Source organism: Furipterus horrens, unplaced genomic scaffold (genome assembly GCF_987537825.1).
Source record: "Furipterus horrens unplaced genomic scaffold, mFurHor1.1.pri manual_scaffold_3, whole genome shotgun sequence".
Taxonomy (NCBI): domain Eukaryota; kingdom Metazoa; phylum Chordata; class Mammalia; order Chiroptera; family Furipteridae; genus Furipterus; species Furipterus horrens.
The window spans coordinates 13056866-13198348 of NW_028327173.1; the positions used below are offsets into that span (position 1 = coordinate 13056866).

The 141483-nt window shown below is 52.7% G+C and overlaps 2 protein-coding genes, 1 long non-coding RNA gene and 1 other non-coding gene across 5 annotated transcripts in view; 1 reads left to right on the forward strand and 3 right to left on the reverse strand.

Moving 5' to 3' along the window:
* Window positions 1–394: 394 nt before the first annotated feature.
* LOC150014310 (U6 spliceosomal RNA) lies at window positions 395–500 on the reverse strand. Its single transcript, XR_016510171.1, has one exon. It is a non-coding gene; the product is annotated as a U6 spliceosomal RNA (small nuclear RNA).
* A 2731-nt stretch (window positions 501–3231) lies between these two features.
* On the reverse strand, window positions 3232–8152 carry LOC150014311 (uncharacterized). The gene is made up of 3 exons (XR_016509920.1): window positions 7931–8152; window positions 6070–6141; window positions 3232–4215 (listed from the first exon to the last, which is right to left on the reverse strand). It is a non-coding gene; the product is annotated as an uncharacterized LOC150014311 (long non-coding RNA).
* Window positions 8153–9165: 1013 nt separating this feature from the next.
* On the forward strand, window positions 9166–68483 carry ALPL (alkaline phosphatase, biomineralization associated). Of its 2 annotated transcripts, none has more exons than XM_090271483.1 (12): window positions 9166–9266; window positions 48743–48918; window positions 53514–53633; window positions 53974–54089; window positions 55161–55335; window positions 56095–56270; window positions 59397–59540; window positions 61524–61593; window positions 63718–63852; window positions 65893–66084; window positions 66674–66793; window positions 67485–68483. In XM_090271483.1, the coding sequence occupies exons 2-12, from the start codon at window positions 48858–48860 to the stop codon at window positions 67748–67750; spliced, it is 1575 nt and encodes a 524-aa protein (XP_090127609.1). In that variant the 5' UTR covers window positions 9166–9266; window positions 48743–48857; the 3' UTR covers window positions 67751–68483. The 2 variants fall into 2 exon arrangements, with proteins under 2 accessions (XP_090127609.1, XP_090127608.1); XM_090271482.1 differs by lacking the exon at window positions 9166–9266 and adding an exon at window positions 40561–40718.
* A 12755-nt stretch (window positions 68484–81238) lies between these two features.
* RAP1GAP (RAP1 GTPase activating protein) overlaps window positions 81239–141483 on the reverse strand; it is a 62639-nt gene continuing 2394 nt past the window's right edge. Inside the window, 24 exon segments of the mRNA XM_090268740.1 lie at window positions 81239–81940; window positions 81942–82273; window positions 82884–82987; window positions 83349–83451; window positions 84188–84311; window positions 85592–85705; window positions 86630–86739; window positions 87604–87681; window positions 89618–89749; window positions 91551–91688; window positions 92101–92187; window positions 92802–92873; window positions 93323–93478; window positions 94405–94534; window positions 94667–94767; window positions 94933–95016; window positions 96093–96146; window positions 96531–96609; window positions 96834–96937; window positions 100149–100334; window positions 100727–100765; window positions 101933–101980; window positions 103069–103104; window positions 109159–109252. Coding sequence (XP_090124866.1) covers window positions 81892–81940; window positions 81942–82273; window positions 82884–82987; window positions 83349–83451; window positions 84188–84311; window positions 85592–85705; window positions 86630–86739; window positions 87604–87681; window positions 89618–89749; window positions 91551–91688; window positions 92101–92187; window positions 92802–92873; window positions 93323–93478; window positions 94405–94534; window positions 94667–94767; window positions 94933–95016; window positions 96093–96146; window positions 96531–96609; window positions 96834–96937; window positions 100149–100334; window positions 100727–100765; window positions 101933–101980; window positions 103069–103086 — 2442 coding nt within the window. The 5' untranslated portion in view covers window positions 103087–103104; window positions 109159–109252 and the 3' untranslated portion in view covers window positions 81239–81891.

The following is a 141483-nucleotide window of genomic DNA, read 5'->3' on the forward strand; positions in this document are numbered from 1 at the left end:
GCCAGCTGGTCAAGAACCTGCCCCATCGCTTGGCATCAGCTGGATTCCCAGCAAGCAATTATGAGAGTTTACTCCACATAGACCCTCTCTGTTGAGGATATGAAGCGAGCAGGAAACACAGGTGTATAACAGCCCAAGAATAAGGAATATTGTAACACACAATAGCTATGAGATACCTCATTCCTAGTCCCTCAGAACAGGGCACAGCCCAAGACCATGGCTTATCCAACTCTGTCATTTTATAAATAAGGAGAGAAAATTTCAGTGTTATCATAGGCTCCTGCAAAGGAGGGACTAGTGTGCGTGTAATTTAATTATGTAGTTTAATGTAATCTGTTGAAGATTTGCTGGAGGAGAGAAGAGGATGGAGCCAGGCCTCAGTTGAACTATTTTTTTTAATATGGAATCTTCATGAATCTGCATGTCATTCTTGTGCAGAGGCCATGCTAATCTTCTCTGTATCATTCCAATTTCAGTGTATGTGCTACCTTAGCGAGCACCTGGTTGAATTTTTTAGGCATGGTGGGGAGATGGTGGGGGAAAGAGATGGTAGGCAGCATCTGTGGCAGGTTCTGACCCACCTCCCTTCCAGCGAATGGTTGCCTGGTCTACGAATAGCTTCTGTATTAAATAAGTGCAGAAGCGCCGAGATTGGTACCTGGGAGAAAATATTTCCCTGAAAGTCCTACTCCAGCGCTGCTTTGACATACCACAGCCAGCCCAGGCCTGGAGAAGGCCCTGTCCACCTCCTGCCCCGCATTGCCCTTGGGGAAGCAGTGCCCACGCTCTGGTGTTGGTGGCTACGGAATTGTTTCTACAGGACATTTTGGGCAAGTCGCTTTCTGCTTCTTCCCTCTGGGGCAGGCCAGACGATATTAGGACAAGGAGGGTATTGTGGTGTCAACCAGCTTTAAAAGTGACCTTAAATGGATGTGATTCTGGTGCAAGCTCTAGGCACACACATGGCACATACCCTTGGGGGTGAAGAAGGAGAAATAAGGGCATGGGTTGGTTGTGCCTTCCTTCTCTGGAGAAATAAGAACGTTGGATTATTTGCTGCTCATTTTAGGGAAAAATAAGGCAGTGCATTTTCACGGGGAGGGTATTTTTGCTAACACAAAACAAAAACTTGGGTGGGAAGAGGTTACGAGGCTGTGACTAGAAATACCAGGTATCTCCCTGGGTTCGGGAAAGTGAGACTCTGCCAGGGCCCCCGCGTGTGGACGTGGGAGCTGGGACGTCGTAGGAGACCGGAGCTCCTTGTGCAGCGTCTGGGGCTGCAGGCTGCTCTCGCCTCGGTTTCTCTGAGTAACTGCTGTCTCCTCGCTCTCAGCTGGCATGCGCAGCTTCCTCGGGTTCCACGGGACCCCCGTCCCCAGGGAGAAGGTGACCTTCCATCGCTCGTGGTCTAAACTGCCCTCCCTCAGAGCTTCTTCATTCAGATTCCGGTGGCGGAGTCAGTAGACCAGTCCAAGCACTGGCTGACCCTGATCACGTGAGCGGCGTCCAGATGAGTGGAGGTGTGATGGCGCCCTAGGCCTGCAGGTGTCACAGCAGCACGCCCTGGATCCACGTGAGTGTGGACAAGGTGAGTGTGTCCTCTCAGTTTGAGAATCAAGGAGTGAAAGTGGTGTATGACAGAAGGAAGTGGGATAATGGCGTCTGGTCATCGGGGCCATTCAGTCCCATTCACAGGCCAGCCCCTTCTTCAGGCGCTGCCGCGTGGGCGCTGCATGACCCCGCCCCCACTCGTAGTTGATTGGACCAGGAGTGGACATGTGACCCGGCTGGACCAATGCAATCGGTTCTCCTGGGCCCTAGCGCCACGGTGCCTTCATGCACGTGCTAGGCCGCCCTGGGGAGCCAGGTCCCGGTGCAAAGACTGGGAAGAGGGGAAAGGGAGCCCCCAGGGAGAAGGGAGGGAAACAAGTGCAGAGAGTGGAAACTTAGAGACAGAAAATGGTCTGGATCGGTCAACGATCGAATCCCTGCGTCCAGTCTCTGGAGCCTGGCTACCTCCCTGCCTTCGGCTGTCATGGGCAAACTTCCTTTTACTAAATTCCTCTTTTCTGCTAGTCCAGCGAGTGTGTTTTCTGTTGCTTACAACTAGAATTCTCATTAATACAGATATCTAATAACAATAATAATAGCAATAGCTGATGTTTATTGAATGCTTATTCTGTGCCATACACTCTTCCGAGGGGTTTATATGAATTATCTTAGTCGAACCTTTCAACAACTCTGCGCGGTAGGTATTAGCATTCCCACTCCACAGCTGAAGACACTGAGACACAGATGGGCTCACCTGCCCAAGGTCACACAGCTTAGCTGAGCCAGACTTGAACTGAGGCAGTGTGACTTCAGAGTCTGGGCCACTGTCCATTTCTACAGCTTTTTCAGCTGCGATGACTGGGCAAGGCCTGAGCCTATCTGTCATGTGCTCACTCCAATTCTGCTCCCACACAGAAAACTGGAGGAACTGGCAGCTGAGGTCGAACGCTTGCCCTCTGCCCACCCTGCCCTGAGCACCCACCCCTATCTCCAGAGGTAGTGGGAGAGGCCGGAGTCCCTGGGTTTCCATGACACTGCACTTTGGGGTGGTAAACATTAAACCCATTGGTCTTCCCTTCTTTGAGTGCCCAGAGACCTCTGGAACCACCTGGGAGGAAGCTGGGAAGGGACTGGACTGTCCTGGAGGTGCGGCACATGGCACTCTCACCTTCCAGAAGTGCTTGCTGAGCGCTTCGTGAGGGACCAGCAGCGTGTCCTCCCTCTCCCACGCGGAGGCTGTGAGGCACCACGGCTGGGGGCCTGGGCTGCGAGCCGTGTCCTGGCTGCCTGCATTTGACTTGATCTCCAAGCCACTGTTTCATTATCTGTAGAATGGGGGTCATAATAACCCCTACCCAGAGGAGAAAATGAGATAGTACATTAATAGGACTTAAAAATCTGGACAGGATTGGGAAAGATGTTTATGTATTGAGACAAGCAGGGACCCTCAAAAGGTATCCTACGATCCCATTCTTTCAGAGTTTCTGTTTAGTTTTGAAATCTGAAAAGATAAATACCAAGGTGTTCAGTGGGATATCTGTTATGTGATGAGATTACAGGGTTTTTTAATTTAGTTTTTCTTTTCGCAATAAAACTTTCTAGTATGAACATAGATGAGTTACACATTTAAAAACATGGTATGTTACACATATAAAATATTTCTATTATTATTTACTTCAAAATGCTTCGGCAAGCATAAAGCTTATAAAAGCAAGAGTGCTCAAGTCTTAAAGCCTCGGTGGGGGACATTTTTGAGTTGCCTCTCCGGACCCCACTCCCCTCTTCTCCTTTTACAGCAGACTGGCTGAGTTGGACCCCATCCCATCTCCATTAGTGGACCTCGACTGGTTTCCGTCCATCATCGTGGTGGGTGGATTAGGGAGCCCCTGCGGGAGGTTTGAGCCGTGACACTCCATTCCAATACTTGTGTTTGTTTGAGAAAATAGGTCTCCACGGTTTTGATGTATTATAGGTGACTTCCATATGTCACCTGGGAACCTCTACCTGGGTGAGATTGGGGCCAAAAGGGAGGAAGAGGAGCCGAGAGATGGAAAGAGAGCAACTGTGTACTAATCACATCACTGGAGCCACAGGGAAAACCTTCTCCGGAATGTAGACTTTTCCATTTCATGGGCCATTTACATTTTCTTTATTTTCAAAAACAGTTTGCTAAGTTGGATTTTCTACTACTTACAAGTTGCTAACTGATAAAGAAACTGGGCCCATGTGGCTCAGTTGGTTGGATGTTGTCCCCCAGGGTGAAAGGTCACCGGTTTGGTTCCTGATCAGGGCACATGTCTGGGTTTCCATCCTGGGTTGGGGCGTTTATGAGAGGCAACCAGAGGCAATGGATGGATGTTTCTCTTCCTTCCCCGCTCTCTACAAATAAATACAATCTTTTTTTATTTTTTTTTTTTAAGAAAGATACTGGGCCCGGAAGTGAGATGATGCAAATCCTGGAATGCAGGTGGGACTGCAGAGGAAGGTGAGGCCTGGGTGGACTCCAGGCTCCTGGCTAGAAAGGTGATGAAGGAATCAGTTGCATTGTAGTCTGTTGAATCTTGGAATTCAAACCAGGTGCCTGCAAGGCTGCCCTTTAGAAGCCTTGTGGGAAATTTTCGGGATTCTGGAATAGTTGACCATTTCTTTTAGTCATTTAAATTCCTACAAGAAAGAGACATGATTCCTTTGAAATGGGCAGGCTTGAAAGGAGAGAGGAAAGAACGGGGACTTTGCTAAGAGAGGCCCTTTATACTTGAGGCCGGCAATCCAAGTTGATGATGAGCCCAGGATTCCAGCCAAAAAGCTGGATTCTCTATGCCAAGCTATACTTAGTGTAAGCAGAGGCCAGGAGGTGGGACACTCAGCAGGATATAAAACTGAAGACTTCCCACGTCCCTCCCAAGCACATCCCATTAAGCATTCTTTATCTGACAGGGAGACTCAACTCCTGTTCTCATTCTTCTGGTAGGTTGCAGACTGTAGACAAGAGGCCAATTAGCGATATCTCTCCACCCCTGCTATGGCTTTGACGTGCCAAGGTCAAGGCCATCCATCACGCATCAGTTGTCAGGAGATAGGTAACCCCAAGTCATGTTCTGAACACAAAGATGTGGCAAGGTCTCCATGTATTTGACTGGAAGCAAATAAATTAGACAACCCCTAAGCCTTTAAGAATATTGCTAAAGTATGTAATCCCCAATCTGGCCAATATCAGCCTGTGATTGTACAAGCCTTAAAGCATCCTCTGGTCAATGAATTTGTGTTTAACAGGAAGTGGAATGCTGAAGTGGTATAGACCCCAGGGGGAGCATCTCCAAGGCCTATCTCAGATGCGTCCATCGAAGACAGGGAGAGGGTGGACAGGCTGATGCACAGGCAGGAGGGTGAAGGAATCTTCAGGAAGATGTTATCAGGGATGATGAAAGCCCTGCATGTGCGTAGCGGGGAGGAGAAGGAGGGGAGTGGAGGAGATCTGTCTGCCATCCTGGGTACAGTTAAGCTCATTTCCTACTTGTTAGGGATGGCTTTTTTCCTGCCTCCATTCAATCGGACCTGCCTGAATCTGCTCCAGCCTCTGGAACCCAGCCCTCAATAGAGGGCCTTGACCCTTCCACTTGGCCTGCAGCCTCCTCCAGGGCTGAGGATGGGAAGCAACATGCTCCCTGTTGGAGCTTGGAGCCTGCTTACAAGTCCCTTTAGAAATAAAGGACAAAATGGGGACATTGTTCCCTGGACAATGGGGTTTTCTCACATGGCCAGCTCCCAGGCCTTTGTGAGGAGGGCTTCCTTCAATTGGAACTGAGACCGGAGGACGCCCTCTCGGCCGGGGCCTGGCCAGTTCTTAGGGTACTGAGCACAGGGCTGCCTGCGGTGGAGCCTGGGCCTGAGGTCGGCTGTAGGTGTGAAGGCACACTTAGGGTCAGCCTGAGAGAGAGGACTAACGGAGAGAAGATGAGGACTGGGCTCAAGATGGGGTAAGGACCAGGGCTGGACAGGGCTAGAGGGGCAAACCTAGACTGGGGCAGAAGCCACAGCTGAGATGAGGCTTACTTAGGGTTAGAGCTGCTCCTGGGAGGGCAGGTGTGCACTGTTCAAAGCCCCAGCTTTAGACCCAGGCAGGCTGGGGTCTTCTCTGACTCCCTGGGTGGTCTCAGGCAGCTGTGTCTCCCCTCGATCTTCGCTCCAATCTCATCTTCTCACCTGACTACTCTATTTAATGCCACAGTCTGCCCCCCTCAACACTCCTGTTCCTCCTTATATCTGCTCTTTTTATCCATTTCCTTATCAATCACCTTCTAACCTAGTATATAATTTACGTATTTATAATATTTATTGTTTGTTACCTGTCCGCCCTAATAAGCAGGGCAGCTCCATGAGGACAGAAATCTTTGATTTGTTCACTTGTGTCCCCGGTTCCTAAAACAGTGCCTGGCACAGAACAGGCACTCAGTAAAAGTGAGGATGACATTAATGACACTGCCTCGGTGTTACAGGGAGGAGCAACTGCGATCTCACCTGTGATAAGCTTTGTGGCAGGGTGGCGGACACTTCTGTGATGACAGCTCGTATGTGCCTCCGTCTCCTCATCTGTAAAGAGGGAATGAAAGTCCCTAGTCTGTAGGGCTGTTGTCAGGACCAGACGGGTAAATACATACAAAGCACTTAAGCCAAGGTGCCACACAAAGTCAGTATTCAGTAATGCTGGGCAGTGTCATTACTGGTTGTAGTGATACTGCCTCGGTTTTCTTAGTCCTTTCCATTGTGTCACTGAGTTTCTGAAGGTGGAGCTGGAGGTGGCTCAGGGAATCAAAAGCTCAACCTTTGATTATGCTTGGACCTGAGATAAAATGATCCTTCCAATCCAAGGGTCAAAAGCAGACTAAGGGTTTCCAGACCTCGCCTCCTTTTAAAATATCCAGGTAGATTTCAGGCAGTCTCTTCTTCCTCCTCCCCACAGCCGACCTCTTGCTGTTCCCTGTACACAGGCCTTTGAGTTTTCTTCTCCCTCCATTATCCCTCACCACTGAGGGTCTGACCCCTTCTCCCCCGTGCTTAGCATTTCAGCATTTCTCATTGCAGAAGGCTCCCCAGGGGTCAGTGGAAATGAGAATGAAAACTCTGGGGCTTCTGGCCTTCTCACCTCTATCTTAGCTTCTAATTCCTGGTGAACTTCCAGTCTCAATCAAGGCAGGGACACTTAATAAATATGGAACAAATGAATGAATAGAAAAAAGGCCCCAGCTCCAACCCTGACCTTTAGGTAACAAATGCCTCTGGCCTTCTGTTTCCTCATTCTAATGGGATTATAAATGCCTGACCTGTCCACCTTACAAAACTTTTGTGAAAACCAAATGAGATCATCAGCTCCTAGAGCAAAGGGAGCTTGGAGGTCAATCAGTCTAATCTGCTTATTTTTTAAAATAAGGCTCCAGAGCCCCAGAGACAAGGTATATTGATGCTAGACACAGAAAAACCTAATGTAATGAACTGCTTTCTACCTGCTGAGTGGTCCTGGAATCCTGGAATCTGGGCCGGGTTTAGAGATTGTTCAGTTCAATCAGCCAGAGGGAATCTGAGACTAGACAGAGCAAGTGATTCACTCACCTCAGCTAGGAAGCCAGGACACAGCTGGAAGCTGGGGCTTCCAGTCTCTGGCCCAGGCCGCCTTCCTGCTGTGTTGGTGGCACCAGGAGGGGTGGTACCCTGGAAGCAGGGGCAATGGCTGCTTGGTGTTCCCTCTGCAGTTGAATTCTCCTTGGGGGCAGGCCCCAGGAGCAGAGTAGGAGGGGTAAGGGAGGAAGGAGGCAGGCCTGGCCAGGCAGCAGTCCTTCTTGCTGACCCCTAGACTACCAAGGGGAGATCACCCTGACATGACATAGGGAAGCCAATTCTGACCATAGTGTTTGGGAGATCAGAAGTCAGGGGCAGGTACTGGGGGCCCATGATAAGTGGGATGGGGACCCCCAAACTCTCTGCTGGCTCAGCCTCTCAGCCTCCTCTAGGCTGTGACAGGCAGACTTTCCATGCTTGGGGACTTGCCCCTGTCTCACTGATGATGGCACTATCTCAAGCCTCCTGGTATCCCTAAATCCTTCCTTGGAGCTTATGAGCAATTAGAGCCCCTCCCGGGATTTGGGCCCTGGATGCTTTCACCCAGAATTTCTTATACACAAGTGTTGTATTTCCTCAACTTCATTCACTTACGCCTCCATGGTTTTTGCCATAAAAACCTAACCCGTTAAATAGAGAAATATTTACCAATGTTTTGATTGATTTTTAAAAAATATAAACTTATGCCAAAAAGAAAACTTTATGTCAGTCCTGTAAATAAGCACTATCTATAGCTAAAAATATAAGAAGAAAGAAGAATACATACAAAGACTTTCTTGGCTTCCGGTGCCAGGTCCCAGTTTTGGTTCCAATCGTCCTGATGAGGCACGTGTGTGCTCTCTCTGGGCCTCTGTGTTCTCCTCTGTAAGACAGGGGTGGTGGGAAATAATGGATGCAATGAGCCTGGCCCTAAGTTGGCATGGCGTAGGTGAGAGAGAGATTCTGAGCTGGTAGTGAGTGGCTCTGCTGGTGCTGACACCTTCTCCCCTCTGCTCTGGCCTCAGTCCCCTCCTGTTCTTCCTCCCTGCCCCCTTTATCTAGAATTTTCCTGTTTCCTGTGCACTTTTCAACCACTGTCTCATATGACTCTTGCACCACGTGGTGAGGGAAGCCAGGGGAGATGTTGTCTGCTCATTAGGAGGCAGGCAAGTTCACAGAGGTCAAGTGACACCAGGGTGGAGTCTTGAACCTGGGCTAACTCCACTGCCTGGGAAGTGTAAGATCCCTCCTCAGGTCACCCAAGAGACACGTCCTGGGGCTCTGGCTGGGATACAGTCAGCACGAATTCTGGCTAGCATCTTCCTTTTCTAAGGGGAAAAGAGGGAATAGCCCCTGTGCAGGGGAGGCACCCCTCCCTAAGCCACCCCTCCTAGGTCTCCCTTGGCTTCCTCCAGCCCTAATCAAAGAGACAGTACGTGGGCAGGGATGAAAAGAAGAGGCTAGCGGTCTGGTCTGTAGGGAGAAGGAGAGAGGCCAAGGAAGAGAGAGACACAGGTGGCCAGTGACAGAGAGAGGGACCTGTGGACAGAGGTGGATAAAGAGACCCGCAAAAAGACACAGACAGTTACACAGAGAGGGGCAGACAGGACAGAAGGCGCCAGAAAGACACCCACAAAGACAGAAAGAAGCTGGAGCTAAGGATATAGACAAGAAGGACACACTCGGAGACCGGAATTAGAGCTTGAGTTGCGGGGGAGGCCGGGAGGTGGATGGGGCACGACAGTCTCAGGAGCAGAGGAACCCGAAGGCAAGAAGACACTGCGGCCAGCTCCAACTCTGCGCGGGGCGGGAGCAGAGTTGGGGCGGGTGCGCCCTGATCCCCAGCAGGGGGCGCCCTGGCCGCGTGGCCAGACTCGCGGGCCAGTCTCGGGCCGGGGGCGGGGCGGGGGCGGGATGGGGGCGGGGAGGGCCTGGGCCTGGGCCGGGGGCGGGGTGGGGGTGGGCTGCCCCGGCAGCGCTCAGGCCCCGCGGCCGCCTTTATAAGCCCGCGGGGGAGGTGGCCCCGGCAGCGTCGTGCTCCCGCCACTTCGCGCCCACAGCCCAGCGTACCGACCCCACATCACTTGTGCCAGGACAGACTCTAACCCACAAACTCTGCGCAGGTAAGGACTCGACGCTGCCCCCGTCTTCCCAGGACCCCCGGGAACTTAGTCGATCCCCAGCCCCTCCCACATCCTCCACTGGCACCGGGATGGCGGCGAGGTTGGATATAAATGGCAGGACAGGGACCTCCGCACCCCACACCTCCTATGGCAGCCCATTCAGGACTTCCAGCCACTTGTCCTGCTCTGGTACTCGCGCGCATCCGAGGCTCCCGGCGGGCGCGCTGGGGTGGCTGGAGGTTGGACGTGGCTCCTGCAGAGCCTGCGAGCTAAAGAAACCACGCTCCGGGCCGCCGATGCAGTCCCGGGTTCTCCTGCATCCTGGACCGCTGCCTGGGACCCCCACCCTTTCTTCCGGCGCCTCCTCGCGGTGCCCGGAGACTGAGCAGCCCTTATGGTGTCCCATTGGTCGGAGATCTAGAGGCTCAGGCCGCCAACCTCAACCTCCTGAGTGGCACCCACTCATGCCTCCCACCTAATACCCTCTAGATCTCGCCACAGCCGCTAGGGGAGGAGGCTGGTCTAAAGTAGTTTGGGCCAGAGCTGGGAGCAGTAGACGGAGGGAAGCGCTCGGGTCCGGAGACGGCTGGGGGAGATGAAAGGGGTCTATCGGGCGTGTTATTGGGAGCGGGGTTGGGCACAGAACCCATGGGTCAAAGCTCTGGAGCCCCCAAGCCGAGGGAGCCTGTGACCCACCTCTGGGCGTGTGTGCAGGTGAGTGGATTGCTCAGGGTTGGCTCCTGTGCCCAGTTTTGATGAGAAAGTGTTAAATTCATCGTCAACAATGGTGGGGTGGGACGCTGAGGAAAGCCCTTTCTTCCCCCCAACATTGTCTTTTTCTGACCCTTTCAACACCTAATGGGGATGGGGGAGGGGGAAACTCTAGAGATCCAAAGACTAGGTGATTCTCAGCCGGGAAGGGCCTTTCGGGTCCTGGGAAAAGCTCAGATTCCGCAGGTGGGCGGGGTTTCCCTGGGAGGCAGGAGTTAGCTCCCACGCCGATGAAGATGACGCAACTGTTTGAGTGCCACTGCGTCCCAGACCCTCTCCAACACCTTAGGTGCATCATATTGTTTAGAATGGGGAGAGTGAGGCTTAGAGAAATTAACCAAGTAGTTAAGAAGTCAAGCAAGTAGGGACCAGGATTTGAACCAAGACTCTGAACCCTGCAAGCTTAGGCTCCTACTTCCCAGTCTTAAGGCCCAGGAGATGAGGGGCTGAACCTTCCAGGGCTCAGTCCTGCTGCCTGCCACCCACCGGGCCTGCCCTCTTCAAATCTTTAGTCCCTCCCACCCGTGTTGTCCCCACCCCACCAACCCTACCCCATGCCCCTGCCCTTGTCTCTCTGCCTCCTTTCTCTTCCCCAACCCGATGCATCTGAATTCCCTAAGCAGAAGAGGCCCCCTGGAGTGAGACAGGCGTGGGTGTCTGTGCCTACAGCCCCACCTGTAGAATGCGGACTATGCCTCTCCCGTGCGACTATTATTTTAAGGAATAAAACTGAACTGAGGCCAGAAACAAAATTCAACAGCCCTGTTTTTGTGCAGGGAATACAGCAGTAAATAAAGCAGACAAACCCCCTCTTCCTGGAGCTTCCTGGAGTGGACACTCAGACATTAGCATAACAAACGTTTTTCAGGCTCTGAAATTGACATTTTAGAATTGAAATCAAGCAATTCACAAGGAGAGGGATTAAAACGCAATAACAGCCCTGGCCGGGTGGTTCAATAAGTTGGAGCGATGACCGTATGTGCCACGGTTGCCATTGGGTCCCTGGTTGTGGCATGTGCAGGAAATCAACCAATGAGTAGTGCATGGATAGGTGGAGCAACAAATCGATCTCTCTCTCTCTAATCAATAAATAAGTTTAAAAAATGCAATAACATCTATAAAACTGATGGTTCAACATTTGGTCTTCACTAATAAACAAGGCAACCTAGCTGTGTGACCTGAAGTGAATTCTGTGCTGTCATGCCTCAGTCTCCTCCTTTATTTAGGCTGAGGAGATCAATAAATAGTACCTATCAGGTGGTGAGGTCTAGATTAATGCATGCCAAGTGTTTAGCCTATGCTTAAGAGAATATTGGCTATCATCAGCTCTAATCCTGGCAGAAAATGCAACGCTGAGCCTGGATATATGGTATGTCCCTGAACCCTGGAAACCCATCACCCACCTTTGTCCAGGCTCTGCTCATTCCCTGATGGGCTGAGCTGTAGGGTGGCTGGGTGCCCCCCTTGCCCACACTCGGATGCCTACTCCGTGCTGGGAACAGGTCTGAGGCTATTATCCCCACAGGGCTTGTCCCCTCTGCCTGTTCTCAGGCCTCGATGTGTCTCAGCTTGGAAATGGGGGGAAACCAAACTGAAGCCCTGCCTGTTCAGTGGCTTACATACCCAACATTCCCTGCAAGCTAGATGCAGTCTTCACTTTACAATGGAAGAAGCAGGTCTTGGAGAGGAGAAACAACTTGTCCAAGGACACACATGCTGCGAGGGGAGCTGGGGCTGGAAGGAGCCCGGGCGTCTAGAATTCCGAGTCTAGTGATCTCTGTGTTGTACCAATGTCCAGGGATGAGGACTCTTAATCCAGGGGTAGGACCCAGCAGCATAGCCTGGAGTTCTCACCTTGAAATAGAAATAGGAGTTATTAATACAAACTCCAGAGCTCGAAGAGAACCTCGCAGGGAGAGAGCAAGCTGGGCTGAGAACCAGCTCTCAGAAATCTCCGTGTGACCACAGGAATGCTGACTCAGCTCCCCAGCACTGGCCGCGCTAGGCTGTGTGGTATGTTTCTGTTTTTATGTTTTTTTTTTTTTTCCTTCTAGAGATGTCCTCACTTTTAGAGGGCAGCTGGGGGCAATAGATTGGAGGTTCATTCCCAGGACTGCTGTGGTGACCCTAGACAAGTCACTGTTCTTTTCTGAGCCTCTGATGAAGAAATCATATGTAATGTGGGTTAATAATATGTACTTTGCAGCATTACTATGAGGGACTAGCAAGATCATCAATGGTTTTTCCTCATTGGGCTGACCATGTGTTGGAGATTGTTACTGAGATGTTAATATTCCTTGTGGAGCAGTGTCAGCAGCATTTTTCTTCATCTCACAGGTGATCATAAAGGCCAGAGGGAAGACCCTGTTTAGGTTGCAAAGGCCTAGAGATAGCAGGGAAAAGGCTGGTTTTGGAGGCAGCACCTTGGGTTCCAATCCTAGCTGTGTGACCTGAGGCAAGTCCCTTCGCCTCTCTTGAGTGTTGGGTTCCTTGTGAGCTCTCAACAACTTTTATAGGATGCTCAGTGTCCAAAGAACATTCAAGAACACTGTCCATATTTTTCTACCTCCCCATACCACCCCCCAACATTTCATAATTGCTCCCAGAGAAACATGCTTAAAGTTTTCCATGCTGAAATGCTCAACCTCACTGTGGCATGAAATCAATTGTTTGCATTTAATTTGACTTCTCAAATTAAGGGGTAAAATTTGAGATGAGGGTAGGGGGTGGGGGGAGGAGATGAGGAAAACGAAGTTAAACCAGATGTGTTTTTGTTTAACTGTAGGGTGGTGGTTAAACTGCCCAAGTATTACCATCGTTCCTTCTGAGTTCCAGTAACCAGGAGTCAGGTTTCACTAAAAATTGTAGTGTTCCTTCCTGGCTAGTGTGGACTCTCCCTCCCCGTTATTATTATTATTACTATTTTATGTTCATCTGAGGCCACAAAGGACTGGCCAGAAAGGAGACCTCACAAATGCCTAAAATTTCAGAACTGGAAGGCATTTAGAGGCTGGCGTTGTCAACTGGCTGCTTTGCAGACCCAGGAGGCTAAGGCCCCTGGACGGGCAGGGACTTGCTCAGGATCACCCAGCTGCCTAGGGCAGAGTTGGACTATGAATCCAATCTCCCAGCTCTGAGTTCCATGACCTTCCCAAAAGTAACCAGTGTCTTGAATTGGGTATGTATCCTTTCCATAGTACATCCTTAATATACCTTTCTTTTTCTTTTTCTTTCTTTCTTTCTTTCTTTCTTTCTTTCTTTCTTTCTTTCTTTCTTTCTTTCTTTCTTTCTTTCTTTCTTTCTTTCTTTCTTTCTTCCTTCCTTCCTTCCTTCCTTCCTTCCTTCCTTTCTTTTTTTTTTGCTTTTTTTAAGAAAGAATTATTCAAGGGAGGATGCAGAGAGTGTAAGTTGGTAGAGAAAGATCTTTAGCTTAGAAGAGTAGAGTTTAAGTCCTTGACCTGTTGATACACTTATACCTGTGTGACCTTGGGAAAGTCATTTCCTCTCTCTGAGCTGCAGCTTCCTCATTTGTAAGCCGTGATATCTGAGAAGCAAAAGTGGGAAGTTGAAACTTCCCTAAGACTTGGAATGGGTCTAATTTAAATCAGTTTATCTTCAAATATTTATGGCCTAGGTTATGGCAGGTCACTCACAAACTGCCCTTTTATGGCAGCAAGGGACAGGTGTGGTGGATTGTTGACCCACAGTGGGCCAAATCTCTGCCTGACCCCCAAGGCTGGAACTAATTAGTAATTGCTCTGTCCACTTTACCACAGTCCTCACCACTCCCTATTCTCTCACACCCAGCCCACTTGCCTCATTGACATTATCTGCCTGCCTTCTGAGTTTGTAGTTTCTGGGCTAGGGCATGGGCCATGGAAGTGGGGTCAGATCTCATGAAGCTTGGGCCAGCCCACAAGACAGGAACGTGGGATGCACGGACAGCAGTCTCTCTCCTGTGGCCTGGCAGTGACTCTGAAACATGTTGGCTAGGTGGAGGGAGAGTTCTTCCTGCTTTGGTGGTCCCCAGGAAGAGTCTACAGGCTCCAGAGGTTTGAGGGTAACAGAGGATCAGCCTGTTGGGGCTCAGAGAGCAGGGCCTGGGGCCTATTCCCGTTAGGACAGGCAGCCCTCGGTACTTCAGCCCCCTCAGGGAAGGGACTCCCTTGACATCTGCCACCTCACCTAATACTCCCAAAAGCCCTATTCATTGGTGTTCACCACTTCACAGACAGGAAACACCTTGTCCTCTGAACCCACAGCTGTCTTATTTCACTCCCTTGGTTGGGAGCCAAGGCCTGGTGGTGACAGCAGGCACCATGGCCACACCACAGATCTCCAAATTGCCATGACCATGCTCGAGGGCAGTGTGGGAGGCCATGAACCCTCATGGTTAAATGTTGGGGCTCTGGAGGCCACTCCTTAGACAGGAGATTCTGGAAGTACTCCACCATCTGCCCTGGAGATACAAGCTAAGCAAGGGGAGCTCTGATTCCTGATAGTGACCACAGGTCTCCCGGTCCTAGAGCCTGCAGGGAAGTTCAGAAATGTGCCTACCCTTGCCCTGGCTGGTGTGGCTCAGTGGACTGAGCGCTGGCCTGCAAACCAAAGGGTTGCCAGTTCGATTCCCAATCGGCACATTTCTGGTTTGTGGGCCAGGTCCCCGGTTTTGGGGGGCATGTGAGAGGTAACCACACATTGATGTTTCTCTTCCTCTTCTTTTCCCTCCCTTTCCCTCTCTCTAAAAATATATATATATTTTTTAAAGAAACAAATGTGCCTACCCTTGTGGGAAGTAGCATTTTTTAAGTACCTGCGGGGCACCAGGCGCCTTCAGCATTATCTTGGGTCCTCACCTACCACACCCCCTGCTGATTTACAGTTGAGGAGACTGAGACTCAAAGGACAGACACCTTGAGTTCACATCCCTCCCCCAGGTGCCTCTGTCACCCTGTCCTGATCCAGGGAAAAGAGGAGAGTGGGGGGAGGGGGAGGGGAGGGTGGGAGGTTATTTCTGGGACTAGACCTTGGTGACCCTGTAGTGAGGCCCTGGCCCTGGCTTGTTGCAGAGAAGCATCTAGTGCCTAGGTGGCTTTTATTTGGGAAACCGTAAATCCAACCTTTAAAAGGCTCTACCATGTGATTTTTGGTTAAGTCAAGCTCTTGCCTCCTCTGATCCCCCTTTTCTTTGTTTACAAAACTGCAGGGTGGGTATCCCCTCAGATCCCAGGCTGAGGGTCTCAGGCCTCTGTCCTGTCGTCCCCAGGCCTCTTTGTCGGCTATCGCTGGCCTGTATCAGGCTTGGCCTTTCTCAGTATCATTGGCTCTTTCTTCCTCCCCTTGGCCCCACTTTGACTTACTGGCCTCTTAACCTACAGGCGTTAATAACTAATTCATCTGCTATGGGTCTGGGTACAAAGTGTCTTAGCTGATCTTTGGCCCCCCCTCTCCTCCCTTATTCCTACTTGGCCTTTCTATAGCTAATCTGTTTTCTCCGACCCCCACCCCCGCTGCACACACCACTGCTAACATTGCCAGGTGTGGTGTTCAGTGCCTCACCCGAAATTGCCTAGTCATAGAGTAGCCCAGTGTGACGAGTGCTCTTATCCCATGTTACAGATAAGGAAACAGGCCCCAAGTCACCTATCTGGGAGGTGGAAAACATACCCATTTGACCCCTACCATTGCCAGTCTAACCACTCAAGGCTGAGTCCTTCTCCATGACACGTAGATGACATAATCCAGCTTCCTAGAAAAATCCAGTTCCTTCCTTATTTTAAAGTCATAAAATATAACAATTCATATTTCAGCTTCAGTTAGCCAGCCTATCCAGATATCGAGGATAAACAGAATTCCTCTCAACAGCTCGTCCAAACCCTTGCATGAATCACCAGTTTTTCTTTTCACCTGAGTATTTTGTGTGTGTGTGAAAATGCTGTGTTTTCATTTTTCCTCTTGACCTAATCCTTATAATTAACACTGAAAGGCTTACTCTGTGTCAGGAACTGAGCTAATCACTTTGCATGATCCTTTTGTATATAACTTGTTATCCTCTTCATTTTACAGAAGAGGAAACTGAAGCTCAGAGAAGCTGAGTAACTTCCTCAAAGTCACACAGCTGGAAAGTAGAGATGAGCCCCGTATCCAGGCTTTCTTGCTCAATCAGATTAGTATCTGGATTCAAATTTTTACATTTGGATACCAGCCCTCAGGGTACCTTGCTGTATATATTTGCTTTCAGTAGAACTGTCTGTCTTTGGGGTTTGCAAAGTGATGGGAGTGGGAGGTCTCAGAGGGAGGCGACCAGGCATAGATACTCCTGGTGGGCAGTGGCATTTGTTCTCCCAATGGCTCTTGGCCTGGACACCTCTTCTCGTCAAGAAAAAGGAAGTAATAGTCCTAGCAGGAAGCATTCTCGGAAACCCAGAGGGGCCTGGGTTTGAATCGTAGGCTGCCATTTCAAGCTGTGTGGCTGTGGGCTTTCAGTCACCCTGCCTGACAACCATGGCTTACACTGAGTGGGGCAAGGCCTTCTGACTTTCCTAGTTTGTGTCTGGCAAAGAGTTGGCATGCAAGCGTCCACTCCCCTGTCCTACACTCATGTCAGACATCACTAATCAACCACGACTTTTTTCCTTCTAAACCTCAAATTCCTTCTAAATGCAGCCCTCCAGGCAGCCATGATCAACTACTTAGAGTTGGCACACAAGATTGAAGGACATCCCAGAACCAAATTAGATTTAATTATTGTGTGGACAGGGGTGGAGAAGGGACAGACCCAGGGTGGCACCCAGGTCAGTGTCACTGCTTCGCAGTCTTTTCCTTTCTGGGAAAGCAGGAGGAACCCGGAGCTAGATTGCGCCAGATGCCACCTCTGGGGCGGGGTGGGGACCTTTCGTGGGGCACAGAACTGTGCTCATGTTCAGTCCTCAAGGTTTCTGGGGCTAATCACACCCCAGGCTAAAAGTAAGAATGAAAAGGAGGAAGCTTCAGACTGTCCTGCAGAGCTTGGCTTCCCCCTCCCCCCAGCCTCTGAGGTAGCACCAATAGTAGTAATAACAGTACTGATGAGAGTTATTAACATTTACTGTTTATTAGGCACCAAGCCACTCTGCTAAATGCTTTAATATGCATTCACACTTTTAATCCCTATAACAGCCTATTTTTCTTTTTTTTATTCAAAGACTTATTGTTATACATGCAAAGCATACTGCTAATTGCATGAGCAACTATCAGTGTGTAAAAACACTCCACAGTTCTGCAACTGTCCGTTTAAAAAATGTTGTTCTAGTGGTTGAAAGGTTCAACCTCGTGTTCTTGCCAGTGGGTGAGTTGCACAGAACTTCATTAGCACGGGTGTGGGGTTTATAGACCTGCACCACCAGAGGAACATTGCTGGGCAGAGCGGTAGGAAGCGTGTCCACACCGGTGAGGAAGAGGGGGGCCAGCATCAGTCAGGGTACAGTGGCGGGCATCTGGCAAGACAGTGATGTTAAAAAGGTCCATAGTTTTAAGAATAGCTAAAATATTTTAAAAACTGTAAAGATGCAACACACGACTTTTATATTTAGTTACTAGAAAACTAAGAAAAGCACTTACTATCTTTGAATCAAGGAACACAAAAGTAGGGACGCACTTCTAATCTACGCAAAAACGTCTACTGGATCATCAAGAAAGGCTGTATAACATAAGGAGGCATATTGCTTGTTGAGAGGGGGTTCTTTAAGAGCAGCCCTTACTAAGTTAGCAACTATGGGACTGACCTGTTCAAAGATGAATTAAATGCCCAATTTCAGGAGGGATTGTAGGTTTCAGCAAAAGGAAAAGCTAAAGAAAACACTTTATGATTAATACTGACTCTCTTCATTATCTACTGCATTTGACAGAAATTAACCTTTTTAAAATTTTACCTGTGACACTTTTATTCATTTTAATTATTACGTGTCCAATGTTGTGTAAATTAATCTCCTTCATGTTTTGTCAAGATACTGTCATCCTTGTTTGCTCCCATCAAGCGTTCCACACACTGCACCCCAGTGTGTCCACAGCTAGAACAGAATCCTTCATCTGAGGGAACACGTGAGGAAGAGTTCTGTTCAAAATCTCAGCAAGAGCTAATACACTAATTTTTAAAAAATCTCACTATGAAATCAAAATGATCGATCCAAAGAGTTGACTTGTGACACTCGTTCTATGATACACTGTACAATGTTAGGCAATCAGACACAGGTTGATCCATTATTAATGCATTAAGCGGCAACATTTCATAAAGGAAGCTGTACTGCTTGTACGTGAAACTTAGAAAGTCTCTGCCTTCCCTAACTTCAGAAGCTAGTCTCAAAGACAAGGGTCTTTAAACAGTTTAGTGCTTAGTGTTCCTAGCACAACAATGCAATTTAGTTCACAAGCTATTTTGGCAACTCTTAATCTGGGCAAGAATAGGGGCTCTTGAAAAATAAGGCTTTAAGAAAGCTTGTCATTTTAGCACCAGCCCATTTTTCAAGGGAGGAAAATGACTGCAGTGAAGTAGTAACTCACCGGAGGTGCCCCCGCAGGTGAACCAGGGGAGCTGCTGAGATTTGAATTCACATCTGTCCAACCCTGAAGCTACTTCCCATCCTTGGCTCAGTGTGGGGACTGCCAGCCTCTGCCCTTGCACTTCCTCAGCTCGCCATCATCATTCCTCATTCGTGACCGTGACACCATTTCCCCAGGGAAAGTGATGCTCTTCCGGGAGGATCTTCTGCATACACACGGAGGAGCACAGCAAAGGTCTCTCTGCTCCGCATGTTAGAAAATTGAGCCTGGGATCACACAGCGAGGAAATGGCGGTCCCTCTGCCAGAGCACTCAGTGTCCTACCTGTTCCCTGGGCCTTGCTGAGCAGACGGCCCAGGGGCGCGGGGGGCAGGAGTGTTGGACTGCTGTGGGGTTGGGCTTGTATGCCCATCCCAGATGGACCATGTTTTAATCAGCCATGTGACTCTGAACGAGTCACCTGAATACTCCCAACCTTAGTTTCTAGGGTTCTATCATACATTTAAATTTTTAAAGCCCCTTCTTACTCATGAACTCACTGATTCCTTCAAACAGCCCGCTGAAGTATGATTGCCCTATTGTGAAAGGGGGTGATGAGACTCAGGTCAAGTCGACGGGAAAACCAGCCCTCAAACTCAGGTCCGGATCCCAAGCTAACATCTTTCTTAATGTGTCCTCAGCCTGTCGCATCTTTGCCTTTGCACTTGCTGTTCCCTCCTCTACAGGGCCTGCTCTGCCCGTTTGCCAGTTGACATCATTGCTGTTTTCCTCGATCTTGTTCAGAAATCTTGAGTCCTTTGTCATCTGATTATCCACATAGTGCCAGGCTCCTGGAGGGCAGGAAGCCCATCTAACTCATTCGTGAATTCCAGTGTCTAACCAGGTCACCAGAGTTGAATATCCTGGAGCAAGTGAAAGGCTGCCACCCTGGCAGGGGTTTCCACAGCCCAGCAGGGCTTGGTTACTGTGGGGAGACCTGTGAAGGCTGTCCCCCTTGCTTTGACCCCTGAGCCACCCCAGTCTGAGCCCGGCTGCCCCTCCTAGATGTCCATGGGTGTAATATCTCCCCACTGATGACACCAGCTCATGAATGGTTTGTTAGTGATTGGCAGCAGGACAAGCCAGTTTCCTTATTGACATTCTCAGGCCTTTAGTATGGGTTCCCCCAACATCACACTTCAGACCAGTCTTTTTGTCCATTTTGTTCACAGATGTATCCTCAGTGCCAAGCCTTAATTTCTTTAATAATAATAATAGCAACGGCTGTACACAGAATAACAAATCTCTATGTACCATGCTTCTGGGTGCACAATACTTAATTCGTATTAGGCGAATGAATGACTGCTTGTACATCACACCTTGAGGCCGGGCGCAGACAGAGGTTTCCAGGAAGGGAAACCAACATGTCACCTCACCCCTGTCTGGAGCAGCCCCGGCAGGAGTCAGCTCCCTAGTTCCCTGGCACTGCCCGGAAGCACGGACTAGCACCGATGCGGAAGGAATAGGACAGCTCTGAGGGAGATGCTGCTGTGATCTGTGGTACACAGAGACAGAAGTGGGGCTCGGGGTGGTTAAGTAACTGGCTCAGGGCTGCAGAGCTGGTGGGTGGTGGGGCTTGACTTTGAACCCAGAGCCTGGAGTTTTTCCCCTTCTGCTTGCCAGTCTGCTGAGTAGACTGGTTTTGGCTCTGATGAGAGAGAACATGTCTGTCTTGGGGATGTCTGGTCCAGAGATCTAGGTCTGGCTTTAGACTATTGTAATTTGTTTAAGTAAGAGCTGTCACTCACGGATTCCCTGTGCGTGGCCTGATAAGTGTTTTTCATACCTTTTTTTTTATTTGGTCCTCTTAACCTCCCACAGGGTAGGTGCTCCAATCACTGTTTTTACAGGTGAATAGAAGTACAGGGAAGGGACAAGACAGGACTTGCCCAAGGTCATGCAGCGCCTAAGTGGTAAAGCCAGAATTTGAACCCGGGCAGCCTGGCTCTAGAATGCGGGCCTGTAATCGCTTAATTAGATAAATCTCTGCAGGCCAGATGTGTAAACTCTTTTTGAACCTGATGGCTTTCCGGAGCCCGACTCAGGGAGGGGATCTGAGGCAGGAATTGACTCTGTGACACTTCCTGGTCCCCTGAGCTGAGAAGTGCAGAGTTTATCTGTCCCTATGCACTGCAAATCCTGGGGTAAGGGACAGAGGGAGGTGGGAGCACAGCAGGGCAGGCCTGGTGTCTCCAGGACCAGGGTCAGGGGGAGGCCAGAGGAATTAGCCTGGCTGAAGCTGCTGCTAGCTCAGAAACCTCAGTGGCAGATGGGCCCCGGCCTCACTCCAGGCCTCTGGCCTCGGGCCTGGCCCTCTTGGGTTTCTGTGTCAGGCTCCATGTCTTCCTGGATTGGGAAATCTCAAGGTGCTGGCTTGTGTGGACAACTTTGGTCTGAAATTTCCTCCTTCAACACCCAAATCCCTGGGCTGGTCTGCCTGCCTCACCTCCCCTTTTCGGAGACTGGATCCTTTCCTGTTGGGTAGCTACATGATTTGAATAATTGAGTATTTCCCCACTGGCCCCTGGCCAGGCACAGCGAGCTGTGCAAGGCCTCTAGCTGGGGCTCCGAGGCGGGCCTGCCAACGTCCTCATTCCCTCCGTGAGGACAAAATATGGGGAAAATACCCGTCCTGTTGCTTTTGCCGGGCCAGAACCCAGATGATTCCTGTGACAAAGGCAGTGCTGTTCTTGGGCTTTGCCCCCTCACAGCACGTAAGTAGCTCATGGTGGGAGAAGAAAGGGGCTGTGCCTGTTCTGGGAAGTTCCTGCTACAGTGGCCTTGTCAGCCCACTTGGGTGTTGGTTTCTTAGCATCTGTCAAGACGGAAAAGGAGAAAGCAGAGTCAGGAGCGAGGAGAGGCGAGTGCAGGAGAACATTCATTCAACAAACATTTTCTTAGCCCAACTGCCTGCTAGGCCCAGGGCGAGGCGCTGGAATTCACAGATCAATCTGGTCCAGTTTTTGCTTTCAAAGAGCACCCAGTGTGTAGGGAGATGGTTGTGTCAAGAGAACTATACGGAGTCCCAGGTGGCGTAGGATAAAGGCAAATGCAGGAGCCGTGGGAGCAAAGGAGGCCACCTACTCATGCCTTGGGCAGAATGACCACAAAGAATTTCTGGAGGAAGTGGCATTCAATCTTGGTTTTTTTTCCTCCAACAAATATTTACTGAGTGTCTTCTATAGCAGGTGTGGTTCCCGGTGCTGGGGGTACAGCAGTGAACAGCACTAAGATTTTCCTCCTGGAGCTCCATTTTACTGAAAGAGATAGACCATGAAGTCTTTAAGTTAATTTCAGACAGCGATGAGCACTGTGGAGAAAATGAACAGGGTTGTGAAATAGTGAGGGAGTGGGGTGCGGTGGGGGCTTCATCACCTGCTGTAGGCAGGGAAGGACTCAGAGAACGTGGCCTTTGAACTGAAAAACGAGAGTGGGTGAGCCCAGCCAGGGTTCCCGGCAAGAGCATGGCCAGTACAGAAATCCCGAGGAAGGAGAGCGGGGCACAGAAGTTCTGAGTGGTGAGGGGCCGGGGCAGGAGGTGATGTCAGAAAGGTGGGCAGGACCCCAAGCTTGTAGACATCCAATCGCTCTGGAAGAATTATCAGGGATCAGGGGCCTGCCAGGAGAAGTAAGGGGTTGGGTGACCTCCCATTGTCGGATGGTCCCTTAAAAACAGTTTGAATAGGAATGGCCTTTGGGGCGTAGCACTCTAGCCTTCTCCAGGTACAGATGGGGTGGCTGAGGCCCAGAGAGGAAAAGTGACCCTCTGGTAGGATGTAGTGGGGCTGGTCCCCTACCCACCCATCAGTTTCTCGCCAGTATGCCCTCACAGCCTCTCTGAATTTAGACAAAGATTTATTAATCATTCACTGTTTGCTAAGAAAGTTACATTGCTTGCCTAGTTTGACAGAAGGGCGAATGTCAGGGACCTGGATAAGGATCGTTGAGACCTAGATTCTTTATGATTGACCCTGGCCAAATGACCACACCTCAGTTTACTGATAAAATGGGGCTAGTACTATAGTAGCCCCCCTTTACACATGCACGCATGTTCCAAGATCCCCAGTGCATGCCTGAAACTCTGGATAGTACCAAACACCTATGATAAAGTTGAATTTATAAATTAGGCACAGTAAGAGATTAATAACAATAACTAACAATAAAGTAGGACAATCATAACAATATACTGTCATAAAAACTATGGGGATGTGGTCTTTCTTTCAAACTATGTTACTGTGCTGTGCTCACCTTTCTGTTAAAGGAAGCACTTTACAGCTGCTCTTTGGCAAATCCAAATTGCCAGCATCACTACTGCTGCACTTTGGGGCCATTATTAAGTAAAATAAAGGGTGTTTGAACACAAGTGCTGTGATACCTCTACAGGCCACCTGATAACTGAGGTGGCTGCTAAGTGACTACTGGGCAGGTGGCATTCATGGATACGCTGGACAAAGGGATTCATGTTCTGGGCAGGGTGGAGTGGGACAGCGCGAGATTTCATCATGCTGCGCAGAATGGGTGCACAATTTAAAACTTATGAATTGTGTATTTCTGGAATTTTCCATTTAATGTTTTCAGACTGCAGAGGAGCCCAGGTAACTGAAACCTTGGAAGGCAAAACCACAGATAAGGGGAGGCCACTGTAATGTTTTCTAGCTTAAAGGGCTGATGAGGATTCAGTGAGATATAAAGCGTGTCAACAACTTTCTACACTGCTTGGCTAAGTGTGAATACTTAGATGAGCATTTTGTTCCATTTAAATTATTTTATGGGTTCTGGGACCTATAAATGGATCAGTTATGATCCTCATTTCAAGCACTCTCACCGTTAGTCCATAATGGCCCTCTTGTCTATTATTAAAAATAAATTTGAAACATCTATGAACTATTATCCAGTACCAGGACTAGAATATTGATAGTAATTGACATCTTCCTGTGGCTTCCTCCATCCCTCGCCCACACACCCTCCTTCATGTGGGGTAACCACTATCCTAAATCTGGGGTTTCTCATTCTCTTTTTTTATTAGTATTTAAATTTTTAAATTTTTATTGGTATTATTATCACATATATATGTGCCATACATATGTATCTGGAAATATTAGTATTAGCATCACACATGTGTCTGGAGTTTCTCATTCCTTTTGCCTCTTTTGATTAGTATTTTAAAATAATATAAGCAGAAAATATATATTTATATCTATATTAAAGGCTATCATGCACAATCTCCTGAGACTTTTTTTACTCAATCCTGTATTGTTGAGATTCATTAATATTGTTTCATGGAGCTGTAATTCTTTTTGTTGCTGTATAATATTCCATTGGGTTACTGTTCTACAATTTTTTATTAAGATTTTATTTATTTTTAGAGAGAGGCGAAGGGAGGGAGAAAAAGAGGGAGAGAAAACATGAATGTGTGGAAGCCTCTTGCATGCCACTAACTGGGGACCTGGCCCGCAACCCATGCATGTGCCCTGACTGGGAATCAAACCGGCAACCCATTGGTTCATAGGTTGGCATTCAATCCACTGAGCCACACCAGCCAGGGCAGTTCTACAATTTTTATTTATTCAATTTCTTGTTAATGGCATTTGGGTTATTTTCAGGTTTTTGCTAATGTGGAAAAAAGCACCTGTGAATATTCATGTACATGCTTTCTAATATATGAATTTAGGGATTTTTCTCTTGATATACACTTAGGAGTGGAATTGTTGGGTGATAGGTCTATGAAAATTTGTTCAGTACTACAAGATAAGAGCAAACTTTTCCACAACGGTTGTATCAGTTTACACTTCCATCAGTAATATGTAAGTTATACTGTTCTGCATCTCCATCAATACCCAGTATTATCAGACTTAATTTTCCCCAGCTGAATAAGTGTAATGGTTTCTCATTGCAGACTTGATTTGTAATTCCCTGATCACCAATGAGGTTGAATAAGTTTGTATGAGTATATGGGTGAATCCTATCCTGAGAATGTCTTTTTTCTCTTTTCTATTTGTCCAGGTTTTTTTTTGTCTTTTCTTATTAATTTGCAATAGTTCTTTATATTCTTGAGTCTAATGATCGTTTGGAAATGGAAATTCTAAAATTAATATATTCTATGATAACTTAACAATCTTTTATTTAATAGTTAGTGCTTTGGGGTCTTGTTTAAGAAAATGTGCCTCACTCCAAGGTCAAAAAGCTATTCATCGACAGTTTCTACTAAATGTTTTAAAGTGGGTCACCCCCCCCCCACAGTTAAGACCTTGATCCATATAGTGTAAGGTAGAGATCCAATACAATTATTTTCCACCTAGATACCTATGTTTTCTAGTTCTCTTTGCTGCTGATGTATGGAAATGCAGGGGCCTTTCTGCATTTTGATCTTATCAAGCTAACTTACTAAATTCTTTTTCCAATTATTTGTCTGTAGATTCTATGTAGACTGTCAGTTACAAATAATGATTATTTTCTTTTGCTTTTAAATCCTTATGCTTTTAACCTTTTTTTTTTCTTATCTTATTGAACTAAGACTGCCAGTACAATCAGATAAAAATAGTAGTATTAGGGCCCTTGCTGGTGTGGCTCAGTGGTTTGGGCATCATCCTGCAAACCTAAAGGTCGCCAGCTTGATTCCTGGTCAGGGCACGTGCCTGGGTTGTGGGCCAGATTCCCCAGTTGGGGGCAGGTGTGAGAGAGGTAATTTATCAGTGTTTCTCTTCCTCTTTCTTCCTCTCTTCCTGTCTCTCTAAAAAATAAATAAAGTCTTTAAAAAAATGTAAAAAATAGTAATACTAACTATTTTGCTTTGTTTTTTTTTTTTTATTTTAGAGAGAATGTTCTAAAGTCCCCCACTTAGAATATGTGTGTTGCAGATTTTTAATAAATTGCTTTTTTTTTTTCTGGCTAAGAAAGCTCTTTTCTATTCATAACTTATTGAGAGTTTTTAAAGAATAATAATTTGTGTTTAATTTATTAAATGTTTTCAAAAAGTATCTTGAGATGATTATATGGTTTTTCTTCTTTTAATCGGTTAATGATTTATAGATTTTCTAATATTAAACCATTCTTGTATTCCTAGAGTAAATCTAACTTGTTCATTATGTAATGAAAAAAATATCCTTGGCAGAGTATTAAAAAAAGAAAACAAACCCTCACTTGAGAATACATTTATTGATTTTAAAGAGAAAGGAAAGATGGGAGGGGGGAAGAGAAACACTGATGTGATGGTTGCCTCCTGTATGTGCCCTGACCGAGGATGAAACTCGCAACTGTCTTTGGTGTATGGGATGATGCTCCAACCAACTGAGCCACCCGGCCAGGGAAGCTCTAACTTATTTTAAATTGCTACTCTGACTTTTCTTTGATCCATGAGCTATTTAGGGGTGTTTTTATCTCTATGTGTATGGTGATTTTTTTGTTCTTTAAAAACATAACTTAATCGTACCATAGTCACAGAATGTAGACCATGTGAAAACCTGTTATTTAAAATGTGAGACTTGTGTTTTGGTCAGTTTTTAAAAGGTTTGAGTATTCCTGAAAAGGATGTGTGTATGTGTACTTTGTTTCTATCATCCTACATTTTTATCTCAATTTATCTCAATTTTTCTGTTTGATTATTTATTTATTTATTTATTTTGTGGGGGGGTACCCCTGTGCTGTAACAATTCCCCCCTCTAAAACTCTGTTTTATTTTTAATGTTTATTTCTTTTAAAAAAATGTTAGCTACAACTTTTCCCCACAAAGACAAGACTGTCATTTTCTCGGGCCTCTTGGTCTCCCTGTTCCCCTTCTGCCTTTATTCTTCATCAACATGCCCTTCAGCCCCCTTGACATCACATTAAAATTGTCTGGAACTTTTAATTCTGAGTTATTGTAGATACGTGTTCTTCTTGTTCTTTTCTTTGATCCCTGTTAACTTTACTAAGTTTATTGCCCAGCCTTCACATGTCTTTAGTATCATTTGTGGAATTTGTTTCTATTAAGTAGTTACTTTAAAAAATATATATTTTCTTTGGTGGGAGGGAGGTCTCTTTTTGTACAAACATAAGCCCTTGAATGCTGTGATTTTTACTAACCTTTAACATCTGAATGACAGTTTAGCTGGATATAAAATTCTCAGTTCAAATTCTTTTCCTTTGGTGCTATAGTCAGTTCAGTATGATACTTATGCCTTTGTAAATGATCTGTTTTCCTCTAAACTTTTAGAATGTTTTTGTTGTCCTAAGTGTGCACTTTTTTCTTTTTTGTCCTGTTTTTTCTTTTTTGTCCCACTACTAAAAAAAAAAAGCTGCCAAAATCACTGTACTAAATTACAGTCCCATGAGCAATATATGGGACTTCTGTTTTTTCTATATTCTTGACAATGTTTGATTTTGCAAGCAGTTTTGATTTGGTTTTAGTCATTCCAGTGGGTGTGAAATGGCTTTATTTTTCATTTACCTGATAATAATGATGTGTACCTTTCCATTAACTATTGGTCATTTGTATGTTTTCTTTTTGAAGTGGCTAAGTCTTTTGCCCATTGTGTTTTTGGGGGGATTGTTAGTCACTTTGTTGTCAACTTAGAAGTCCTTTGTCAGCTATATGTACTGTGCGTTTTCATTTTTATTATGTATTATCTATTCAATTTATTTTTTTAAATCCTCACTTGAGGATACAGTTATTGTTTTTTAGAGAGGGGGGAAGGGAAAGAGAGGAAGAGAAATATCAATGGAAGAGAGAAGCATCAACTGGTTGCCTCCCATACACACCCTGACCTGGGGATTGAACCTGCAACCTAGGTATATGCCCTGACTAGGGATTGAATCCTCAACCTTTTGGTGTATGGGACAACACTCCAACCAACTGGGCCACCCAGTAAGGGCACTATTCAATTTCTTTCTTATTTTTAAAAGGTTTTATTCATTTATTTTTAGAAAGAGGGGAAGAGAGGGGAAAAGAAAGAGAAAGAAACTTCAATGTGCTAGAGAAATAATTAGTCGCTTCTCATGAGCCCCCAACCTGGGACCTGGCCCACAACCCAGGCTTGTGCCCTGACTGGAAATCAAACCAGTGACCTTTAGGTTTGCAGGCCAGTACTCAATCCATTGAGCCACACCAACCAAGGTTCCATTCTATTTCTTTCTTTCTTTTTTTAAAAAATTTTAAAAAACATTTATTTATTTGTTTGTTTATTTATTTTTATTTTTAGAGAGAGGGGAAGGGAGAAAGAGAGAGAGAGAAACATCACTGTGTGGTTGCCTCTCACTCGTGCCCCCAACTGGAGACCTGACATGCAACCTAGTCATGTGCCCTGACTGGGACTCAAACCAGCGACACTTGGTTTGCAGGCCGATGCTCAATCCACTGAGCCACAGCAGCCAGGGCTTTCTATTTCTTAATGGTATCTTTCTGATGAGCAGAAATTTTTTATTTTGCTTAAGTCCAATTTATCAATTTTTTTCTTTTATAAAGTTAGGACTCCTTGCTCACCCCGCAGATGTGAAGATATCCATATCCTCTTATGTTTTCTTCTAGAAGCTATACGAATCTAGTTTTATAATTTGGCTTATCATCTATTTCAAATTAATGGAATAGGATTGGGGTTGATATTTTAACTTTTTTTAAATGATTTATTTATTTATTTTTAGAGAGAGGGAGAAAGAAGGGGGAAAGAAACATCAATGTGAGAGAGAAACATAGATCAGCTGCCGCTTGTACACACCCTGACCAGGGACCAACTGCACAACCCAGGCATGTGCCCTAACCAGGAATCAAATCAGTGACTTTTGCTTTGGGGAACAACACCCAACCAACTGAGCCACACTGGTCAGGGCTGATGTTTTAACTTTTAACTGATGTTTTACCATTCCTTTCATATTATAGTAGTCCCGCTCTATATCGTGGTTCACTTATCGCAGCCTCACTGTATCGCGGGATTTTTAAAAATATTATATTTAATTACTTATCATGGATTTTTCGCTATATTGCACTATTTTGCAGTACTGTATACATATGTTGTTAAAGTTACATAGGTTTAAGAGTGTAGAATAAATGTAAACTTCCTACTTTGCATGGGGGTTCTGGAACGTAATACCCACGATAAGTGAGGGAATACTATATCTCTTTCTTAATCCTTCCTGGCTTCCTCCTGGAAGTGTTCTTCCATCTGATACCCCAGTTCCCCATTTCATTCCTCAGCTGTCACGTCCATTCTACCAATTATGTTTATTGTTCCAACTGGTTTTTCATATAGAATATTTCCATTTGGGTCCTTTAATACTTTCATGTTCTATTTTGTATCACTAATACCTTTGCTTATTTCTTTTGAGCATTTTTAATGCTTATTTAAAATTCTCAGTCCATTTGTTGAATATGGCTGTTTCCAGAGGTATCTCTTGGGGGTCTTCAGCTGTTCTCTCTGATGCTGGTAAGAATTTAAGCCTGACCCTAATCTCTGTCAGAACCGAGCCCAAGGAGATGACAGTCCCAGAGTGGAGACACCCCCGCCCCCATCACCAGAAACAGTTCCTCACTGGGTTTGGCACCACCGCCCCTCAACCCCTGATGTGCAGCACCCCAGCATGAAGCCACCAGGGGAGGGGCTGTCTGCCCAGGTCACAATCCACCAGACCAGAGAGGTCTGGAAGGGATGGGGTAGCAGAGTAACTGTAAAGGCCTGTCTTCATTCCTGCAACTCCACGTCACCTGCTGTATTGCCCTGAAGTTACTCTGGCAGGACACACACTATCTGCCTGGGCCTCTGATGTCCAAGTGACAGCGGGTGTCGGGGGTGAGGGGTGGGTGGAGTATTGGGGAGGTTATACTGGGGAAGGTCTGATGCAAAGGGGCAAGAGCAGAAATCAACCCCTATATTCCTTCCTACAATATTCTCCACCCCCTTCCAGACTACGCTCTGCCCCCTCTCCTGGCAGCAGCACACACACCAGTTAAAAAACCCCTTCCGTCTCCCCGGCAGAGTATGTTTTCTCCATGATTTCCTAGATTTATTGACATTTGATCTATTACTGCTCTGGGGTTTATTTGGGGAAGAGGGCCCAGGAGTCCTGTTCATCTTCCCTCACTGGTAGTTTTAGGGCCAAGTGTGTGTGGCCTCCACCGCACCGCTCCATCAGCCAGAGCTCATGGCTTCAAAAGAGAACCACAAACTGATTAGATACCACCACCGTATTAGAACCAGTAGGCCAAGAATTTTAAATAAGCACTAGAAACATGCAAAAGAACTAAAGAAAGATATTAGCAACATAAAACAATAATAAAGTGTTAAAAAACCAAACAGGTGGAGATATTCAATATGAAAAACCAACCCTGTCCTCTGCCCTGGCCCAACCTTTGCACACCCCTCACTGTTCTCAAAAAAGAGATCTTCATGGTCTCTAGACCTTTGCATGGGCTGTTCCCTCTGCTTAGACCACTTTTCCTCTACTTCTGCTGGAACCATCTTTGTGCATCCTCAAGACTCCTTTCCTGGTGGCCCCTGCTTGTCTTGATTCTTCAACTAACTGTCTCTGTGACTTTGGACAGGTCACACTACCTCTCTGAACTTCAGGCTCCTGCTGGGGGTGGGGGTGGGAAGAGAGTGTTCGGTAGGACTAGATTATTCCGGTAGTCCCTATTAGCTCTGACAAGCTGATGGGTAGTTAAGAACAAAGGTTCTGGAGTGGGACTGGCCATGATCCCCTCCTGGGACAGCACTTAGTCACTGCGTTTCAATGAGCAGTCATTTCTACTTATGAAGCTTCAACTTACTAGCCTAGTATAAGGGTTAAGAGCGTGTACTTTGGAGCTGGACAGTTTCGGTTCATAATCCCTGCCACTTGCCTGCTGTGTGACTGTAGGCAAGTGACTTAACCCCTCTGTGCTCCTTTTCCTTCTGTAAGATTGGATAGCTACTAACAGTGCTTACCTCAGCATGTAGGAGTACAATGAATGCAGCAATTGTTCTGCTGGTGGTGTTTGTTCACCATTATACAGACTTCTCCATTCAGTTCAACAAATTCTTGATGTTTGTCTGCCAGGCTCTGTTAAGTGTTTTCTCAATACACTGTCTTTTAAATTTTATCTTTTGACAGATACTCTCCATTGCCTTTTATCTTTGTAACATCCTTGCAAGATAGGGATGACTAGTAGTGTTTTTACAAGAAAGGAACCTGCATCCCCGGCATAAGGTCATTTTCAAAGTTGCATGGCCAGGACTTAACCCATGACCACCTCCTCCATGGCTAAGGTCTTTCTACTATGCCGCAGTATTCAGAAAGATCGGACTGGGGTTTGGGGATTACTGAACAAATTCATATGGGAAAGCTCAGTGAGAAGCTCCCTACCCCCTCACATGGGTACTCCAGCTGTCTGCCTGCCCTGGGCCATACACAAGATGTCTTTTGTAGGTTTCATGCAAATGTAGGTTTAGGGATGGGCTGGAAGTTAACTGAAGAGGCAGAACAAGAGTGGGTTGGACAATTAGGGACTCACAGGACCTGGGATAGAGAGCCAAAAAGGCTCTGGGAGAGGGAAGAGGACTCTTGGAGGACAGAGTCAGCAAAGAGGAGGACTGAGTTTCAACAAGCCCAGAGATGGAGCTGGAGAGGGATGCCTGTGAACGCAAGGGTGGGTCTTGCAAGAGGCAGTTCCTGAGGGTGGCGCTGAACCCCAGCCCCGCCATTACTCCCGCGGGTCTGGGCACATGGCTTCACCGCTGAGATCCTCAGCTTCCTCATCTGTCAAAGGGCTCCTAGGACTGTTTGGTACAGTTAGGGGAGAGGGCATGTGGGAGACGGGCAGCCTGCGCCATCATCTCAGTTCCACAGCTGGTTAGATTGGCATGCATAGGCTTGAGAGTCAATCCTGAAACTTTAGTTTCTCTGTCTGCAACTTGGGAATCACATTCTCAGCTGCGGGGGATACTGAAAGGCCACAGAGAGGTGACTTTTTGGTGAGGTCATCTCTGACCTGCCTATTTAAAACTGTAAATGGCACCTCTCCTCCACATCCTCCTCCCTGACTTCTTTTCCTCCATTAAACTTACCACCACCTGGCATTCTATTGATTTTCCTTTACTCCTTATTGCCTGCTCTCCCCACCAGCAGGAACTAGGCTGTTTTGTTCAGTACATAGAACAGCCCCTGGCATATAGTAGGTGCTCAATAAATAGTCGTCAAATGAATGTTGGTTCAATAAGATATAGGGAAGGCCCTAGTGCATATGGGATATTGAGTCAGTGTCAGCTGAATCTCAGAGATGGAGGGCAGAGGCACAAGAGAGGCCAGGACAGGTCACTTGGAGTGCCAAGAGATGCCCATGAAAGCATTTGGGACGTGCATTGCAGGTAGTGCCTGGTCGCTCTCTGGTCACATTCTGAAGAAGGTGAGCCCTGTAGGAGAGTAAGGCTGGAGGGGCTTGGGCACTGGGACTTCTCAAGGAGCCAAGACCCTTGGCAAGTCCATGATCCTTGGCTTTCCTCTTTTCTCTGACTTTTTAAACCACTCTGCCTCTAAGAGGAACAAACTACCTCTAAGAAGTGGCCAGTGCCATCTCTGCCACCCCAAAGGCTAAGAGCAAAAGCACTGGGTTTGGAGGCAGGTAGATGTGGGGTCATGGCCTGGCCCTGCCCCTCTTTAGCAGAGGGACCTCAGGCAAGTCACTTCACCTCTCTGAGCTCTGTTTCCTTCTCCATGAAATGGGTGCAGAAGTGTGCCCCTGTATGCTGACTTCCTAGGGCTTTTGTGTATCATGACCAACCCTCAGTGGACTGAAGCACCCGGAAGACAGAGCTTATACCTGCAGCCCCTTGCGCAGGGCCGGGCACATGGTTGGCACTTGGAACCTAGTGGTCAGAGTTGTTAAACTCAACTGACAGCAACCTGTTGTGAGAGGCGGGGCCGACTCATGCACAGAGTAGGGATGTTAGGCAAGTCCCATCCAAGACCCTCCTACACTTCTACGAGTTCACAGATTCCGGGAAGAAAACCTAACTCGTGTTCAGCTGGCCTCCTTTCACGGTGCCCTTGACATTTACTAACCCATCTTGAGCTTGTTTGCAAGGTTTGTTCTTTGGTAGGAACAACTGGCTGCGTATGATGATGGGTTTGCTTACAATGGCTGAGAAAAACCGAATGGAGTCCTGAGGTCAGATTCTGTGTTCCAGGTAACCGGCAGTCCAAGGCGAACCATAAAGGGAATTCATTAGCTTATGTCACTGATGTTCAGAGGTAGGCTTCAGGCCTGGCTGCACCAAAGGGCTCAAACTACATCCCCAGAGGCTCAGCGTCTCTGCTTCTCTCTCTCCCACCTTCTGAGGGGCTGCTTCACCTTGAGGCTCCACATAATGCCCTCCCCAGCAGCTCACACCCTCACAACCATCCAAGTGGAGAAAGTCTTCCAGCCTGGAGCTGCTGGGGTGGGAGAGTCACTTCCCAAAAGAAACTTTGCCTTATGCTCAGGAAGGAGGAGTGGGTTCTGAATGGCCAAAAATTACAGCAAATCTCTACTACAGTCTTCACAGGGAGAGTGGTGGAAAGCCATAGAAATGTCTGCCTAGCACATTATAGCGTGCAAAAGTCCTCCTCCCAACCCCCAAGAAGCCAATGTGGGAAGCAGAATGGCATTAATTGTCCCTGATTCACAGGTGAGGATACAACCCTTGAGTATTTAGCCTCCCTGTACAGAATTAGAAACCCAGAGGGGCTGGCCTGGGACGTCAGGGACCAGTGTGACCGAAGCCCCTCCCTTTATAGAAGCAGTGCTTTGTCCAGTTGTAAAAGGTCCCAAGGAGGCTGGAATCACATGAAAGCCCAGGAAGAGCTGCCGCAGGGCGGAGAGAACAGTCTGACGTGAGGTCATGAGGCAGTGCCCACACACACACACTGGGAGTCCCGCAGCACTCACTGCCAGGGCCCCAGCGCACATGTGCACACACACACACTCACCCACTGGTGGAGTGAGGTCACCTACCACACTGACGCGGGCCTCCCGTATCTGAGGTGGTCGGGACATCAGGTCTTCCGTCTGGACAGAGCTGGCATGTGACTAGCTATAAAGCCAGACAGGCCTGGCCTAGATCCTAGCTATCCCACGCTGTAACTGTGTGACCTTCCACCTCCCTCCTCCTTTCTGAGTTTTAATTTTCTCTTCTGACCCTGAGCTGACAATTTTCCCCTCACTGGGTTCTTGGAAAACTGAACAAAAGCTGCAGGCAACGTAGTAGGTGGTCCATTAAGAATTTCTGCCCTTCCCTCTTCATAGTGTCCTGTTGCTAGCTGTGCGTCCTTGGCCAAGTTACTTAACGTCTCTGTACAGTGGGAGCAGTGATAGCACCTCCCACATAGTGCTGCGGGGAGGATTAGACTAACTAATGCATGTGAAGCGTTGGGAACAATGCCCGGCACAGTCGTTACCACAATTACTACTAGCGAGCGTCCATTGAGTGTTTAACACATGCCGAACGCTGGGCCTTTATCTCAATGTTATTGAATTCTCATTCTTACAATAGCGCGGTGACATAGGCACTCACTCTGATTATCCCCACTGCGCGCAGGAGAAAACTGAGGCCCGGAAAGGTAAAGTGACGTGCCCAAGGGGAAGAAGCCAATAAGCAAGGGGGTCTCTGCCAAGTTGTGTGCCTTTGGCTTCTCATCTGGGGGCCAGGACATGGCCCTTGCCCTGCTACCCTCCGGGCTCACTGGGAAGACCAAATGCAATGGCGGCCAGGCGTCTCCGCCAGCTGGAAGATTCTCTGGGAGAGTGAGGAACATTGTTGTCCACGGGCCCAGCTGCAGCGAGCGTCATCCCGGGAACAGCAGTGTACACCCCGCTCTGACGCAAGCCCCCTGCACACGCCGTCTAGGGATGCTGCTTGTGTTGGCTACCACCTAGCTAGTAGCAAGTTCATGGCCCATTTCCCCACAGTCCAGAGCTGCCTCACCCTCCTCTTCCACGGCCTGTGTGGGGCCCATCTGTGGAATGGAGGCTGCCAGGGTGTGTGGGGCATTGGGGGCTGGAGCAGGGAGAGCCATGGGGTCTAGTGTCCTGCACCAGGACCAGCTGAAGGTACGGGGTTGTGGGGGAGGCGGGGTATGTCCAGGGTCACTGGTCTGGCCAGGAGTGGAGCCAGGTCTTGAGCCTAAGGCCCTCCCCTCTCCCCACTGCCAGTCCCAGGTGGTTCCTGATGCAGGGCAGGCCACAGGCGTGATGCACCGCTTAGGCACTTGGACTCAGTCATTCTTAGACATGATTCTAGGCCATCTCTCCTGTGTGGGCTTGGGTAAGTCAGCGCAACTCTCTTCTGCAAAGGAGGGAATAAGGAGAAGCCCTCCCTCCGGGGGCTGTGACGCACATACAGAGAAACGGCATTCGCCATTCGGGAAGAGCAAGTCAAACAGTAGCTGCAGGGAATCCACTCATCTACAAAAACGCCTAATGTGCACATTGCAGAGAGAACAGGTGTGGTTCATTTCCAGTCTTGCCCGCTGCTTTAGGAGTTTGCACTTTTTCTCTGGGAAAGAGAAACAGCCACAAGTCATGTTCAAGTCTGGCTTAGTTAGTTACTGGCTGTGTTGCCTTGGGCAAGCTACTTAACCTCTCTGTTTTTTTTGTAAAATGGGGCTAATAATATCCCGTAAGTTGTTGTGGGATTAAATGAGTTGAGCAATGCCTGGCACATAGTAAGGGCTATGAAAGGTTCACTATTATTAAGAGCACAATGGGAAGTTAAGTGAAATAAGGATTTTTCTAGAATAGTCTCAGTTTGAAATGTTCTCTTTAGTTGACACAGATCATTAATGTCTAGAATTTCAAGACACCGGCATCCACACTATACCTTGCAGACCACCACGTTGCTTCCAGTAAAAGCTCCTCAGATCCTCAGCTGATTCATGGGAGACCTATCCCTGCCACTGATGTGCTGTGTGACCCTGGGGAGGTCATGTGCCCTCTCTGTGCCTTCCCGATTATGGAGTGTGAGAGCAAGGATGGGAGAGCCACATCTAGTACCAGATGGGGTCCTGCTGCAGGGCTGTTGAGTGAAGTACCAGAGTGTGGGTGGGGGGTGGTTGGCCAACATCTCAGAGAAACACAGCCCATGCCCCACTCCCATCCCACTCAGCTTCCAGGCTTGGCCCAGAGTGAGGTGGTCTGGGACAGAACATGTCCCCTCCGTGGGACGGTGGAAGCCTGTGTACCCATAGAGCAACCACCCCCCACCCTCCTCTGTGTGGGCGCTCCAGCCACCCGGGCCTCAGACACAGTGTCCCTGGGCCCTGCCATCTCCCCCCTGCCTCCCTGTGGCCAGCTCTCCTCCCACCCATTGAATATTTTCTGGCTCCAGTCATCTGCCCTCAGAGCCAGTTTGTGGCCTCAAGACTCTTGAGGCTCCCCAGGGTGCCCCAGAAAATCTTTGACTCTGGAACCCAGACCCTTGGGGCTCCTGGTTCCAGCTCTGCTGTGTGGGCCTGGGGCAAGTGGCAGATCATCTGAGCTTCAACGTCCGCACCTATAAAACAGGCTGGCGAAGAGGCTTGTAAGTGAGGTGGGCGTGCAAAGGGGCTGCCGTTGTCCAGGCTGAGCTCAGGGAGCAAAGCCCTTGGTGGTGGGTGCAGGCCACCTCTCTGTGCCCTGTCACCTAGTGTTGGTCGCCTCCTCGCCATCACCCACTCCGCCTCGTATGGGGAGTGTCCTTTCTCTCTGTGCATCTTAACCTTCCAGCCTGGCTTTCTTCCCACCCCGTCCATGGAACCTTCTGGGCTGACCCTGGAAGTTCTCGCTACCTCTCCTTCGGGAGGAAAACATCAGGCTGCCTGATGGGTTGCTCGTCCCACGCGGGTTTGTGCATGTGTGTGAGAGGGAGACATACAGATCTGGTTCTCTCGGGAAACAGACCCATTTCACTGTAAGAACTGGGACCTCTACCCCTTGAATCAAATACCTCCCGCTAAATGGAGGTGCACAGCAGGCAGGCGAGATTTTGGTTTCTAGTCTTAGATCTAGAAAGGCCTTGCGGGCCTTCCAGGTGAGCAGGCCAGCTAATGGCTGCCTGGCCTCTGCAGCCAATCACCATTGACCTCGCCACCCCTCCACTCCCTTACCAACACTCCCCCCTCGGCTGGCTGTGTGCCAGGCTCTACCAGGACAGGGGCTGCCACCATCATCAGAGCAAGATCCCTGCTCTCTAGGAGCTCATCCCGTGCTGCGGAGGTGACATGAAGACATTCATAAATTCAACAAGGTCTTCAGCACCCCGCCTGGGTTTCTGGGAGCTTGGGGAGGGGCTGTAATTGCTGACTAGGGTGGGGTGGGGCCGTCCAACGGAACTGAGGTGGAGGTGAATGGGTGGCGGTACGACCTCAGCGGGTGAACAGCAAGGACCGTTCCGGACCAAAGAACGCAGTGTACAGAGGTATTGTGTCTGGAGGTGCTTGGGGGACAGCTGGCATCTCATCAGAGCCCTAAAGACAAAATGGCTTGGAAGCAGGCAGGCTGCCACCAAGCCTCCCTGGACACTCCCATCTTTGTTTCCTGCTGGGAGGCGGTCAGCAGCTAGAGGTCTGAGTTGTGCGCCATGCCCAGCACCTGGCCCACTGCCCTCTGGGAAGTCCCTCCTTGGGTCTGACCTGTAGCCCACTCTGACCACCACACATTCCCTTCTGAGCCCTTCACTCAGAGGCTGCTTCATGGCAGCCATAGTAATTCTGCCAGTGAATGAATCAAGTCCCGGCCAACCAGGCTTGCTGGAGGCACCAGACTTGGCGGAGTGAGAGATTCCACATCCCCTGGCCCTGACCCTGCAGCTGAAACCTTCCTGGGCTGATCTTCAGCAGCGCTGTCTCCCTGGGCAGCTGCTGCAGCCCGATTTGGTCTTTCAGGGCCCCCCCCCACCAACCCCCAACCCATTTCCTCCGCACACCGAGAGCACAGCGTGCACTTGGCACTCTACAGCCACAGCTACTTTTGAAAGAGCCAAGAAGGCCCAGCTGACAGCCCAGAGGACTGGCTCCCAGCTGGCTCCAGGCTGGTTCTGACTGTTCCCTGTGTGTGTCTATGGTGATTAGGAGCTGGGAGATCCAGGGTAAGTTTTTCCTCTACTTGGGACCTCAGTCTTCCCATCTGGGCAATGGGATAATCTCTAAGGCCCAGTTTCCCAAGCAAAATGCCAGGGAGACCCTGACTGAGTAGGTATGGGGTGAGGGGAACAGGAATTAATTGGGGGAGGGGTGTCTCTTTAATTTCTCTTTTAAAAAAATTATTTTTAGAGAGAGGGGAAAGGAGGGAGAGAGGGTAAGGGAGGGAGAAAGAGCGGAGTGGAGAGAAGCATCGATGTCTGAAAGAAACATCAATCAGTCGTCTCTGGCACGACCCCAATGGGGGACCTGGCCCGCAACCCAGGCATGTGCCCTGAGAATTGAACCAGTGACCCTTTGGTTTGTAGGTTTACACCCAACCCACCGAGCCACACCAGTCAGGGCTAATAATCCAAAGATTTTAACTTTCATTTAACAATGTCATCAGGGGAGAGAGGACTACAAAGATTTAGAAGTCTTGTAACAAAGGAAAATGACACTGGCCGGGGCTAATTTCTCTTCTTAGATTTGAATGCAGCCACTCCATTCAACTAAACCCTTGCCCCCCCTCCCCAACACTCCCTTAACTCAATTCTTATCAGATCCTCATGACACCTAAAGGCACAGGCAGGGCGGGGTCATTAGCCACCAGACAAGTTATTACATGTAGTATATGTACTTTTACTGCCTCCCAGGTCATTGTTAAGAACACTTCTATCACCCCAGAAAGTTCCTTCATGTCCTTTCCAGTCCGTACCCCTCCTGGGTCACCACTTGGGAATAAGACTTTGTCCCCAGTCACCCCAAGTGATTTTTGTGCTCTGGTACAATTGGGGAAATCTGCTCAAAGGATCTTCCACAGCCCAGACATTCCAAGATTGTGACCTCTGGATTGAAGGCTCTTTAACAACAAGTAACTGTCCCTCTGACCCCACCAGGTACCGCTGGGAAACACAGGGTTGGCTGGGGGTGGAGCTTTAGAGGGTGTCCCAGGCCCAGGAGTTGGGTGGGGTGGGGAGCGACGCTGTGGTAGAGAGAGCCTGGAGCAAGGGTGACTCCCTGCACAGGGCTTGGCTCGGCACCTTCCATCTGTGTGACCTGGGTTATATTCTCCACATCTTCCCGCCCCCGGCCTCCATTCCCCCACCTGGGAAGAGGGACACCTATATGCGGCTCTCAGGGTGGTAAATGAGGATTAAAATAAGGTCAGCTATGTCATACTCAGCACACCCAGGTGCTGTCCTGAGTGGGACAGGATGCTCAGAGGTGCAGGGATGGACCCAACACCACGTGGCTGGGAAGTGATGGAGCTGGGGCCTGGACCAGGCTTGCTGGCTATGTGACGCCTTACTGAATGACTTCGCTGGTAAGTCCCAGTGTCCCTGTACATCCAAGGGGCTAATAAACCCCAGCCTGCCTTTTAACTCTAGGATGTTGTGAGGATCTGATACAATTCGAGTTAAGGGATTATTGAGAAGGAAAACAGTTTGATAGAGGAATGTGACTGGTTTTCCTGTTTTCATGGTGACTTCAGTGGCCTTTCTGGGGTGAGGGAGAAAGGACCTCCCTTGGCACCAAGAGGGTGAAAGCACCTCCCCTGATCTTGGGATGCGAGGGGCCCTGGGAGGCAGGAAGGGTGCTCGCCAAGGCCTGGCCTCATCGGCGCACCGCTGGCCTTTCTTCGAGGCTGCGTGGGTCCAGCGGCATCATCTCTCAGAGCCTCAGTTTCTGAGTCTGTAAGATGGGAACCGTACTTCCGCCATCCTGACTTCTTGAGATGTTGTCGGAACCCAAGAGAAAATGGAAAAGGGGGAGGGGTTACTTCAGAAGCAGAAGGGGCTCCTCCAGGTAGGTGGCAGCCTGGCTACCTCCAGCCTGTGTACCATCTTCTTGGGTGACCGCTGGCTTTGGGCTGACACCTGGTGGAGACTTGGCTGAAGCCTCGCTGCTCCCCTGCAAGGCTGGTGTCATCCCAGTTCACAAGCCATGCAGGGAGGGGCTGGGGTTACAGTTTGATGAGGCCGGAAGATCTGGGTTCAAACTCTGGCTCCACTATTGCACCTCTGAGCTTTTGATTCCTTCGTCTGTAAGTGAGGACACTAGGACCTGGCTCATATGGGGCCTGGCACACAGCTGGTGCTCAGTAAGAGTTCTCTGGTCCTGGTTGGGTGCCTCAGTTGGTAGGAGCATTGTCCTGTAGACCTAAAGGTCACGGGTTCGATTCCCAGTCAGGGCACACACCCAGGTGGATGACTTGATCCCTGGTCAGGGTGCATACAAAAAGACAACCAACTGATGTTTCTCTCTCACATTGATGCCCAACCCCCAACTCTAAAAGCAATGAGAAAACGTCCTCTGGTGAAGATTAAAAAAGAATAAAAACATTTCCCTGTATTCTGAACATGGGTTCACCCCTCTGGGTGGTTCAGTGCAGACTCAGATTCCAGGTCTCGTAGTGAGGGGCACAGTCACTTCTACTGCTGGGGAGAAACTGACTGTGATGTGGCCAAGGGTTCCCTTCCTGCTGTTGTTTTTACCCCACAGCATGCCAGCAGAGTGCTGGTACACAGTAGGTGCTTTTTCTACCCTGGCCAGGCAGAAATGTCCAAGGGAACAGCAGTTGTGTCTGCTCTCTTCCCTCTGAGTCCCTAGTACCTAGAACAGAGCTGGGTAGACAGCAGGTGCTCAGTAAATGTCTGGGAGTGAAGAATGAATGAACAAAGGTGAGTGAACAAGAATCAGGTATGAAAGGATCCGGCTGGGGGAGGGGAACTTTGTGGGCTCATCCCCGCCCATGTCATCCTTCCTGGGCTAATCCCCAAAGATTAACCTGGGGACAAAGCCAGGTCACTGGCCACTGACCCCGGGCTTTGGAGTGAGCGCCCAAGGCTAGTGTGAGCAGACGTGTACAGGGTGTGGAGGCCACTCCTGACAACCCTCTTCACCTCAAGATGGCCCTCCTGTCCCCCACCCTGGACCTGGTCCTCACAGCAGTCCTCAGCATCCTCTTCCTAGTGCTGGCCTTGGGCCTGCTGTGCTTCTTCACCTGCCGCCTGGCCAGACCACTCAGGTAAGAGAGTTCACCGGGCCCGACTCCCTCTCCTTTAGCTTCTGTTTGCTCTTGTGGGATAGGGAAAGGGCGGGCATAGCCTCTCTCCCTCCCCATGATGGGGAAACTGAGGCTCAGAGAAGTTGGGTTAGCCTGGGGTTGAATTGCACTTGGCTGTGGACAAGCTTTTGCTCAGTTTCCTAAATTGTAAAATGGGGGTCTAGCAACACTTGAGAAGATTCAGTGAGATCACAGATGTAAACAGTTAGCACAGGGCTGGGTATAAGAGGGCCCAAGAAATGGTAGTGATTTTTATCTGTTCTATTTTTCTGTCATTTGCCCTGGACCTTTGAGACCCAGTCCCGGCCTGGCCTTTTGCCCAGCTCCCAGGGCAGCCATGTCTTCTGCCCCAGGATGCTGACTCAGGGCCAAGGCCCAGCCCCTCAGCTCTCTCCCTGACCTGCCAAGTAGCTGGTCCTTCTCCCCGAGCCCGAGCCCGAGCCAGCCAGGGCGTCTGCACACTTGTCATGAATAATCAGGGCACGTAGCTGGGAGCCTGGCAGAGACAGTCCGGCTGGGAGGTGGGGGTGATGGGCTTGACACACATTCAGATGCTCCATTCTGAGCTGGTAGAGCATTGGCAGAGGGTGGTGGGCAGCCGGGGCCCCCGTAGACCCAGACTGGGCCCCATGGAACCCATGACCCAAGGCTGCCAGAGAGCAGACTCGGAGTCTCTGAGTCAGGGTGGGAGCGTAGGGGTGGGAGCATGGGAGGAGGAGCCAGCAGGGGAGTCTAGCTTCTGAAGGGTTCCTGGATTCCCACCCCCTCTCCTTTCTAAGCAGAGGCAATGGGAGGAGGCAAGTGTCAGTCTCCAGGACAAGCCGATCTCAATGTCACCTCCCTGGGACCAGAATTCAGAATATTTCAGCCATTACCATGGGGTCTTTCATTCAGTTAGCATTTAGGAGCTGCTTCAGTGTGCGTGGGGTTAGAGATGGATAAGACGGGTTTTACTGTCACAAAGCATCCGTCTAGCAGAGAAGAGAGACAAACAAATAAGCATAATCATGCAGGGCTGGATGAGCCTTTCTGTCTCCTGAGGCCACTGTTCACTGTTATTTTTCCTTATTACTTGTTTGTTTTGGACTCTAGGTGCAGAGAGTTGAGTAAGTCATGTCTCTCAGTGCGTGGTGTACGATCATGAGCTCAGTTCCTGCTTTATTTATTCATTTTTCCCCTTCATCCCTGTTCCCCACGACCAAGCCCGCCACTCCCCAAAGGTCCTCATGCTAATGTGTTTAACATGTCCTTAAATTTGTATGTGTCTTCGTAAATTTTGCGGTTTTCTGTATGTGGGTGTGGCTTATATAACTGCACTTTATTCTTTGCATTCTTCACTCAGTCCTATGTTTAAGCTTCATTCATACTACTGTTTTGACTTCTGGCTTTAATACCACTGCCACAGAGGTACTACCGCCACTGCCTTTATTAGCGCACTCCCCTAGTTATGCACAGAGGGGTTGCCCCAAATCCTCACAAACCAGCAGTCAGGGGGATATGCCAAACTTTCCTCCAGGAAGCATGATGGTTTCTGTAGTTTTTTGCTATAAAGTCTTCATTAAGTTAAAGGAATTCTTTTCAATTCCTTGTTTTCTGAGGACTCTTATCATATAGTTGTTTCTGTCCCCATTCCCTCTTCCTAGATGAACTTATCAAGTTTTACCAAGGTTTAAATATCACCTATATGCCCAGGTTTCCCAAGTAGATACCTCCAGCCAAGACCTCTCTCTCAAATGCCAGATAGGTATACCCAGCTGTCCACTGATGTCTTCACTTCTCAAAGACATCTCAGACTCAACATGTGCAAGACCATGTTCCTTATTTTTCCCACCAAATCTACTCCATCTCACACCTCAAAACACCACCCTACATGCTGAAAGACTAAACGCTTTTCCTCTAAGATCAGGAACAAGGCAAGGATGTCCACTCTTGCCTCTCCAATTTAAAATGGTGCTATAAGTCCTAGCTAGTGCAATAAGGCAAGAAAAAGAAATAAAAGACATACCAACTGGAAAGCAACAACTAAAACTCTCCCTATTTGTCAATGACATGATTATCTACCTAGAAGATGGCAAAGAACCCACATACATACGCACAAAACTCCTAGAACTGATAAGTAAGTTTAGCAAGGTCACAAGGTACAAGATCAAAATACCAAATCAATTGTATTTCTTTGTACAGTGATATTATAATAGTGCCCCCCAAAGTGAAATACAGTGGTATAAATCTAACAACACATACAGGATCTGTATGCTGAAAACCACACAAAAAATGAGATTCATGGAGAGGCAGCCTGAATTGAATTCATGATTGGAAGCCTGAACATTGCAAAGATGTACACCCTCCCCAAATTGGTCTACAGAGTTAATACAATACCAATCAAATGATAGTGATGGAGAACAGAGCTGGGGTTGCCAGGGTTAGGGGTGGTGGGTTGCGGGGAGGCTTCTGTGACTACAATGAGACAGCATGAGAGAGTTTTTCTGCAATGGTGGAACCGTCTGTATCCTGACTGTTGTGGAGGTGACACAAATGTACACGTGCTAACTTCAGAGTCTTCATTCTACAGTTGGGGGACCAGAAGCCCCACCCTTGGGGGGGGTCACTGGTGATAACCTCCTTGCTAAGTCTGGAACCAACAGCTCTGTAGTCAGGGTTATCTGCTACCTGTTTGTCTGTAATTTTGGGCAAATCACATTTCCTTTCAGAACCTTGGTTTTCTCACCTACAAAGAGATCAGAAGTCCCTCTCTGTCCACTGTATAGGTTATTGGTGAGAAATCATGGTGAAAGACTCTATAACCAGTGAGCTATGTGCAGTACACAGGCCTATTTCATTTTTTCTCTGTCCTTTATAGATTGTTTAAATAAGCTCCCAGAGAGTAGTGTTTTTATATTATGGAAATATAACATACATACATAGAGCATCCATATCACAAATTGACAGCTTTTCGTGCTTTCAGAATGAACACAGCCAGTTGATCAGCACCCAGATCAATCAACAGAATAGCCCTTCACAGTCCCCTGTGCCCCCTTCAGTCTCCATACCCCCAAAGTAGACTTTAGCAGGTCTTCTAACCCCCTTGGTTAGTGTTTATCCTTTGTATCATGGGAATTGCACTGCATGTACTCTTGGGTCTGCTTCCTTCACTCAACCTTGCCTTCCCAAAATTCACCATGTTGTCTGGGGAGTTATCCATCACTTGTTCTCATTGTTGTGTAGATTTCCATCCTGTGAACCCCCACCATGTACTTATCGTCCTGCTGAAGAGTTTTGAGGTCACTAGGAATGGGACTGATAGGAACATTCCTCTACATGTCTTTTAGTTTTAGTGAACTTGGAAATAAACAGGTCAAAGGGCATGGGTATGGTGTCAGCCCCGTGAGGAGCTGCCAGTTTTCCAAAGTGGTTGTACCAATCTATTTGCCACCAGCAGTGCGGGGATACTCTGGAAGTTCCACACCCTTGCCCACACTTGGACTTTTCTGCACACACAAAGGAAGGATTTGGGGTGACTCTTTCCTTCCTCCTACCCTCCCAGCCTAGAGCCCTGGCTTTCAACTGAGGTAAATATTTACTGTGCCAAGCACTGGAGCACAGACAAACAAGGCAAAGTCCCTGCTCTTAGAAGCTCCCAGTGTGGCAGGTGAGACGGATCAGGAAAGAATTATTAGTTCCAAAACAGGGAGCTAGTGATTGAAATAGTATGAAGTTCAGAGGTAGCATGTTGGCATGAGTGATCATCCTGGAGGCTTCCTGACCTCAGTTTTAAACTATTCTGAATAATATTTTTAAATTTCTTTTAAATTTTTGGAAAAAAATTTTTTAGATTTTATTTATTTTTAGAGAGGGGACAAGAGGGAGAAAGAGAGGGATAGAAGCATCGATGTGCGAGAGATACATAGATTGGCTGCCTCTCTCATGCCCCCAACTGGGGACCTGGCCTGCGACCCAGACACGTGCCCTGACTGGGAATCAAACTGGCAACCCGGGGGTTTGCAGGCCGGCGGTCAATCCACTGAGCCACACCAGCCAGGGCTATTTTGAATAATATTTTAATGTATCAATATTGTACATCAATTTAATAACATTTTAATAATGTTCAGGTTTACTCTAGAAACATTTGGAAACTAAAGGAGAATTTAAAAATTAGAAATAATTTGAAATGCCATCACTCAGAGCTGAGTGCGTGCTGTTAGAACTAGGGTATGTCTTTTCCATTCCCGCCTCCCCTTCCCCCACTGCCAAGCTGGGTTTTTAAGGAGCCGGGTGGATGAGTAAGAGGGTGGAAAAGCACAGGCCTGTGCAGTGGATGGTGTTTTGTGGCATGTGGTGCTGGTGACCCTTGCCTCTGGGCCCTGGAGTCCAGTGTGTATGTTTTTAAGGTTGAATCAAGATCACTTTTTCACTGGTGGAGTGCTTTCTTATCCATCATGACAGTAACACAAACGGTGGTGTGTTGTGCACCCTGCTGTTTCTCATGTAAAAAATAATAGAAACAGAACAACTCCAAAGTGGAGTTGGAGCTGCCGTTCCAGAGGAACTGCCCTTGCACTCGTTACTCCTCAAACCCTTGGGATATTAAAACTGGGCAAAATAACCTTTGGACTAGGCCTAAATCAGCATTGTAGTCAAACAACTGTTTGCAAAAAGAACAGGAAAGCAAAAAATATGACTATGGCATTCTGACTGATAATTAATGACATTCTTTAGAATTATCACCACTATGTTAATGTAGCTGTACCCTTAAAATTTCCTTCCTCCTACTGATGTAATTATTCCCCTTCTCTTTCTCATAAATACCTCTTTCCTTCGACTCCTAATCAAAATGCCATTTGGGTTTCTCCCTGAATCAGTGCTTCCCAGAATTGCAATTCTTTTTGGATGTCTTATCTGAGACTTAAAAAAAAAATGTGTTTTAGGTTAACACTCACAAGAAATAGAATAATCATTCTTATCTTGGTTTTGATGGAAATAATAACAATATTTCCCAGTGATGCTCTTGCCACTTAAAATTCTTAATCTTCCAGTAACATTTATAAACAACAGAGTTAGCACATTTCTCAGCTACCAGTGGGATTATCCCTCATGAACCTAACAGGATAACCCCAAGTTAAAAACATTCTTATAACATTAATACAGGCTCATTTTAGGCAATTTGGAAAATTCAAAAAATAAAATGAAGAAGAATGAATGAATAAATAATCATCATTCACAGTCCTACTGCCTATAGAAAGCCACAGTTAGCATTTTGGTGTGTTTCCTTCCAGCCGTTTTTTTTAAACAACATTTCCAAAAAATTAATAAAGGTAACATCTCAACACAGAAGAATATTTGGGAAATGCAGAAAAAATTATTGGAGTCATCTGTGATGTTACTATTCAGAAATGTCCACCCTTATTGCCAGTCTTTTCCTGTATGCCATGCCTATAGTTTTTATATCTGTCACCATAAATGACAAGCTCTAGAAGAGAATGTAGCAAACGTAGGTGTCCTTCTAAGAAAGGATAGACTTTTTTTTTTTCTTTGTCTCTGTTCTCAAGACACAGATGAGTAAAAGCCTGAAGACTGATGTTCTAGAACAATGCTTTTCAAGGTGTGGCCCATGAACCAGCAGCAGAGGCATCACCTGAGAGTTTGTTGGCAATGAAGTCAGAATCTCTGGGCGAGGATGGGGGTGAAGAGGGTAGAATCTAGTTTAACAATCCCTCTAGGAGTTTCTAATGCATGCTACAGTTTGATGCATGCCACAGAAAAATTGAATTCTGGGGCGTTCAGATGGACTGAAAATGGGAGTTCTCTTGCGGGATGGAAGGAACCACTTTGCAGCCTAGTACTCATTTAAAATTCAACAACCGAGACTTCCAGCTAAGATGGAGGCGTAGGTAGACACGCTTCACCTCCCTCCACAACCATAAGAAGGATTACATCTACCTCAAAACTAAAAACAACCAGAACCACCAGAAAATAGAACTATATGGAAGTCCAACAAAGAAAGACATAAAGAAGAAATACTTATCCAGACAGGTGGGGGGATGCAGCTGGGGCAGAGAGGATGCGGTGTGGTGGCAGCGGTGGTGGTGGTGGTGATGGTGGCAGCAACGCAGAGGCTGTGGCCAGCTGGTGGAAAGCACAGTCACATATTATAAGTCAGGAGGGACACCTGGGGAGCGACCCCAGCCCCAGACCAGACTGCAAAGCTCATGGTTCCAGCACCAGGGAAAATAAAGCTTAATTGTTTCTGGCTGTGAAAACCAGTGGGGGCTGGGGCAGAGGAAGAAAGTGCCGGTCTCTCAGCAGAATCCATTTGTTTAGAGGGCCCTATGGCCCTAGAACATCTGCAGACCCACCCACTCAGGGAACCACAATGAGGGAAACAGCTAGAAGGGTGCCATTTCCGTATGAAAAGTGGGAGAAGTGCCTGGAAAAGGGAGAGTGCTGAGCAAGCAGCATTGTTCCCTCTTAGACCCCTCCTCCACATACAGTGCCACAACGTGGTGAAATGGGTCGCCCTGCACTGACAAATACTTAAGGCTCTGGCCCCTACAACGTAACAGGTGCAACAGCTTTACCTAAGACACAGAGGCAAACAAACAACAGGGCCTGTTAAGATGAGGAGACAGAAGTATGGCCCAAAAGAGGGAACAGGTCAAGGTTTCAGTGGGAGAACTAAGCAATGAGAAGGTAGACAAAATAACAGATGCAGAGCTCACAACACTGGTGATAATGATCCTCACAGACTTGACAGACATGATTGAGTGTAGCAAATGCATAAGGGAAGAAGTAAAGGCTATACTAAGTAAAGAAAAGGAAAATCCACACAAAACCAATGGTGATGAGAAGGAAGCTGGGGTTCAAGTCAATGATTTGGCACATAAGGAAGAAATAAACAGTCAAACAGTACAGAATGAAGAAACAAGAATTGAAAAAAATGAGGAGAGGCTTAGGAACATCTGGGACAACTTTAAACATACCAACATCTGAATCATAGAGGTCCCAGAAGGAGAAGAGGAAGAGCAAGAAATTGAAAATTTATGTGAAAAAATAATGAAGGAAAACTCCCCAAATTTGGCAAAGGAAATAGACATACAAGTCCAGGAAGCACAGTGTCCCAAACAAACTAGATCCAAAAAAGACCACACCAAGACGCATCATTATTAAAATGCCAAAGGTGAAAGATACAGAGAGAATCTTAAAAGTAGCAAGAGAAAAGCAGAGAGTTACCTACAAAGGGGTTCCTATAAGACTATCAGCTGATTTCTCAAAAGAAACTTTGCAGGCAAGAAGGGACTGGCAAGAAGTATTCAAGGTGATGAAAAGCGAGGACCTACAACCAAGATTACTCTATCCAGCAAAGCTATCATTTAGAGTGGAAGGGCAGATAAAGTGCTTCCCAGACAAGGTAAAGCTAAAGGAGTTAGTCATCACCAAGCCATTATTACATGAAATGTTAAAGGGACTTCTTTAAGAAAAAGAAGATCAAAACTATGAACATTAAAACGACAATAAACTCACAACTATCAACAACAGAATCTAAAAAATGAAAATAAAAAAACCTAAGCAAACAACCAGAATAGGAACAGAATCATAGGTATGGGGATCATGTGGAGGCTCATCAGCTGGGAAGGGGAAGAGGGAGAAAATGGGGAGGTGGTACAGGGATTAAGAAGCATAATTGTTAGGTACAAAATAGACAGGGGGATGTTAAGAATAGTATAGGAAATGTAAAGAACTTATATGCACGACCATTGGGACAACTATAACAGCATAATCAGTAAAATATACTTAAAAATAAAATTCAACAACTGTGTGGTTAAGCTTCCTGAGGGAGGGACCACTTAGATTTGTAACCCTGGTCCCAGCCTGTAATAGGTGCTCAGTAACTACTTAATGAATGAACCAACAAAGAAATTAAGTGAATGAATGTATTAACTCTGGAGTTGTGGCCCACATGTCTTTTATTTTTTTTCTTTTTTCATTTCTAGGATCGGAACATCAGCTAACATCAGTTAACAGGTTGACCACTGCTAGCCCACTTCCTCCCACCCACGTCGGTTGTACCTCTGGGCCCCGGAGAGAGAACAGGTCTTGGAGTGCACCATGATTTCGCCATTCTTAGTGCTGGCCATTGGCACCTGCCTCACCACCTCCTTAGTGCCAGGTAGGACTGGGGGGCACAGGTGGACGGTGGGGAAGACCTGCTGCAGGTAGGATGGGATGAGGGCATTGTCTGTGTTCGGGGTCATGGAGCCATCCAAAGTATTTAAGAGCAGGAAACAAATGCTCGGAACAGGAAACCCCAGCCCTGCCACTGCGTGTGTTCATGTTATAGGTCACGTGTGCCCCCTGTGTAACTTATTCTATAAACTCTTCCAACTCCTGGTCTGCTCAGTCTCCTGTAGGCTTTGTCTGCTTACCTCATGGAGCAGTACATTCCCTTGTGGTTTGTACTTCTTGCCGTTTTGTTTTGTTTTCAATTGAAGACTCACATGGAAGTGTTTCTACAATGCCATGTTACATTTAAGTTTTCAATGAATTCTACATAAGTTTTTATGTTCATTTCTCAGTTTGAGGTTCTTACGCTATAAACTCAGACCCCATTTAGCCCTGGCTCAGATTTGGAGTTGAGTGTACATTCCTCACGACTGGCTTTCTTTCCCATCCCTTCCAGAGCTCCAAGGCCAAACGTGCACATTAAAACAGCTTCAGCCTAGACCTGGACCTTGTCTGGCACCCCCAGGGCCCCTCAGCATCAGCTTCTGTTTACATCTCTGGTTTTGAATTTCCTCTTAATTTCTGGGTATTTCGCTTCCCTCTTTTCTTCTTTTTTCAAGCGATGTATTGTTTTTAATTGTTTTGGTTTTTTACTCCCAGCATTTCAGTACCTGTAGTTAGAAAGGGGGAGCCCTCCTTGGCTCAGTCCATTATGTGGCTGGAAGCTCTCCCCTTGTCCTCTCTGAGCCTTAATTTTTCCATCTGTTTGGCAGAGATAATTTCTCCTTAAGGCTATTGTGGTAAGGACATGGGACAGTCATAGTGTCTGTCAGGGAGGGGGACCTCTTAGGAAGATTAGAAAATTGGGGTACAGAGGACTGGCCCTCCCAGGTCACACTGCGAGTCCATAGCAGAGCTGGGAATAGAACCTGAGCTCCCTCTGCGATCCCATTGTAACAGAACCCTTGGGCTGCTACGATTGAAACAGAACCCACGGGCTGTTTTGTTAGGGGCCCGATTGCCCGCCACCAGAATTATAACTCTGAATACCACAGTTTGGTGAAAAGAAAAAGGATTGTTTATTTACACATAGTTCTGCCTCCCCCTCCCAGACCTGGCCAGTCTTAGGAAAGTCAGAAACACCGTTTCCCTACTTCCTAGGCACAGTTCAGCTTTACCAGTAGCTGCCAATCACTCAGTTCTGATTGGGGAGGTCCTTTCTGTGCTGTGGTGCCCGCCAGCTCTCAATGCAGGAACGCCTGGATTCTCAGCCTCCTTGTAAACTGCCTTCTTCCTGCAAACCGCATGGATCTCCTCTCCTTCTCAAAGCAGTCTGGCAAGAGATTCTTCTTAAAGCAGCCTGGAGATCCCTTCTCCAAGCCAGATGGAGGGAGCCCACAAGAGCCAGAGAGTGAGGGCGTGAGGGCCAGAGAGAGCCTGAGAGAGAGAGCCTCCTAGAGCCAGAGCCAGCCCAAAATGTCCGCAGCTCCTTCTCTCTTCCTCCCTGCCTCCTCTCTCCCCCTGCGTCCTCTCACGCAGTGGGTGTTGCAAACAGTTCTGACCATTCACAGAACCCTACTAGGCTCTGTCTGCTTCTTCCGTACCAGCCCACAGTTCAAGATCCCTCCCATCTTCCTGAGTCTTGGAAGTAAAGCGGATCTTTGCAACAATGTTTCCAGCCACTAGCTCCAGGCATGCAAGGGCATCCTGAAAGCTGCTTCCTGCTGCCTATCTCCCAGCCGCAAACTCTGGGGTTTGTTTTTGGACTCCCCTGTTTCTGTAACACCATGATGCCTTTCAGTGTGTATCTTTGGGACCTAAGCTTGCGCTGGGACCGAGTCCTTGATTTCTCAGCACTCACAACCCACACAGGTGAAAAGTGAGTGAACAGATGGGTGAAAGGGAAAGAATGAAAAAGTGACAAAATGAGAAATTTTCAAATATTCAGCAATTCAGGCTTTTGTGATCTGGTTCATTTTAGCCATTTTGATGCACGTGCTGTGGTAGTACATTATGTTTTCTTTTAAAAAAAGTATTTGGTGTAACTTACATTAAAGTACACACATCTTATACATATAGCTTGATGACTTGAAAGAACATTTCCAGTCATGAGACACCAATGTACTTTCTTGTGTCCTTCCCAACCAACCCCAACCCCCACCCACAAGCCAAAGGAGGTGACTAGGCATATTCTTGCCACCAATGATGAGTTTTGCCTCTTTTGAACTTCACGTAAACAAAATCGCACAGCACCTACTGGACGATGGCAAGTACTCTTTACATAGCATTTAAGCGTGGCATTTAATGGTTTCTGAAAATAATGGCCTTCGGATACTCAGTTGTCCGAAGCTCTCATGGCTTCAAGTGACAATGCAGTCAGTTTGACATCCACTGTACTGTTCTGAGGGACAAGCCCTGGGATGGCTCTGCTGAAAGTGACAAGGGTCCTGCCCGGAGCAAGCACAGCAGGAAACTTGGCAAACTGGTAACAGAGCTTGTGTGGAGAAGGGGCCACAGGTGCAGGGCAACGGGGGGCAGGACCCCCCAGATGGCACCCAAATGGCCGCAGAAGGTTCTGGACCAAAGCCTGGGCACTGTGGTGTGTGTGGCAGGAAGGAGATTGGAACCAGCCCAGAGCCAGTGGGATCCCTGATCAGAACCACTGGCCGGAGCCCTTTCCCAGGCTTTACCTCATTTAGTCCTAATACGGCCTACAGGCAGGTATGTTCCCTCCCTTTCCTGGGGCAGAGACCACAGTGGCAGGAACTTGTATGTATGCACACAGCTGATGGCAGGGCCAAGGCTCCGGCTGGGGACTGCCACTGGGGTCTGAAATTAGTGAACTCAGCAGACCCTTTCAGAAAAGAGAGATGATGCTGGGGGCTGTAAGGGGGAAGGAGGTAGGCTAAGGAACTGGGGTGGGGGTGACCTAAGGGGAGACCTCTTTGGGGAAGGGTGTGAAGTATGGATGGGCCCAAGGCTTGAGGTCGAGACCTGCTTCCTTCCACCTCCCCCCACCTCCCCCCACCTCCCCAAGGCAGGGGCACAGCCCCACACACATGTGGGTTTCCTGTTTTTCTTCTTCAGCTCTAATCCCAGCACCCTGTGTTTCATTTCTGAATGTGGGGGAAATAATTTCAGCAACCTCAGCAGGCCGTGTGTGTGAAGCACCAGGCACTTGCCTGGAAACCGTACTCTCGAGAAAGGCGCGCTGTGCCCAGTACCCACAGCCGTCCTGAAAGGCAGCTCACGCCCGAGCTGGGCCCAGGGATGAGGGTCGTGTCCTCAGCCCACGAACACGCGGCGCGGCCTTGGATAAGACCCTCCCACCCGTCCTGGCCTCAGCCTTCCCTTCTGTGCAGTGGGAGGCCATTGGAAAAGAGGGACCCTACGGAGTTCCACCTCCGGGCTTCGGCAGTCCGATGTGTGGATTTAATGGGGCCTGAGTCCAGAGGCGAGCCCGGCAGACAGTGGGGAGGCCCCTGAGCCCCGTGGACAGGGAGCCTGGGCCTCTGTTTGGAAGAACAAGGGAGTCCAGGTCTGGTGATGGAATTATTAGGGAGTTGGGGAGGGGTTAATCCTCTCCTGTGGGTCAGGGTAGTCACTCGCCTTATCTAATCCAGTCCTTATAAGACCCTGAGGGGAAGGTACAAAAACAGCATATGAAGGGGAGGAAACTGAGGCTCAGAGAGGTGACATGTCTACACAGCGGATACTTGGCGCACAGGGCAGGGTAGGTAGTTGAGGTCCATCGAGCACGTAGCTGTGGTCTTTCCCCTGGAGGACTGACTGCTGGACGCACACAGGGGAGGAGACCGAGAGGGAGAGGGAGAGGGAGAAAGAGGAGAGAGCATGCCTGGTTCCATCTTATCTCAAGATGAGGGATGCTGAACATGCTAATTTATTCTAACAGGAGTGAGAGCGTATGTAACTAATGTAACTATTTCAATTTGCCACCTTAAACAAAAGGCAAGCCTTTATACAAAAGGTAAGTCTCGCTTTTCAGCACTGCCGTTAATGCTGTCACTAAGTCAGGTTTCTGCTGAACCTACTTTAATGAGTAAGCCAAGCAGAGCATATAATTGATGGCTGGAGACATCTGGGGACTCCTGCAGTTGGAAGTAGTTTGTTCTCTTGAACAGCTTAAACATTACCTCCCTAATTGCACTAGCACAAATTCATTTGCTGCCTTAGCAGAATGACCCTCTACTGGGAAGAAGAAAAGAGCCCAGGCTTTGGAGTGAAACCCAGCTCTGCCAGTGTCTGCCAGTGCTGTGTGGCCTTGGGCCAGTTACTTGGTGTCTCTGAGCCTTGGTTTCTTCATTCTGAGATGTAAGGAGACCCAGGATCCACAGGCTTATTTGGAGGATTGAACTGGAATATGGTTATAAACGACACGATGACTATTAGATGGGCAAGCACAGCTCCCTCCCCAAGTCCTGGCACCTCCCCTGAAGCATGAGAAGTTGAGGTGTATGTCAGTCTGGGGATTAGAAGCTACCCCCGCCCCATGCCAATAACTCTGTCTCCCTCACTGTACAGAGAAAGAGAAAGACCCCAAGTACTGGAGAGACCAAGCTCAGCAGACCCTGAAAAATGCCCTGAGGCTTCAGAATCTCAACACCAACGTGGCTAAGAACACCATCATGTTCCTGGGAGACGGTGAGGCCTGGGGCCTGGGGCCTGAGGGCGGGGCTGGACAGGGCACCTAGGTAGCGGCCCACAGAGCCAGCCAGAGGTGAAGGGGGCTGTGTTGCAGAGGCTGGAGCCCTGGGGAGCATGTTTAAGAGGTGAGGGGGCCAGGCTGTGGACTCATAAGGTCTGCTGTGTCAGCTGGTCCCCTGAGGGTCTGGGGAGGGAAGGGAGGGAAGGCCTGCCCAGTCCGTTTACAGAACCCTACCCTGGTGCCCACTGCCCAGCCTAGAGAGCTATGGGTGCCCGAGAAGGCTGATTGGAGAGGCAAGAAGCCCGAGAGGCTGAGGCCCCCTTTTCCCCACCACAGGGATGGGCGTCTCCACGGTGACGGCGGCCCGCATCCTCAAGGGTCAGTTGCACCACAACCCCGGGGAGGAGACCAGGCTGGAGATGGACAAGTTCCCCCATGTGGCCCTCTCCAAGGTGAGCTCCAGCTGCAGGCCCGCAGCGCCCAAGCCTCTCGCCTCTCAGCTTGACAACATGCATGAAAGGGCCCTGGCAAGGTGCTTGGCCCTCCTGGGGTCTCCGAGGCCCCACTGTGAAGCGAGGACAGCAGCAGCTACTTCCCAAGACTTTATTTTGAGGGTTTTAGCTCACTGACGTTTAAAAATCTGTTGAAGAAAAGTGCACGAGTGCACAGCTTGAATTTTCACAAACTGCACACGTCAGTATAACCAGCATCCAAGTGGAGAAACTGAACATGACTGCAACCAGAGGTCGCCCTGGGCCCCCCTCCCATCCCTAGCCCCCGCCCGCCCGCCCATAGATTAGCCGTTCCTGCTTTTGTACTTGACATAAAGGGAAGCGTGCAGTATATACAGATACATACCCTCTTGGTTCTGTTGCATTCACTCCCCCGCAAGGAGGTTCAGCAGGTTAATTAGATGACTGACGTGAAGTGGTAGCCACTGTTCCTGGTGCTGCTGGCGGTGGTGCTGGTGTTTCGTAATAACGGTTCTCTAGACTCGAAGGGAAACGCAGGGCCTGACTGTAATGTTTTCTGTGCCTTTAAGGAGCGCTCAGGTTGGTAGGGAAGGGAGACAGTTTCAGGGTCTCTACTAGAGGTCTGAAGGAGGGGAGCCTCTTCCTCGTTTCCCCATTCTAGATCCGCCCCCCCCCTCACTTCCCCCAGCCCTGCCCTCCTTCTGCAGGACTCACCTGCCTCTCCCTCTGCTTTGCTGGCTCCTACAGCCCCAGACCCAGGGAGAGGCGCTGGCTGGCCCGTCTGCCAAGCATTTCCATGTGTCAGCCAGTTGCCTCTCTGCCCCTTCCTGCTGCCCTGGCTGCCAGGGCAGAGGGAGTGGGGGCAGGAAGCAGGCAGCTAGGCGATCCTGCGGCTCTGGGGGACCTCGGGGGACATCAGGGCCCAGTCAGGGCCGTGGGAGAACTCACTGTCTCCCTCATGCCCCAGGCCCCATGGTGTGAGTGGGGGTGCGTGGGCAGTAGGGTGGGCCAGGGCCTGGCCATGTCCCAACGCCCCTTCCCCACCCGCAGACATACAACACCAACGCTCAGGTCCCTGACAGTGCGGGCACGGCCACTGCCTACTTGTGTGGGGTGAAGGCCAACGAGGGCACCGTGGGGGTGAGCGCAGCCACACAGCGCTCCCAGTGCAACACCACTCGGGGCAACGAGGTCACCTCCATCCTGCGCTGGGCCAAGGACGCTGGTGAGTGGGGGTCGCGGTGGGGACGGGGGCCCAGCTCTGGGGCGTGCCTGGGCCTCAGTCTTCCCACCTGTACAATGGGGGCAGGGTAGATCAAAGCTCTCCCGGGCCCTCCCAGCTCCAGTGTTCTGAGAGTCTGAAATACTCATGGGCTCCCGTCCAGGACAGGAAGGCTAGTGGTTTAGGAACCCATTCCAATGTGGGCTCCGGTCCTGGAGCACTTCCCTGAGTCCATTCATTTCCCTGTAAAACGGGCATGAAAACAGAGCCCCCTCCTAGGCTTGGTGTGAGGAAGGCAAGGGGCCTAGCCCAGTGCCAGCCCTGTGGGGGTTCAGCAAACGTCTCCTCCTCCCTTCCTCCTGGAATCAGGAGCCCCTGACCCATGTCCCCAGGAACTTTAGAGTCAGGGTATGAGGCCAGATGACATAGGTGACAACACTACCACCCGAGAGCCCTCAGGAGGGGCCCCTGTGTTCTTGCAGGGCACCCAGCGAAATCGGGGTGCTTCCCGCAGGAGTGGGGTTCTGCAGGGTCCACACTGGAGGGGAGGACCCCAGCCCAGGAGCTCACAGGAGTTCTCCAGGAGTAGACTGTCTGAGCTGCCAGGGTATATGGAAGTCGCCATCCCCCCGTTAGTACTGGTGGGGGGACTGAGGCCCAGGCAGGCATGCAAGTAGCGGGAGGCCAGTCTTTAGTAGAAGGAAGGCAGCTTGGACACCGCCGTCCCCAGATGAAGCCAACCCCTCCTCTCCCACACCCCAGGGAAATCTGTGGGCGTCGTGACCACCACGCGAGTGAACCACGCCACCCCCAGCGCCGCCTACGCCCACTCTGCCGACCGGGACTGGTACTCGGACAACGAGATGCCCCCGGAGGCCCTGAGCCAGGGCTGCAAGGACATTGCCTACCAGCTCATGCACAACATCAGGGACATTGAGGCGAGTTCAGGGGCCGCAGCCAGTGCAGGGACCCGCGGGCTGTGAGGCAGGGCCCCAGGTGGGCCTGAGGCCTCGGGGGCAGGCTGGCACGGGAGAAGCAGCTCGGCCTGGCTCCCCGTACACCTGGGAGGGCTCCCAGCCCATTAGGGGATTTGTGGTCGGGGCAGAGAGGCTCTGTAGGATTTCTCTGCGGTGGGGCTGAGGGATAAACCCTGATGTGGCCGCCACCACTCCTCAAGAACCAGGCGCCCAGGGATTATTTCCTAAATTGGAACCTGGCGCTGCAGCCCCACAAGGCAGGGAGGCGGGGGTGGCAGAGCGGCCACCGAGGGGAGCGCGCGCCTGTACGTTCCCACAGGCACACGCAGGTACGTGTCTCAGGTGCCCATCCAGCGAGCTCCGAGAACATGGGGACGGTGGTCAGCACAGGCTCTCAATTATAAATTCCTTGGGTTCAAATCCATGACCTGTTTGCTAGCTGCGTGACCTTGGATCAGCCACGTAACCTCATCCAGCCTTCTCTTTTACAACCCCTTTGTGAAATGTACCTGGGATCCCACCGCAGAATCTCATCTGAGCCTCCCCTTTCTAAATAAAATTATCCCTGTAGGGTTTAGCACAGGGCCTGACACCTAATGAGAGCTCAGAAAGTGGTAGCATTTACTCATGAGCCACTTATCGGAGCCCCGAAACGTGAGCAGCTTTCAAACGCTGAGCAGGTTCATGTGTGTAAGTGGGCACATGTAGCCCAGACATGGTCCACCTCATGTTCACATGGGTCTCACTCTCTCTCCTTAAATGGGAATCTCTGGCTCGTTTCTTTTTCAGGCTCTTGCTATCTACTCTGGGGATCGGGTGAAGGGGCGAAGGGACTTTGGCCCCCTGAGCCTAAAATGGGGGTTCAGTGAGACTCAGAGGAAGCCCAGAGATCCCTCCTACCCCTTACCTCTGTTTCTAATCTTACCAGACAGACTTGCTGGCTCTCAGATCCACCTTCTGTCCCCCAGTTTCTAAGGTCCCCCGGGCCCCTGTACCAACCCATGACTCCCCTTCTCCTGATGGTGGATTGAACACCCCTTTCCGGACAAAGAGTTCTGTTGACTCTTTTAGGGAGTGCATATCTGAGGCAAAGCCACTGTCCTGACTTTGCCTTCACCTGACTTGTGTCCTGGGAAAAGTCACTTCTCCTCCTCGAGCCTCAGTTTCCCCACCTGCACAACAACAGCAGAAAGCCTCCCGTGCCCCCTCCTTGGACCGCTGGAGGCTGAGATGAGGTCATGGATGTGAGAACATTTGTTGTACAAGCACAGGGTGTAATTATGGGGCTGCTCTTCAGAGAGATTTGGCAGGAACAGCCTGAGAGGGGTACAGGAGCTTAAGGGAAGATTTCTCTGGCGGGGGTGACCAGTCGGTTAGGGGCGTCCTCAGGGGCCACTGGGGGTTGAGCAAGGGCAAGCGTGAGGAGGAGGGACTGGGCGAGTGCTGCCCCTCCTCCCTCTCCTCTCTTTCCCATCCTTTTCTCTCCCATCGGCCCTGAACCACCACCCGAAAGCCCCCAGCCCCTAGCCCCCAGGCTGTACATGAAACAAAAATCCTGGTGTCCGCCCTGAAAATAAATATCTTTTGCCTAAAAAAAAAAAAAAGAGAGGAAAGAAAGAAAGACACAAACCCAAACCCCAAAACCAAACAGCAAGTCTGTTATTTGGGAGTTTAATGAGCCCGTGTGAAGTCTCTGTTAGGGCTGGAAATGAGGAGGCTCTAGGCAGGAAGATTGGGGGCTTCATTTCCACTCTGAGAATGCCAAGGGGTCAGGTTCTGTGGGAACAATGTGGGGGGGCAAAGGGCCAGTGACCCGAGGCCCCCTTTCCCCCTTCCTCTCACAGCCAGCCCCATCCCCAGAGATCCTGGCTAGAGCTGGCCATGAGGAATTTGCCCCTCTGGAAATACTGTGACCTCCAATTCCGCATGCCAGTGAGAACGCCCTCCATGGAGGCCAGGACCGCTGCGTTACTGCGTGTCCTCCTGTCACAGTCCGTGGCTGTGACAGTCTTGTGGGGGGGGTGTCATGTCTACTTTATAGGAAAGGAAAAGGAGGTTCAGAGAGGAGAAGTGACAGACCCTTGGTCAAGAAGGGACAGAGTCAGGATTCAGACCATGTCCCCTTCAGGTCCCCATGATCCAGGCTGGTCCTGGGGCACCTTCCCCACCTCCCCACAGAACCTGGGTTCCCAGGAGGAAAACGGAGTGGAAGGTAGAGAGAAGGGGGCCTTGAGAAGTCGGCCCGGGGGGCGGTGGATCGGAGGCCTGCCGCGGCCGGGCTCCGCTCTCCCAAGGTGTCAGCCAGGGCGGTGGCCTGGGCTGACGCCTGTGGTGGCAGGAGGACACCGGTGTGGTGGTAACTGTGGGCGGCAGCTGTTATGCTCTTGGCCTCGTTTTAAAAATAGTCAGGACTTCAAACATGGATTCCCAAGGAAAACAAACAGTCCCGCGTCCCCCCTCCCGTGCAGGCAGTGTGGTGGGTAAAATTAGCCTGGCGGGGACTACACAGACCTGAGCCCCGGCCTGCTGTTTGCCCAGGCTCCCGGCTGGGCTGCCCCAAGACCTCCCTGGCCGAGGCCTCCGGCCTGCAGGCACCGGGGGGAGGAAGCTCTTGGAGGCTCCGTCATGGGCTCTGCGGCCATGGCCGGGGCCCCAGTGCCAGGGTCGAAAGAAGCCTCCGGTTCGAATCCTGGCTCTGTCCCTTACCAGCCTTGTGGTCTTGGGGAAAAGAAATCAGATTTCTGCATCCATTTCCTTATTTGGAAAATGGAGGCACAGTTTTCCTTGTGGCCTTGGTGTAAAGTTGAGGGAGATAATGTGTCTGAACAAGTGGGAGTTACGCGTCAGGCCTCTGGAAAGCCCAGTGGGGGGGGTCATCAGTACCTCCGACATCTCACCCCGAAGCCCCGAGCACAGTCCCAGGAGACTCAGGATGTCCTCTTGTCCTCTCCCCCGGCTGGAAAAGCAGAGGCTCAGGAGAGCAGTGTAGACTGAGCCCAGGACTCTCCAGGCCATCACCAGGCAGGGGTCACTGGGGCTTCTGGACATTTCGAAGCCCCGGGTACTGATGGCGCCTGTCCCTTTTAGGTGATCATGGGGGGCGGCCGGAAGTACATGTTCCCCAAGAATACAAGCGACGTGGAGTATGAGCAAGACGAGAAGGCCAGGGGCACGAGGCTGGACGGCCTGAACCTCATTGACATCTGGAAGAGCTTCAAACCGAGACATAAGGTGGCCGTTCAGGGACCAGATGGCTGCAGGGTGGCCTGCGGTGGGGACGGGGCTGGGTGAACCCTCTCTGAATCACTCATGTGGTCGTAATTCTTACCTCAATTGGCTCAAATGGTATAACAGATACATGAGTGGCACATAGTAGGTAATCAGTCAATTCCTTCCTTTCGGGGAGGGCGATGGAAACAGACAGGCAGTAAGGAGGAGGGCGCGCCAAGGAACGAACAGCCTGCCTGGACGCTCAGTCCACCCGAGCCCCTACTGTGTGCAGGGCCCCTGGCTGGGCGTGAGGTCCAAATGATGAATCGGTGGTCAAGGGAACATGGAACGCTGTGTGCTTGGATGGCGGGATGCCTAGGACCTACTGGAACCCAGAGGGGACAGACCACAGGGAGAGACCGAGAAGGCCTGACAGAGGGGGGGAGGGAGGGGGGAGGCAGTATCGGGAGGTCTTGCAGGCAGAGGTGGCAGGCCTGAGGTCGAAGCCCTTCACAGTGAGTTGGCTGTGGCCGGGGCGAGAGCACGTGCTGGGGAAGGGAGGCTGGAACATGGGAAGGGCCCGAGCTCTGGCTCCCAGAGTGGCTCTGGCCTTTTAAATCTGTGCTGCTGGCCTCTGGGCCTGGGGCAGCTGGGGTCTGGAAATGACTGTGGTCAGGGCTGAAGACAGTGGGGAGAAGCCTGGCAGCCACTTTGATGTCACTCTGGGGTTGGGTTTCTGAGGGTTCCAGGACTGGCCCCAGGGGAGGCCTTGTGGGATGGGGCTGGGCCAAGAGTGAGGTGGGGGCAGGGGCTAGGGAATGGCCCCCACAGGGTTGATGGGGGTGGGACTGAGCTGCTTTGAACCTTTCCCATTCCTTCTGAGTCAGCTCCAGCCGGGCCAGAGTTGCTCCCAGCCCAAGCCAGAGAGACAGCACCCCGCCCAGCCTCAGTTTCTCTGCCTGGAACATAGGACCAGAGCTTAATTCTTTTTGCCTAGGCAAGGTACTTCCCTTGGAGCTCAGTCTAGACCCCAAGAGGGAGGGAGAGAGCCCACTGCACTGGGCCAGACAGGATATCACTGTGGGGTCCCAGATAGGCCATATGTCCCTTGAAAACCATGCCTTAAGGGTAGGTTCTAGAGTGTCTGACATTTACCACTGAATGGCTTTGTCATCTGTGTCTCAGTTTCCTCATCTGTGAAATGGGAATAATAATTCCTACCTCTCAGGGTGGATGTGAGGGTTAAATGAGATAAACACACCTTAGCAGAGCAGAAGAGGGAATGGAAGTGGGAGAACAGGGCCCCCCACTTTCTTAGCCTTTTCACCTTCCTTCCCATAATAACCCTTGAGGTTTGAAAACCACTGATCCTAGTGCCATTGCCCAGAGAAGGCAAGGGACTCTCCCGAGGACACACAGCTGATTCCTGGCAGTGCTAGGACCCCCAGTCTAGGCTGCGAATGGTGCCACCTCCAGATGAGCTGCCCGGCCTCTTCCTGTAGCCTCTATGCCCTGAAGAAGCAACACCTCCTTTATTATCCCCTTTCATGGGGACCCCAGGGCAGATCCAGGGCCTCGCTTCCTCCCTGGCTCTCCATGGCCTCCAGAACACAGCTCATCCCTCACAGTGGGCCCCTTGTGACCTGTGCCTGCCTCTTCTTTGCCCCATGTTCCTCTACTTGGAACTCTACTCCTGACCCCAGGCTGATCAATTTCTACTTATCCTCTAAGGCCTCATTAGGACACCACCTCCACCAGGAAGCCTTCCCTGATCCTGCCTTTGGGCTCATAGTGCCCTTGGTCTCTCAGAATTCTCCTCCCCCTGCATTAGAATTGCTTATTTATTTGTCATTTCTTGAAGGCAGGGATGGTAGGTCCTCAGGGAGGGATTGTTAAAGGACTAAAGGAAACAAACAAATACATGCCCCAGGCTCTGGGACCAGCTGGGGTGAGTCCTTCCAACTCCCCCAGCCTCTGATCACTGACCCCAGCCCTTCCTCCTAGCACTCTCACTATGTCTGGAACCGCACCGAGCTCCTGGCCCTCAACCCCAACACTGTGGACTACCTCTTAGGTAAGGGGGTTGGGGGGTTGGAGTGGTGGATGCCTGGCTGGGTGCCCTGGGGCAAGGGCTGCATGACCCAGCACCTGTGGACAAGGCCCCAGCCTGTTCCCCCTACTTAGGGACCTTTGCGCTCAGGCTCTAGGACCTGGGAGGGGTGAGGAAGGGGTTCTGGTTCATAGAATTTCAGCCCCAAAACTGCTGGCTGTGCAGAGTGAATAGCCCCACTGAACGCAAAGGGAAACTAAAGGTCAGAGAAGGGAAGCTACCTATGGCATGCTGCACAGCTGATTAGAGTATGGCCAGGGAAGTCTGAATGCTGGTTAGAGCTGAGACCTAACCAAATCCCAGGCTGCAGAGCAGGGCACCTGAGCCAGACCTGATGTGTGGCCAGAGCAGAAGCCAGCCTGCTTGTCTGCTGGTCCTGACTGGGGATGGTGCACCCTTCTCCCCAGGGAGTGGGGAGCATTGGTGAGGGTCAGGGGCAGTTCTAGGCTAGGTGGAATGAGACCAGAGCACCACCATGCCGATGTCTGGGTCCTCTTTCCCACCTGGCCGGAGAGTGGTGGCAAATTCTCCTGCAAACCTTTCCCAAGGAGCTCAGCCGCCAGGTCCTGGGTGTGTCATTGGAGATTATGGGCTCAGAGCTGGGCACCTGGAGGTTCCCCCCACAACCCCAGACACACACAGCTCTCTGCTTGCCTGGGTCACAGAGCACAGACTGCCTACCACACACAGGCTGTGTGGAGCTGTGTGTGCATCTGTGGAGCAAGCTAATTCCACTCATGGACCTTAGAGCCAGAGTGCTGGGTTCAAATCCAGTTCCTACCACCTATGAGCTGTGTAACCTTGAGCAAGTGATTTCTCTGTGCCTTAGTTTCCTCTTCTATAAAGTTGGAATAATGACTTCTATAAAATGGGTATCATGATAGGGCCTGCCTCAGGGTTGTTAGGAGGATTAAGTGAGCTAATGCATTGTATAGGTTATCTATTGCTGTATATCAAATTATCTACACACTTAACAGTTTAAGAGTAAGCCTTTATTACTTGCATAGTTTCTTTGGATCAGAATTGGGGGCGGCTTGGCTGGGTCTCTCATGAGGTTGCAGTCATCCGAAGGTTTGACTGGGGCTGGGGCTTCCAAGATGGCTCCCTCAGATGGCTGATAGGTTGGCAGGAGGCCTCAGTTCCTGGCCACGTGGATCTCTCCATAGAGCTGATTGAGTGTCTTCACAGCATGGCGGCTGGCTTCTCCCAGAGACCCAAGAGTATGCAAAGCAGAAGCTGCGTGTCTTATGCCCAGACCTGGAAGTCACAAACCGTCAGTTCTGCCGTGTTCTGTTGGATACATAGGCCAGACCTAGTCACTGGGGGAGGGGACACATCAGGGTGTGAATTCCAAGAGGCAGGGCTTATTGGGTGCATCTCAGAGGCTGGCATCTCCATGCTTCCTAAGCTCCTAGAATGGCACGTGGCACAGAGTGAGCACTTTGCTCATTGGAACTTCTGTTTGGCTGCACACACACTCATGAAGGGACAAGATGTTCTAGAAGGATACCCAGAGCCAAAAACACCTGCCTGATACACATGAAATCTTGTGACACGGACACAAGGTTTCCTAAATGGAAATCTGAGCTCAGCGAACAGAAGGAACAGTGGCCCCAAAGCTGCTGTTGTTCTACTGCACAGAGCACTGTGCACTTCAAGCCTGACCTATAAATGACATGTTAACACACAGCCAAGCTGCTCTGTCAAGTCCAGGACAGAGTCCTCTGCCGGAGGGCCACTGTGCTGTGTCTGGGGCATTTCAGGCTGGGGTGTCGGCCGATGGACACGTGTCTCAGATCGCCCACTTAACAGCTGAATATAGCAAGTTACTGACCCCCGAGCCTCTGTCTCCTCCTCTGTAAAGGGGCATGGTGACCCCTCTCCATGGTGCGGCCCTGATGATGGAAGGAGGCAACATTCCCAAAGCCCCTGGCGCACTTTGGACCCCAAGAACCATCCCGATGAGCTTCCTTCCCCCCGCTATGGCCCCAAGTTGTATAGGGGGAACCTGTGGTCCCTGAGACACCGCAGGTTCCTTGGGGATCCTCCTAGCAGGGTCATGAACTTCACCTTCCTCATCTTTCCCAGGTCTCTTTGAGCCGGGGGACATGCAGTACGAGTTGAACAGGAACAATGTCACAGACCCCTCACTCTCCGAGATGGTGGAGATTGCCATCAAGATCCTGAGCAAGAATCCCAAAGGCTTCTTCTTGCTGGTGGAAGGTAGGGCCCCACGCCTGACTGCAAGGCCGTTTACCTGATGTCAGGGGATGGGGAGGTCCAGCTCTCAGAGAGAACTGTCCCGTTTGGGGATGATATAGGAAGTTCCTTTTGGAAGGATGGATTGTAGACTTGGGGAGAAAGGGGTAGTGCTGAAGCTCCCAGCCCAACAAGCTGTTCTCACACATATCTACACACCAGACTTACTAGTCTAGGAAGGCTTCCTGAAAGAGAAGGCGGGTTTCTTCCTTATGGGAGTTACTTCCTGAGGCCTGGCTCTCGAGGGGTGTGCAGCCTCCTCAGCTTCACTCCTCCTCAAACACTAATCAGCAGGCCCAGGAGACATTTTTATCTGAGCAGCTGCCTGGAGGGGCTCAAGGACATCTACGGGAGCCCTAACAGCTGGACAGTGGACATCTGCTGTGACTACGCATGTGTGGGGCCAAGGTCAGGTTCACGAGTCCTGTCCCTGAGAGGAAAAGGCCCCCAGCCCCCCAGATAGGGAGAACCAGACCCTTTGGGAGTCAACAGTGCTGTGTGCCGGCATTCTTGGAGTCTCCCAGGGCCCTTGTGAGCCCCAGGGTCAGACTCCTGGGCTCTTTTCCTGACACTGCCACCCACTGGCTATGCGACCTCCACCTGTACATTTCTGTAAAGTGAGGCCCCGTAGGGCCCCCCTCTCCTACAAGGGTTATTAGCATCCATTGTGTTCAGAGACATAAAGTACTTGGAACAGGGCCCGGCAGAGAATACATCCCCAGTGTTTCTATTATTACCATTATGGTTACACAATAGCTAAATCAATAACAATAGGAAGTGTGGAGACGTGATCAAGTTTCCGGAATCTCCCAAAGTTCTGACGGCCATTGTCTTCATGTACACACACAAACACGGACACATTTGCACACATACTTTCACTACACATACATACACGCTCAGGCCCCTCTGCTCTCCAGAGGCCAGTGGCCGCCAGCCCGGCTTGACCACTTTCTTGCCAAACCCTGGGGTTCCCATTCAAGCTCAGCGGTCTCAGCCTGGCCCTGACCAGGCCTCTGACGCCAAGGAACCAGCCAGGAACCAGGGGTGGTGAGCACGGGCTCCCCCGGGAGCAGTGCTCTTTGTGAGCCGGGCCAGGACGGGCCCGCCAGGCCAGCTGCTCCCAGAGCCACAACAAAGGAAGGAGCCGCCCTTCCAGCCTGCCAGGCCACAGTGGCGAGGCTCCGGCTAGCGGGCCGGGAGGGTGGCCGGGCGCCCAGGCTCAGGACCCTCAGAGTCGGGAGTGTCCACCCAGGCAGCATCTTCCTGTTAGAGACGGGGAGGCATTCGTTCCCACAGGTCACAGAGCCCTTTACTGTGACCTTTAAGCCAGGCTTCCTACCAGGCCTCTTGTGCTCGCCTGGGGGTCTTTCTTGAAGCCTGCTGGGGGCCCTGCCCGGGCACCGAGGGCTTTTCGGACTGTGCTTTACACTCAGAGGGGACTCTTCCAAGTGGAGGTGGAAAAGCAGGTGATCTAGAATGAGTCACACCTGAATTCACATCCCAGCAACTCCCACCTTGGGCACGTGACTTCCCCACCTAGGCCTCAGTCGCTCCATCTGTAACTGGGGCTGATTGTACTCACCTCTGCCCAGGGTGGCTCTGAAGGGGAAACAAGACATCAGCTTGTCAGGCGTGGCCCCTAATGGGCACTCAGGTGTGTCGGTTCCCTCCCTGCCTTTCCGACGTCTCAGGGATCCCTTCCAGCAGCTGAAGAAATGGTGCTGCAAGCAGCCTGGGGTGGGGGAAGGAGCACACGCTTTTCAGTCCGGTGGACCAGCTTTAAATCCTGGCTTTGCACTCTGCACGTGTGGGCCCGTGGGCCAGCAACTCGCCCTCTCTGAGCCACTGTACAAGCTGACTGGCTATATAAAAGCCTGGTGCGGTGCCCAGCATATGGTGTTCCCCACTGAAGGAAGGTGAACCGGGCGGCGGTGTGGTGGGGCTCGGGGGTGCCGATCTTCTTCCCCTGCCCTTCACCCAAGGCCTTTGCCATGGTGTCTCAAGGGGGCAGGATTGACCACGGGCACCATGAGGGCAAGGCCAAACAGGCTCTGCACGAGGCGGTGGAGATGGACCTGGCGATCGGGCAGGCAGGCACCATGACTTCCCTGGAAGACACGATGACCGTTGTCACTGCTGACCACTCCCATGTCTTCACCTTTGGCGGGTACACGCCCCGTGGCAACTCTATCTTTGGTAGGTGGGCCTCCAGTGGGGTGGGCACTGGGCACTCTCAGGATCTGCCCAGCTCGGAACAGGAGTGGGGTGTGGGGGTCAGCGAGTCCAGGGCCTGGCATGGGTGAGACTCAATGAGAACTTACTGACGGGTGGGGGAATGCAGGGTGGAGGGACTGAGTGTGGTGAGTGCATGGACGTGTGGCTGGCTACCTGGACGATGGATGGATGGAAGAACAGGAGAGCCCTGGCCAAGTGGCTCAGTTGATTGAAGCGTTATGCTGTGCACCAAAAGATTTCGGGTTCGATCCCTGGTTGGGGTGCGTACAGGAGGCAAGTGATTGATGTTTCTTGCTCACACTGATGTTTCTCTCTCTCTCTAAAAAAGAAAAAACATCAATAAAGAATGAGAGACGGATGGATGGCTGGGAGGGATGGAGAGATAGAGGGATGAATGGGAAGGATGTGGGCACAGTGAAAACAGAGGGATGGTTGATGGGAGGTAATTCAGGTTTGGAAGGTGGCTTCATGGAGATGGGTTGGGGCCCTTCAAAGGGACTGAACTCTCAGTGCTCCAACATGACCCCTGGACCGATGCCTTCCTGTGCAGGTCTGGCCCCCATGCTGAGCGACACGGACAAGAAGCCTTTTACTGCTATCCTGTATGGCAACGGACCTGGCTACAAGGTGGTGGGCGGTGAGCGAGAAAATGTCTCCATGGTGGACTACGGTGAGACTGCCAAGAGCCAGGGCTGGGAAGGAACAGGACACCCCTCAGGGATGGGCCTGGGAACAGAGTGTAGGCTTGTGATCGAGGTCCGGGGGTCTCAGAATAGCCAGGACTGAGTCAGAACAATCTCTGTTTGAATCCCCTTCTACAATTTAGTAGCTCTGGGATGTAGGACACATAACTTCACCTTTATCAGCTTCAGTTTCCTCCATAAAAGGGTTCTACCTCTCAAGGTTGTCTAAAGAACTCAGTGGATCTGATAAGTTTAGCATGGAGCCTGGCACACATAGGCGTTTGCTATATTACACTGTCATTTTTACTGGCTATATAATATTCCAGTGTACAAGCCTTCCCAGGGTATGCATCCAATTCCATATTGTTAAATGTTCATTTGTTTTGCTGTCCCCAGAGGCCCCCAGGGGAGTGGGTATAATGGTAAGAGCCTCTCCTGGGTTGACTTTGCTGCTAATCCAAATAGCTCAGGTGAGGCTGGTTTTCTCCTCTGGGGGCTGGGAGTGAAGTTTCTATGTTAGAACAGACTTGGGCCCGAATCCTGTGGCCTCATGAGAAATGTCTTCCCCGCACTGAGCCTGTTTTCTCTTCTGTCAAATGGAGCATTTGAGCCAGCCTGGGAGGGGAACAGCGCCAGGCTCTCAGCAGGCCCTCTGCAAGTGTTTCTTCTGGCCCACAGCTCACAACAACTACCAGGCACAGTCTGCCGTGCCCCTGCGCCACGAGACCCACGGCGGGGAGGACGTGGCAGTCTTCGCCAAAGGCCCCATGGCGCACCTGCTGCACGGTGTCCATGAGCAGAACTACATCCCCCACGTGATGGCCTATGCCGCCTGCATTGGTGCTAACCACGACCACTGTGCCTCGGCCAACTCATCGGGCAGCCCTTCCCCAGGCCCCCTGCTGCTCCTGCTGGCCCTGCTCCCCCTGGGCATCCTGTTCTGAGGGCCCAGGGCCTGGGCACCCACTAGCCCGTGACAGATGGCCAGCCTCCCTCTCCCAGCACTGCACACCGCCTACAGCCCACACCTCAAGGGGCCAGGGGGTGGGGGCATCCACAGCCTCCGCAGCTGCCAGAAAGGGGGCCCAGGAACCCAGTCTGCTGTCCGCCTTGCTCCCCTCTGGATCCTCCCCTGGGGCCAGACCAGTCCCCAGCCTCCTGCCTCTGCCCCCACCCCGCTGCCCCTCTGGCTAACAGGGTAGGTTTCTCTTGGGCAGGCAGAGAGCACAGACTGCAGAACTTCTCAAAGCATCTTACTTTTCTAGCAAACATATTTCTCCAGATCCAGAGGCTCTGGAGCTTCCATGGAACATTCCAGATCTGACCCTCCCCCTCTCCTCTCCTTCTGTCTGGAAGTTACCAGGGCCCTCCATGCTCATGACCATACCTGAAGAGGAGACCAAGTCCTTTTTTCAGGAGCGGGCTTTGCTCACTTGCTCATTCCAAGGCCTCCCAGGACTCCCAGGAAGTCAGGTCCTGGGACTGACTGTCCAACCGCAGGTGGCCTGGGCTGGGACAGAAGAGCGGCCTGGCGGGCAGACGCTTTCCAGCTCTGAACACACATGCCAGCTCCTCTCTGAAGCGACTCTCCTGTTTGGAACGGCAAAAAAAAAATTTCTCTTTTTGGTGTTGGTTAAAAGGGAACACAAAACATTTAAATAAAAATTTCCAAATATTTCTGAGGACAGAGCTGAGTCTTTGTGGTCAAGGAAGAAGAGACTGAAATGAGCTCATTTCTCTGGGAAGAGCTGGACGCAGGGCCCAGGCGTGGAGGTGGGGGTGGGGGGTGGGAAAGGGTCTCCCTCCTAGCCTGGGGGCTTTAACACGAATCACCTGGATGACTGGCCAAATTGCTTTGCGTCTCTGCATCTCAGTGTTCTTACCTGTAAAATGGGAGCCAGCCCATGCCTGGGCTGCTATGAGGATTGAAGAATGATACCTCTGTGCCCGGAAACCTGCAGCAGGAAGGCCCTCCAGGGCCCCTGACACCCTGACTGCATGGCGCCCACAGACAGAACTGCAGCCCTGCTGCATGGTAGCTGCGCATTCATTCATTCATTTATTCATTCACAAACGTTGAGCATGTGCTAGGCCCTGTACTCAGTCTGAAGGATGTAATGGTGATAAACTCTGACGGGCTACCTGCCCTCACAGAGCTTCAACCTTGCTTGGAGACTGATCTCTCCATTCCTGATCGCCAGGCCTGGATATTGACTGGGTCCAGCATGGCACTGGACATTGGGGGTACACAGAGTCCCCTGAGTTTGATCCCCTTGACATTGGAATAAAAGTCCCTATAATGATATATAATAACAATTAATGTTGATCATTTTCCATCTGCCAAGCTTTGCGCTTGATGCTCTGCATGGATTCAGCTCAGTTCACTCTCCCTGAGAAGCAGGCTGCCATCATCCACATTTAGAGATGAGGAAACCAAGGGTGCAGGAGGTGATGTGATGTCCCAAGGTCCCCCGAGTTGTGGAGCTGGGATTTGAATCCAGGTTCGCTTGAATACAAAGCTCCTACACTTACTGGCATCCTTTGTTTATAATGTGTTTCCAACCCCCTACCGACCAGGTTCAGAGACAGCCGATATGAATGACTCATAACATGCCCCAGTTCAATATGAACCCAAGAATATGAGAAATCGTATGTCAGAAGTAGGGGGTTCTTCAGGAATTAAAATACAACTGAGCAGATTTCCCTCTGAGCTTCCTAACCGTCCTGGCAAAAAGGGAAGTACAGACAAGCTGATGCTGGGATAAAAAACGACATGCCTCCCTTCTTGCCAGGACAAAGAGATACGTCATCTCGAACTGTACTGGGTGGTGTTTTCAGGTGTTACTCTCATACCTTCTTCACCGTTGCCATCATGGGAAGCTGGGGCTCAGTCCCAACATGGACGGCCAGGAGGCAGGGTGGAGAGGCACCTCAGAGGTATCCCACCCTGGGGCCAGGGAGCTGGGGTCTTTATTCTCCAACTCTCCTCCCTCATTGGCTAAGGGCTCAGAAATTACCATCCTAGCCTGTCCAAGCTACCTCTGGAAAGGCTGAGGGGAAGCCCCTGAGAATGTGCTGGAACATTAAATGCTCAAAGGATAAAAATGGCACCAACAGTGTCTTAAACTCGGTGGGGGGATACACTGGTGGGTTGAAAACCATGGGCTGTATCAGAGAGACGGGGCTTCACGTCTCTGCTCCGTCATTTTCTCATTTCTATGGACTCGGGCAAGTTCTCTAACTTCACTGATGTTCCATTCCCACACCTGTGAGGTGTAGGACTTGGGATCCCACTAGAAACAAGGGGCTCTCCCCTCGGGGCCCAGGCCGTGGGCTGATGTGTTCTGCAAGAACCAATGGTGTTCAGGCACCCACTGCTCTAAGGCCTTCCCCAGGCCCCCCTCACTAAGTCTGGGCCCCTGCACCCTTAAGTCACTCATCACCCATCATTGTAACTGTTGTTGGGCTCTGAGTCCTAATCGAAGCCAGGGGTAGAGGCAGAGGTGTTGGCTCCAGCCATCAGCAGCTCTGGAACTAGAAACTAAGAGTGGCAGTACCCACAGCACAAGGATTTCCATGGCCCTCAGAGGCTTTCTCAAGAAGGAAGAATAAAGATGAGTTGACAAATCCTTTTCTATTCATCCAGCCAACCCTGTCTTCCATTAAAGATAAATCCAGAACTTAACAAAATGAGAGTTTATTGTGTCTTAAACATCTGGTGGTGACTTTGGTGGCGTAACCGAGACCCAGGCTCTTTCCATCTTGTGGCTTTCCCTCCTCTAAACTCCAGATGTTCTATTGAACTAGAACATCTGTCTACAAAGTTCTATCTGACCAACATGTTGATGGAGAGGATGCAGTGGAGGAGACATCCTTTTTAACCACTTCTTCCTGGAAGTAACACACATCACTTTCACGCACAGTTCATTAGTGAGAACTAGTCATGTGATCCCACTTAGATTCGAAGACGGCTGGGAAATGCCATCTTCAGGTGAGCAGCTGGCGGCCACCAACTGTTCTGTAGCTGGTTCTCAACCTGGGCATGATTGATACTTGGGGCCGAATACTTCTCTGTTGCGAGGATAGTCCTGAGCATTGCAGGATGGTTAGCAGCTCCCCAGGGCTCTACTCACTAGATTTCTAGGGGGCAAAACCATAGCCCCCCAATCAGTTAAGAACCTCTGCTCTAGAGTAAGGAAGGGACGTGGAGGCTTGTGTGGTCAGCAGGCCGTCTGGTCTCTGCTTTGCTCGTACTCAGGGCACCGTCCCACTCCCGTGCTTGCCAGACAGCACAGAGCATCCTCACAGTGTTTTAAAACATCAGAAACTTTCACATATGATTGAGTTTCTGACTTTTCTGAAAAACTGGGTGATGTGGCTGGCATGGCCCCACATTTCTGCAGGGCAGTGGTCAGCCGGAGCTGAGAGATGGCTGCCCATTGGGCATATGGCTCTCCTATTGGGAGAGGTGGATAGGAGGGCTCAAATGCCATTCCAAGAAGCTGGGAGGTGACCATGAAGACCCTGGGGAGCCACGGCAGGTTCTGAGCTGGGACATGGGTGTCATTTTTGAAAGACCATCTTGGCATCCAGTTTCGAGGGCAGCTTCAAGAAGAGGAACCACAGGCTAGGAGACCAGCAAGGCAGCTGTTCAAACAGACCCGGCAGGAGAAGCTGGGGCCATGGAGATGGGGAGGGGGAACAAGCCCCAAATATGTGCCAGTGGGACCCAGCTCCTGTTGGTCATGAAGGGAGCTAGAACAGCACATGAGTGGATAGATCATCGGCACACTGATCGCTGAGACTGAGGGCAAGATGGAGCCGGACACCCGCTACACACCACCCACCCTTCCAAGCACCTGAGTGGCTGTGACATCGTCACCATGTGGATACATTTCCACACATACCCCCACTCTGTCTTGTGCGGTGAACAATGTCCCCACTTCACAGATGAGGAAGGTGAGGCTTGGCAGGGCCTAGTGACAGCTGCAAGTTAAACCCAGGCCGGCCTGACTCCCAATCCATGTTGCCCACTCCCCCTCCCCCACCCCCTCCCCACCCCGCTTTGCCTCTGGGGTGCTAATCTCTCCAAGGAAAACAACGCCAGCCCATCAGCCACAGAAGTCCTTCCATGGGGTAGTGAGAACCCCAAGCAGAGTTTATAATTAGTCCTGATGGCTTACCAGGACCTCCCACCGAGCTCTAGCACCAGCCCGTGGGGGATGGGGATAAATTCTCAGAAGAGGATCTGGGCTCCCAAGTTCCTGTGTGGCTTGCGATGGCCTCCTGGCGGTGCCGCCTCCACCACAGCGCCTTTTCTGGTCCCTCGGCCCTCTTTGTCCAAACCTCAGAACCTCGGGAGGGGTACACACACGCGCCCACCCCGCCCCCACCGCCGCCAGCCAACCAGGGGCAGGCCAGGCTGGGGTCCCTCATCGGGCAGTACCTCTTCTTCCTCCTGCCCTTGGAATGGAGGCTTGGAATCACTGAGGCCTTGGGCACACTGGCAACCAGCGTTTCCATGGGGTCCCGAGTGCCAGGCGCCGTTCCTTGAGCCTCACAGTGCACCTAACTCATCTACCCTCCCAGCCCTCTGTAGTAAGGGGGCTGTGGCAAACAGGAGCGCCATACGCCCGACGGGCAGCCATCTCTCAGCTCCGGCTGACCACTGCCCTGCAGAAATGTGGGGCCATGCCAGCCACATCTCCCCATTAAAAAACAACAACCACCAGAAATCCAAATCATATGTGCAACTTCCCAATGTTTTAAAACACTGCAAGGAGGCTGGGCGGCATCTGGGGAGCCCGAGAGTGGGAAGGGGCCCTGAGTGTGAGTGAAGCTGAGACCAGACAGCCCGCTGACCACGCAAGGCCTCACCGCTCCTTCCTTATGGCAGGGCAGGGGCTTGTACTGTCCCCATTTTACAGACAAAGAAGCAGAAGCAGGAGCAGAGAAATTCAGTAACTGATGTGAAGTCACACGTTAACAAGAGAGGGAGGCAGGGCTCCAGGCCAAGCTCTGTGGCTGCCGAGAGCGGGGTTCAATCCCGCCTGTGTGTCCCTTGGCATTGTGCGGGCGAGGAGCAGCATGGAGCACTCAGGAATGTAACCGGGCGTCCGTGGCGGAGATCTTGTTACCTTGGGCCTGTGCCCTCATCCTGGTGGGTACACCCAGTGGCTTCCACCTGCCCATGCCAGGGCAGGCAGGCTCCAGGGTCTCCGGGCTCAGCCTGGGTTTGCACACTGGCTGAGGGCCCTGTAACAACCAGCCTCCTGCCCCCTCAGGGCAGCTGGTTGGGGAACAATGCCCTGAGGCCTTCTGGCTGGGTCAGGGTGAAAGGATTGCCTTGGGCAGGATCTGGAGGGATGGGATGTAATTATTCACCCCTCACCTCCCAGGGCCCTGGCGAGACCTGAGCAGCAGCGGCAGCCGGTTCTCAGGGCGTGAGCCACTGCAGTCTTGACAGTGCCCTGGCGGCCTGACTCGGGGCCGGATGCACCCTTTGTCTGCCCGGCACCCTCCACTCCTGAAGGCTCTCCTGGGCCACAGACCTCCTTCCATGGGCCCCCAGACAAAGCTCAGGCTAGAGTGGGCTTCTGCAGGACAGAGGAGGAAGGCATCCCAGAGAGAGTCAGACACCAAATTGGAGTCGCATGGTGAAATGGGCAGAAGAACCCAGCTTCCACCCCTGGCAAAGGATTCTCATGACCTCCTGGGTCCAGCCCACTCAGGGTCAGCCATGTCCTGGGCCTGTGGGTGCCGATGAGAAGGCAGAACTCACAGGGACCCAATGTCTGCCTCATGCTGACGCTTCAGCCCCCTGCCCAACTGTCTTGCCACCCTCTTAATAACATTGGAGGCAGGCGCTGGCGCTGGCCCCATTTTACAGATAAAACCAAGAGAGTGACTGGGGTCAGGGTCTGCTCTGGATGGTGGCTGCAGGCCTGTCTGAGGAGGGGGCACCTGCGTTGAGACCAGCCTTGCAAAAAACTGGAGGGAAGACTGTTCCAAGCAGGAGTAATGTATGTGCACCCGGGTGGGGATGAGCTTCATACGTGTGAAGGACAGAGGTCAGACGATGTGTCTGGGGTCTAGAGAAACAGGGGGATAGTGGGTGGCATGAGATTGGGGAGGTGGGGGCAGGAACTGTCACATGGGGTGCAGCAGGAGTCTGCATCTCCTGCTGCCAGGGAAGCCACTGGAAGGTTAGACGCAGGGAGAGACGTACGTGATCAGGCTTGTGCTGTGGAAGGATCACTCCAGCTGCCGTGTGGAGGAGGGCCGTGCGTGCCAGGAGCAGATGCCGGAGGGCTGCCTGGAGGCCTTTCTGTTGCCCGGGGTGGAGGTGGTGCTGGCTTGGCCCAGCTCAGTGCACTGGTGGTGGGAAAGAGCTGCATTCCAGACGTGCCTGAAGTTGAAGTCAGCAGGGCTTGCTGATGGGCTGAATGTGGGGAGCAGAGGAAAAAGCGGAATCAGGGGTGACTCCCAGTTCTTGGCCTGAGCACCTGAGTGTATGAAAGTGCCATTAATGGAGGTGGGGAGCAGATTTGGGGAGGAAATAGAGTCGGTTTGGATCACATTAGCTGCAAGGAGGACATGCTGACAGGTATTCGAGAAGAAAAAGCATCTGGAGTCCAGGGGAGAAGCCCAGGCTGGAGGCAGGAGGATGAGGGTCATGGAGGCATTTGCGGCTGTGGGGAAAGGGAGGATATGGCGTGCCCAAGTTCACGACAGCCAGTGGTCACGATTTGAGTTGGAGTGTGCAGAGTCCAAAAGCCATAGGAGCTCTTTCTGCCGCAGCAGGTGTTCTGCTCTGGGAGATAGGGAACAAAGGGGGCTTCGTCTGAGCCACGAGACTGGAGGGCAAGGAGAAGCCCCCTGAGAATGAAGTGGGCATCAACTGAGATCCTTCCAGTGCGGGCTGCCCACCCCTCAGCTACAGCTGTCGGGCTGGAGGAGCCCTTGTTGATCATGGAGACCTGTCCCCAGCCCATTGTACAGATGGAGAAACTAAGGCCCAGAGGAGAGTGGAGCTGGGATCTAGGTCTTCTTTCTGACCTCTCCACCAGTCTCAAAGGCGGGCTCCTGTCTGAACCAACTCATTGGTTGAATTGAAGCAATCCACCAGTGACAACCCTAAAGGGGGCGGTGGGGTTCTCTTCAGGTGCTCAGGTGGAACGCAGACCTCCAGTCTTCTCACAGGGCTCCCCGCAAGGCAACATTTGCCCCGTGCCTGCCACTGCCCCATGCAGCCTGTCGCCTGCCTTCAAGACCCCTCTAGGTCCCTGGCAGGGCAGCCTCAAGTGTGGCTCCAGCTGTGGCTCCTGCCCCGTGGCCGGGATTGAGCCCCTCTCCCTGGCCCCTTCCCAGACCACCCAGCGCCAGGGCCTGGCGGAGCCCGGCCAGGCTGGCGGGCAGTGCTCCCAGGCTGGCCAGCCGCGGTCTGGCTCCGCCCGGGGGGGCTGTGGCCTGGGAACCACTAGCTGTCTCCTCAGGGAAGCGGCTGGGATCTCCAGAACAAACAGAACAAACCGCAGCCTCCCCCCTAACACCCCTACCCCACCTCTTGCTCCACCCAAGGAGGGGAGCTGCTTCTGGCCTCCTCCACTGACACCCCCCGCTGTCCTGCCGCCACCCGGGGGAAGGAGCAGGATGGGGGACAGGATGGCTGCAGCCACATGTGGACGGAGAGGGCTGTGACTGGGGGCTCAGGTGATCCTAGGCACCCCCTCAGAGCTCCCAGGAGGGAGGTTTGATGGAGCTGGAGGGGCATGTTTCCTCGGCCTCAGGCAGAGAACAAAGCCCTGGAATTGAAAAAATCTGGGTTCAAATCTAGGCTCTGCCACACCCTAGCTGAGTGGCCATGGGCAAGCGACTTCACTGCTCTGTGCCTCGGTTTCCCCTTCTGAAAAATGGCCTCAGTAGCCCCTGCCTCCCAGAGCTGTGGTGAGATGACCTGGAGTCCCCTGGATGGAAAGTGTCCTGCTTAGGACATGGCGTACAGTAGGTCCTCAAGGCACATCAGTCCCTATACCGTCACTGGCTCAGTGGAAGCCAGAACAATGCCAGGGAATTCCTGGGCCTGGCAGGGCAGGCCGGGACAACCTCGCTGATTCAGACCAGCTGGGGGATGGGGGCGCCTCTGACTCCACTAAAAGCCGCAATTAGAGCCCAATTTAAAGAAACGCTGTGTTAGTTCTTCCCAGGGAAGATGTGATTATAGGCTCAGAGCTAAACTGTTACTAACAGGATGACACAAAGAGGCCCCTTCCCGGGCATGGCAGGATGTCCGGCCCTGCCCCCTTGCTGTACAGCTGGGGAAACCGAGGCCCTGAGCAGGAAGGGTCAAGCTCCAGCTCACACTGCAGGTTAGACGGGGGCCGGGCCGCTACAAACTCTGTCTCCTCTTGTTTTTCTCTGAAGGATTTAGTACTGAATCTAGAAGCTAGAGGCACCTTGAAGGAGCTGACATTCCTTGAAAAGGAAGGATGGGGGCTGACCTGGCTGAAGCTCCGAGAGGAAGGGCCTGGGACCTGCCAGAATGGCCTCAGTGTGACCCTGGCCATGGAGCAGGGCCTTGAGGCCAGCTGGCCATTCCCTGCCCAACCACAGGGACCTTGAAATGATACCGATAGTAGTATTAATAATAATTATGATGCTCCCCCGTCTGAAGCGCTCCCTGTGGGAGGGCGTCAGCCCACATTCTCTGGGTAGCCCAGTGAGGGAGCCGCCTGTGTCTGCCCCCCTGTGCACAAAGGGGAAACTGAGGTTCTAAGTGGTCAGTGCCCGAGGACAAGCGGGGAGCCAGCATCAGTGTCAACGCCCGGAACAGGTGTGTTGCTGTTGGCACTAGACAGGCTGCTGAGGTCCTTGGCACAGGTCCAGCGTGGGGTCATCTCAGGCAGCGGTGACAGCAAGGGAGGGAGTTGGCAAGTGAGTGAATGAATGAAATAGTGAATGAACAAATGGATAAAAAGTCTCTTTAAGGGACTCTGCCCTTGGGGAGGTTATGGAGGGCCACAGGCCTTTCCCTAGTTACCCACTCATCCCTGAGAATAATGGCCCTTAGGAAAAGGCCCATCTCTCCCCGCCAAAACAAGGATCCCCAACTTTGTAGGCCCCAGAACCCCTCTGGCTGTCCAAATGCCTCCCCAAGGATCACTGAGAACACTTCTTTGCCCCCACAACCTTAGTTCCAACCAGTCTCCAATGCCAGAAGCCAGAGGCCACCCTGCCCTAGTCCCCTCCCACTGCGCCCTTGCCCAGGCAGAACTCTTAGTTGAAATTGGGGTCTGGGGTAGGGGTGGGATAGGGAAGAAGACAGCCCTGCCCCTCCCCCTCTGCAGCTCACTTTGGGGAGCCCCTAGCTTCCAAGGAGCTTGGGAGGTAGGGTGCTGGAGCCCCCTGCTGGCCAGGTGCCCCCCCCACCACCACTGTAGGGAGGGGTAGGAAGGTTCTTCATTCATTGAACAAATATCTATGAAGTCCCTACTATGTGCCAGACCCTGGGCGAGGCACTGGGGCTCAGCAGAGAACATACATAGACCCACTCTTCTGAAATCTATGGTTCCACTGAGCAGGTGACTGGGGTCTGGGTGTCAATACCCATTCATGCTCCAGGGACTGTCGCCACCCCCTGTATGCAGGTGCTGTGCCTCCCCCATCAGACTGGTGTCCCTGGAGTGTGGCCATGCCAACCCCACCAGGCTGAGGCTCCAGCGTCTAGAAAACCTGACATTTCCTGACCAACCTCTCCCGTCGCTCCAGAGCCTCCCTGGACAGGGCTGCCAGATAAAATATAGGATGCCCAGTTAAACTTGAATTTCAGATAAACAAGGAATAATTTTTAGTTCAAGTATGTCCCAAATATTACATGAGGTATACTTAAACTAAAAATTATTCCTTGTTTATCTGAAATCCAAGCCTAACTGGGCTCCATGTGTTTCTGCTTGCTAAATCTGGCAGCCCGACCCAGGAGCTCATTCCTTCTTCTGTCACCTGGCCTGACCAGATGGCCCAGGTCGTGCCTGGACATGGCCCCTGCCTGCTCAACTGCAGCTCCTGATGGCCCCCAGGACTGCTGGGCTCCCCACCCCCGCCCTACCTGCACCCCTACCTCCCAGGTGGACCCCCCACCCCTACTTGGCTTGCACAGTCCAGCCTCTGCACGATGAACCCAGAGAGAAGGGGACAGAGCCACAGCCACAGAGAGGGACAGCGTGGGTCAGAGGCTGAGAGAGGCAGAGAAACAGAGAGAGGGGGACATAGAGAGGGAGCAAACGGAAACAGAGGGAGACGGGGAGCCCACCAGGGTTTGCTCCACGTGGACTGGGGCAGAGGCTGGGTCCCGGGGCTCTGGGCCCTGGGAGGCAGCTTGGGGTCTCCCGCACTGGCGGCCACAGGTGGGCATCGTCCCCAGCCCCTGTTGCTCTCCCCTTGCCCTGCCTCCAAGGGACAAACACAAGGACATTCATGGCTTCCCAGAAGGGCCCATGGGAAGCCAGAGTGGCTTTTAAAATTAGCCTTGCTAACCAGATCTGGTTATTTCAGGAGGCTCCATCCCTGGCTGTCCCCTTGGCAGGGCGGGTGCAGGGAGGGACCTCCACATTCCAGGGTCCCTGGTTAAGCACCCCTGTGGCCTGAGCAGCAGAGAATGTCCAGGTCCCAGTCCCCTGGCACTGGGTGGGCCTACGCCTGTGGCTGTCTCTTTGGCAATGTGGCCCCAGGGTTAGCCATGGATGTTCAGGGACAACCCAGCTGCTGGGGGACAGGGGAGGACCCCTTCTATTGGGCACAGGTTCTATGCCAGGTACTTTAGAAGCCATGCCAGCCTCTTCACAGCAATAGGTAGGGCTCTGTCCCCATTTTACAGGTGAGGAGACTGAGACCTGAAGGCATAGGTTCCAGCTCCAAGGCAAGAGGATGGGGATGCTGGGTTAGCCAAGCACCCAAGTCCCTCCACGGGAGGCCTCTTGCCTCCTGCGTGTGGAGAAACCTCTGGCTGCTGTTTCCACCACCAGAGTTATTTCTAAGCGGAGTCCAGCACTTCCTGGAACCTGGTGCCCCCCGCCCAAGCCCTAATTCCAGCCTCTGAGCGGTGTCCTGGTTCGCCCTCCCCACCTCAGAACCAGGGTGAGCACGGAGCTGGCCTGGGTGCAAGAGAAACAGCCCTGGACACTTTGATCCCAGAGGCCAGACTCGTCCTCAGCCTCCCCCAGCCCCACCTTGGAGCCCAGAGGAGGGGTGGGGGCCTGGGCTAAGCCTAGCCCAGAGGCCTGCAGACAGGGACTGGTATAACCTAGGGCAAAGGCAGGTTCTGCTCACCAAACTGCCCCTGTGTCTGCCGCCACATACCCCAGAGCTCTGGTTCAGCTGTAGGTCAGAGCCGTAGGGTGTGGTACAAAGTAAAGGGATACAAGTGGGGGTGCATGCGCTCTTTTATAAAGGATCATTCACATACACACACACACACACACACTGTAAAATTGGGAAGCTGAAGGTCAGGGAAGCAACGGACAATCGTCCATCCCCAAAACCTCAGGCCAGTCGTCTGTGCCTGGCCGGCACCAGGTACTCCATCCGCCACGCTGAGCACTAACTCTGCACCCTCTGATGTGGGTTACGGATGTGGTTCTCACTCATGGCTCATCACCACCACCAAGCCCAACATACACTATTTTTGGAGCCCACCACGGGCCAGGGCTGCACCAGGCACTTCATGAAGTATCACCTTACTGAAACCTCACACCATGGCACCCAGGTCAGGACTATTCGCACTTGCACTATATAGATGAGGAAACAGGCCCAGAGCCGAAGTATCACAGTGAGGAAGTGAATGACCTCCGAGCTGAGCTCTTGACCTTCGTGCTTACCTATGGCTGCTGACCCTTTGGGGTGGGATGGGAGGGAACAGGCTAGGGGCTAAAGCAGAGAGTTCTGAGGAGACAGGACCCAGAGAGAGGCATGAGGGTTAGCAGGGGTGAGGTTGAGCATGGGAGGGCTCTGGATGGGGTTAGGAGGGGGCCTCACTGAGCCCAGGGCAGCCTAGAGCCAATCTCAGTTGGGTGGGGCTGGGGTTTAGGTGTGAGTCACAGTCCCTGGGTGGCCCCAGACATCTGAAGGTCAAAGAAGGTCCCTGTCAGGAAATTCATGGCAGCCCCTGCGTTGCCCTCAGCATTGTCCCCGGGGCAGTGGGGGGCTGGTGGCAGGGAGGGGGTCAGGTGGCTACAAAGCAGTCAGGAAGGCCAGGGCATGGTTGATCCCACTGGAACCCAATTCTATGCCTGTCCCCAAGCCCAATATCCTCCAACTCACCTCAACCTGCTCTTCCTCCCAGGCTCCTACCTCAGAGAACAGCCCTCCTTCACCCAACACCCAGACTGGACCCTTGGGAGCCTCCTCCACGCTTCCCGCAGCCCCACGTCCCATCAGGCCCTTCATCCAAATGCTCAGGCCTCCTAACCCCTTCCATGGGCCTCCTGGCCACCGTCTGTCACCAACGACGGCCTCCTTGATCCTTCCCTCCCTCCCCTGGCCCTGCCCAGCTGGTCTCCACAGCAGCCCTAGTTTCTCTCGTTATGGCACTCCGTTTCCAATCCTCCATGCCTCCCTGTTGGCCTCAGCATAAAGCCCTGGCCCCTTGGCCCGGTGTTCAAGGCCTCCAGCCCCCTCTCTCTCCATCTCCCCGTCTGCCCCCTCAGTCATCACCATCCATCCCTCAGCACTGTTTGCCACCTTCCCAATTCCCCTTCGCATCTTTGCATCTGCGGTCCCCGTGCCCAGGGACACTTTCCGAAGCCTTCCCAGGATGCTGGGGCACCACTGCTCCGGTGTTCCCCTCACCGAGGCCGGACCCCCTGCTCCGCACCACCCGGGGCCCGCCGCCCTTTATTTTAACTGCCCTGCACTGCGAGCTCCTCCCAAGCGGCCAGACTCAGCCCCAACTGTTCCAGTAAGCGATCCCTCGCCGCCCCCTGGTGGCCATGTAGGGGACAGCGTGGGCCTCCCTGAGCAGGAGAAGGGAAGGAGGTTGATCACTGAGTGCCTGCTGAGTGCCAGACACGTAACAAACCCTTGGGAGAGGTACTGTTGCTCCCATTTTACAAGAGTGGAAACTGCAGCTCAGAGAAGTGAGTAATTTTCCCACTGCCACCCAGCTAGCAGATGGTGCCGGGACACAAACCTGGGTCGGCCAGATTCAAAACCACGTTCTTCCTGTGGAGAAGGGAACGGGGTGGCAGGAAGGGCAACCCCAGGGGGAGAAAGCCATGGCTTGTGCCTACAGACCCTGTGGTTTGGCCTTTGGGGTTCCTTGACCCAGCAGCTCAAACTGGGGGCGCAAGGGAGACAGGTCCCCCTCTCCCTTGGTACCAGTGAGACCTGTCTGGGGTTGATCTGCGCAGGGTTCATGCAAAGCCAGGTCCAGCTCGGGGTACAATAGCGATAAATAGAATTTATTTTGTACAATTGTTACCGACATACACATGGCCACAGGGGCTTCCCAAATGGGTGTTGGGGCGGGAAAGCTGGCCTTTGGCGTGGCGCCTAAAAAGTGTGGACAGACACACCAGGATGTAGACTCACAGCAGCTGTGCCTGGCTACCCCCTCCAAGGGAGCGGGGGTTTGCAAAGGCGAGACCTGTAACTCTAGGCCAACAGAGACCCGTCAGCCTGGAGTACCCAGAATATGGGATGGCCAGGGTGAAGCTGGGTGCTGGCTGAGAAGCCAGGTAGGTTCCCCTCCCTCCAGCAAGGGGGTCACTTGTCTGTCATGTGGAGGCAGTGGACAGGGCATTGGCAGATCTGTGGTAGAGCTTGAGGGCCTAGGAGGAGCAAGCCAGTTCTATGCCCCTCAGCCCACCTGGGGCCCCAGGGACCCTAAGAAGCAGGGTAGGGTAATAGGAGGCCCCTGGGAGGACAGTCCCCCATTCTGGGGCAGGTGCATGGAATCACAGTCTTCAGTGACCTCTGAAACAATCTGGTCTATTTGTAGCTGAGGCAACCAGAGAGGGGGAGTGACTTGCCCAGTCACACAGCAGAACCCAAACTGGAAGCCAGGACTCAGGACTCCCAACCCAATGCTCAGTCACATCTCACATCCTGCTGCTCATAGGCTCAGTATGCACTGAGATGACAGTCCCTCCTCCCATCTTGCTCCCCATGAGTCTAGAGGGGCATTAAAGTGTGATGGAGGGCCCAGGTGGGGGCAAGCCAGGCCTGGAGTCTTGCTGCAACTGACCACTCCCTGCACCAGCCTGGCACCCTGGCCTGGGGGGGTAAGGATGATGCCAGCAGTTTCCCCGATCCCAGGTCTGGACGGCTCTGCCCTGCAGAGACAGTCCAGATAGTGGGCCAAGGGGAGGGTTGGGGAGATAGGGGACAGTCCACAGGCTGGTGGTGGCCTTGGGGGCAGAGGTCCCATCTGCCTGGATTTGACACAGCATCTTCACTTTGTGCTTCAGCCTCATCTGCAGGATAAAGGGAGTTGGAGACACCATGAAGCAAGGAGACAGGGACTGCCCTTTGAGTTCCAGGCCCTGGGTCTTTCCTTCCCGCTGGAAATCCCCCAGACCCCCCAGTCCCAGCAATTCCCAAGTCCCTTTCAGGCTCTGATCAAATCCTACCAGCAACTCATGGGTAGAGGTGAGGCAGCATTTATTAGCCCCATTGCACAGATAAGGAAACTGAGGCCCAGAAAGGTGCCAGTGACCTGCCCAAGTCACCCAGTATCTGAATGGCAGAGGATTTGACCCAGATACAAAGCTCTCAGCCCAGAGAGGGGACAGAGGAACAGGGAGGAGTTGGCCCACCCTTCTGCCCACGCCAACCCTCTCCCCACCAAACAAGAGCTGAGGGCTGGGTCTGACCTGCTCAGTCACCTTCCGAGGGAAGCCTGGCTAACAGCCCTGCACAGAGAATGGCGACGAGGCAGGGACAGGATAGATGACAACATGGAAGAGAAGACACAGGCAAGCATAAGTCACTTGCTGTGCCCAGGCTAGATGAGCCCAACCCCTCCTGGCCTAGGGGGCCTCGCGGTCCAGTCCCCATCCTGGGTCCCCCTGCGGCTGCACATACCAGCTGGGGTGTGTGGTGCTCAGCCGCTTCCAGCTGGATCTTGATCTCCGGACATGCAGGGTCCCCCAACTTGCCAGCATCTGGATGGGGTGACCGCGAGGGGCCTGGGGAGGGGGGCAGGAGGGAACCAGCTCACTGGCTGTGGGGAGGCACCAGGGAGATGGGCACGGATGGACAGTCGGCACTGGTTGGTGCTCCCCAACCCCACCAAGTACCTCCCCCAGGGAACCCCACTCTGACTCCCTTCTTTATCTCCCCATCATCCTCCAAGACCATCCAGAAGCCACCAACCCTCCAAGCCACCCAATCATTTTAGGCTGAATGATGACCCACCCACTGTCCCCTATGTCACATACGCACCACCTAGGGCATGAGACGTGGTCTCAACCCTCTGTGCCCAGCCCTGTCCTCCTCCTGCCATAAGAAGGCCCTGCCTGGTGGAGGAAGGTGCTCCTGGCCTGGTACCTGGGGAGCTGCCCCCACTCGTGGTGCTGACACTGTCTTCCAGCCACGTGCTATAGATGAAGGAGTCCCGCTTGTGGGGAGTCCCTGAGGACGAGATGCTCTCCTAAGGATGCAGGCAGGAGAGTAAGAGGGAGGTTAGCCCTGGTTCTAGCACTGGCTTGACTTCCCTCCCCCTCCGAGCCACCTCTGTCCTGCTGCAATCCACAACCCCCACGCTCGCCTCCGTGCAGAGAGGACGGGGACCCAGCAATGTCTGCTCCAGGGACCACAGGAAAACAACGTGGGAACCAGCACACACCATACACTCCCATTCATTCATCCAACATTCACTGAGGTTCTCCTGGGCCAAGCCACTGAGAGACATCGGGCACAGTCCCTGCCCTCTGAGACCCCAGAGTCTAGGAGGCGAGACAGGTTGTGAAGAAACTATTATGATTCTAGACTCTAGGCCCCATTAGGCAGGGCCTGGTCTGCACTGTTCCCTGCTGCACCTGCATGTGAGAGAAGATGGCATGTGCAAAGGGCCAGGGGTAGAGTAAGCCTGGTACATTTTGGGGACAGCAAAGGCATGCAGAATTGCTGAAGTGGTAAGAGATGAAGCTGAGGAGGGAGGGACCAGGTCTTCCAAGGTCTTGGAGCTTGAGCTCTCTGCGGCGGACACTGGGGAGCATGGAAGGCTTCACAGTAGAGGAGGTCAGTCTGCATTATTCCTTTGGGCTGGGTCCCCCGATCACAGCCAAGCCGCATCCAGGCTCCTGCTTCTACCCGAAGCAGCTCCAGGGACCAAAGAGCACCCATTCCACTCTGTTGTGCAGCACCCCACTCCTTGGGCCTCTCACCAGGCCTGTATCGTCCCCGTCCACACCCTCTGTCTCTTCCACAACGCTGGCGAAGCTGCTGGCACTGGACGAGGAGCGGGAGAAGTCCTTCAGCACTTCTGCTCTCTGGGCTGCTGTCTCCGCTCTGCCACAGACAGCATCCCATCAGCCAGCACCCACTCAGGGCTCCTCTTGGGCCAAGACCCCTGTCCTCTGCCCTCCCAGCCCAGGGAGGCCTGCCCACAGCCTGCCCAGCACCTTTGTGGTTGCTGTGTAGCTCCCTAGGCCTCTGGCCTGCCCCGGGCACTGTCCTTCCTAATGTGTGGATCTGGTCATGTCCCTGCCCTGCTCAAACCATTGCAGGGCTCCCCAGGTAAAGTCTAATTTTTTTGGCTTTGTCTCAATAACTATTAATAATACTACCATCCAGCGCCAGGCCCTGTTCTGAGTGCTTTTACCTGAACTATCGCATTGCTCTCATTATTAGGCCCACCTCACAGCTAAGGAGACACCAAGGCACAGAGATGTAGGCTCATAGCCAGCGCAGGCGGGAGAGCAGACAGGACCCAGGCCTTCCGATGCCGCAGTCTGCCCTCTTAGCCCTCTCACTGTTTCGTTCCATGCCCAGGCCCTTGTGTTTCCTGCCGGGAATCTTACTCTTTTCCTCAAATCCCCAAAAGCAAATTCATCTTTCAAAAATCAGCCAAGGGCCCCCATACAGGGAGGTCCTCCCTGATTCCTCCTCCCATGGTAGGGTGACCTCCCCACTCTGGGTCCTGCACGCCTTGTCTCTTGCTGTCCCCGTCACCTTTTCCTGCTGCTCTGTTCACCTGCCTGACTCTTTATGCCAGGTTGAATATTCTTGATGCCCCCAGAGCCAGCACAGAGGGGCTCAGCCAACAAGCAATGAATGGAGGAGCAGCCTGCTGGCTGGCCTCCCTGCTTCCATTCCTGCCCCTGCCCCTGCACATGGGCCTGGTCCCTCATTCACTCGGCTCCAATGCACAAGCATGCCTCAGGGCCTTTGCATGGGCTGTGCTTCCTACCCAGCACACTCTCCCCTCTGAAGGGCTGACTCCTCACTCAGCTCTCAATTCAAACCTCACCCCTCTGTCAATGTCTTCACTGAGCACCCACTTAACTCCCCACCCCCCACCCACCTAGTCATTCCTCATCGCATCCCTGCTTTGTTTTTGCCTCTGACTATAACTATCTGGAAACAGCTTATCAGGTTATGATCCACTGGGTTGTCACTCCATGTATGCCCCAGTCACCACTGTATTCCCGAGCTTGGTGGTGGGTGTGTGTCAAAGGAGGACCTGAGAGAGTGCCCAGGCCACCCTGGCAGCCCCCAGCCCAGGTGGGGATGAAAAAAATGAGCCTCCCACTCCTAAGCCCCCAGATTAGTGAGCCCCAAGCCCCAACCTGTTCTTGGTCGTTGGCATCTCTGGGGAGCTCTGGGTGGAGGAGTTCTCTGACTTGGGTTCCTGTGACGCGTGCCCACTGTCTGGGGTCTTCTGGCCAGCCGGGGGGCTCTCCCTGTGGGGCACAGTGGGGCAGCGGGGGGATTCAGTTCCAGGTCTGGCATCAGGGTAGAATGAGGCCCAGGTGGCAAGAGGAGGTCATGAGCACCTCCTGGCTTATACCCATACTCTATATCCTCCGTGGCCAACCTTAGAGCAGTCCCTGTGGCTAACTGGCCAGGCCAGGGCAGGTACCACGGAGCAACTCCTTAAGATTGGAAACACCCAAGTCCTCCTCTCCATGGAAACAGGTATAATTGTCCCCTGGTATGGATCAGGAAACTGGAGTCCAGAGATAGGAGGGAACCTGACCAGGGATGCTCAGCTAGGACATGCCAAAGCCAAGACTTGAACCCAGGATTTGAGGATGGTTCCAGCACCATTCCTGAGCCTAAGTGCACCTGCCGCCCTGCTTCACATGCATTGCACCACACCCCCGCACCAGCCCCATGATGTTGGTTGTGTTATCCTTGTTTTTCAGATTGGGTCAGTGAGGCTCAGAGAGGTACAGTGACTTTCCCAAGGTCACACAGCCTCACTACGGTAAAGATGAGATTCACACCCAGGAACTATCCTCAGCTTCCCACCCTTGCCCACACAGGTGTACTCACAGACCCCCACAGACTAGCCGAAAATCCAGCTCTGCCCCGCTCTGGCTGTGTGACCTGGGAAAACCCAAGAGCCCACTGACCTACAAGATCCTGATGTGCAAGGTGGGACCCCAGGGAGCCAGTAGAACTGCTGAGAGGATGAAAGCGTGTCCCATTAGGCGACGAGCTGGCCTGGTGCCTGGTGCACAGCGGGAACTCGACCGTACGGTTGTCATCAGTGGGGAACCAAGAGGCAGAAGGGTAGGCATTGCCTCCTGCCAGCTTTGCTTTGCCACTGAATAGGGGTCAGGGGAGACACAGACCCATCCCAGCAGCCCCGCTCCACCCACCTTTTCTCCTGCACCTCTTGTATGTTCTCAATGCCAATGGCGCTGCTGCGGCGTGAGCCAAATGGGCCTGACTTCTTCCTCGTGGGGCTCTTCCCAGGGACAATCAGTGACTGTGGGGAGAGACCCCCAACTCAGTGCCCACCTGCTCTGGGAGCCCTGGTGCCCCCCCCCCCCCATTCCCCCCTGAGCCCTGCTGCTCCAGGCCCGGAAGCAGAGGCAAGAGCAAGAAAGAACAAGAGAAATTATCTATCTCCAGAGAAAGCCCTCCCAGTATATATAGGGGGGAATAGGCCCCCCAAGATCACACAGCAGGGTTGGGCCTGGGGGTGCTGACAGCCATTCTGGCTGGGATTGGAGAGGCCAAGTCCTCACAATGGCTGCCCCCTCTCCACAACCCCCAGGGCTTCACAGGACCTGCAGCTGAAGGTCAGTGGGGAGAGAGTGGGTGTAGCAACCCAAGCCCCGACCCCATGCCAGCCCTGCCCCATCCAAGTCTCCAAATTGGCTGGAGGAGGTTCTGGGCCAGCAGTTAACAGATTCCCCCCTTTCCACACACACAGGAACTGGGCCCCAGGGAAGCATGGAGGGCAGGAACCCCCAGGCCAGTTCCCAGTGGGGAGGGGGAGTAAGGGCAGAAGAGAGGGATGGAACTCCAAGCAGAACTGGCGATATTGGGGGACGTGTGGCTGGGTGTAGGGTCTTTGGGTACCAGGTTGTGGGAGGGAGTGGGCCAGGGTCCCCGGGGCAGGGCAGGGCCAGAAGCCCCTGGTAGGGGGCACTGGCTCTGGCATAGGTACCAGGCCCCAAAGCAGGTGCTGAGTGCCATCAGAGCTGCCAGCACTCCGACCTGCACGCCCCTGGGCCTGTACTGGGGGAAGGGGGGCAACGTCCCCAATATGGCCTCCGTCCTGAGAGTGAGCAGAGAACAGCGCGTGCAGGCAGCCTCCAGAGCCGGTGGCCCCACGGGCGACAACCTCTTCCACGGTTCCTATGCCTATGGCACTGCCCCGGCGTCCGAATCTACTCGCACTTTTCCCAGGAATAAGCAATGACTGGCAAGCAGCAGAGGGCAGGGCAGAGACAGACAGACAGACATAGAGAGAGACAGAGAGAGAGACAGAGAGAGATGGTGGGAGGCGAGACACACAGGTGAGATAGGGAAAGGAGGGAAAGACAGACAGACAGCAACAAAAGAGTAGGGCAGGGCAGGGGGTCGGGAGAGAGAAAGACGAGGCCAGGGAAGGGGAGGAGAGAAGAGGTGGGGAGAGAGATGGAGAGGACAGAGGACAGAGAGATTGACAAACAGATGGTTATCCAGAGACAGGAACACAGGGGAGGAGCCCACAAGAGGGGCACAGATTGAAATACGGACAGACACAAAATGGGCCCAGGGAGGAGACACAGACAGAAATGGGAAGGAAGGGAGAGGCCAAAAAGGAAATAGCAAGGGAGGGAATAATGGAAGGGAGGGAGGAGGAGAGGGAGTAAAGAGACAGGTGCCAGAGGACAGACGTATAAATGTAAGAAGGTGGAGAGAGGCCAAGGGAAGGAGGAGAGAGAAGGGGAAGGAAAAACAAGGGGAGAGGAGGGAGTGGAAGAAAAAGGAAGCAAAATGAAGAGAGGGGAGAGTTGTGCAAAAACAAAAACAAAAATGGGTCTGGTTACTGCCATGGTGGGTGCTGCCGGCCTGGCCCTGTCTCCGGGGCCCCTTTACAGCCACCCACAGGAGGCTGGGCCACTCCAGCGAGGAAGGGAGTGGCTTGTAAGTGTGAGTTGGGGGGAGTTGGGCTTGCTTCTCCAAGGACACTGGGCTTGGTGACTGTGGATAGCAGAGGATCCGCCTTGCTCCCTGGTCAGGCCAGATCATGGGGCAGGGATCGGGGTGGGTGGTCCTTCTCACCACAAGTGACACAGCCTCAGAGCACTGAGCACAGGGCTTGGCATGCAGCATACAGTCAATAAATGATCAATTAATGAGGGAGGGAGGGCAGGAGGGAGAGAGGAAGGGATGGATGCATGGATGGATGGATGGATGGATGGATGAATAAGGAAGAAGGATGATGGATGGGCAGAGAGAAGCAGAGCAGTGGGTGCAGTGCCAGGGGGGGCCACTAGGTGGCAGAAAGCAGATAAGCCCCCAATTGAAGGCCTTACCCGTCCTGCGTGCCCAGCATACCCCCTGAGTATTATCAGTAGCAGAATACCACAGAGCCTGGCAGACAGTAAGTAATCACACAGTAGTGCTCACTCAGCAGATGCTCACACAGAAGCCCAGTTCCTGACATACAGGACGTGTCACACAGCAGCCTAGGGCCAGGCGCACAGAAGTAGGTGCTCACAGAGTAAATGCTCACACGACAGCTCACCTCCTGACACATGGTGAGTATTCACTGATATCCAGGCTCAGCAGACATTCTGTGCTCATTTAGCAGTCCATTTTCTGACATACACAACAGCAGGGCTGGGCACACAGAATCTGACACACAGTAGGTGCTCATATAAACTCAGGGCCTGGCCCACAGCAGATGCTCAGAGTACATGTCCACACGACAACCCAGGTCCCCACCAGCATTGCAGAGCCAGGCACACAGCAGGTGCTCACAAAGAAATCCAGGTCCTGACACAGTGCATGCCCACAGCCTGACACACACAGTAGGTGCTCCCAGAAACTCAGGAAGGTGCTCACACAGTAGGTGCCCACACAGCAGCCCAATTTCCAGCACACGATAGACAGTAGGTGCTCAATAAGAAATGTGACAGAGAGGCTGCCCCAGAGTTGACCCAAAGTCACACGTGAATGAGGGGCCAGGAGGAAGGGAGGGCTGAGGAGCTGGGACAGAGACTCAACCCCACAGTGTCATGGCTGGACACTTGACCCCCATGGGGAGCAGTGGCTAGACCCAGTCTAGAGCCCAGGATGGATGACTATTAGCTAGCAGGACAATGGGGGCAGGGGGAAGTTGAAGGCCCCCGGGGAAGGGCACTCACTATTCCAGCGGCCTTGGCCAGGTCAGGGTTGTTGGGTGCAAAGCTCCCACTGTGGCTGGTGGACACAGTGTTGGGCTTCTTGTTGCTTAGTCCCATAGCATCCATGGACTGGCTGCGACTCCGGATGACCCGCTGCGAGGTGAGCATGAAGACGAAGGAGACACAGGTTTCATCAGCACCTGCCCCTCAGGGAAACCCAGGAATCCAGACATCTGGTTTCTCCCTGCCAATGCCACTCTGAGTGACCCCAGGAAGTCCTTTTGCATGAGGCCACACCAAGAGTCAGGTCCAAATGGTGCCAAAGGTAGTTTGGGCCTTGGCTCTGCCACCAACTTGCTGGGTGACCTTGGGCAAGCCACTTACCCCTCTGAGCCTGTGAGCCTCTTGTATGATTATTGTGAGGACTGCAGAAAACACTGGGTCGTGGCCAAATGCATGCACAGAGAGCCTCCCGAAATCTCAGTTTATTTCTTTTAGGAAGGCTTCCTAAAGCTTTTTTTCCCTCCCTCCCTTGCTTTTTTCAGTCAGTCCATACTGAATGCTTACTATGGGGCCAGGTACTTTCCATTCGCTCTCTCATTCAATCTGCCCTACCAGGTAGGCACTATTACCACACCCATTTTACACGTGCTGAAACTGAAGCAGAGGCAAGTCTGGCATCTGTGTGTCAAACCCAAATGCTTAACTGTGAGCTCTGCTGCGTCTGAGAAATTCTCTGACCTAATCCAGGTCCACTGTCCAGCACCCATACAATGTGGGATCACTGGAGCCCTCCCTCAAAAAAGTCATCCCAGACCCATGCTCACCCCACCCATCTCTGTCTCCAATGGGCAATGGCAGGGCTCTCCTCAGGCCTCTTTCTCAAAGACGGTCTGATCGCTTTAGTCCAGGGCAGAGCTGAGCAGCTGAGCTACCCCGCCCCCCAGGTGAACCCGCATCACCAGCTTTGTGGCCTGCCTGGGGGGCCTGGCTAGGCACCTGGAGGATGGGCACCTGTGGGTAGAGGAGAGTGTGGCAAAGAAGCCACCACCTGCGGACCTGCAGTCTGGGGGAGTCCAGGTGCTATCTGAGGAGACAAGGAACTCCTTCCTTTGCCCCTCACTTTGGACAACAGCTGCTGAGGTAGCTGGTCAGGGATGTGCACTTTTCTTTTAAAAATCCATTGCACTGATCTAACTGCTTTACAAATAATTCTCAACAATTGCATGAGATAAATTGCCATTGCACTACCTGACAGAAAAGAAACTGAGGCTCAGAGAATGAGCAAGCTGGTAAGTGACAGGGCTGAGATTTGAACCCAAGGAGTCTGTGCTCTCAACACTAAGCTAAACCAGAGATAGCCAGGGTGGGTCATACAAGCTGAAGGTCACACAGGCCAGGTCCCTGTCCAATGGCCACTCAGTTCACACACCCCTCTAGGACCTGTTTCTTTACTTCAATCAGGACAGAGGTCTCCTCCTGTCTTCTCACATGCTGACCTTCTCACATGTTGACCTCACATGCTGACCTTGGCACCAGAGACACCTTGTTGACACCCAGAGCGCCCCAAACTTCAGCAGAACTCCCAGGCAGCCTCCACCTCCTTGCCTAGGTGCTTCCTCCAAGCATTAACTCTTCCCCAGACAGAGCTCCACCTTACATTCCCAACTGCAAGCTCTAGCCCCTGACAGAGCACACCAAGTCTAAGGCCACCCTACTAAAGCCTAAATCCACCGCAAGCCACACCCCCATCCAACTCCACCCCCAATGTGAGCCCGCCTCTAGCCACACCCCATGCTTGTCCATAACCCCCTCTAACCACGCCCCCACACAACTCCACCCCCAATGTGAGCCCGCCTCTAGCCACACCCCCACGCTTGCCCAAAGCCCCACCCCGGGTTCCACCCCAGCCAGGTCGCTGGCCCTCCGAGCTCAGGTAGACCCTGCCCTTCACCTTGAAAGACTCGAAGAAGCCTCCGCCACCGCCGCCGTTCTCCATCTTGTCCTCGTCGCCGCCCAGGCCCATCATGGATTGGCTGTGGATGTGCAGCTCCTCATAGAGCGTCTCCAGGAGGGCAGCCCGTGTCCGCTCCTGTGGGCCAGGTCCAGGTCGTCAGGAGAGCCCCAGTGATCAGCCCTTCGTCCCACAACACAAATCCCGGCCAATTTCTCTGAATAAGTGAGGAGTGGGTCTGGGCCCCCCCGCAAGCCTCTGCCGGGCTTCCCTCAGACCCTTCCAGATTTGGCCTCCTGTCTCCACCTCCACTCCTCCACGGAGTCCTCCGTGCCAGCCTGCCCACCAGCCCCTCCCAGGCCTTGGTCACACATCCCTAGAAATGCCTTCTGTCCTCTCCCTTGACCCTAGCCCTACTCATCCATAAATCCGCACTCCCCCAGCAGCCCTCCCTAAGGCCGAGGTCTGAACTTGGCTTTTCCCTCCCCAAGGAGCAGGGCTAAAATTCTACATTGGGGGGAGGTGCTCAGCCCCAACAACCCATCCTCACCTCCAGTTTGGCAAACTTCTCCGCCTTGTAGCAGGCATATTCAGCATTGATCAGTTTTGTCAACAAAAATTCCTGGAACTCAGGCCCCTAGGAGCCCCCAGTGTGGAGGAGAGAAAAAAGAGCAGTCAGACAAACACCGAGACAGAGGCTGATTCCCCTTGTGTCCAGGGCTGGAGTCACACCCAGAAGTCACCCTCGTCACTCCCAGGGCACCTCCTTGGGCTCAGCTCTCCAGTCCAGGCTCCTGTGAAGGCCCCTGTGCCCTTTATGACTGCCCGCCCCCCAGAAGAGCAAACCCACAGGTGTAAGGGGGTGGGTTAGGGTCTCCTCCTGCTTCAATCTATGGAGGACTAACGCCAAGGCTCGAAGTGTGGCTTCTTGAGAGGTGAGAGAGGCGTGTGCCCCCTCCCCAAATATTTTAGAAGACTAATTGTCAAAAAGATAATAGAAATGAGATAAGACAACAGAGTCTGCTATGAAAACTGTAAAACAATGACAGAGTTTGTTCTGTGACTTTGTAAATAAAGGTCACAGTGTTTAACAAGATGAACAGAAAAGCCAGGCCTCAGGTGCAGTTAGCGGAGCCGAGCTGCCTTGGACACAGTGGGGCTTCAGGACCTAGTATAGTGGAACATCTGTCCCCTTCCCAGGCCCCACCCACTTAGTCCCACCCAGGACAGGGGCTGGGAGCAGCCTCTCACCTTCCTGAACACAGCAGGGTCCGGGAGTGGGGGACCAAAGAAGGGCACATCATCTCTGGCAGTGACAGAGACCTGGAAGGGAGGGCAGCAGTCCCTGTGGAGTGCAACCCCGCCAGAAACCCCTAACTCACCCCCCTGTCCTGCCTCGTGCTGGGCACAGGGCCTGGTCCTTGATGAGGAAGGGTCAGTGACTGCTGATTGAGTAACTAAACCACAGGATTTCAGCTCCTGCATCCTTGGCCTGAACTTGAGTGGTGGGAAGGGATGTAGAATCTCAGGAGTCATCAGGGATGGTCAAAGGGGATGAGGCTAACTGGCCTCTTTGAGGGGGGAACTTTGGGGAACAGAGAGGGAGGATGGGAATCTTCCATCACGGGAGCAAGAGGAGGGCTTAGAGCCTCTCGGCACAGTCCCCCTATTTACAGCAAGAAAGCTGAGGCTCATAGAAGCTTCCTAGTGAGTGAGGTGGTGCTGTGTCTGGGACAGTGACTGATGCCCTGGGAGGCTGTGAGATCACCCACCTTGTAGAGGGGGCCATCAGGCCCTCCACCCTCAGCCTGCACCACCACATAGGCATGCAGGAAGTTGGACGCAATCATATCAGGTACAAAGGGTGTGTTCTCATCCTGGAAGACCACAGCTACGATGTCATTTCCAATGTGCCGCTTTCGCTGCAACTGAGAACAGGGCCACAGGCCTTCACAACTGGCCAGAAAGGGGCCACTGGGCATGGGGGAGGGTACCCACGGGGGTGTGGGAGGGCTCTGGGGTAGGCAGAGGGTACATCTAAGAATTTACTTTCCCTCCAAAAAAATGTGGTGAAAAACTTGTCTTAAAAATTATTTTCATTTCCTTGGAATACTGCGACAGATGAGGAAACTGGGGGTGAGAGAGAAGTGACTTGCAAGACCCTACAGTGAGTTAGGGGACTTGAACCTATGGCTCCTGGTCCCCAGGCCCTACCTCTCAGCCCTTCTCTTGTTTAAATACCCAAACATGGTCCCTCTTGAACAAACAAGTTCCACCCAGCTTAAATTCATGCTGCTAAAATGAACAGAAAGGCTCATTAAAAGAAAATAAGCCCTAGCTGGTGTGGCAATCAGTGGCTTGAGTGCCAGTCTGAGAATTGAAAGGTCACTGGTTCAATTTCTGGTCAGGGCACATGCCTGGGTTGTGGGCCAGGTCCCCTGTTGGGGGCATGTGAGATGCAACCGATGGATGTTTCTTCCCCTCTATTTCTCCCTCCCTTCCCCTCTTTCTAAAATAAATAAATAAAACCTTTAAACATAAAATAAATAAAATGACAGTGAAGAAATAAATACGTCCATTTTTTTCACATTACCATTTTATCCCCTGGGGTGGGGGTGGGAGTGGGGTAAGGTAGACAGGCCTGCAGAAAGCTTAGAGCAAGGTGACACATTTACAAGTTTAGCTCCCAGAACTTGCCCTACACTTCCTCATCTCCAGGCCTTTGCTGAAGCCATTCACTCCACCTGGAATACTGCCCCCCCTCTCTGCCCCACGCCTCTTCTTCTCCCAGCTCCTTTGCAACCTAAAAGGCACTTTATCTTGAAGCATGTGGGTGGGTGGGTCCCCAGACTACCTGCTGGGCGTCCCCTTCTGTGTAGGGCAGCTTGGTCGACACGTGAAACATGATCTCCTTGTTGCGGAAGTTGCAGTACACAGACTCAGTCCCAGTCTGCCCATGGGTCACGTCCAGGCCTCCTCGGAACCTGCCCCAGGCCCCCCATGCCATGGCTCAGTCTCCAGCCCCGGCCAGGCCTCCAAGGGCCAGGACGGGGGCTCTCTCCCTGCCCAAGGGCATGGGTCAGACTGTACTCTGCTTATACCACCCTTATGCTCACCCCTTAAAGTCCTGCAGTTTGACTTTCTGGCCAAGAAATTCAAGGAACTCCACAAAGGCAGGGCTTTCCTCGTTGGTACTGAAGAGTTCCTCCTCGGAGGTCTGGGAACACACAGAGGGCAGAGGTCATGGAGCTGGAGCTCCTGAGCTGCCCCTTCCCCCCCACCCCAGAGAAGGCTGGAAGGAGGAAACTGAGTCCCTGTGTATCTGGCATTCCAGATACACAGCCAGGTGGGTGGGGGAGCAGGGAGGAGAAGGTAAGCACACCTGCCCGAGCTTCTGATAAATGACTCCAAACTTGAAGTTATTGCTAATAACATGTTCATCAAAGGTGACGATGAGCCGGGAAGCCTGGGGGGAGAGGGCAATGGTGAAACCGACTGCTTCTTCATGTTGCCGTTTATTGCTCTTACTGTGTGTCAAGCACTGTGCCTGACACACCACATGCATGACCTCATTTTAACCTCAGAACAAGCCCATGAGGGAGACGTTCCTGCTGTTACCATTTTACAGATGAAGAAACCAAGGTTCACAGCTTCCGTAACTTGTCTAAAGTCAACAGCTTGCAAAGCAGAATTGGGACTTGAACTCAGGACTGTTGGATTCCAAAGCTCAAGCTTATTGCTCCTGAGTCTTGCCTATCAGGCCCCATCCCTACTCCATTCTATAACGCCCAGCTTCCTCCTTGGTTCCTCTGTAAACCCACCTCATCATTCTAGAACAGGCCAAGTCCCATCAACTTGCTGTGGGAATATGGGTTAGTTTCCCTCCTCACCTTGGGCCTCAGTTTCCTCTTCTGCTACTGAGAGATGGAATCTAATTTCTGAGGCCCCTTCCTTCAGGGACCTTTCCTGAACCAGACCACCCCTCAGGGATCACATCATTCTCAAGAATTCAGCCACAGCTACAAGGGTTTACATGCCTTTCAAGGCCCACCTCTTTCAGGAAGCCCCCCTGGCTTACTGAAGGCAGAAGTCCCTACCCTTTTCCCACATTATCACAGTGCCTGGAAATGTAGCTGCTCTCTGTGGGGCAGGATTTATGAAGATGCTTGTGTTATTCTCTCACATCAGGTCTCATCTGGGTCAGAAGGCAAGGCCAGTGAAGTTCCCTGGCTCAGGGGCACAGGTTTCTCTTGGGAAGGCCCCCAAATTACAGTGAGAGTGTCCAGAAGTAAGGCATGCTTCCAAGGCTGGCAACACTGGGTTTAAATTTAGACCTTTATTATCTGCTGTGCATCCCTGGGCAAGACACAGAACCTCTATGGGCCTCTGGTTCCTCTTCTACAAACTGTGGACTTTGCAGGGTTATTGTGAGGATTAAGGGAGAAACTAAGGAGAGATACCCTGCACACAGCAGGTGCCCGTAAATGCTGTCCCCTAGTTAGCCAACCACCTTCAGTAAGCAGCGCCCAGATCCAGCCATACCTTGGGGTAGAGCACAGGATAGAATCGATCCACATTCACATCTTCACACACCAGCTGCAGAAGGAGATAAGGGGACACCTAAAGGTGGGGCCAGGAGGAGGGCATGGGGCCTCTGGGCCTCCCAGGCCAAGGTCTGGGGGGCACAGCGCAGACAGGAGAGGAAACAACCAAGGCTAAAGCAGGACTGTGGGCTCACTGTTGCTCATAATGGGGTGTAGAGAACTAAGGTTCCCTGTTTCCAAAAGTGCTCTACAACAGTGTCAAAACACACAGGCAGGGGACACGGCCCCAGCACATGGACATCATGGAACATGTGAGAGGCAGAACCTCAGACATGGGGCTGCATGAGGGTGTGCTAAGGCCAAGCTGCAGCCCCCAAGCTGTGTGCCCACCTGTGGTGTCCAAAGGGAGCCCAGCATGAAGAAGCAGAGGCCTCACCTTTGCCATCTGGACCACATTGGGGAATTCGGTGAGGCAGGAGATGGGGATGACGTCATGGTATGTCCGGCATTTGGTCCTGGGAAGAGAAAGCCCACAGTGAGGGGCTAGGCAGTGTGAAAAGGAGATTGGAGCCCCTGCACATAAAGGAAGACCCCAGGGAGGATGGGAGCCAGGCCTGGCTCAGGCTCTAACATGTTGTGCAACCTCAGGCAAATCCTTGGCCCTCTCTGGGCCTCAATTAGAAAAGTGGGTAAAATGAGATGGGTTCTCAGATTATAAGACCTCAACCCTCACCCTCACCTGAGCAGCAGCCGCAGGTGCTCCTGGTCCCCGATGACATCATACTTGAGGGAGAAGACAAGGTGGCCCAGGGCAGTGTCCAGTGAGTAGTAATTGAAATGCTCCTGTGATGGGAGGTGGGGGCCAGAGGAGTGGGTGAGGCTGAGGTTGGGGTTTCTGGAAACCAGACCAGAAAGCCAACTCACTGCTGGATGGGGGTCCTTCACCAAGCAGCAGATGTCACAGCAAATAGCAGATTCTGCACCAGGCAGACCCACATTCAATTCTCTCTGCTACTTGCCAGATGTGTAGACTGAGAAGATCACCTCACCTCTCTGTGCCTCAGTTTCCTAATCTATAAAATAGGAGGGAGGCCCCCTACCTGTGGGATGGTGGCAGGGACTAAAAGAGGTAAAGTGCCTGGCACAGGATAGGTGTTCAATGAATGTTTATAGACGCCCTGGCTCTCTGGGTTCTCACCAAAGTCAGGACCACATCTGTATCTCCATATCTGTGTCCCAGCCCTACCCTTCTCAAGGCTGAGCACACAGTAGGGGCTCAATAAACATATGTTGACTGATTGATTGCTCAACCTTTGGCCCCTGAAGCCAGGGCCCATGAGAAACAGGAAGTGAAACATCTCATGAACACATTGGGTGGCTGACCAGGCAGGTTCCCACCCTCCTACCTCACCTGGAGAAGCTTCAGGGTGGGAAAAAATGGGAAAAAATAACCCAGAGGGCACAAGAGGAAGCTGCTGCAGTACCTGTACCCCAAGAGAGAAGCCCAGGGCTGGTACCTCCAGGTGGGGAAGTCCCAAAGCCAAGGGCCAGGAGCTGAGAGATCACACCAGAGCCTGGCTCTGGGCTCCCCCTGCCAGCCCGAGCCCTGGGCGTGGGGCTGGCTCCCCAGCCACACCCACCCCAGGAGTCATCCTGGAAGTCAGTCCTGTTTAAACACGAACACCTGTGCTCCGAGGGCTGGCGGAGAAAGAGGCGGAGGCCAGGGGATGTGCCCCACAATGGCACAGCGCAGGGATAGTCTGAGTGCACTTGAGGCGGAGAGTTCCCCTCAGCCCTGCCTGAGCACAGAGTGACAGAAAACCCCAAATGCGTGGCACAAGCTGCAGAGAGGGAGTGGCCGGCACCTGCCAAGGAGAGCTACACCAAGTCCTCAGGGTGGGGAGTTTCCGTAGACTCCGGGCCTAGGCCCAGAGGAGCCTAAGGGGCGCAGCAGTAGAGTGAGCTCAGGGTCCCAAGGAGTCAACACCCCAAGTCACCCTAACTTCCTCCCTCTGCCAAAACAGGCCCCAGTGCTCCCCCAGTCACCCTACCTGGAGTCAGGAGAGGGCCCTGGCTCTCTACTGCCTCCTGGGTCCCTTCCTCTCTGAGTCGCTAACCTGACTCTGATCACCATGCCTCTTCTAACCTCCCAGTGCACCTCCTCAGACCCTCCTGTGCTCAAGGCACTTGTTCTGTCACTTGTCATGCCTTAGCAAACTTTCCTGAGTGCCAACTATGTGCTAGGCCCACAGAGTCCCTGAGATCACAACAGCTGGCAGACCCAACTGAGAGCTACCGGACAGTGGGTGCCAGGATGAAGATCTCCCTCCACTCACAGGGCTCGGCCTGGAGGTGGAATCACATTCCCTGTACTGGGTTTGTCCCCAGGCAAAGGCTTGTGGGTTTAGTCTCAGTCACAATGGATTTCACTTCTTTCCCCGAAACCTTAGCACCAATACCCCCCAGGGTCAGGTCAGCCCTTGGGCTCAGACCGAGGTCAGACAGCTTCCACCTCCCCAAGGCATCACCCCTCCTCCCAACACACACATGGATGCACGTGCAAGCAAACACCTAGCAATGTGACCCCTCCCATCTTATATCTCTTTTAAAAATATATCTGACATATAACTGTATAAATTTAGGGTGTACATGTTACTTTGATATATTCATATACTGTAATAGGAATGCTGTTGTAAAGATTTTCATCACGTTACATTATACACATCACATACACATCACAATACTTATTGTATTACATAATTAGAGTACATCATTGTTGTCTATTCCCATAGTATGTCTTAATGGAAGGTCAGCCCAAGCTAGGTCCATTTCTTAGCTCAGTAATTGTGTGACCTTGACCAAGTCACTTTACCTCTCCAAACCTGTTTCCTCTTCTGAAAAAGGAGGACGATCCTAATCTCACAATTAAGGTATAATAATAACAGCTAACATTTATTAAGTAGTTACTATGTCTCAGGAATGGTTTTCTATGCTTTAATGTACTTTTATTTTAAATATTTATTGATTTTAGAGAGAAAGAGGAAGGCAGAGAAAGAGAGATGGAGAAAGAGAGAGAGAGAGGAACACAGATTCATTGCTCCACTTACTGATGCATTCATTGGCTGATTCTTGTGTGTGCCCCGACCACGGATTGAACCCGAAACTTTGGTGTATTGGGGTGGTGCTCTAACCAACTGAGCTACCTGCCAGGGTGCTTTATTGTACTTTTATTATTTCATTTTTATAGATGAGGAAACAGGCTCAGAAAGGTTAAATAACTGGCCTAAGGTCCCACCCAGGCCTCGGGAGCCTAGAGCCCACACTATAATCTGTCACCTCAGAGTAAACTGAGGTAAAGACAGCACCTGGTGTGGAACCTGGTACACAGAGGGTCCCAGCATGGGACCTCCCCTCCAGCTCCACAACCTTGACCCGAATACCACTGGGTGATGACACTCTGACAAGTAGCGATCCATAAGGGTTCCTGCTCTGGGGCCGGGGATGGGGTGGGGGGTTGCATCAATCCAGGTCACACCATGACATTATGGTGTCTTCCCTCCCCCCCCAATCTCAAGCTGCCTGAGGGCATGGCCTAGGAAGGTTTGTTTGCGACTATACGCCTGGTGCCTTGAATAGGGCCAGGCACGCAGCTGGTGCTCATTATTTGCTAACCCTGATTGAGACTGACTCTGCGCTAGATGCCATTCTAAACACTTTACAAGCATCCTGTCATTAAAGCCTTGTAGCAACCTCATGTGTTCGGTATCATCATTATCTCGCTTTTTACAGTTGGGGAAAAGGCCCAGGGAGGGGAAGTCACTTGCCTGATGTCCCATGCAGTAAGTGGCAGAGCCAGGATGCAGACCCTGGTAGCATCTCTGCTATTGACCACTAGGTCATAAGACTGACTTTTGCAATAAATGTTTGTTGAATGAATGAGTGAATCCATCATGCATGCTCCCTGAGTCTCAGGGCTCTGGGACTGTCAGCCAGCTCCAGCCCAAAGGTTCCCTCCCTCCCAGGCCCAGCCCCCCAATACCAGTGGGCCACCCACCTTGCCAAGAAAGTGCTTCCGGTAGATGCGGGCTGTGGGGTTGCACTCCAGCTTCACCTTGGTTGTGGGTGACTGCAGCGGCTCTGTCTCGGGGATGCTGGTGATTTCGTGGTTGGTGCCTTCAATCCAGTAGCCCCCAAACTGGGGCAGCAGGATGAGGGGGAAGGGCCCTTCTCGCCCCAGGACCTGAAGGGGGACTCAGCTGAGAGCCACCCACACTACACCTCACCAGGGGCCCCAGGATAAGTCCCCAACTCAGATCTAAGGGGTAGATAGGTACCAGGGACAACCCAGAGCCTATGTGGGTCCAAGACCACGTGAAGCCCCAAGTCCCAGCCTCAAAGGATGGGGACAGGCGCAGGTAGAGCTGAGGGCATGACCTTGGCAGAGAGGCTGACATGTTCGGCTGAGAGGCCTTGGGTTCAAATGGGCTCTGAAGTCTTCGGCCTATAAACTGAGTCTCTAGTCCCCACTGGAGTAAGACTCCTGACAGGAAGGAAGACAGGGGCATCCCGACCCCCTGTGCGATGCCTTCCGGGCTTGGGGTGAGGATGGGCTCGGGGAGTCCAGCTGGTTACCTCGTGGACGCTTGGGTAGGGAATGTAGTCCTCCTCTGTCTGCAAAACACAAGCAGGGCCAAGGCCCAGCTGGGATGGGGTCTGCGCCCTTTCCTTCCAGCCTCCCCAGAATGCTCCTTTGTTTCCGGCCGCCGGGCTCTCAGTGTGGATGGGGCTGTGTCTTCAACTGTCCTCTCACAGGTAGAGCAGGGCTTGCTTTGGGGTGACCCCGTGAGGCTGGGGCTGACACGGGCTTAGCTCGCTGAGCGCTGGCAGCCCCTTCCGGGCCCTGTCCTGCCCGGGGAGGGGGCTCAGTGCCTCCCCAGAAGGAGCCTCCAGACCAGCAGTTCTCAGCGCATCAGAACAGCTGGGGAGGGCGGGGGGCGCTCATCAAACACAGATGGCCACACGCCACCCCAGGACTTTCTGACGCCCTAGGTCTGGGTGGGCCCACGAACTGACATTCTCACAGGTTCCCAGGTGGTGCTGGCTGACGGAGCTGGTCTGAGGACCACACTTTGAACACCCATGCCCTGGACAAAGTTTCAGGCTTATGCCCACAAACCCCCTCTAATCCTCACCCCTGCAGCCCAAGCCCACTCCCCTCGGCCCAGCTGCCAGTCTCTTGGATGGCTGGGGTCCCAAATCACCAACCAGAGAACCATATGCCTTCCTGGCGGGGTGATTCCGTTGCCCCCAAGAAAATTTTGAGTCTAAATGAGAGTCTCCTGAAATCTCCTTCAGTCCCTAGCCTCCTTTCAGTCTCCTCATGGGAAGATGGGGGGCAACCACATCGCCCCTCCCGCTGCCCCCTCAGCCTTCCAGGCAGGAGCTACAGGGAGCAGGAGAACCTAAGCCTCCTGGGCCCTGGGTTTGAGTCTTCCTAAAACTGCTCATCATAACTGCTTTCAGGAAAAGTTGACGCAGGCTGTCTTGTGAGGAATGGGGTTTCCACTCTGAGCTGGAGAAGCCTGGAGACGCAGGGTGAGTGTTGGTGGTGGAGAGGCTGGAATGAAGGCCCCAGGCCTATAGCAAGGGAGGGGTCTTCCACATCACAGTAGGACCACTTCATGAAAGGGGGTGGGTTCTCTTGGGCTGGCTGCTTGGGTGGGCAGCTGTGGCAGGACTTCCCGGGCCCCACCCCACCTCAGGGAGGGAGTCTGCCTCCTCTTCCCAGCCCCATCCAGGTGTTCCAAGCCCTTTGGAGAGGCTGTGGTTCAGACCTACTTTGAGGGGTGGTGGGAAGGAGCATCGTTGTTCATCCATCCTGCTTCCCTGCAAAGAGAGGGCGGCACCTCCAGTTACGCCCCGCCCTCCCATTACACCCTTCCCGTGCTTGCTGCAGGCCCACCTCCCCTGGGCTCACAGCCCACCCGATGTAGTAGGGGAAAGCCCACCGATGTGGGTTACTCCCAGGGCAGGGTGCTCAGTTACTCAGGCCCCTCTGCAGGGCTGGCTGTCCTGCTGGCAACCTGGGCTGTGGGAGGCCGGTGGGGGGGGGGCGGGGGGCTCTGTGTGGGAATGCCTGCCGCAGGGAGTGGGGGCAGGGGTGGCATGCATGTGCCTGTGTGTGAGTGTGGGGAGATGGGGAGGGAGGCTATTGCATCTACAGATACGTGTTGTTGAGAGAGAGAGAGAGAAGAGAACCAGGGAGAGAGGGAGAGAGAGGGAGAGACCCCGAAGGGAGAGGGAGAGAGGGGGTGAGAGATGGAAAGAGAGAGGAGGAGGGGAGAGATGGAGACAGAAAGACTAAGTAAGAAGCTGAGAAACAGGAAGGGGCAGGAGAGAGGGCTTAGAGGGTTGACTGACATCAGGGAAATCTGTGGTTTTTTCATGTGACCTCACGCCCCCCCCTCGCCCACTCCCTGATATATACCCATATCAAAAACAGACAAGGGCCTGGAAGCGGGGGTCAGGCAGAGGGGGCAGGGGCTGCCTGGCTCATCAGCACCTCCCCCTCTCTGCAGCCCAGCCTCTGGCTGCCCTGTGCCCTGGCATCTGCCCCTCCTCCCGCTTTGCATGGGGGTCCTGCAGAGTCTCCTGGGGAATGGAGGATGGTATATGTATGGGGGGTGGGCTGAAGTGGGGACCCCAGCCCTGCTGGAGACCTACACAGGGATGAGAGGTGGGAAGATGCAAGTGGGGCCTGGGCTCCAGGGTCAGATAGGGAGGTGGGCACTACCGGTCCCCACCCTCTACTCTGGACAACACACTGCCACCATCTCCTTCCTGCAAGGTCTGCCAAGGGCTCCTGACCTGTCTTCAGAGAGAGAGGTGTAGGGCTGGAGATACAAGCAAGGGCCCCCACCCCCAGCCCCACCCCGTTGGCAGCTGCCAGGAGTGGACAACGGATCCAGCCTCACCTGCATCTTTTCAATCATCTCAAACAGAGCTGTGTTCTGCAACAGAGATTGGGAGAGTGTAGGTCAGTTCTCAGGGTGGTCCAGTTGATCCTGCTGAGCCCCCAAAGAGCCTGCACCCAACCCATCTCTCCTGGTCCCCCTAGCTCTGACCAACTATCTTGGACCTGTCAGTCTAGAGCCTGGGCCCCTGCGGAGCAGCCCATCCAATTCAGTCCCCTTCCCCAAAGGAGGAGGCTGGTGCTTCAGACAGAGGGATGTGACCCTTGGGGAGAGACACATCTCCCCCATGTCACTACAAGGTTGGCAGTGCCAGGTTAAGCCCATGCACCCCTCAGAAGAGCCCCAGATCCCAGCCCCAGAGAGGAGCTTAGCTGGGACCCTCAGGAGGGTCTGTGCTTCCACCCTCCCCCACAAACAGTGTGGGCTGTTGGGGGAGAGGACGTTGGGATATCCCATTGGCCCAAAGCACATGTGCGAGTCCACACGCACCCCCTCACCCCTCACAGACAGCTTCTCCTGAGGCTAGCCAGGGCACATGCAGGGTTAATCAGGCATCTGCCAGCTGCCTTGGCAGCTTCAGCCTCTCCAGCGCCAACTCCCTGTGAGCCTTCCTGGAAGACGGCATCCTTGATGGCTGGCTGGGCTGGGGGCTGGGCCTGGGAAGCCCCCAGAGTCTCCAGGATGGTGCCCCTCCCCTAGCCCTTCCCGGCTCCTGCTGCCCAGTGGGGGCACTACCTGAGCTCACACAGATGTGCTATGGGATTGTGTACCAGGAAACACATGCTCTTTCTCTCTCTCTTGCTCAAACACACATGCACGGGCCTACACACCAATATTTAAACAGTCTCACTGTACCAAAGAAAGCAAACACACACAAACCCACAGGGTCTGTGCACACCGATTCTTAGACTCAAAGCTATATGCTAACCACAAATACCCATGTTGGTGTCCTAAGTTACACAACCACACACCCTCTCACACATACGCAGGTCCAGGTACAAGAACCACACACACAAATGCCAACCCTTCCCTGTACAGATCTGCACACGAAGCTACACAAACACCATATAACCACTCTCACATCTGCATGTGGAAACACAGTAACATGCACTTGTAGATACAGGCAGGCATATTCATGGAAACTTAGCTCCAGAGCCCCACTCCCACGTACTTTCCTCACTGGAGTCACACACCCTGTGTACGAGAGATGACAGACTTGATCCCACAACCTTACATGAGTTTTGAGAAAAAGGAAAAGCATGCAGTAACTGCGGAGAAGTTAATCACCAAGGGTGAGGGGCACAGGTCTGAATCTCACGCCCACTTGGGTACACACCACCCATCTCTCACAGGCACACAGACACACACAGGGCTCTGTTAAAAATCACAAGACACAACACCCCCTGTGTACACTCTGAGGCTTGACCACAGGGGCAAAACCCACCCCATGAAATGCACCAGAGAAGACCAGAGAAGACACTGACCCATGGTCATCTACAGCCACACCCAACACTTCTGAGCTTGAACAATGCAATTCCGCAGGAGTTACAAGAGAAATCAGACACACACCTGCAGTCCAGGTAGACAAACATGCCTGTCAACCCAACACCCAGTACAACAGCAGCATCAGCGTCTACACTCACAGGACCTCAGCCCAGCCCAGTGCCGGCGTGACAGTGATGGGGTGCATTGATGTCCCCCAGAACACCCTGCTCAGGACGACCTATCATGACTAGGAACAATGCACCAGGAGTCACATAAACACAGCCACATAAATACACATGGTACTGTCACCCAGAGTGTACACACAGCGACAAGTGACACCCACAGTTATAATCTTATGGGGGCAGCAAACACCCTGACGCATGGAAAGCTGTGAGCCAAGCAGCCCAGAGCATCATCCAAAGTTCCAGTCTGACATTCAGACCACCCTAAAGGGAACGGGGGATGGAAGAAAAGGTCCCGAGGCTAGTACACACATACACACACAAACACACAGCCACTGTAGTCTAGAGCCACAGTGCCACCAGGGCACTCTGTTTTGTGGACAGCGGCAGAAAGAGCCCAAGACCCTGGACCCTAGGGCAGGGGTGTGCCCTGTGGCCGCCGTGGCAGGGTGTCAGCCCAGAAGCTAACACACCCTCCATGACGGAGCCGCGCACACGCGCCCTGGTTGGGGCAGAGCCTGCCGGGCTCTGAGGAAGTCAGGCTGACCCGGCGGCTCCCACAGAGCCCCTTGGCCAAGCCACCTCGCCCCGATCCTCACCTGCCAGCCGGCCCCAGCGGGCAGCGAGCCCCTCCGCGGACGGCCGGGGGGCGCCATGGACCGCATCTGCGCCATCCCGAGCCCGGCCCGGCCCCAGCACCCGCCCCAGTGGCTATTTAGCTGGTCTAGCCGGCTCCGGCCCGCGAGCGCCCCGGCCCGGGCCCCGCCGCGCAGAGCTCCGCGTTCGGGCTCCGGCTCCCGGCGGCGCGCTGCCTGCCCTGGGCTCGCCGGGCGGCCGGGCCGGGAGGGGGCGGGGCGCCAGGTACGGGCCGCGCGGGACCGGGGCGGGGCTGCGAAGATCCGGGGCGGGGACACAAGGAGACCCCGCCCTCCGGAGCGGCCAGACCCGCGGCCCTCGGACTGCGCCTGCGCACACTTGGTGGCGCGCTTGAAGGTTTCAGCGCACTGAACTCTCTGACACCCTCAGGCTCTTCCCCAGCGCGCCCCCACCCACCTCTATCTTCCCAGACTTTGGGTACCTTGCCTCAGGGCCTCTGGGACGGGGTTCTTGAGGCCGGCTCTGAAGCCAGGCAGGATAAGCAGAGGGCTACCTTGGAGACAGAGGACTTTCTTGATCACCTACTTAATGTTGAAACCTTAGCAAATCTCATCCTCTCCCCACAACCCAGGAGGTACTAGTGTCATCCCCATTTCACAGAAGAGAAAACTGATATCAAGAGGTGAAATATCATGTTCAAGATCACACAGCTAGGAAATGCAGAGCTAGGAATCCAGGGAAAGGCCTGGAGCTGCTCTCCCCTCCCTTCTTTCCTCCTGTTCCCTAATGCCTGACAGTGGCTGGCCTGTCCTCTCCCTTCCTCAGTCCCCATGCCATATCTGGTCTAACTACCCTGCACCTCCATCCTGATTACCCCTGATCCCAGAGGAGACAACCACAGTGCCTGGAGAGGGGCTGCTAAGGGCCCACGGTATGGAGCAGACTTCTGGACACATGAGTTCTAGCTCTGGCCTTGCTACAACTTGCTGAGTGAACTTGAATGAATACCTGCCATTTCTGTAGCCCTCAGTTTCCCTGTCTGTAACATACAAGGCTTCTGCAGGTCCTTCTAGCTGACCCTGCATTGTGTCTGCCATTGTACTGTGGGAGCAAAGCTGGGGCCTCAGCACCCCCTCCCCAGTCAGATGCTGGGAAAGAGGCAAAATTGCTTCCTGAGCTGTGGCCAAGTCAACACCAGCTGCTTTGGACCCTGCAGGGGCGGGGCTGCCCACCAGCTCATCACCCAACCTCTCTTTATCCTGAAGGAGCTGCTGCCGCTGCCCACCACCCTCCATCTCCAGGGCCAAGGACTCCTGGAAGGAAGGCACTATGCCTTCCTTCCCCTCAGATCTGGCCATGGGTCAGGCTGGAGCCCAGGGAGCTGGTGGGAACTCCAGAGATGTGTGTTCCAGACCCGGTGTAGCTTTGTTTTTAATAATTAACAGCAGCAAATATTGATTTATGCAGGCACTTCCAGGCCTGAGCGCTTCCGGGCACCCATCAAAAAGCAGCCAGAGAAACATCCATTCTCACACTGGGAGGAGGCAAGACCTGCTCGTATCATCGGAGATGCCTGTGTGCCAGGCGGAGTGGGGAAGGGGGGGCGCACATGAGTGCATGCAGCTGTGTGTGTGTGAGACTGACACTAGATGTGGCTGTATGTGCCTGGACATCCTGGGTATGTGTGTTTGTACATATGTATCTGTACATGCTTGTATGTGTACATGTGCAGTTTTCTGAGTACATGTGCAGACATGTGATTGTGCCCATGTACATAAACGTGGGTAGACTGTGTATGCACATCTGTGCAGATTTCTTAATCCCCAAGTGAAGAAACCCCTATTAGGGGGCAGGGTAGGAGGGTCCTGGGTATCTCAAGTGTGGCTCCCCAGTGAAGACAGTCCCTCCTGAGTGTTCTATCCTACCCTGGGAACATATTATGCTGATCATAGTTCAGCTTCCTGATTTCTACTTTCCAAAGTTACTTTCAAGGTCACCACTCAATTGCAAGCTGGCAAGGTGGGTAGAGAAGGAATTGTCACCTCTCTTTTACAGAGGAGGAAACTGAGGTCCAGCAAGGGGCAGGGATTTGCCCACCAGCACAGGGAGATCTCCTGCCCCTCAAACTGACTCCATCAACATTATAAATCTGTGCAGAGTTAGGGGTGTTAGGGGTATAAGCAAATGTGTCACAGGCCTGGTTCCCTCAACCCCACCACTGGTTTGCTGGGGATCCAGATGAATCACTCAATCTCCCTGGACCCTGCTTTCCTTCCTTGTCAAAGGAGAATGATCCACAGACTGCATCTTTATTCTGGGGAAGAGTAGGCTGTCCAGAGCCTACAGTTTGGGTTGTATTGGCACAATCAGAGGCTTCTAGACAGACTGGGCAGAGGCCAGGAAGCCCAAGGGGAGGCATCTCAGAGCTAATCCAAGAAGGCCAGCCCCAGGCTGTCTGAGCAGGCAGGACTCAGGGTGATGGGCTGTTCCAACCCTTATTTTCCTGATGGGAAAACTAAGGCCCAGGGAGGAGAAGCTATGGTCCAAGGGCACACAGCCCTTGGTGAGAACCCAGGCCTCCTCCCAGATGCTCACTCATGAACCCAGCTGCCACTGAGTTGCTCTCTTCCTGCCAAGCCCCAGGATTTTCATGGACCACCTTGGGCTATTGCCCAGGCACAGAGAGCAGGAGAGGGTCCCCCTGATACTGTCCACGGAATGCCCACTGAGACCCCCTTGGAGGTGGTGGTCCCTCACAAGGACACCATTCCTTGGCCATCTGTCCTCCCAGCCTAGGAGAGGAACATGGCCCTTGTTCCAGGCCACAGCACTAGGAGAGGAGATTGGCAGATTCTCCCTCTGCTATTTCCTGGCTGTGTGACCTTGGGAAAACCACATCACCTCTCTGAGCATCTGGATCCTCATCTGGAGAATGCCTACCACCTGAGGTTTAATGAAAGGACCAAGAGGCACGATGTCAGTGGACATGCTTTAGAAACTGTAAAATGTACTGCAGTGAGAGCTTATGACCCTCTGCATCAGAGAGGCCACAGGACCAAGCACTCCAGTCAGCCTCAGTTGCAGTCCTAACCCCATAATATCCTACCTGTGTGTCTTTGAACAAGTAACTTAACCTCTCTGAGCCTCGACTTTCTAATCTGTAAAATGGAACTAATAATAGTAGCTAGCACATAGTACTTACACTTTGAGAATGAAATGAGAGACTGTAGTTAAAGTATTAAGTACCTACATGGCCCACAGTAAATTGCAATCAATGCTAGCAGTTATTACTGGTATTTGACACTGCATAACTTCAATTATTTCTCCCTAAACTTAGGACTCCTTGATGGCAGGGTCTGGATCTAGTTGATTTCTGGCTGCTTTGGTACTCAGCACAGTCCGACACAAATCAGGTACTGGGTGAACATTTGATTTTGATGATAACAACAATAGCCTCATTTACAGGGCTTTCACTCTGTGCCAGATATTGTGTAGGAAATGCTTTATTGGCACTTTTCCATTTAAGCCTCATAATAGCTGCACGGTGTGGGTACTGTCACCGTACCCAATTTACAGATGAGGAAATGGATGGTGATGTTGATGATGAAGATAATAAAGACTAGTTGGGGCCAGTTTATTCCCAGCTGTTCTGCTCTATCCCAAGCAGTGCTACAGACCTCCGTTCAACCTCTGAGACTGTACCAGGCCCACCCAGAGCTGAGCAGTGGTAGCCTGAACATTTTACCTCCCGCCCAGTAGTCATTCTTAGGTATCTCTCAGCCCTGGGGGTCTCCACACCTGGGGCAGTGGGGAGGCGGGCACGTACCTTTGGGTTGAGTGAAGCACTATGTGGGGAGGCTATGTCTACTCGTGGCAGGTCTAGTGCCTGAGGGAAGCGCTGGTTTTGCCCATCACCCCTCCTGGAAGAGAAAAAGAGTCTGAGGTCAGGGAGAGCCCCATGGTGGGAGATTTGTGAACTTTAAGAAGAGTTAACTTCAGAGTTGGGGGACGTCAGGGGAGACATATTTCATGCAGGAGTGGGTACGGGGCTCCCCAGGAGGAGGGGCTCCCTGAGCAGGACAGCTAAACAGGCTCTCCTTCCCCAGAGATTAGAGATGTGAGCAGAGTCTCTCTCCCCAAGCTCCCCATTAGGCCTCCCTCGCACGTACTTTGGCCTAGAGGATGTCCACCGCCCATTCTGAAGATGGGTAGACTGAGGCAGGGGCAGTGAGGGTTGCTCTAGATGGCTGAGCCCCAGCCTCTGGATTCAGCAGACTGTTTCAGTCTGTATGGGCCCTTCCCTGAGCCTTCAGGGAGACAGCAGCCTTAGGGCTAAGAGGCCACTGGGCCACTGCTATCATTGACAAGAACAGCACGTGACCTTCATTGGGCCTACTATGTGCCTGGCCTGAGGGCACAGACTCCTCACCACACTGGTATCCCCACTTGACGGAGAAGGACCCAGAGGCATGCCGAGGTCGGACAGCTGGCTGGCAGCAGAGGCAGCACCTGAGCCAGGCCTGTCTGACTCCAAGCCCGGACTCTTTGCCCATACCCACGCCCCTCCCTGAGGAAAGCAAACAGGTCTAGTGAGGGTGAAGTCAGCCACTGTCACCGTAGAAAGCCTGCTGAGGAGGCCACCTCCACGGTCAGGGAGAGGAGGCACCCAGTGGTTCCTGAGCCCAGGGAGCCCAGGGCTGGGGAGCAGGGCTCGCTTCCGCTGGCTGCCTAGGGCCACCCTGACGTGGCTGTATCCCCACCCAGGTCCCAGCAACCGACAGGATGAGTCAGTCATGCAGTCTGCCAGGTGAGCCTCAGCGGCACACAGCTGCTGGAGTCAGGTGGAGCTGAGCCTGCCACACCTCCAGAGGGGACTCTGAGGAAGCTCTGAGCCCCCTGCTGACTCCCCGCAGCCCAGCCACTTCAGTAGGAGCAGCGGGGCCCAGAAATGCCAGTCCACAGCCCTGCTGCATAAGCCTCTCCACCTCCTGGGGGCGCATCTCAAAGGGAAGGTCTTGACCCAAAAAGAGGGACGTGGTGACAGTGGCATTTCCAGGCTGTGGCATCAGTGTGGGGAAGGTATTCCCAGGCCCTCACCTGCTGTGTGACCATAAGTGACACACTCCTCTCAGCCTCAGTGTTCATAAAAATTCATCATAGAGTCTGGGCAGTTACTAGTTATTTACTCAATAAATTATTCACTATTCATTAATTCATGGTAAACTTTGGCTCCCCAAGTTAGAACCATGTTGAGTATTTGTTGAATAGGTGAGCGACTCAGTGGAGGTTGGCAGTAGGGAGGTATTGAAGGTTTGTGAGCAAGGGAACAGCCTCAACACAGCTTCCTATGGACTGCAAGGCGTGCTAACGTGGGAGAGACTGGAGACAAGGGATTAGGGAGAGGTCTACAGAAACAGTCCAGGCAAATCTCATTGTGGCTACCATGGCAACTCCTCGTTGAGACCTACTATGTGCTGTTAGCTGTTTCAAGTATATTATACCCTCACTACAATGCTAAAAGGTTGCCATTATTTATCCCCATTTTTACAAGTGGGAGAAAAAGAGGTGAAGCCACTTCCCCTAGCAAGTGGGTGACAGAGCCAGAATTTAAAGCTCATGCCCTTGACTGAGCAGAGCCAGTGCCAGTGGGATGCCCAGGGGCCAGTAAGTCCTGGAGTTGAAGCCCAGGTGAGGGTGGGCCCTCTTGGCAGTGGGGGCCACTGCCTGGGCATGGCTCTGTTTGCTGAGGGGAGGTTGTTGACCACGATGAAGCTATTCAAGTGGTGTCCTTGTCTGTCCTCTTGTCAGGCCCCCAGGCTCAAACAATCGTCACTGCAGGTCAGCCTGGTAGCCGCTCCCTAACATGCTCCCCACTTCCAGAAGGCTCTCAGCGTCAGTTTCCCCATGCCCAGGTGCCCATCTCACTCAGGACTCTCCATATTGGCACAGGCCTAGGGAGGTGTCTGAAGACAAGGGGGCTCTGGCTTCCACCCAAGACCCAGCCTCCCGAGGCCCTCAGCTCTCCAGTTCGTAGCTGGCCAGAGTCCTGCTCCTTATAGGCAATGCCCCACACGCCATCCCTCACCCTGCCCAGGCAAGTCCATGTAAAAGGTCATGCTGAGGTCCTAAAGGGCAGGAGGAGGAAAGGAATCCAGGATGAGGACAGAACAGAAACTTAGAGGCTCTGGGCCCTGCCTTCCCTCATCCTCCCAGCCCTGAGGGATGGAAGGCCAGTCGTAACAAAAATCACAGGCGACGTGTGCCTCGCATGACCTTATTGAATCCTCAGAGCTCTCCCATGAGACAGGTACTCAGAAATGGCAGACTTTACATTTGAGGAAACTGAGGTTCATAAAGGTTCATTAACTTGCCCAAGGTCATACAGTTCAGGAGGTAGAGCAGGACTTTGAACCCAGATTTGTCACTCCAGGGCCCAAGATCTAAACGAGCAGCCAGCCCTTCGGACCCAGCCCATCCCACTGGACAGATAATCATCATGGTAACAGCAGCAACTGCAGCTAACGCTGATGCAGAACGGATGTACCAAGTGCAGGCTTGGCTTCAACTGCTTCCCTTGTATTAACTCATCTAAGCCTCACCTTTCAGAGGAGGGAATGAAGACACAGAGAGGTTACGCAATTTGTCCAAGGTCACACTGACAGTGAATGTAAGTGAAATACAGAGGATCTGAACCCCCGATCATCCAGGTCTAGATGCTGTGCCCTAACGCTACACTAGACTGCCTCTTAGTAAATAGCAATTTCTCAATAAACACTTTTGAAGGAATGAATAAACTCAGTCTCTCGCCTCCCTCCCCACCCCTCTAGCCTCCTCCTTCTCCTCTTAGCTTTCCTCACCTCTCCACCTTTCTCAGCCATCCCTCCCTCCCCTTCTGCTTCTGGCCTCTACAGACCTCCTCCAAGGTGGTCACTCTCCTTCCTATTCATGAACCTCTCCGTCTCTCGCCCCTCTCTCCTATCCCACCCTTGCCTCCTCCTGGTCTCCACCATTCCATTCATATGAGGTTTCCCAAGCCTCTGCCCCTCCCCGCTTCTCTGACAGCCTTCCTGATGCTACGGCCTGGCCCAGCTTAAAATGCTTTGCATTCTTCCTGCACACGTAGCAGCTGGCAGGTGCCTGGAGCACGCCTTCCCCCAACAGGAGCACAGTCATGTATCTGCACAGCACTCCACAGTTTACGCAGGCATTGCCTCAAGGGATCACCACCGCAGCTTGGTGAGGTTGGATTATTACTAACCTTTTCCCAAATAAGATAGCTGAGGTTCCGAGGGGTTAAGTGACAAGCCCAAGGTCATACCAGGGAAAGGGCAGTGCCAAGGTCTGACTCCAGCCCCAGGTTCTGTCACTAGACATGTCACAGCTGCTCTCAGCCCAGGCCCTCAGTCCTGCCGCATAGCCTCGGCCCCGGTGACCTCCCCATCCTGGCTCCTGCAGCCCCTGCCAAGCATCTTCCCTAGGTCCAGATTAATCCTGCCCTGTTTGGCCTGGACATGTGCCTACAGGTACAGAGGACACCTGGACACAGAGAAGAGGTGACTTGCTCAAGGTCACAGAGAAAGCAGGAGCCAACCTGGAGTTGAGGCCAGTCACACTCCTGGGTCACCTTCAGGCCTGCAGATGCATGGCCACCAGCCAGCTGGCCCCAGCTCCGCCCCCTGCCCCCTCAGCACCCATCTCTCCCAGGGAATGGGTACAGGAGGGGTGTGGGGGCAGGGCCCAGTGGCTCAGCTCCTGAGTGGGATGGGCCAGGCAGGAAGCTGCTGCTGCCGACAGCTCCCAGGTTTCTTGGCAACTGTCACTGCACCTCCTCCCCCTCCCTTATCTCCACATCAAGGTAACAATAATAATCTCACCATCGTGAGTACAGCTCTTTGTACTTTTCAAAAGCCCTTTTTATCCGTTCACCCCTGGGAGACTCACCGGAACTGGATCCGGAAATAAGGCAGTCGCTAGAATCCCCAATTCCCAGAAGGGTAAACTAAGGCTCCAAGAGGTTAAACTACCACCTTGAGGACGCCCAGCAAGGTGGGGGCAGACTGGGGGATTAGTCCAGGGTTCCAGATGCCACACTGGCATGGGGGCATCTCAGGGAATTTCCACACTCGGCAAATCGCAGGTCAGACCCAAACACAGCAGGGGAGATAGGGGGACAGGGGACACTGAGCACAGGTGACCAGATGCCTCCTTGATTTGCTTCCCATCTGTTAACCAGCTAAAGAGTTGGAGGGAAGGTCCTGTCTTTTTCTCTCATCTGCAGAATAAGAGATAGTGTAGCCACCCCACAACGGTGCTGTGAGCCATGGAGTACGGCAAGCCCTCTAGAAGTGACCGCTGCTGTTATTACTATGATGAGCCACTCTCGTGGAGAACCTCAGCCTCTTAGGACACCAGAGTGGGGATTGGACTGTCCTGGGGATAGGACTTGGCCCTTTGTCCATCTAGAAATCACTGCTCTGGATGGAGGTCCTCAGGTGGGTCTGGCTGCTGCTGACTCCCAGCCTCATCTACACACACACACACAGCCCCTTCCTGTCCTGCCCCACATGCCTTGTCCTAGCCTGGCTGGGCTGTGGGCAGTTTTCCCAACAAAGCACACCGTTTCACACTGCTGAGCCTCTGCACAGGCTGGACCCTCTGCCAGGGCTCCCTCTGCTTTCTTTTTCTGCTTGGTGAACTATTCATGCTTGAAAATTCCACTTCAATGGGTGAAACGCCAGTGGCCAGAGCAGGTGACATAGGACCACTAAGTCAGGAAGCCTGTGACAGAGAGCAGGAGACCTGGACAAGGTGCTGGGCAGCACCCACACAGGTTGGAGAACCAGACTCAGGTGGTTGGGACAGCAGTGAACATAGAGCTGAGAAGGATTTGGGGGGACTAGCCCAGGACAGGGGGCTGAGGAGTCCAGACCAGACCAGTGCTGGTCCCCAGAGGTCCATGAGACCAACTGGTTCTACCAACCCAATGATTCATGGAGGGGGAGAGGGAGAGGCAAAGACCTCAAAGTAAGAAGAGGGTGCAGAGGGCTACTCCTACAGACCCCAAACCCCCTGAGGAGAGGCCCCTCTGGCTAGGGCTGGGGAGCTCCCTGGGTCTCCCAGTCATGGTTTCAGCTCTGATGGGATACTAATCTGAAACCAGAGACTAGAGGCTCCCTGGAACTACCCTTCCCCAGGGGCCACAGAGGCCCATTGTCTCCAGAGCCTAAGCCTCTGGCACTGCCTCCCTGCTTGCCCCTGGCTCTGCCAAGGTGCCAGGGAAGGTGGCGAGGGGCAGCCCGGTGAGTGAATTTCTGAAGCTAGGCCCAGGGAGTTTGGCCCCTCCTCCCAGGCCCACAGGGAGGGACGGGGGTGGGACACAGGCATGGCCACCCCTGGCTCTCTTTTCCAGGCACCTTTGACCTCCCCCAGGACTGAGGAGGCAGCGAGGGGGCAGGGGGAGCCAAGCACTGTGACGTCATATAATCCTGCAACAACAGCCCTGACTGAAGGCTGCTCCTGTCTTCACCCCATTTCAGAGATAAGGAAGTGAAGGTTCAGTGAGGTTGCAAGACGGGCCCTGGTCTCAGAGCCATTGAAGGGTTGAGCTGGCAGGGTCCCCCTTGGATGCAAAAGAGGGCCTCAGGCTGGGCAGAGGGGAGAGCTGGAAGGTGGCACATGGGCCCTCACCCTCATCCTGAGCTGGCTGTGCGCCGAGACACCCGGATCCCGGAGCTGGGCCAGGCAGCGGCCTCCTGAGCAAACAACAGGTTGGCAGCCCTGAGAGGAGGTCATGGGATTGGCCCCCACCCAGCGGCACAGCACCTGGGGACCCGACCTCCCATTCACCTGCTCCCTGCCCAGGTGGCCTGAGCCCTGCTGCTGCCGAAGTCTGACCCTCCCTGCCTCCCAGGGGACAGACTCCTCCCTGCACTGGGGACCGGGGGGAGGAGTGACACTGAGATGACCTAGCCATTAGACGACCTAGTTATTACCTCTTTTCAGGTACTAACATCTGTTTACCCAGCCTGGTACTTCAGTTTACAAACTGCGTTCCCTCTAGATCCTCTCAGCAGCCTCGCAGGGAACCTAAGTCAGGTAACGTTATCTCCATTCTACACGGAAGAAAACTGAAGCTGGTGACTTGTCCAAGGTACCACACCTGAAGCTCAAACCCAGCTGCTCTACCCTGTGCCACATTGGCATAGGACAGCTCCCAGCGACGGGCCTAGAACATGCCGCCCACCCTTAGAGCCCATGCGCAAGGACCTTCCTGGCGCACGTGCGCACACACACACACACACACTCACCAGGGTCTTACAACCACCTACAAGCCACCTCCCTCACTAACCTATCGGCTGCCCCCCGTCCCCTGCAGCCAGGGGTCTCCCTCCTCTGAACTCCAAGCATTCCTTCACTCCCTCACTCCATGATCCACCCACTCCCCCATTTGCCCTTCATTCCTGTGGTCAGTCACGCATGCAGGACACACGTCCTGACTCCTGCTCTGGGCTGGACAATGGGGCTGGGTGCTGGCATCAGCGGCGGGTGAGTCAGGCCTCCCCCACCTCAAAGCAAAAGCCCCAGTGACACGGGGCCAGACTTTCCTAGCTGTTCCTGGCATTCCTAGAGCCTGGCTGCTCAGACACTGCACCCTCCGATGCTGGGCCTCGTTGACTCCATCCCTCTCCCTCGCTAGCCAGTGGGTTTGCCGGGCTGGTGAGCAGAAGTTCCTGCCAGGCCAAGGTGTAACTCCCTTGGAGAGGGACAGGGTCACTGTCTCCTAACCAAAGCCGACAAGGAGAAGCCTTGGGACTTAAACTGGATGGTGCTGAGGTCCGGTTCGGACATTCTGCAGGAGGGTGAGTGGGAGCTGAGTCTGCCAAGGACTGGATGAAACCTGGAACCCTGGAGGGCCTCCTCTGCCTGGCAGGGGCTGCGGAGGGAGCCTCAGACTCCAAGCTCCTTCTCTTCCCTGAGCCTCAGCTTCCTCATCTGAGAAATGGGATAGTAATACCTACTTTGCAGGGTTATTGTGTGCAGTAAATTAGATAGTGTATGTATGTACAATTTGGCTAGCTGAGAGTGAGTACAGTCATGTGCTAGATAATGTTTTGGTCAATGACACACCTCATATACGATGGTGGCCCCACAACATTAGAGCGGAGCTGAGAAATTCCTGTCACCCTGTGATGTCATAGCAGTCTTAATGTTGTAGCACAACACATGACTCACATATTTGTGGTGATGCTGGTGTAAACAAGCCTACTGCCCTGCCAGTCATATAAAAGTACACCTCGGAGTTATGTACGATGCACAACCTTTGGTAATGGTAATAAGCGACTGTTACTTTACTTACTATTCTATACGTCGAGACATTATTTCAGAGTGTTCTCTTTCTAGTTACCTAAAAGAAAGTGTGCTGTGAAACAGTATGCCATGGTAGGCCAGCAACAGCCTCACACACCTTGTGTTGACCACATCTCTTGATTGCATCATTTTCTCTTGTGCTTGATTTAATCTCACATTGTTCTACAAAGTTAGTGTCCTCTAGTGCACAGTGTTTATGAAGTCTACAGTAGTGTCCAGCAATGGCCTAGGGCTTCACACCCACCACTCACTGACTCTCCCAGAGCGACTGCCAGTCCTGCAAGCTCGTTGTTAAGTGCCCTACACAGGTGTACCACTGTTTATTTTTTATACTGTAATTTTCCTGTACCTTTTCTATGTTTAAATATATTTAGATAACACAAATACTTACCACTGTATTACACCTGCATACGGTTCTCAGTATAGTAACATGCTGTACAGGTTTGTAGCCTAGGAGCAGTAGGCTAGACCAGAAAGCCTAGGTGTGTAGTAGGCTCTACCATCTAGGTTTGTGGAAGTGCATTCTATGATGTTTGCACAGTGACGAAATCAGTGAATGATCCGTTTTTCAGGAAATATCCCTCTTGTTAAGTGGCACATGACTGTATACAGTAGCTGTTCAATAAATCATGGGCTCCTGCCTGGAGAGGTATAACGTCAGAGTTGTGGGCTCTGGAGCCAGGCTGCCGAAGTTTGTATCCTAGCTCCGCCACCTAACAGCTGTGTGACCTCGAGCAAGTTACCTAACCTCTCTGAGCCTCAGTTTCCTCATCTATAAAATGGGATAGCAGTGCCTGCCTCGAAGAGATGTTGTGAGGGTTAAATGAATTGACACAGTATGAACAGCAACCTTGTGCTCTTCCTGGCCCTCCCTTCTCTCTTCCTTCCTTATTTTCTTTCCTTTTCCGCAGGCTGCTAAGGAGGGAGACAGGATTCCCAGGTGAAAGTTGTGAGAAGCTAGACTAGAGTACAACACAAGAATCAATGTGACGGAGCTGTCCAAGAGAAAACCACCTGCCCTGTAAGTCTCTCAGCAACCTGTCACACAGAGGCAGACAGAGCTTCTCGGGGACCTAGTGGGGGGACACTAAGGTGTAGGGACAGAGTAAGGGGAGCGTGGGCTTAAACAGATGACCTCCTAGGAGCCCTCCACTTCTGGAACCTGTGGCTCTTGATGACTCTAGGGTCCCTGTGGTTGAGGACAGAGGCGTGGAGAGTTCTCATTATTTTGAGGAAATGGATTTTCCCAGGGTTGGCGGGGGCGCACGGATTGCTATAACTGCAGGGTTGTTTGGCCACCCCTATTAGAGATGAACACATGCATCGGCCCAGCAACTCCACTCCTAGCCATTTATCCTCTAGAAATACACAAATGCACAAAAATATATAAACAGAGAACATCCATTGCAGCAGCGTGTGCAATGGTTAAAGTCTGGAAGCCACCCACGACGTTCATTCAAAGGAGGCTGGTTAAATACATCAAGGTACATACAAACCATGAAATGCCATGCAGTGATGACAAAGGAGTCTCCAGTCCTGACAGAAAAGGGGGTTTGAGGCATCATGGTTTAGTGAAAAAAAGCAAGTTGCGCAACAAAAATCTCACTTGTAAAATTTTAAAATCACATGTAAAAGTTCACGTGGCTTACCCCTGGGAAACAGGACCCTGAGGAACTTCTACCTTTTACAGAATATATTTTTCTGCGTTGTTTGAATTTTTACAATGAGCACTGATTATTTTTGTAATCGGAAAAAAAAATAAAGATTTCTTAAAAGTGAACATTCACTATGAGTCAGCTCTCTGAGTAGCTAACTCCTTTTCCTTTCTCAGTCATCTGGGGAAGGAGGTATTATTCTTTGCTCCTTATTCCAAGGAGGACACGCTGACACTGGGGAGGTTAAAGAACATGGCCGAAGTCCCCCGGCCAGGAGTGACAGAGCTGGGCTGTACCCCCAGTCTGGCTGGCTCTGAAGCCCACACTCTCTCCCCTAATTAGGCAGCCTGCTCTGAGGGTCAGGAAAGAGAAGGCAAGAGCAATGCAGCCCGGGCAGCTGGGCACAGGGCTGTGCTCTCGGACCTCACCTGTCACATCCTGGGAGCTAGGCCAGAAGAGGTTAACATGTGGGAGGCTAGAGCTGTCTGCCTCATTTGCAAATGCAAATGCAGGCTCTGCTCTGGCCTTCAGCTCCATGCCCTGAGCTGCCCCAGGCTAGCAGACTGGCAGGTGACCAGCCCCACCCTTGGCACTCCCCCCCAAGGCTACAGGGTCACTAGGCAGGTGGGTACGCACTCACGAGGGCCCTAAATAACTTTCCATGTTGATCAACCTGTTTCTGGAAGAATTTGGCATTGAAAGTCACTTGCCACCTTCTCCGCGAAAGCCTGGAAAGATGACAAACACAGCTGAATGTGCCCAAGTCCGGATGGACCAGTAACCAGGTCTAGAAGTCATGTGGACCTGAGTTCAAATCCTGACTCTAGCTGTGTGGCTTGAGGCAAGTCACTTCACCTCTCTGAGCATCCATTTCCTCAGCTGTGAAATGGTGTTGATAATTCTTCCCTGCAGGGTTGCTAGGAGATTCAGTGAGAAAATGCATGTGGAAGTACTCCCTGAGCTAGAAGTCCCCTTTCACATGCCAGGGAGTGTTATGATCCTGCACGTGTGTGTATGTGGCAAGTGCACATCTGTGCAGATGAGAACAGACCAAAGGTCGCTCCTGGCTGGAATGGAGGTCCCTGCCCTGCAGAAACAGCAAGCAGGTGGAGCAAATGTCTGACACTTTTGCTGGCAGCCAGCACCAGGTCTTCTGCAGCTCTCCCCGGTGGTGAGAGAGGGTGTGTGACTGTGGGTGAGGATATAGAAGGGAGGCCTGGCAGGAACGTGAAACGTGGGTGGGAGAGCAAGTGCTCATGTCTGGGGCGTGCGTGGGTGTGTATGTGAGCATGTGTTACCTATCACGTCAACCACCTGCCTAAAAGCCCCCCAGTGGCTTCTCTCTGCACGAAGGACGGAGACTCACGTGGCCTGTGAGAACCTGTCCCACCTCCACGCCTCTGCACACACTGTACCCTCTCCCTGTTACACTCTCCCTTCCCACCCACCCACATCACACCTCACGTGCTACACTCTTAGCCAGTCTTTCTAGGGCCCCCTCCCCAGACTGGGTCAGGCTGCCCCCATCCTGACCAGCTTTCCCAAAAGCCTGTGTTGGGCCATCATCAATTTATCAGTTTGGTTTGCACATGGCCTGGTGTGATTATTAGATCACTAAAAGGCTCTCCCATTAGAAATGGAGCTTCCTGAGGTGAGGACCAGACCTGTTAGGGGGCCTGGTACACAGCCAATGCCCAGCCACGGTCTGCTGCCCGAGTGACCGTGTGTGTATATAACTCCATGTTGGTGATAAAGCCGTCTGTTCGAGAGTCCTGTCTATGAGTGTGAGTAGGGAAGTGTGTGTGTGTGTGTGTGTGTGTGAGAGAGAGAGAGAGAGAGAGAGAGACAGACAGAGAGAGAGGGAGAGAGAGAGAGAGGCAGAGAGAAAGAGAGAGCACTTACTGGGGGTCTTCTCAAGAACCCCCAGCCCTGCGGGAGGGCCAGGGCTGGGAAAGGCTGATACATTCTGTGGCTGATGCTCAGGCTGGCTGGGGTGAGAGGGAGAGCAGGCAAAAGTTCCCTCACCCGTCTCCCCTAAGCCCCTCCAAAAAGAGTCAGGCCCAGACTCCCCGTGTCAGACTCCAGAACGCCTCTGGGCAGTGGGGCCCGGCCAGGTGGGTGCAGGCTTGCAGTGGGCTCCCCTCCCCCTACCAACTCAGAGGCCAGGCCTTCTACCTGCAGAGCCCGTGTCCCCCGAGGCCCCGCCCAAGCCTGGTTTTTCACCTGACCACAATGCCCACCCCCTCCCCCAGGCCTGCCTCATGAGCAGCAGTTCCTGATCTGGGAGAAGGTGGGCCTCCAACCTTCCTGCTGCTCAGCCACCTTCCACCAGCTGCCAAGAGATGACCTGGAATGTTCCAGAACTGGAGGGGGAGAAAAGAATCTTGTCCTTACCTCAGGGCCTTTACACTTACTCTGCCGTCTGCCTGGACCACCCTTCCCACAACCAGCTCCTTCCCACTCAGGCCTCAAAGAGGCCCTCCTGATATCCTTTCCAAAGGCAGGGCTCTTCTCACCCACCCACCCGGTCACTCACTACCCATCACCCATCTGAAACTGCCTTATTAATGTGTTAGCCCATTTTGCATATGCTTCTGCACTGGAAAGTAATCTGCAGGAGGCCAGGAACCACATCCATCAGATTTACTGCTGTGTCCCCAGTTCTTAGACACTACCTGGCATATGGTAGGGACTCGATAAATATTTGTTGAATCAACATATGGCCAATGGAAGCCTTGAAAGAATCCCATGAGGTGAATATTGTCCCTGTTTACAGGTGTGGAAACTAAGGTTCAGAGAGGTTAAGCCGCTAGTCCAAGGTCACAGAGCAAACAGTAAGACCAGGTAGGTCAAGATTAGAAACTATCTGACTCTACTAGAGTCCTAATGTATCAGTGTTTTGCAGCCAATCTTCCCATTTTATAGGCGGGAAAACGAGCCTCAGAGAGACATGTTTCTCCAGGTCACTCGGGCCTAAAATGTTTCTTCCCTCCTGCAGTACATGGTCTGAAACAGCCGCATTGTTATGCTAGGCCCGCCCTTTAAAAGTACCTCCTTACTCCTCTCACTCACCCTGAGGTGGGAACTACTAATAACGCCGTGGCACAAAGGAAGATGCCACCACCGCCACTCAGCCAGGGGAGGTACACCCCAAGGTCACCTGGCCAGGCCTCAGAGCAAGCCTATCTGGCTGCAAAGCCAGTGTTCTCAGGGCCAGTGTCAAGGTCAGTGCCCAAGGCCAGAAAGCATGCTCATATGTAAGCAGGTCTTACCTCAGGGCAGGTGGTGAGCTTCCAGAGGGCAGAGTCCACACACTGAGTAATTCTGTCCCCTCTACGAGGCCCAGCACATAAGATGATACCACCATAACTGTGATGGCTGGCATCACTCTGTGCCGGGCCCTGGATTGAGGTACAAATTACCTCATTTAATCCCCACAACAATCTACAGGCTGGTACTTTTATTGTCCTCATTCTACAGGTGAAGAGACCAAGATCCAGAGAAGTTAACCTACACTGTATACAGCACTGGACTGATAGAGAGTAAGGAAAACTGACGTTGGTATTTGAACTCAGTTCTGTCCGGAAACAGAACCCAAATCCTGCCATGTGCCATGCAAACAAAGGGACCTGAGCCGGAGCATCACCCGGATAGAGAGGCGAGCAGGTCCAACCAGGCTGGCAGCCTTAGAGCTGCAAGAGACCAGAAGGGCCATCTATGCCTCTTCCCTGTGCCAATGGCGGGCATGGGGAGACTGCCCAGAGATGGGGACTCACTTCCCAAGATCACCCCGGAAAAGAGTGGAGGTTCCAGGACCAAAAGCCCTCTGGAGGGGATCTTCTCTTGTCATGAACTAGAGGGGTGTTTTCCTGGAAGAGGAGATCCTCTCTGGTCTTGGGTCTCTCCCAAGAGTTCCCTCCCCCCAAGGATGTGGCATCTCCTGGCCTACAGGAAGATAGGAAGAAATAAAGGGGCTTCAAGGCTTGCAAGAGCTGAGCTGAATAGAGAATGAAAAGGCGGGCAGGCTAGGACCAGTGACTGTTTAGACCAGAAAGAGCAGACTTGGGGAGATGCTGTGTAATTTCTATCCTTATCTCATTGTAGGGCCATTGTCTGGGGCAGGCGGCGGGAGGGGTGGGTGGGCAGGAGACCCAGGGGGTGCATCTAGGCTCTGGCAGTGGGCTCCAAGTAAGGGAGAACTTCTGATATCCATCTGAGCTGCCCACCAATGGAATGGGCTACTTTTTAAGCAAGGGCTAGTCAAGGAGCTGCTGAGAGGTCATGATGGTATCAACTAGGAAGAGTGGGTTTCAAGAGGTCCATGAAGTTGCTGAAAATAAAGGTGCACATTTCTTAGGAGACCCAAAGGCTTCTTCCAATACTCAAATGGGTCATGATCCAAAGGACGGATTCCTTGCTAAAGGGAAGCCAAAGGAAGGTAATTCAAAGGTCCCTTGCCTTTCCAAAGATTGAGGCCCAAATTCTCTAATTTTAAGATTTTACAAGCCAGGACTCTAAGATTCAGTGGTTCTGCATGTCAGTCACTGACATGATATACAAATTCCTACTCTGCCTACAAGACCCGGATCAATCTGGGCCCTCCCTTCTCTCTAAACCCACCTCCGACCTCACTCTCCCTCATCCCTTCAGCCACACTGGCCTCATCCCTGCTACAGAACAAACTAAGCTTGTTCCTGCCTCAGGGCCTTTGCACCTGCTGTTCCCTCTGTCAGGACAGCCCCTTTGCCCCTGCTAACTCTTCCTAGAGCCAGGTCGTCTCATTCTTCAGGTTTGGGTTCCAATGCTATTTCCTCAAAAGGCCATCTATAACTTCCTCTGTCATCCGCCATCCCTATAGCTTAGGGTAAGGTACAAACGGGAACCTAGTTGCTTAGCTTCAAATCTCAGTCTTGCCGAGAGACCTTGAATGGGTTAGTTAACCCCTCTGTGCCTTAGTTTCTTCAGCCCTAAACCAGGGATAATAACCACCTCATGAGGTGGTCGTAAGGGTTAAATCCATGAATATATGAAAGGGCTTTGGAACACAGCCCAGCACACAGTAAGCTCTAGTATGTACCCTTGCTTTAAAATTCAGAACAACTATTACAGTTTGTTTTCTTGCCTATTTATAGATCTATATACTCCCTGTGTTGTAGATGAGGAAACTAAGGCTCGAAGAAATGAAGTACTAGCCAAACCAAGCTCTCCGAGGATAGGGGCCGTGCCAGCTTCATTTTCCACTGAATCCACAGTCCCTAGAACTGTGCCTGGCACACAGCAGGTAATCAGTAATTACTTACGGCTGAATGGTGAATTCATCACCATGACTCTGAGGTGCTGTGCAGGTAGAAGCCTATGCACTTAAGATTCGATTTCAGCCTGCCTCTGCCCACCCTAGTCCCAAATGACCCCCAGCTCAATTAAGGTCCCAGGCTCTCTTAGAAGTGGCTGCTGGAACAGGCAGGCTAATGAGGTGGGGACCAGAATCCATGCCTCTGTCCCCAGTGGGACCCCCTTACTCCAGCTGGCCAGGAGCTGCCTTGGCGTTGGCCTTGGGGGATCCCTGCCCAGAGGTATGGTGGCAGGTGTGGGCTCAGGAAGCAGCTGCTAGCTCCCTCGTTCTGTGCTCTGCCAGCAACCCGCCAGGGGCCTGCCCAGCAGATGCATAATAGATGAGGAGGCCCAGCGGGCTGCGCCTGCCTGGCATTTCAGAGCCACTAATGAGGCCAGCCTCGTGCTTCCTGCAGTGGCACACAGACCCCCAAGGCCTCTGGTTCAGTGATTTCAGAGAAAAGCCACCTGAGGACAGTGGCCGCCCACCCAAGCTCCCCACTCATCACAGGCAGCATCCAGAAAAGCAAGGGCTAAAGATATGGGCTCAGGTGGGCTGCCCCGCCAGTCTTGGGTCACTATTCATGGACTGTGTGTCCTTAGGTGACACAGGTCCTTTCCCTGAGCCTCAGTTTCCTCATCTGTAAAATGGGGATGTATCTCGTAACAGTCTCTACTTTTTAAAGCTGCAATAAGGATGGAATAAAATAATTCAGATGAAGTGCTCGGTACAGGGCCTGGGACCCAGGATATGCTTCATGTATGGGAACAACCAGTACCATTACTGTCAAGGGGAGATATCTCACCAGATGGGCCTGCGCGGTGGGACCCATGGGGCTGGGCAGTGACTGCTGTTATGGAGGTACTCGGAGCCAGCTCACTCTCCTCTTCCCTTACCCCTTACCCAGGACTTCCCTCATTTCTGTGCCTTCCTCATCTCTGGCCAAGGGAAAGAGAAAGAGAAAATTCTGGATTCACATCCAGCCCTCACCAGCTCTGTAACTTTGAGCCACAGCCTTCACATTCTCGGTCTTGGTTTTGGTCTCTAAAATGGGAACACTAAGGCCAACTTGCAGGACTTCCATCACAACTTAATGAGATGACCATAGTAAAATGCCCAGCACACTGTTGGCATTTAATCCTTGCTGGGTCCAGCTTCCTCTTCCAAAGCTCCCAGCTTTAAGGTCAAACTTGACTCTCCCCTTCCCTGGGTATTTCTAGAACCCCCTCCCCCCATTCCAGTACAACTGCACCTAGCCATTCCCCTACCCTGGCACCACTCCTTCTCTCCATCGTTTGAATCCACCTTAAATATCCAGCCCCCATTAGGGCTGCAAAACTAGAGTCACCCACTGTCCCACCGGCTCCTAATCCTCATGCTGGGCCTCATTCCCTTGACTTCTGCATACTTGTTCTGAGCTCCCCTACTGTAAAGAACCTGCGTATGAGGTACAGGGAGTAGGGGAATCCAGACATGTTCACATCTGGCCTCTACCAGCCCTCACTGCTCCCCTGACCCAAGTCCCCATCTCTTAATCCTTTTTTAAAGGGATGGGGAAAAGCACACCTCCTCCAGGAAGCACTCCCAGCTTCCTTAATAAAGTTTCACCTGTTCCACTCTCTGGACACATTCAATTCGATCCCAGAAATATTCATTAAGCATTTACTGGGTTTGGGTAGCTGTTCAAGACTGTGTGGAGGACAGAGAGATAAGAAGAGCACAGCCCAGCTTTTATGGGACTAGTGCTGGAAAATGGGCCTAAGTAAAAACTCAAGCAACCCCTGCTTTCAAGGACCTTAGAGCCTGTCCTGGACTGCAGTGTAATATAGATACATTCAACTCAACTGATGTCAGCTCCCTGAAAGGTCTGATTCAACAAAATCTTATTGAGCATCAAGTGGGGCTCAGGGAAGGGAAGTGACCTGCCCAAGGTCACACCACTAGTATGTGGCAGAGGCAGATTCAGATCCATGTCTGTCAGACCCTGAAAGCCATACTGTTCCCACTACCCCAGGAAAGAGCACTCGTGTGCTCTACAGGCATGATAAGCAGGAGGGGAGGTGTTCTAAGGAGACAAAGATGGGGTGTGGGGGTCAGGAGAGAAAACACTCAACAAACAGTGATAAAGGCGGGCTGGAAGCATGGTGAAGACTTGTGGAGATGCAATGGGAGGGGACGACATGAGCAAAGGCGTGGAGGCGGTGCTTACTGGGGCCATATTCCCGTTGATGAGACATGTAGGGCAAGGGAAAAGTGAGTCCCAGGCTGGAAAGGGAGGTGGAGATAGGCCTTGAATGGCAGGAAATCATAATTAATAGTCAAAATGACCTGCATTTTACACTAATCATAAGCCAGGCACAGGCTGGGGGGCTAAGTAATTGGCTTCCTGAAGCGAGGGTGGGGGTGGGGGGTGCGCGCGGCCTGGGGGTTAGCACCTTGGACAGCAACAAGTCCCGGTGATTTCAGAGTCTTATTTATAGGTGTCAACTGAGGCCCAGAGAGGGAAAGTGACTTGCCCAACACCACAGAGCAGGTTACTTACTACCAGTCCTGGGCCCTCAGCTACGACTCTTCATTCAGGGCTCCCTTGAGTGGGCTGTGTGGGTCACCCTTCCATCTCCAAGTCTTCCTGCAAGTGCATCCTTCACTCAGACCCCCCACTGTGACCTGAAAGCCCTCAGACAGAGTGGGTGAGACTGGGCTCTGCAGAGTCTGGGAGATAAAGATTTAAATTCCAGCTCTGCCACTGACTAGCTGTGTGAACTTGGGGAAGTCATGTCCCCACTCTGTGCATCATGGTTTTCACCTGTAATCAGAGATTATAATCCCTAACTTGGGGATGTGGAAAAGGTTATGTGAGATGATGCAGTTCAAGCACCTAACAGTACCTGGTGCACAGCAGATGACTGACAAATGGCAATTGTTGAGATATTGTTACTAAGTCCTTGAAGGAACAGATGGCATCTTCCTCACCTCCCTCTCTCTCTCTACTCACCCTACCTCTGCTCTGGGCCTAGCACACAGTCCTACACAGAGTAGAGGCACCAACTGGGCACAGCAGCAGGACATAAGCCCAGAGAGGGAGAGTAACCGGCCCCAGGTTACACAGAGAGCATCAAAGGAAAATAAAAGGGCAGATTCCGGACCTCAGCCTGGGTACCCTATGTGCCTCCCATCCCAGATGTGGCATCCTGGGGGCAATGGTGCCAGATGGGAGCCATCCAGCAGCTGGGGGGCCCTGCAGGACCTGGGGACCCTGGCAAGCCCTCAGCAGGGGCAGGAACCAGGAGCCAGAGCTCTTGGGGGCTCTCCTGCTGGAGCTGAAGTGGCAACAGGAGCAGCCAGCAGGGCCCATGTGACGCTGGTGCCAGGAAAGCCGGAAGTCGCCGCCTGCTGGGGCCCCGGGGGTGCTGTGAATCCTGAGGTGAGGCTGCACCTCCACCCACTGCTCTCAGTGTTGGGGAAGCTGCAGGCCCAGCCGCCTCCTTCCCTCCTCCTCCAACACAGGGCAGCCTCACACTTAGGAAATGGGCTGGAGGGGAGGGTTCTGAAGGCTATGCATGGAGTGGAGTTAGAGGGTTCGGGGTCAGCAAAGAGGCAGAGGGCACCCCCAGCCCAGCCGGGAGCCACCATGAGGTGGGAAAGAAGAGAGAAAAAGGAGGGAAACACTTCCAGTGACCACCTACAAGCTGGAGGCCCTGTTCTGTTGTTTTGTTTTGTTTTCATGGCTTACACTCTGTGAGACAGGCATTTTAGTCTCCATTTCACAGATGAGAACACTGAATTTCAGAGAGGTTACTGAATTGCTGAAGGTCACACAAGCAGCAGCGGCAGAGATGACATTTAACCTGATTTGCCTGACTCCAAGGAGGAGCGTGAGCAGGAACTGTGGGGGGAGAATCAGTAGGGGCAGAGCTGGTAAGAGGGTCTGCCTAGCACGTTGCCTCAGGAGGATGGCTGGGGGTTTGGTGGGTTCTGGTCTGGCATTATACAGGGTGGTCATGGTTCGAGAGTGTCCCCAGGGTCCAGCCAGGCAGCCCAGCCCCAGGACTTACCACACACTCCAGCGTGGGGTAAAGGACTTGTCCACCCTGAAACACAGCAAGGGGGGCAACAGGTGACGGGGCAGCCCCTTCTTACCCAACCTTGCCCAGCACATCAGGCCAACCCCGCTCACCACCATTCTCCCCCCCCACCCCCCGCCCCAGAGGGAGCCTGGAGGAAGGGCATTGTCACCATGCCCCATAAGGCTGCAGGAGCCCTAATGTCAGAAGAGAGACATGGGAAGGTGTGGGGTAAAGGAGTGTGGAAAAGAGGCAGGACTGGGGACATGGGGGTAGGAAGCAGTGGCCCATGACAGGCTATGGAGTGGCAGAGGAGTTGAGGTCAGCGTGGAACAGGGGGAGAGGGACAGTGACCACAGCAGTTAGGGTCAGAGCAAGCATGTGGGGTGTGGCTGAGGCCAGCTTGCAGTGTTTCCAGACAGGACTAAAGGATGTGGGTGTTTAGGAAGAACACCCCCCCAACACATACACACAAACACACACTTCGCCAGCAGCCTGCCTTGATCTGGGAGCTGGCGCTCACTCATAGCCACCAGGGCACAAAAGCCAGGGAATCTGGGAGCAGGAGGTCCACCTGAGCTTCCTCTCCTAACACCCCCAACACACACACACACACACACCATGCCCCAAAGCAGAGCCAGATGAAGTCCTCAAGCCCCCAAAGTTCAGGATTTTCTCCCCCAACCCCAATCCTTCCAGGTCCCACTTCAGAGAGTGCATGGGCAGTGTCCCCTCTCAGACCCCCCCCATCCACCTCTGAGGGCACCCTGGGGTTGGGAGGCCCAGACAGAGCCCCACCCCCTGCTTAGCTGGGGCCAAGGGGCTCAGCAGCTGTTGGGACAACAAACAACCAGAGCCCAGCAGAGAATGGCAAAGGGGCCCCAAACCAGACTCTGCCAGCTAGGGAGCACCATCTGAGACAGGGCTGGGGTCTCCCAGGGGTCAGCTAGTATGGACTCTGCAGACAGGGAAAGGGAGGCCAGAGAAGCCAGGACTTGCCCAAGGTCACACAACAGAACCCAGCCCCGCTCTCTGGACTGCTTCTCGGTGTCAGCTGACCAGGAATCTCAGGGCTCAACCTAGCCTCTTCTCTTCACCCTGATGGCTTAGCAGGGCCTCAGACAGGGAAGGCAGTCCACCCAGCCCCTCTGCTGGGGGTCCCCTTGAAGGCTGGGTATCCACAGAGGGGAGGACCTTTGGACACACTACCCACAACTCAGGGAGCACCTAGTCTGCACCAGCAGTGTTACATGTGGGAGCCCCAACTGCTCCACTCCTGCAGGGAGGCAGGGTCTGGTGACTACTTGTCCAGCCAGGGAAGGGGGTCTGGCCCCCGTCTGTCTACCCAGTCTTCCTCCCCATTTACCAAATCTCTGCCTGGGGCAAGAATCCCCCAGCACACCTCCACACCCTCTGAAGTGGGCACCTGGGGTCAAGAAGGATAGTGACCCCAGGTTGGACCAGCCACCATTCTGACTACCGCCCCACGTCTCCAGGCCCTGGCAGCCAATAGCCCTGGCAGGAGCGGGTCCCGGAGAGATGGGGGCAGCCCAGGAGCGGGGGGGCCGCTAATGGCTTCCAGGTTCGTTTCTTCCAAAGCCTCAATGAAGGGGTCCTGCTGATTCAGCGACCAAGTGGAGGCCCCTCGAGGGCTTTCCTGATCTGCCTCCAGCCACCCCCACTATACATGCACCCAGGAGTGCACACACACAGGCCCAGCTTCCTGTGCACATTCCAGGCACATGCATAAGCACCGTCACGCACTTGGGACACAACCACAGAAATGTTCACAACCCCACACGTGCACATGGACACCAACCACAACACACAGGAACACACACAGACTGATCAACACTGCACGTTGCTCACTGACATCAAACCGCTCGCCTCACACAAGCACAAATTCACAACTAGGCACAGAACCACCTGAACCGAAGCCGGGGCCCGGGCGGCCGTGTGCACACACGTACACACGCGCTCGCTCCTACTGCGCAGCCCGCCCCCGGCCGCGCGCACGCGGGCGCCCCCGTCCGACGCACCTACCCTCCGTAGGCCCCAAAGGTGAAGCTGCGTTTCCGGCAGCTCATGGTGCCGTCGCCGCCGCCCGCCTGCCCATCTGGCCCGCGCCGAGCCGGAGCTGCCTTCCCCGCGCCCGGGTCACCTTGGCAACTCGGGCCGCCCCTCCCCCAGCCACAAGCCCCGGGATTGTCCGCGCCCCTGCGGGCTGCGGTCCAGCTGCCGGGGGCAGCAGCGCGCAGAAAGGGCCGCTTGTTCGCGCCGCCTTCGGGCCGGGGGCGGGGGCTTCGCTGGACTTTCCCAGCTGGGACCTCGGGGGCAGGGCCGGGCGTGTCCTCGGCAGCGGGGGCAGAAGCAAGGAGTTAGCGGGGTAGGACGAGACCGACCTTCAACCCCCAGACCAGGGGCGCACTGGGCTGCAGACCCTCTTTGCGGGGCAGCACCCTCTTCCATCCCGCCCCACAGAGCTGTTGGCGGATCTGTCCCGTTATCACGAGGGGAGAGCTCACAGCAAGCAGGTCGGGTCAAGAACTTGGAATCCAGGGTCAAATGGTCTGCAGCGTGGTCAGGTCTGTGCCTTCCCTGTGGGTACCTCAAATTTCTCACCTGTAAAATGGAACTAATCCCCCCTGCCCTGTGGTAATGGAATGAGTTAATGCATGCAGAGTGCTCAGCCCAGGCTTGCTACACAGTAAATGCTCAACAAATATCAGCTATCATACAAGAGCCCCACAAGAGGAGAGAAGCTCTGCTCAGGCAAGTAAGTGAAAGAAGGAACTTAAGTCTCCAAGAGCCCTTCTATTGCTCACTCTCTTCCCCTTCTCCCTGAGTGAGGAAGAGGTGCAAAGAGGTAGGAATGGAGATGCTCCACCCTCTTCTTGAAAATTCATCCAGCCTGGGTTCCCTCACTCAGCAACACTGGGCTCTGAGTCCTATAGTCAGTCACACATGCACTCAACAAACACTCTGAGCCTCTCCTCTGCACCCAACTCACTCAGTGCACACAGTTTAGTCCACCGCATAGGAAGCTGCCTCTCCTGCCTGCCCCAAGCAGAAATGTGTCAGGAGACAGGGGACACTGGTCCTACCCTTGGGACTCTCCCACCCCTTCCAGAATGCCCACTCTGCCCCCCAAAGAGGGAGGGGTTATTCCTCATCACCCCTACACCCAGGGAAGTTCCCAGAGCCTTGAGGTTTCCTATGGGGTTTTCTGTTTAAAAGGACTGCAGGGAACAGATGCAGTGGGGGGACAAGGAAAGAAGGAGAGCCGAGGACACGATGAGGGGGGGACAGGACCCTTTCAGGAACTGTTCCTCCTGAGCCCTGGGCCAGGGCTCCGCAAGCAGCATCATCCCCTGGGAAATGACTTGCCTGAGACCGGGACTCCACAGTTTGCCTCACCCAGACAGGGGGAGGTTATGCAGCAGTCTCCCCCTTTCAGACGAAGACCCTGGACCACACAACAATCAAGTCTCTCTTGGGAGGTCTACCCCCACTCTCCTCTCTGCTCCCACCCTGAACCCCTTCTCCTCTCTACACACTCTGGTGGGTGGAGAAGCTCTCAAGAGCCCCTTGCAGAGTTCAGACTCCCAGCAGGGCAGGTGTGATTTCCGCTCCCTGGGTTTGGTCCTCAGAGAAGGGTGTGGCTCCCTCTTAGCAGGGTGCTGTGGAGCCAGGGCTCATTCCTGGGTAGAGGGACTGCCCCGGGCAGTGCAGGAAGCCCACTCTTCACAGGGCAGATCAATAGGGCTCCAAGGGGCACTGAGGAGGGAGGAAGTCTTCCCTTCCTGAGGGGTGGTGGTGAGGGGCAGAGAGCTGGAGGGAGGGAAGGACCAGGAGCTAGGCCTGGGCCACTGGGCGCTGTGTACAGTGTCAGGCTGGGACCCAGGACTCCAGCCATATCCAGGCTGCTGCATCCCCTACAACATGGCCCTCAGTCTTGCCAGTCTGCCTTTTCAGTAGAAATGATTCCTAAGTGGGCTCTGCATGTCCACTTGGCAGCGTGGCCAAGGGGCCTCCAATGTGCCAAGTTTCCCAGCCAGGCCTGGTGTTGGGACAGTGGGCCCTTGAGAAGGGCAGTGGGGGCCACAAGGTTCCCACCAAAGACAAAGAGTCCAGTGTGGGCTCCCGCCTCTTGGTTCTGACCAGCTGCAGCTGCTTCACTGGCAAGAGCTGGGGGTGGGGGTCATGTTCCCTTAGCCAGGAATGCACAGGACGCTCCCTGGCCAGCTCCTGGTCCCTCAGGCAATAGCATAATTGAAATGCACCTTCTTAACCTGCAAGGCCACTTCCAAGAATTTAGCCTCTACATCACAGCACATGAGGCTGAAGATCCCAAGGACAAGGGACAGGGAGGCACGAGCTCCCTTCCTCCTTTCCCTCTAGCCTCTGGCCTAGAAACCACAGCCAGGCTGCCCCCAGAGACCAGGCTCTCCTTCTAGAAGGAAGCCTCCTCTTCTGGGTCTCCTAGATTTGCACCAGGGTTGTTCAAACAAGTGCCAGACTGTGTGAAGGAGGAAGGAAGGGTGCAGGGGTGGAGTGTTGCAGAATTCCCTTTCCAAGTTCACCCTGGGTTGAGCTCTGGAAGTTCTACCCACCTGCCTCCAGCTTCCACTTCCCAACCCACAGCAGGGAAATGTAAGCAAAGGGCAGACTCCTGAAAAGATCTCAAGCCTGGGATCCAAGTGGGGCTGGTGGGGTCAGTTCTTGCCAGAGTCCCCAGCAACTCTGACTGCCCCCATCATTCCCATTCAGCATATCTGTTTGGGACCTCCTAGACAGGAGACAGGGCAGTCCTGGGCTTCCTGCCTGGCCAGCAGGCACCTGTGTGTGGTGCTGTATTAATCAGTTTTCCTCCGAGAACCTCAGTTTGCTCATCTGTTAAACACCCACTCTCACCTTGTTGGATTAGAGACAAAATAATGCAAAAATGCATTTGCCTTCAGAGAATTCCATATCCACTATCTATAATCGAAGCATCATTATCCTTAGCCCATGGCCTTTCTAGCCAATCGCACCTACCTAACCACAAGATGCTGCAAACCCTGAGCACCTGGAACAAGAGTCACCTGGGTGTGTGTGTGTTAGGGAGGGGGCAGTTTCCCAGGCCCTGAGGAGGGTGGGAGAAGTGGGTGTGGCTTGGCTCCCTGAACAGCTGTCCAGTGAGGTTACTGACCCAGCCATCTCCTGTCCTGGCTCTATGACTCCTAACCTATTCAATGGGTTCCTGAGACCCTTGCCTACTCAAAGTGTCTGCATCAGGGATCAGGATAATCTGCCCTGGACAAAATGGCCAGGATAAATGCCTCCACTCAGACCAATACCTCATAGGGACCATGTGCCTCTAAGATCCCTAATAGCAAAACCCTTTTAGAAACATAAACACACATAAGGGTATGTCTTCCTTCCTTTCATCATTCAACAAACACATATTGAGCCTCAGCTGTATGCCTGACACTGTTCAGTGATAGAGGATGAACAAGACAGATAACGCCTGGGGTAGACCTGCATGCACACCTGCACAGGAACTTCACCGGGCCACACATGCATTTGCCACATACTGTGCACAGAGACATCTAACTCGTGCATATAGAGATCATTCAGATCAAATGCATGCAGATATGCTCACAGGAACATAGGCCCCTACTCTGCAAACCTACATGCAAAAGTCGAATCAAGCTCACACCCACAGGTTCCCAAGTCACTGTGTAATCACCTAATGACTGTCGCTGGGTTTGTACACACATGTGAACACACACCAATGACAACATATTCATGTGCAAAAGTCACAGACCCACATGCCCTTAGATCACATTATGCTCACAGGCAATACACACAGAGATACGTGTGCACATACATACAGCACACAAGCACACACACACAGACAGTGCCCAGCTAAATACTGGGAAGAGATAAAGGCAGGAGAGAGGACGGTGGCTCTTTGAGGGTAGAGAGGTGTACAACTGCTGCATCCCCAATGAGAGGGGAAGTCAAGGCCTTTCTCAGACGTTACAGGCTCGAATCCAGCCAGCCTCCTACTCCTACACCCTGCTAAGGGCCTGGCCCTTCTTGCACATTTTCAGGGGCAGGTAGGCGGAGCTGGAAGGGAGACTCTTGATGCCAGAGCTCCACCCAGAGGAACTAGGCTCACCAAGCTCTGTTCTGGGGGCAGGAGGCCTCAGTTGTAATCCCAGCTCTGCTGGTCACTCGTGGTGTCTTCTAGCACAATCCCTTCCCATGCTGGGCCTCTGCTGGCCCATCTGTAAGATAGGGGATGGGATGCCCTGACAATTCCTTAGATGCCACTCTCGCATTCAGCCAGCCTGAGATTTTGTGAGCCCCTCTTCACCCAGCTAAGTGCCTCCACTCTGGCTGTGGTTCTCAACGAGGGGGTGGCACTGGCCCCTAGAGGGCATTAGGAAAATGCATGAAGATGGTTTTTGTCCTTGGCAGTTACTGGGGATCACCACTGTCATTCCGTGGGCGGGGCTAGGAAAGCTATGCTGGGAAGAGTGCCACCCAAGGAAGACCTGCCATGCATCAAATATCTCCCCAGATAGTCATGTGGGCGAAAAGCCTATTTATCCCATCCTAGAACCTAACCCTGGTTTATATATGTATATACACATACATACAGGTGCAAGTACATGATTACTTCATTAGGTCCTGGGTGCAATCATGCTAGAGTATTTACCTATGAAAGTAGAGGCTCTTACTTTTCTTAGGGCAGGATATCGTTTGGTTTTTGAAATTAAGTGTGTAGGTAGGACATTACAGGAAAACGAATGCGCCTTTGACAAATTGTGTTCCGAAACAGGCCAGGGGAGTCCGCCGCGGTCTCGGGCGCCCTCCGATGGCCATTACAGGAACTGCATGGCAAGGGGCGGGCGGGCTCCAGGACCAGGGACAGCGCCCCGGGCGTCTCTCCAGGGAAGGATGGGAAATTCGAGGGCGCCAGGAGGTAGCGCCCTGCGTTCCCGGCGTCGCCACGCCCGCACTCCTCACTCCTCCCCTTGTGCGGAGGCGGCACCCAAAGGCTGCCCTCTCCCTTTTCCCTGGTGCGAACTGCCGCGCCTCTCCTGGGCCACAATGGCACACCTGCGCGCCACAATGACAGTACCCGTGCCGCCGCCCACAGTGTTCCGGGACCAGTTCGATCCGTGTGCAGATCACGGAGCCGCACCTACGCGTCCTGAGACCTCTGGGATCCCTACAACAGCCCCGTGAGGCAGGTCATGCAACAGTTACACGTCAGCCATGACTGATGCGGAAACTAAGGCTAGCAAAGAGAGCAGATCCAGCCCTTCTGATGCCTCCTCAAGTCCTCAGACCCCATCACACATGCACCCCGGCTCAGTAAGAGAAGCTACTAGCTCCAGAGGCCCTGTGCCCAGTACTCTCGTTGGTCCGGTTCTCAGGATTAGCCTGCAAACTGGTGTTGTTATCATCCCCAGTTCAGATCAGGAAACTGAGGCCCTGCTGGGCTTGCCCAAGGGTGAGTGAAAGTAGAAGTGGTTGTAAAGATCCTCTGAAGTCTAAACTTTCTCAGGGACACTCCTGCCAAGAAGCCCTTCAGACAGCACACACTACCCTTTCCTGATGCCATTGGAGGCCTGAAAGCCTCCGCTACCTCAGGGCTTGAGTGCGGTGGTTGCTTGAGGCCCCACATCGCTCACAGAGCCCCTATCTCCTCATCTTCACAAGCTCTGGTTTCATGAAACACTTCCCCAAGGCACTCAGTAGGTGCTTACTAAATACCTGCTGCTTGGCTGAAGCCCTGCCTTCCAGGAACCAGGATTCTAAATGCATGGCCACACAGCCTGGGCACAGAGTGCAGCTGAGTGAGCCACCTGGGAAGGGAACACAAGCATGAGAGCTGGACAGAGCAGGGTGCGCTGGCCCAGTCTTGGCTGCGTGACTCTAAGCCTTGGTTCCCACATCTGGACAGTGGGGATATACTAGCTCTCAAATCACAGAGTGATGCAGAGTATTAACGGGGTGATGCACACGGAGAGCGTACTTAACACAGTGCCTTGTGTCCACAAAGAGCTTGATGGTGCTGGTTGCCAATGCTATTGCCAGTAGTCTTCTTTGGGATGTTCAAAATCCAGAAGCCCCCATTCCCCACAAGGGTAAGTCAGGCTGCAACATACACTGTTCACAAACACGAGGGGCAGAGAAAGGTTGCAAACGCACAGTCTGGGGCTGGGTTGGGGAGAGAAGCGGGGAGGGGCAGCCATTCTTGCTGGGGACAGAGTTTAGGAGTGTCTGGAGACCCTCTACCTCCTGCCTGACCTCTGACCCTTGACCTCTGGCCTCTGACTCCAGATCAGCTCCCTGGTCTCCTCAGCATAGTAAGCACTCCATAAACATTCAATGAATGAATAATGTCCTAGGTTGGCTATGAACAAAAAGATAAAGTCAATTTTATTCCTATCAATATATATAGGGGTTGACATCAGCATGGAGTCAGATGGACATGTGTTTGAATCCTTGCCTCTGTAACTTCCTGGTTTGTGATTTTGGGCATTTTCACTACCTCTCGAAGGCTCAGTTTCTCCATCTGTAAAAGGGGTGGTAATGATAAAAATAGTACTTGCCTCATAGGGTTGTTCTTAGGATTCAGTGTAATGTGCTTAGCCCTGGCACAGAGTAGGAACCCAATAAGCGGGGTCTGTCTTTTCTCCTGTTAGTGGACACGTGCCGGAAAAGCCATGCACTGAGCCAGGAGACCTAGGTCCTAGCCCCAGCCCTGCCACTGGCTCATTGTGACTGTGGGCAGGTCCTTACCCCTCTGGGCCCCAGTTCCCTTCTCTGTATAATGAGGGCTCTCTAAGGTGCCTTCTCAGGCTGATTTTCTGGGGCAACCTGGTCCCCATGGGCATCGTGGGTGGAGAGGCCTCTGGGGAACAGGTCTGCCCCTTAGTCTATCACTCTTGTCATGGGGAAGAGGATTATGTTCCCACAACAGGGAGAAAGGTGGGCAGCACTGGGAGTCCCAGAACTTCTCCTGATACCTGCCCTGTTCCCATGCTGACCCCTCAGGACCAGCCCCTCTGCCCTGCCCCTAAAGCAGGATGCAGTCCTGAGCCACACCTCATGGGCTCTGGGCCTCAAGGGCCCAAGATGGCGCAATGAGCTGAGGCCAGATGAGTGCCCCAGGCCCCTCTCATTGCCTCTCTGAGCCTCGGTATCCTCAGCCACGCAGTGTGGAGGGGAATAACAACTGCCACACAAGCTCTGCCAGTCCCAAGGGCTCTGGCGCGCATAGAGGCAACCCAGATGTGAAAGCCCTTTGTGAATTGCCACCATCGGGTGTAATCATAATAATTATTATCTGTAAAACGAGGGGGCTGGACCAGCTGATCTCCACGGGCTCCTCTCCAGCTCTGATGCTAAGGATTTCTCGGTTTCTGAGCTGGGAGTTCAGGCAGACAGAGGGGCCAGGAGAAGCCAGTGTCTGAGATTGTACGTCCCTGGAAATGTCTGCAAACAAATCTCCCCATTCATCCTCTTTCTCCAACCCATCCCTAGCAGCTGAGCCCCAGGGACAGGCCATGGGGAAGGGAAAAGGGAGGGAGGAGGAGCTGGAGGTTCAGGGCCAGGTCCTGAAAGTGTGGGCACAGCCGCTGAGTTGGAGCTGCATCTGCCCCTGCCCAGAACCTCCCCCATTCACTAGGGCATAGCCCATTCTTCTCTATTGCCCACTCCCCTCCCCATCTAATTCTGCATGCAGTGCACGAAGTGATTGAAAGTGGAGTCAGACAGCCCTTAATTCAATCTTAGCTCCAGCCACATACCAGCTGGGTGACCTTGGGCAGGCTAATAAAGGTTGCGCTGAGGATTAAATGAGATAGATCCGTGAAAAGTGCTTGGCATAGGGCCCAGCTGCATTCTATCACCAGCCTCCAGTCTGTTTCGCCCCAGCCCAAACCCACCTGGAATCCCTCAGCCAACCAGCCAGTTCTCATCCTGGGACACAATGCAGACCCCACCAGTGTGGAGGGCCCACCTGGTAACTGGGACAGGTGAGGGCTCTGCCCCAGGGGCCCTTTCCAGTCCTGTTTCTGGGGGCTTGAAGCCCTGGGAGAGGAACCGTAAGGACACCCCTTTGTACCTAGAAAAGCTCTCACATCTCAGGCAGAGGCAGGTGATGAATAGGGCAAGGCTGGAGCCCACCTACCCAGAGACTTCAACCCAGTGCCACCCATAGCCTGGGCTGGCACGAGGGCCTGCCACAGTCTGCCAGGGGTGGAAGGCCTCTCTCTGGGCCTCCGAGGTTGGGCAAAGGCTTGCCCTCTACCAGCCTGGGCCTTGTCCTGGCGGCCCCTGACAGGTCAGTGACACATCCTACTTTTGAGAATGAAATAATCAGGGCTGCCCCAGAAGTTTTGGCACCGAGCTTGCAAGCAGAGAGGGGTTCTCAAGGTCACCCTCTATCAGCCACCTCCATCCCACTTCGAAGGCCCTAACTCCAAGGAGTGGGGCTTTGGGGAAGGCAGTCCACCAAGCTGGGGGATGGGGGTGTCTTTGTCTCACAGACTTGGCACCAAGAACTCAGGAGCAGAGCAGAGGACTGCACCCTCATGTCTCACCCTCCACTTCTTCCAGCCGTCTGGCTGTGACAGGCATGTGGATCCTTTGGCCTTGAGAAGGTCATGGCCACTCTGGTGTCTCCTGAGTCTGTCCTCACCCAGTGTCCCCCCAAATCCCAGTAGCCCCACATTCTCAGAGGAACCTGGGGAATAGGTAATTTTAAGAAAGTGTGATTCCCCCAGAGACGTGACACACCTGGGGCTCACAGCACACAGTCAGCAGCTCGGTCTCACGGGAGTCACACTGCAAAGGCAAAAACTGCATCCATCTATTGCACAGACGAAAGGGAGGCTCAGAGAGGCTCAGGTGACTTGGCCAAGACCACCCAGCTAGTGGGGTGGGGTCAGAGGGGAAACACAGGTCTCCCAATTTCCAGCACAGATGACAGCCCCCTCCTTCCCTGATGGGTTGATGCTAGGTCATTTCCCTTGCCCCTGGGATGGAAAATACTGGAGGATTTCCTTTGTAGACACAGGGAAAATGAGACCCAGGGAAACGGCCACACTGACAGCAGGGCCAGGGCAGAGAACGGTGCCAGGCTATTTCCTCATTCCTGGCTGGTTAGCCTGGCCAGGTACCTAAGGCCTGCGCATTGAAGGCTCAGCCAGTCCCTCTCATGGCTTCCCCATTGGCTTTAAGGGAGATGCAAACTCAGCCTGGCATTCAAGGCCCTTCATAAACTGGCCCCCCTTCGGTCCTCCACACATCTTCCAGTGAAGCAAACCTAGGGTCCCGATCACGGAGCAGCTGGTCACGACCCCAGAAACACCTTAGGTGCTTTTACTATGGAACTCGTTATTCCACTCGTAGCCACAATGGCCATTTACTGACCACCTCCTATGCACCAGAAAATGACGCCTCGGGGGGCGCAAGGGGGGGGGCGTACCATTCTCACATGAGGATGGCAATGCCACCTGCCCTGCGAATGTGAAATTATGAAAAAGCTAGCCATAACTCCAAAACATAGAAGAAAAGGCTTTTTTCTTGCTGTAATAAAATATGCGAAGTTTTTTTATGAGTATTTTTCCCCACATTTTTCTGTTCTTTGCTTTTCATCCCATGCATTCATTCTGAATGCAGCTGATGTTTTCCACAGCAGCTCCCAGCCACCATGTCTGATCTGCACAAATGATACTCCCGGGGCGCAGGCAAACAAGGGCTCATCATCCCTGTCTCATGGAGAAGGAAATGAGGCACAGAGAGACCAAGTGACTTGTCCAAAGTCACACAGCAGAGACTGGACTTGGATTCCTGACCACTCCCAGCCCATCTCCTCTTGGTGTCTAACAAGCTGTCAGGAGGAGCAAGGGATGGCCCTGGGCACTTGCCTACATTAGTCTCTTTAACCCTTGAAACAACCCCATCAGGTGCATAAAGTGGGTGATCCCCACTTTACAGATAAAGAAACTGAGGATCAGAGAGATGTCGTAACTTGCCCCAAGTTACGCAGCTAGTCAGTGGCAAAGTCCGCATTTCAACTCAGGTCTTCTTCTTTCCAAAGGAGGCCCACAGGAAGGCGGCCCCGTGCTGACAGAGTGCGGGCAGGCCCCTTCACCTCTTGGAGCCCTTGTTCCTCATCTGAGGTGTGGCCACAGTAAAACCACACTGGGCTGTGTGGGGAGCAAAGGACGCCACAGCCAGCTCAACCCTGTACCCCTGGGGCATACTATGCTCCCAATATCGCTTAGCGAGTGCACACATGAGGGTCCCACCATGGTGCCAGCACACAGCCAGTGGGACGCCCCTGTTTTGGGATGCCTCCTCACTGGCACCCTTCTGCTTCTCCCTTCGTCTCCTCTGAGTCACTGCCTGCAAGTACTAGTCTTCAGCCCTAAAAATAGAGGACATTTGGGGGCATAAAATACCCAGAGATGTAAACTACAGCTGCAGTCCCCTGTTCTCAGGTCCCCTTATGTTGACCCAAGCAAGGTGCCACCCCAGGAAAGCCCAGACTGGTAACCCCTGCTTGACCTAGTGTGGACCTAGAGTTTTTAATCTGCCAGAAGTCCTTAGTCAGGGCAGTGCCCCACACTGCCTAGCAGAGCCAAATATTTCTCATTAACACAAGGCTGCCAACTGCCCCTCACACTCCCTAACCAGGTCGAGCTGCCTCCTAGGGCTGGAGATGGTTCCCAGAGAGGGGAAATGATTTGCCCAGGCCACACAGACAGCAAGAGGCAGGGCCAGGCCCGGACTCGGAACCAGCATCTGGCAAGCCTAGGGTAAGTGCCCAAGTGAGAATGGCAAAGCCCAGAGCCCTTCACTGCTCCCCTCCTAGCACCGGTCTGCCCTGGAGACTCATCTGAGCCCACAGAAGCAGCTCTCAGCTGCTGCTCTCCAGCAACGCCAGAGGCCCAGCCATGGGTCAGGGCCCAGCCTGCAGAGGTTCTGCCAAGAGAGGAGGCAGGCAGAGGGGAACTCGGAGGATTCCCCTCCCTTCACACCAGCTGGCCCCTAGCCTTGCTGAGAGGGCAACACAGAAACCAGGATTTGGCAAGGCCTCCTGGCAAAAGTGGCAAAGGAAATGAAACCCCAGGCCTGCTGGAGTCTGGGCTGAGAGTGTTCTGTCGTGGGAGGGGCCTGGGGAGCAGTACCTTCAGGGACAGCAAAGGGGGAGCCTGAGGAGAAGAGGCTCCTCCAGCAACCCGGCAGGTACAGGAGTGTGTGGGGAGGGGCAGAAAGAGAGGAGGGCCCACTAAGACAAAAACACCAGGCAGTTTCCCAATTCTTAGCTAAGGTGGGTCCACATAAGGCAGAAAAGAGGGAAGAAGGTGAGGTTCGCTGGGGGTGGTCAGAGGGGCCTCTCCCACCCCCTCCTGGGGTGATGAGGAGTTCACATCCCACACACAGGAGCTGATGTAATGCACAGGTTATATGCACCGTGGTGGCCTGGGTGTGGGTGGGTGCACATGCATATCTGCCATGCTCACTTTTAACAGCACAGGACCTTCTGTGCTCCTTCCTGCATGTGTGTGTCATGTGTGCACCCTGCAGATCATGGAGGCAGGTATCAGCCAGACAAGGGCTTTGGAGGAAGCTCTTCTTGCTGACAACCGCCTCCAACCTGTGTGTACACGCCTGGACGGTATGTCTCAGCGTTTGTAGTGTCACTCACAGTCGGA

Coding starts and splice junctions, on each gene's coding strand:
- ALPL (XM_090271483.1), top strand. CDS start 48,858: ATGATTTCGCCATTCTTAGTGCTGGCCATTGGCACCTGCCTCACCACC. Junction 54,090..55,160: donor CCCATGTGGCCCTCTCCAAG/GTGAGCTCCAGC, acceptor CCCCACCCGCAG/ACATACAACACCAACGCTCA. Junction 63,853..65,892: donor CTTCTTCTTGCTGGTGGAAG/GTAGGGCCCCAC, acceptor TGGTGTCTCAAG/GGGGCAGGATTGACCACGGG.